We start from the raw sequence: 144,179 nt of genomic DNA on the forward strand, positions 1-144,179 counted from the left end.
ATACAAACTCAAAATTATTAATTTTATTTCAAAAAATAAACTAAACCATTTACAATTGCTCATAACTAAATTTTCATATTTTGATAACGTTTTACAACCTTTTCATTTTGAACTTCACAAATTATATTTTTTTCAATATATGTAATTGAATAATCATTCATCCAAGTGTCACCTATTCTATTTCGTAACCAATTCTTCACTATATTCGTAGCTGAAAAAGCCCTTTCTATGGTAGTTGTAGCAACAGGCAAAATCAAAACCAACTTTAGGAGCATATAAACTAATGGATACACAATATCTCTTTTAGTCTCCACCAACTTTTGAGCTAGATTAGAGATTTTTCTTAAATCTAGAAATTCCTTAGCTGATTTCAAGTCATTAATATAAGTATCCAATTCAGTGTCAAGTGCAAGAACATCCAACTTAGAAAACTCACAAGGATAATGTTTTGCAAGAAGAATCAACTTTTCTTATCAAATGCTGCAAAGGAATCACTTGGGTTCAAGCATGCCATGCAAAGAAACAACTCCATATTAATTCCATTGAAACGATTGTTGAGTTCTTGGAGTTGTAAATTTGTCACAGTACAAAATAGCTCAACTTGATAGTGGTGAAGGTTTGTAATTTGATGAACTTTTCTTCGAGATCTCCCACTAGTAATGAATATTTCATCCATTTTCAGAATGATGATCTTATGTTTTTTACAAAACAAACAAATTTCATCAAGTAAAAAATCCCATCCATACTCCCTAGTTGCTTGTAATTGTTGCTTGGAAACTTTGACCAGACCCATAACATTGACAATATCTTGATCCTTCCTTTGTAATGCTTCAGATAGTGCATTCGTTATTCCCATGATTTTCTTCATCAAGTGTAAAATAAATGCAAATTTAAAAGATTGCAAAGAATTAAGAAATGCATATGCTTGACCTTTTTGCTCCACAAGACCATCATTTTCAATTATCAAAACAACATCTATTACAGAATCATACATAAGAACCAGCTTTAACAACAATCCAAAATGTGAACCCCAACGTGTATCACAAGTTCTTTGAGGGCTAGTTTTTTTATTTAAGCCCGGACCACTCACAAGTTCTCCAGTCATTAGATCATCAACAACTTTCTTAAGTCATTGTTCTCTAAGAATTTCTTGTCTTTTAGATGAACCTTCAAGAACATGCACTAAGGTAGACAATGTATTATACATAGAAGAGACTTGGACATGTTTCTTTGCAACCCCTACAAGTGACAATTAAAGTTGATGTGCAAAACAATGAATATAATATGCAGAACCATTTTCCTTCATGATCAAAGTCTTTAAACCATTATATTCACCTCGCATGTTACTAGCACCATCAAAACCTTGACCACAGATTGTGATATGCCCAAACCATGCTTTGAAAATAAAACATCAATTGCTTTCTTAAGTGAAAAAGCAGTAGTATCACTTACATGTAGAATGCCAAGAAAACGCCCAATCACATATCCATGTAAATCCACATAATGTATAACAACTGCTAATTGCTCCTTTGTTGATGCATCATGAGATTCATCACATAAAATAGCAAACAATCTATGTCCAATGTCATTTACAATAATGCTTGTAGTCTCACTTGCCAAAGCATTTGTAATATCCTTTTGAATATTTGGAGCAATGAGTTTGAGATTTTTAGGGGCATTTTCAAGAATAACCTTTTTTATATCATCATTATGACCCGTAAGGAAGTGCAAAAGTTCACAAAAATTTCCTTGATTTTTAGAGATATGGGATTCACCGTGATCACAAAAAGCCAAACCTTGGTGTAGGAGAAATCTAGCACAATGTACTGAGGCTAATAAATGAATCCGATAATCAGCCCTCATTTTCTCTGATTGCTTAGCTTAAAAAATGCCACTTCGATGTGCTGATTTTGATTTGCTTATTTTGATTTAATAAACTTTGACATTTACTCCAACCAAGATTGTGTGCACTGTTAGGACCACCAAAATGAACATCAAATCTATCCTTTTTTTTCAATTGGTGAATCCTTCCTTAATGAAACTATCATCACCAGATTGTTCACCCACATCTGGTCTATATAGATAACAACATAAGCAATAAGCGGCATCTTTTTCAATACTATATTCCAACCAATTCTTGTAATCATCAAACCAGCCCCGGACTAATCGACGCATTTTTTTCCTATCTTTCATTGTGGAAAAACATGCTCATGAGGTTGACATGGTCCATTTTTTAAGTAATATCTCTGAATTTCATCGTGAAGGTTTGGATGATAATCCTTAATTTTTTCCCTTTGGGCAGGATTTGCAGGTAATTCATCTAAGTTAATCCCCAAGCAACTTTTTTTATTGTCATTTTTTGCACTTTCATCATCCTTGGCTTCTTCTTTATTAGATGACTCTTTTTCCATTGACTTCCTCTTGAAATATCTCTCCATAGCTAAAGAAATTAAAATCAATAGATAAGATACTAATCAAATTAAAATATTAAATAGACAATAAAATCTATCCAAGAACTATTTCACAAGTTAAAGTTATTTATTAAATGACTTATTTATTCATTACTACATCAAATCATTCACCCCAACATATGAACCTTATCAAGTTAATTAGACAAAAGGATCCATATAAGAATAATTTGAAAGTTAAAAATATATGTCAAATGGCCCTCTATTCATCATTACATTAACTCCAATACAAGAAACTAATCAAGGCAAATAAAAAATAAATTAGAAATCCATAAAAGCACCATTTCACAAGTTAAAATATTTATCAAATAATCCATTTATTAGTTATTACACTAACTAATCAGTTTTCAAATTTCTTTAAAACAGTAATAATCTCATGCTCTAGAAATATATTTGCAAACAAATTCAAAATAACAATAAGAAGAAGTAATTGTTTTGAACCCGATTTTGATGACCTCCTAAAGTTGGTGAAAAATTTAGAAAAAAGTTGCAATGATCAGTGGCAGACCCAGAAGATCAACTGATTCTAGTGCAATCTCTGAATCAAATGAAGTGATCAAGAGAAAAAATAGGGAAAACAGGGGACCAAAGGAGAGAAGGAAGAGTGGTTCTTGGTTGTGGGGGGAAATTAGGGGACCAAAGAAGGGAAGAGAAATTGGGGAGTGGGGACCAAAGGAAGTGAATGATATGATTGGTACTTGGTAGTTGAAATGAAAAGATTTTTTTAGCTTATTTAAAATGAAATTTTGTGGCCCACATATTCTTTTAAAATTTGAATTCATGACCTAACTTAGAGGACCACATAATTCTTTCACATCATTCATAAGAAAACTTCAGAGAGCACACTTGAGATTATATCACAAAATTCTATGTGTATTATAGGAATTTAAGAGGGGCAGTGGGGGCGCCACCTTAAATCCGCCAATGCCCTCAACTCAATTTCAGCTTTATGAAACTCACATGGCCAAGTCAAGGCATACAAATTCCATGATCATCTTTATTTACTCAAAAGAGGGATTTATTCAATACACAACAAATAGTTTCCTCAAGTAGTGAAGATATCTTTTGATGTGAAGATCGACATTGGTAGATAAAGACCTCCATCACTAACTAGAGTTGCTTTTGCATACTCATAATTCAAGAGCCATTTTATGCAAAATTCAACATTTGTAGATGAAGACTCGCGATTACTAAGTTTCAAGAATCATTAGAGTTGCACTTTTATTTGTTCTTTCTTTTTTTTTAATTACTTCCCTCATATAGAATGATTATACAAAAAATAATGCAAATATTGGCCATATTCATCGCTCAAATTGTGAAATTCAATCAAGATAGAAAACTTATCAAGCATGTAAAATTTAAGGTATAATTACTTCCACTTTGCAAAATATACTTTCTTCATAGCAAAAATTCTAGTCACATAAGAGTTATTTCCAAATCAAATAGGAAATGAGATTCTTAAGACACATAAATTTTAGGGAAAATCGTTCAAAACGTCCCTCACATTTTACAGGATGATTTTTTCATCTTGGTCCCTACCTAGGTTTTTGACTAGTTTTTTACCGGAATTCACCACGTGACTTACATGTGATCATTTTTTAAGGGCAAAATTGTCAAATCAAATTTTTGCATAATCTGATTTATAGTTCCTCACATTTCACAAAATGAATTTTTTCCTCCCTAACATTTTACAAAATGAATTATTTCGTTTCTCACATTTCAAAAAATGAATTTTTTCATCCCTCACATTTTTTAAAATGAATTTTTTATCCCTCATTGATCATGTGTCTGAAAAGTTTTTTTTCTTTAAACCCACGTATATGTCTATTTGATTTTATCTGAACAGTACGAATAACATGTAATTTATCTCTATTGGATTTTATCTAAACATGCTAATCATAGTTATACACATGCTATACAATAGATATATATAGAGGTTTAAAACTAATAATTTTGTTTGAAACCCATGTATATATTTATATGATTTCACCATTTAAACCTATTCAATATTCACCTGCTATTCATATTGTTCAAGTGAAATCATCCAATCTCTCGGTCCCTGCAGAAGGAAAAAAGAATTTCATGCTCTTCCTTTCAGGAAGGGAGGATTAGGGAAATCCTATTGATTGCAGCTTTTTCCAGACCCCCCGGAAAGACATGAAAAAAAAAGCTCGAATGATACGATCCCAGTACAACATTTGAATAGCCATGAGATGATCATCTTAGGATAATCCTTTTGTCGACGGATGCTCCTATTACACTTCCGGTCGAGATGTATAGATCCTGTTGATGGATTAACAAAAATGTGCAAAAGTAAGTGAAATAGATAAACTAAAATATAATATATAATATATTAAGTGTATAGATACAATCAGAATGAAAACAAATTCAACAAAGACATTAGACAAGGCAATCAAAGTGTTGAGCTAACAAATAAAAAAAGATTTTCTAATGCATTCAAAACAAAAACATAAAAATGAAATGAATAGAGGCAGATGAAAATACAAGAAATTCTCAGAAAAAATTCGATAAAAAAAAAGTTAAATATCAAATTTATAGACCGACCCCCCTTAATTTGTCCCGTATTACTTAACTGCTTTTTCTTTTTATTTTTATTGTACTTGCATCTTGACTTCTATTTTTCTTAATACTTTTCTTTCCTAAAAGAAATCTTTATTTCGATTGGAGTTGATCCGCCCCTGTCTTGTCTAGTATATAGTATCTCAAAATGGCCAACTTCTCTCACTTTCTATTAAAAATCAAATGTGGATTTTCATTCGCAAAAGTAAAAATTTATGAGAAATTTGAACCATTAACTATTAACTGCTGACTGCGAATTCATGAACGGTTTGAATCTCAAAATTGGAACAGATAACATTCGAGATTATGCAGGATTATACACGAAAGATCCTTTTTTGGCTCTCTCTTTAGCCCTATGTCTCTTATCCCTAGGAGGCCTGCCTCCACTAGCAGGTTTTTTCAAAAAACTCTATTTATTCTGAATGTGATACGATGAGATAAAATGCAAAGACAAGGAACGGGTTACCTACTCTTAACGGACAAAGCGAGCCCCTTTATTCTGAATTCTTTAATTCAGAGTAAATCAAATCTCCCCAAGTAGGATTCGAACCTACGACCAATCGGTTAACAGTCAACCGCTCTACCACTGAGCTACTAAGGAACAATGGGAGATTAGATCTCATAGAGTTCAATTCCTGTTCTCAACCCATGACCAATATGAGCTAAAGCTTTTTTTCTATAAACCGACGTATATGTCTTTTTTATTTTATCTGAACAGTACGGATAACATGTAATTTATCGCTATTGGATTTCATCTAAACATGCTAATCATAGTTATACACATGCTATACAATAGATATATATAGAGGTTTAAAACTAATAATTTTGTTTGAAACCCATGTATATATTTATATGATTTCACCATTTAAACCTATTCAATATTCACCTGCTATTCATATTGTTCAAGTGAAATCAATAGATATATACATGGATTTAAAAAAAATTATTCACACACATGATCAATAAAAGATGAAAAAATTTATTTTGAAAAATGTGAAGGATAAAAAAATTCATTTTGTGAAATGTAAGGGACGAAAAAAATTTATTTTATGAAATGTGAGGGATTATAAATTGAATTATATAAAATTTGATTTGACAATTTTGTTCTTAAAATATAATCACATGCATGGCACGTGGTGAATTCTGATAAAAAACTAGTCGGAAATCTAAGTTAGAACCAAATTTGACCAATGAAAATTTGTAAGGGATGTAAAATTACATTTTTAAAAGTGAGGGACCAAAAAAGTTATTTTACAAAATGTGAGGGACGTTTTGAATGATTTTCCCTAAATTTTACTCCAAATGAAGAATTTTGACTACTAATGGTTATGGACTTCTTTGAAAATTGACAAAATTGTGAAAATACCATTTTTCTCTAATCACCATAATTAAAAAGGAAGTAAACCTCTCCCCACACTTAAATTGCACAGTGTTCTCAATGTGTGAAAAGGAAAAGCAAGGGTAAAAGAAATACTCCCTCCATGGTGAATTGGCCTTTTATTTGGGATCTTTGATGACCTCATCTTTCTTGAAATTTAACCATTATCTACATAAATGAAAATCAAAGATTATAAGTTTCATATAATAACCGTTAGTTTGCAAAAAATTGAAAATAAAGGCAACAAACTTTACTACTAAGGTCCAAGAAGTGCATATGATACGTAAATGATCAAATAATGAACTATATTGACCCTAATGATTCACCATGCAATTAATATGCAAATGTATGTTTTGAATCTAAAAAAAAAAGCCATACAGAGTCATTTAGTATGTTTATATATCCTAAAGCACCTTCATATATTCATCATACAAACCTATGCACAAATGAGAATAGAGTCGAAAAGGTGAAAATGCAAACTAGAATGCAAAGTTAAAAAAATTCACCTCAAAATAGTTATATGAGTGAAATGAAATGTGACTGAACTATTTTCACACTCAAATGACCCTTAACATGAACTTTATGCAAATTGAACTTAATAAGGACTCATAAAGATTAAATACACCAATGATGCGTTTAATGATGCATTTGAATGTTAAAAACTACTCCAAATAATGTTAATGGTGAATGCAAGTGTTGATTGATCAAGAAATTTGAAAAAATAAGTGAAGTGCATGTGTTTTGCCCATAAAAAGAAGAAAAAAGAAATGTTGAGCAAAGTTTCCCTTTTTGGGGAATTGAAATACATAGGCATGGGAACACACGGGTTGATACCCACGTTTTGAGGATGCATTTTCTCAAGAAATTATGAAGATGAACTAATATGCGACCTGAAAACGCATGCTTAATGATAATGTCATGGCTATTCAAGGTTCGGATGGCAGTGTCGAGGGTCCAATAGCTTCACGTCAAGTTCGTGTGCCAATCGAACCAATTACAAAAGCTCGAGCTAAGCGTCTCAAAGAACAACTTAATGCTCTTGTCCAAGCTGCCCATGAGTAGTTCAAAGGGTTCTTGATTGTTGGGGATGTTGATCAAGATACAAGCAAGCTCGTGAATTGCATTCAAGTCGCAGATGCGCAAGATTGAAGATGAAGTCTTGGAAGCCTAACCTACATTGCATGATAGTTGTGTCTCATTCGATTATGTTTAGTTAAGAGTCAAGTGAAATAAGGAAACTTGCATTGTTTCCAACACCAAGTAGGTTAAGTCGTATGGTTAGTTTCCTAATGTGTTTCGCTTTTAAGTTTCCTAAACTTAGTAGTTTTTGAGGGCCTTGTAAAATCTATATAAGAGTCATTTTCATTCATAATAAGATAACAAGAAATTTTCCAGCAATTCGAGTGAGCTTTTCTCATAGTTCTGAGCTTCTCTTGAATACCTTAGAGGTGCTCTAAGTGTTCAGACTCTGGCTTATCAATCAAGAATCGTACTTGATCGTGGCGCCTTCTACCAACACCTTTGGTTCGCTAATCCGTTAGTTTGTGGGTTGAGATAATATCAAGATTGTTCGCAATTTCGGGGATTAGAGGGGTCGTAAGGTTTCCGCTGCCAATCTAAATTTGAGTTCCACTATCAAGATCCGGGCTTGTGATCACGAACTCCGTCGCACCCATGGGATTCATATCAGCTGGTATCAGAGCTGGTTGATGGTATTCAAGTTATATCTCTTATTTCTAGTGTTATCGTACCTTTTGTGTCATTCCTAATCACCTAAGATTTTGTTCTTCATCTTGTTGCCAAATCTGCCCATTGTTTCCACTTGTGTTGCCTCAATTTTGGCCTCTTATTGTGTGTCTTGTGTTGTGTCCAACCTGCTTGTGTGTGGTTTACAGTCTATTCGTGTAAAATAAAAAAGGTCATACTGTAGCATAGTTACTGTTCATCGCTACTGTAGCAAATTCTAGTTCCAATTCCTAGTTTCCAAATTCTAGTCACTTATTTTCATTCTTTTTCTAGCAGCAAATTTCGAGTATTCTTGCGCTATTTTCTAGTCTTTTCATTGTATTTTAGAGTCATCAAAGTTTCATTATTTGCTACCTTCATCAGTCATCTTTGCTCGCCATAAAATCCCAAGCGAACCGATAGCCATATTGCTACAATCACTTGAGATTTTGACATTGGTAAGTTGAGTTGCTCACTTGAGGGAGTTCTAACTTCTTCAAGGGTTGCAAAAGGGCTGTGAGAAGCTACATTGTGAGATTCTTAAAGTGTACTCTTGAGTGATACACGAGTGCGAGAATATATACGTAAGGGAGTGAAGTGAGGTATATTTATTTCACTAACATTGTTTTGCAGGTTAAAGTATCATGTCTCGGGAAAGTGAAGGAAATCCTCAACCCGTTGATATGAAAATGCTTGCTGACATGTTTGAAACAAGATTCAAAGGAATGTTGGAGAAAATGCTAGCCGATACTTTAGACCCGATTCATGAGAAGTTGGTGGGTAATAACTCCCAAGACACTCCTAATCCTTCCAAAACCATTCATAGGAGGAGGTACATGGAGGAGTCCACGGATTCCAATGACAAAGCGGAGGAACTCTTCAAACGTTCCAAATCTAAGTCAAGGGGACCAGATAAACTCTCTGACATTTTTAAGAGAATCAAAATGAAAATTCTAGAGTTTAAGAGAGGTTTCAATCCTGAGGCTTATCTCGAATGGGACTTCAAAATCGAGATGGTGTTTGCTTGCCAAAGCTACACCGATAAAGAAAAGGTTAAGTTGGCAGTAATTGAATTCACGGAGTATGCAATCGTGTGGTGGAATCAACTTAAGCTATCTCGGAGAAGAAGTAGGTTGCCCGAGATCAACACATGGACCGAGCTAAAGGGAATGATGAGGACACGTTTTTTACCAGGACACTACTATAGGGATTTGTATCAGAAGCTACAAACCCTTGTACAAGGCAATAAGAGCGTGGATGAATACTACAAGGAGATGGAGATCTTGATGCTACGAGCCGATGTTCAGGAAGATAAAGAAGAAACCATGGCCCGATTCTTGAATGGTTTAAGGCCTAAAATCGCGGAGAGGGTGGACTTTATCACTACATGGAACTCCATGAGTTGGTGGAGAAAGCTGATGAGGTGGAACAAAGACTCAAGAGGAGGGGCCAAGATCGTTCCAACTTCGGCTACACCACTCCCATCTATCGGCCGCTCAATCCTAAGGGGAAAACAAAAATTTCAGCCTCATCACCATCACAAAAACCAAAATTTGAGGGTAGAAGTAATCTTAAGCCAGCCGCTGGAAGGTTCACTAATTCACCCAGACTTGAGGGGTAAAAGCCAAGAGAAAGAATACGCGATGACCGTTGCTTCAAGAGCTAAGGAAGAGGTCACATTGCCAGCCAATATCCCAATCGAAGAACAATGATAACACTAACCAATAGGGACATTGTGACTAGGGCTGCAAACGAATCGAGCCGTTCGCGAGCCGCTCGCGAGCGGCTCGAGTCAAGCTCGAGTCGAGCTCGATATTAATCGAACTCGAGTCGAGCTCGATATTAATCGAACTCGAGTCGAGTTCGAGCCGGCTCGAGTCAAACTCGAGCTCGAGCTCGAGCTCAGAATATGAAGCTCGTTAGCTCGCGAGTCGGCTCGCGAGCTTGGGTATATATATATATTTTTTTATTTTTATTTTTATTTAATAATAAAATTACGTATATTATATATTTTTTTTTATTTTTTATTTTCATAGTAAAATTACGTATATATCCTTAATATTTTATTATTTATTAAGAAAAAAATATTATTTTATTTATTTTTTTAAAAATAAAATAATTATTTTTTATTTTTTTTCGAGCTCGAGCTCGAAATTTGCCGGCTCGTCGAGCTCGAGCTTGGTAAAATTTAGTCGAGGCTCGGCTCGATTAGCTCAAAGCTCGACTCGGCTCGGCTCGTTTGCAGCCCTAATTGTGACCAATGACGATGCAGAGTATGAGGGAATGCCACCCCTTATGGAGGACAATGAAGGGTTACATGATGAAGACGAGCAAGTTGCATTCGAGGAAATTTTTGGCACCCTTATAGTGGTGCGGCCAGTTTTGACCACTCGAGTCAAGGAGGAGGATGAGCTGCAACGCGGGAATACATTTTATACTCGATGCTTCATTAAGGAGGCCCTATGCAGCGTAATCATAAATAGTGGGAGTTGCACCAATGTGGCTAGTGCAACTATGGTGGAAAATTTGAAGTTGACCATCCAGGATCACCCTCGTCCTTATAAGTTGCAATGGCTCAACAATTCTGGGGAGGTTTGAGCTGGCAAACAGGTTCTCGTTTCTTTCCACATTAGTAAATATGTTGATGAAGTATTATGTGATGTAGTCCCCATGCAAGCGTCATATTATACTTGGTCATCCATGGCAATTTGATTGGCGTGTTTCATTTGACGGCATCACAAATAAATACTCATTCATGTACAATAATAAGAAAATTACCCTTGCTCACCTTTCTTCTCGACAAGTGCATGAAGATCAATTGAAATTGCAAAAAGAGTATGAAAAATCGTGTGAAAAAAGAAGAAAAGTAAGGCTGTCGAGGCAAAACAGGAGGAAAAAAAGGCATGTATTAGCTCGGCAATTGAGGCAAAAATCGAGGGAAAACGAATGCTTTTGATAAAAGCCAAAAGAGTGAGGAAGTTAGCAAGTGAAAATCAGCAACTTCTTCTACTTGTTAGTAAATAAGTAGCGCTATCCATACACGAACTAGATACTAACTCACCTCCTGAGGTGGTTTCTCTTTTGCAAGAGTACACGGACGTATTTCCTGACGATATTCCAAGTGGTCTACTACCTCTTCATGGAATTCAGCACCAAATCGACTTCATCCCGGGAGTTTCTCTACCAAATCGCCCAGCCTATAAAAGCAATCCGGAGGCGACAAAGGAGCTTCAAAGGTAAGTCGATGACTTATTCAGCAAAGGATAGGCGCGCAAGAGCTTGACCCCGTGCGCAGTGCTGGTGATTTTGGTGCCAAAGAAGGATGGTATGTGGCGTATGTGCTCCGATTATAGAGTAGTTAACGTCATCACGGTAAAGTATAGACACCTTATACCTCGCTTAGATGATATGCTGGATGAATTATACGGGCTGTTTTCTTTACTAAGATTGATTTGAAAAGCGGGTACCATCAAATTAGGATAAAGGAGGGGGATGAATGGAAAACTGCTTTCAAAACTAAGTATGGATTGTATGAATGGTTAGTAATGCCATTTGGTTTAACTAATGCATCTAGTACCTTTTGCCTAATGAATCATGTTTTACGTCCATTCTCAGGGAAATTTATTGTGGTTTATTTTAATGATATATTAATCTATAGCAAGTCCTATGAAACGCATTTAAAACATGTTAAAGCTATTTTGGATGTGCTTCAAAAGGAACGACTTTACGCCAATCTCAAGAAGTGCAATTTTTGCACTAGTGAGTTTGTGTTTTTAGGATTTGTTGTAAGTGCATAGGGCATGCGTGTAGATAAACAAAAGGTGAAAGTCATTTTAGAGTGGCCTACGCCTAAATACGGTGGAGATGTGCGGAGCTTCCACGGTCTTGCGGACTTCTATAGGAGATTCGTGAAGGATTTTAGCATCTTAGCCGCACCATTGACCGAACTCATCAAGAGGAATGAAAAGTTCCATTGGGGAGATCCTCAAGAAAAGGCTTTTCAACTCTTAAAACACAAACTCACACACGCACCAGTATTAACTTTACCTGACTTTTCTAAAACCTTTGAAATTGATTGTGATGCATTAGGTATTAGAGTTGGTGTTGTGTTGACCCAAGAAGGAAAACCAGTTGCATATTTTAGTGAAAAGCTAAATGGGGCTGCTTTAAAGTATTCGACTTATGATAAGGAATTGTATGCCCTAATTAGAGCTTTACAAGTGTGGCAGCACTATCTGAAACCTAAGGAGTTTGTGATACATACAGATCACGAGTCCTTTAAGTACTTAAAAGTGCAACACAATCTCAGTAAGAAGCATGCACGGTGGATTGCATTTGTGGAGTCTTTCCCTTATGTGATCAAATGCAAAACTGGTAAGTCCAATATGATTGCGGATTCATTATCTCACTGGTATTCTCTACTCACCACCTTAGATGCTAGATTATTGAGTTTTGAAATGATTAAAGATTTGTATGCTAAAAATGCTGATTTTGGGGAGATATGTGCTTCTTGTGCAAAATCTGGTCAAGGTAAGTTTTTCTTATCTGATGACTTTCTCTACTCCATTTGTGAATTACTGGTAAGAGAGTCTCATTCTGGCAGTTTAATGGGTCATTTTGGAGTTTCTAAGAGTTTACAAACTCTGCAGGAGTACTTCTATTGGCCACGAATGCGACGAGATGTAGAAAGAGTGATGGATCGATGCCTTACCTGTAAGAAAGCCAAATCCAAGGTATATCCTCATGATTTATATACTCCTTTACCAATTTCTAGTGCATCTTGGGTAGATCTTTCCATGAATTTTATACTTGAATTGTCTAGATCTAAGTATGACCATGATTCCATCTATGTTGTAGTGGACCGATTTTCTAAGATGGCACATTTCATTGCATGCCATAAAACTGATGATGCAACTCATATTGCTAACTTGTTTTTTAAGGAGATCGTGAGATTCATGGTATTCCTAGAACCATAGTTTCTGACCGCGATGTTAAGTTCCTTAGTTATTTTTTAAAAACACTGTGGGCTAAACTGGGTACAAGGTTGTTGTTTTCTACTGCTAGTCACCCATAGACGGATGGTCAAACTGAGGTAGTTAACTGCATCTTGTCCACTTTATTGCGTGCATTAATAAAAGGGAATCTTCGAACGTGGGAAGAGTGCTTACCTCATGTTGAATTTGCTTCCAATAGGGCTGTTCACTCTACTACTTGCTTTTCGCCATTTGAAATTGTCTATGGATTTAACCCACTAACACCTCTTGATCTAGTGCCTTTACCTAGTAGTGAACGTGTTAACATAGATGGGAAGAAGCGTGCAAACTTTGTCAAGAAATTGCATGAGAAGGTCTATGCTAATATAGAAAAATGTACTACTCAGTATGCTAAGCATGCTAACAAAGGACGTCACAAGATGGTGTTTGAGCCTGGTGAGTGGGTATGGTTACACATGCGTAAGGAGCGATTTCCAGCTCAGCGTCGCAATAAGTTGTCTCCATGAGGTGATGGTCCGTTCCGCGCTCTGGAGCGTATCAATGACAATACGTACAAGCTTGAGTTGCCAGGTGAGTATGGAGTTAGTACTACTTTTAACGTTTCTGACTTAGCTGCATTTGATACGGATGATGCTTGTGATTTGAGAACAAATCCTTCTCAAGAGGAGGGGAATGCTAGCATCATCATGGTTGTTCAAGGTTCGGATAGCGGTGTCGAGGGTCCAATAGCTTCAAATCAAGTTCGTGTGCCAATCGGACCAATTACAAGAGCTCGAGCTAAGCGTTTCAAAGAACAACTTAATGCTCTTGTCCAAACTGCCTATAAGTCGTTCAAAGGGTTCTTGATTATTGGGGATGTTGATCAAGATACAAGCAAGCTCGTGAATTGCATTCAAGTCGTGGATGCTCAAGATTGAAGATGAGGTCTTGGAAGCCTATCCTACATTGCATGATAGTTGTGTCTCATTCGATCATATTTAGTTAAGAGTCAAGTCAAATAAGGAAACTTACATTATTTCCAACACCAAGTAGGTTAAGTCGTATTGTTAGTTTCCTAATGTGCTTCGCTTTTAAGTTTTCTAAACTTAGTAGTTTTTGAGGGTCTTGTAAACTCTATATAAGACTCATTTTCATTCATAATAAGATAACAAGAAATTTTCCAGCAATTTGAGCGAGCTTTTCTCATAGTCCCGAGTTTCTCTTGAATACCTTAGAGGTGCTCTAAGTGTTTAGGCTCTGATTTATCAATCAAGATTCGCACTTGATTGTGGCGCCTTCTATCAACACTTTTGGTTCGCTAATCCGTTAGTTTGTGGGTTGAGATAATATCAAGATTGTTCACAATCCCGAGGATTAGAGGGGTCGTAAGGTTTCCACTGCCAATCTAAACTTGCATTCCACCATCAAGATTCTGACTTGCGATCATGAACTCCGTCACACCCACGAGATTCGTATCACTCAACCATGCATTGAGCATGCATTTTTTAGGGTGCATATTCACTTCCTGCAATTTTAGTGCGGAAATTCTGCATTTGTCTAAAAATTATGTGTATGACCCCAATTTTTCAAAATGCAGTCTAATCACTCTATTGACAAAATAATCAATTCACACATATCTAAATTGATCTAAACATGCATTCCAAACCACTGTAACACATCAAAAATAACAATTACTCAAATTGTGGGGTTGAGTTCTTTGATCTTTCTTAGCTTCATTGACATCAAAAAGTGACTTTTGCCTTCTTTCTTGAACCCTACAAAACAAACATAATAAACATACTTTGAAACATATAACAAACATGACTATTTATAGCTTCTTTATAGTCATTGGCTTGACTATTTTACCTTATTTTTCAAGAAGATTTTGTTAATGAATAATCCACTATTTTAGGTCGTGATGGATCCATAAAAGGTGCCTTGATAGAAAAAATCACATAATCAAATGATACGAGAGATAAAAGAGCTTTACCTATTTCAAGTGTTTTATAGATATTATCTTGTAGTAACACCACTTGAGAATTGTCCAATAGAACGTCCGCATAACCTTATTAGGTGATGATATTCTTAGTACTTACTTCTTCAAAATACTCCTCGAGTGGGGTTAAATATGAATCATTCGTGCTCATCTCTTACGATTCAACATTAGTTTCAAAGATACAAGCATGTGACATGGACATTTCTTACAACATTCCCACCATTCATAATAGAATCAATTGGCATACGATGAGAAGAAATAATTTTACACAAATTACACAATTGGTCTTGAATTTTATCTATGTGAGAAGCTAGTTCTTCTAATCTATCTTTAGCCTTATCAAAATGGTCGGAAGTTGCATTAGTTAACCTTTCATTTGCTAATTCTCAAGACAAAAGTGTATTAGGAACCTTTCAATGGCTAACTTCCAAGATTGTTTTGATTCAAATTGGACAAATTTGGATTGGTAATCATAAAAATACGAAGAACTATTATATGCATATTGATTACCCCAACAATAAGTGTAGGAATTATCCCAATTAGTACCATATTGATTAAAACAAGGATTAAAATGTTCAAATTCATCACAATAATTCACATTTTGTATCTGCCTACATGTATGAGGAGCATGATAACTTCCACACAAGTCACAAATCATATGAATAGAATTGAAAGCATTAACATTCCTCTTTCATTCAAGTATGTTTGTAATGGTGTTCAATTGAACTTTTCATGTTATAAAATCAAGTTTAGCCTTTAAGTTCCTTAAGCCATCTTTAAAAGTCATACCTTCGGACATCCTTTAGTTACCTCCATAGTTGTAGTTTTGAAAATTGTAATCCATTTCCAAATTGCCTTGTCTCAACCTTTTATCCAAGTTTGTTTGCTATTCTCCTTATTACATAAAAAAATGCTTTCAAGCAATCTAAAAAACAAGATTAGTCAAGAAGAATAATTTAAAAGACATAAAAAATAAGATATTAAACATAAAACAAAAGACTCAACAAGACACTAAACATAACAAAAAAAACACTTGACACAACAAAAATAAGAAAAGCAAGTAAAAGTGTTTAAACTGATAAAGTTTTTTTTTAACTATTCTAATATTTTTTTATTGCATAATTTTCTTTTTTTTTTTAATCATTAACTGTTATTCATAGAAAAGTCAAATAGAGCAGACAAGTACAACTAACGAACCCTCCTGCGAAAGTTAGGGAGCCCTAATCTATCCATACGAATATCTCCGCGAACCAGAGGGGGAAGTGCTGCAAATGAAGTAAAGACGGAGTCAGTGCCCTCCATCGCACCCATCTTAGCCAACCTGTCCGATAGCTTGTTTGCCTCTTTGTAACAATGCTTGACAGAGCGAAACAGTTGCCGATGCTGCATAAGCTCGTCCAGCTCCACCTGCAACCTCCAGGGACAAGCATGATCCCCCGATATGATTTGAACCAGGGATAACGAGTCCACCTCCAGATGCAGAGCCAAGTACCCCCTTGCAATGCATTGATTAACCCCGTATACTAATGCCTTTATTCAGTATGGAGGCTCGTGGTGATGCCCAGAAAGCAAGCAAACCCAAGAAGGAAACCCCCCGAGAATCCCGCACCACTCTTCCTCCTCCACTCCGCCGTGGATTCCCAAGCGAACACTCATCCGTATTCACCTTATAGCCCGCTTCCGGGGACATCCATCCGACAAGCAGGATAGTCAGCGTTTGCTGCCGAGCCTGCAAGGCTAAGTGCAAGCTCTCCCAAGATCCGTAGGGCCATGTTAGTGATGGGAATTGCACTTGTAATAAATCCCTTAGTCGAGTCAAGATGTGAGCGACCACCGTTCTCCCATCTGTCCTGCCCTCGTGGACCACCGCCTTAGTTCGGGCCTACCATAATTCCCAACAGATGATAGATGGAAAGATCTAGTAAACAAAAGCCAAGGACTGCTGTGGCGTGGGCCGTAGCCACCATGCTACTGCCATGTGTCGGGCCGTGCAGATCTGTGACGACATCCCCTCTTGTAGTTCAAACGTCCTCCATACCTGTCGGGCAGTTTTTTTCGTGCAGAAGAGATGATTCAAGTGTTCCTCCTCCGGATGGGAGCAGCACCAACACTGTGACGGACCTTGGACCCCAAACCGGCGTAGCTGCTCCAGGACGGGCAACCTACCCGATAGCAAGCGAAGCATGAAAAATGATATTGTGATGGGCAAGGACCTGTGCCAAATACAAGCAGCGCCCAGTGATCCGCGAGAAGTTCCCATCAAGGGTCTGCATCCACACCATCCTGTCCTGTCCCTGGCCCGCAAGAGGCCTGCTAGACAGCACAAGTCGCACCAACTCCGGCGGCAGCGCCTGCGAGAGCGCGCGGCTATCCCAGTCCTCTCCAGCAGCAAAATCTACCACCTGCTGATCCTGAAAAATCTCCATCTGGTGGCATAATAGACCAGACCCTGTCTAGTTGTCATGCCAAAAGTCCATCAGCCCCGCCCGTACCGTCCAGCCTATTTTCTCCTTCATGACCCCTTGAACCTCACACATTCGTCTCCAAGTTAAGAGTTCCCTAGTTTCTCCTCCGCAAGACAAGGGTATCGTCCCTTACAATATTTGGACGCCATAAAGAAGGCCTACAGCAAGCGACCCTGCCTAAATCTCCACCACAATTTCATTGAAAAAGCCTGGTATACCTCAATCACTCGTCGGAGGCCTAGGCCCCCTTCGTTGTGAGGACTACACAAATTCGCCCACTTCATCCAATGGAATCGTGGGCCAAGCTCAGACGAGCCCCACAGGAAGGAAGCCATGATCCGTTCTAGCTCTCGCAAAACCCTCTTAGGCGGCGCTACCGTCGCCAATAAATGAATGGGCATGGAGGTCAAAACGTGCTTCAGCAACACCACTCTTCCCCCCGGCGATAGAATGCGATGATTCCAAAATAAAATCCTGTTAACAACTCCCTTGCATATCTCCACGAAATGCTCCTTCTTTCCTCTACCAATGAACAGTGGGCAACCTAGGTATCTGATCGGGAGCTCCCTCTTTTGAAATTCTGTAACCTGCATGATAAGCCCGCTGCGGCACGGGCCAAGTTGAGGGTGCACTAGGAAGCAACTCTTATGTTCATTAATCTTTTGCCCGAGGCTGCACAATACTCCTCCAGGACCCACATTAATAAACGCAAAGAAGACTTTAAGCCACTAGTGAAGATGACGACATCGTTCGCAAAGGAAAGGTGGATGACCATCGGGCATCTGGGCGGGATCTTGAAGGGATGAAACTGGCATTGCTCGAGTAAGGCATTCAAAACCCTAGACAGTGTTTCGGTACCATTCACAAATAAGGCCAGAGAAATTGGATCACCCTGCAATAGGCTACGCGTGAACCAAAAGAAGCCATGCGGCACGCCATTGACCAGTACTGAGAACCAAACATTCGAGATTAGCCGCCAAATAGCATTGATCCAGGCCTCAGAGAAGCCGAAGCGCCTCAAAACCTGTAAGAGAAAGCACCAAAAAACCCTATCGTAAGCCTTCATCGTGTCCATCTTAATTACCACGTTACCGCCACGGGAAGGCTTCCCAATACCCGTCACAATCTCTTGACCTAGGAGAAAGTTGTCCGAGATCTGACGCCCTTTAACAAAGCCGCTTTACTAGGGGGAGATGATTTTGGGTAACAGATGCGCTAGACGATCCGATAGGATGTGGAAAATCACTTTATTGATGAAATTGCATAGGCTGATCGGGCGATACTGCGTGAAGTCCTCTGGGCAAGGAACCTTTGAGATCAGAACAATGGTCATGGCGGTAATGTTTCGAGGCAGCTTCGCCCCGCAGAAGAAGTTCAAGATAGTCTTGTAGACGTCCTCTGCAATCACGTCCCAAGCAAATGTAAAGAATCTCCCCGTAACCCCTTTTGGACCCGCCGCACTCTCCTTATCCATGGAGAAGATCACCTCCTTCATCTCCGCCATGGTGGGGGACTCCATCAGTCGGGAGTTGTCGTCTTCCGTTACAAGTTTTGGGATAACATCTAGAGGCCCGAAAGAAGAGGAGGGCGATCCCGCTGTGAAAAGCCTTTGGAAGAATGAAGTTGCCTCCCTACAGATGTGATCCTCAGACTCCACCCAGTCTCCATTCGAATCACGGATCTAATGAATGATCGCCCTACTTCTCCTCTCCGCCACCACGGCATGAAAATACCTCGAGTTACAATCTCCATTCTTTAGCCACCTAGCCCTCGCCTTCTGTCTCCAGAAGCCTTCCTCAATGGCCAACGTATTCCGTAGCCGCTTGTGGGTTTCATTCAAGCCACGCAATGCCTGTTCCGACGAGTCATGCTCTTGAATCATCTTTGCCTCTGCCACCGCCCTCTCTGCATCCTTAACAATCTCGAATATGTCACCAAAGGAGTCCTTGGACCACCCTTTTAGTAACTGCTTGGTTATACGTAGTTTGGCCGCTAACACACTTAGAGGAGATCCCTCTATCTCCCCTATCCACCCTTCCTAATGACGTCCAATAACCCTGCTCTGGTGGTCCACACATTTAAAAAATGAAACGGCTTTGGTTTGTTGTCCAATCGAGTCGAGGCCGTCATTAGAAGTGGGGCATGGTCCGATGGGTCCCTTGCCAAGTGCTACACCCGAATATCCGAACCCAAGCGAAGGACCTCCAAGTTAAGAAGCAAGCGATCTAGTCATTTCCAGACACGGGCTCACCCTTGCCTATTATTGCACCAAGTAAAGTTGGACCCAGAGAAACCCGCATCTGAAACCCCGGCCTCCATCATGAACCGCAAAAAATCCTCCCCCTCGGTCAAACGGAATGGCTGTCCCCCACGCTTCTCCCCCCTCATTGACTATCACATTGAAGTCCCCAGCTAAGAACCAAGGGACATCGGACGGTGTACCCACCATCAAGTCTGCCCACAGCATCTGACGCTCTTGAACAGTGCACTTGGCATGCACAAAAGAGAAATAAACCGTAGATGGGAGCAACTGGCACTGGACCTGGAGCGAGAGATGCTGACATGACTTCTCAACAATGGAACAAGAGAGAGAGAATTTATAGAAGACCCATATGGTCCCCCATTGATTTGTGGCACTAAAGTCCATCCCCAACATCAACCGCACATTATCAATATGGCCTACATCCACTTTTGGTTCACAAATTGCAATCAATTGTAAGGAGTGAAGTTTAACTAATTTTTTGAACCGGCGTATATTAGGGATGCGAGTAACACCCCTTATGTTCCAAAACAGTATTTTAATCATTGGACAACAACGTGAAGGAGTTAGAAGCACTGGACTTACTGGAGCGTAAAGTGCCATCGAATGGGAAGCGAGCTCGCACCCCTCGATGTTTAGACTGAGCTATAGCCGGAGGGTCTACTCCCTTCGGCGAATGGCACGACATGTCAGTAGAAACAGCCACTGAGTCAAGGTTCAGCGTGTTAGAGAGCGGCACACTGCTCTTCAAGGGTCGGCACTCCACTGAACCACGAGGAGAAACACTGCCAAATCTCCCCTGGAAACTGTGCAGCTCCTCCAACAACTCTTTGTCAACTTCGAATCCAGTTTGGGGGTGCCCTTCATTCCCACTGCTCTCAATCTCCATAGCAACTGCTCGCAGGCGTGACACCTGCTGGTTCTCCTCCCCATTCGCTGCAACCAATTGTCCCCCATCCCACTCTTGCCCAGGCTGCTCCGCTAGAAGGCAGACTTCACCGTGCACAGCCGGCTGTCCGTCACCTCCACGCTGGCCACCCGCAGTTGCCATCGCATCCCCCTTCGTACCCAGCTCTCCTACTCTTGGGTGTGGCACCTGCTGAATCTTCCCCCCAACCGCTGCAATCATATGCCCCCTATCGGTCACCTACTTCAGTGCTAGGGGCAAGGCCACCGCATCATGCACAACAGGTTGCCTAGTGCCTCCAAGCAGTTCATCCGCAGGCGCCACTGCACCTCCTGAGCGTATCTCTACCCCTGACTTGCCCAGGCCCTGGGCTCCCTCCGATGTCGCCCCCAACCCAGCAGGTGCGACTGGCAAGGCTAAGTTGCACCCAACAACAACCGGCTCACCCTCAACATGCGGTTGTTCCCTTGGTTTCGCTGCCGCGTCCCCCCATTTCACGCGGCGCTGATCTATTCTAGGAGGACGCAGTGCAGGGTTGAGAACATGACATTCATCCACCCCATGTCCTTGCCGATAGCAGTGCGAGCAATACTTAGGGATATGTTCTGGATCAAAGTTTTGTCAAAAGTCATCGTACTGCCTGTTACCAATCCATACCCGTGACGACTTGAGCTGGAACAAATCGATCTCGACACAAACCCTCGCGAGACTTGGCTTGGAAGTTGCCAAGATTGTAGCGTCAAGGAAGAGAAGGACACCTAAAACTGAAACAATCTAAAAAATCGCCTCTTTGTGGAAGTAGTGCAGAGGCAGCTTGGGGAGTTGAAACCAAACAGGGACAACCGAAGGTTCTCTGTCAACACGGAAGGCTGGAGACCACTTGAATATGCGCATTGGGAAGCCTAATACGTACCAAATACCACGAGCCCGGACGCGGTGATAATCTGCTTCGTTGCCCATGCAGATGAAGACGTGCCTTGCATCCAAAAGCCCAACAGTAGCCGCCTCACTCAAATCTAGCGTGCGTATGAACCTGTAAGGAGTCGCTAGGGTTTCCAAATCCTCCTAAGAAAAGAGGACAGCAAGCTCACCTTTGTGGGTAGAGGGTGCAGCCCTAATCTTCAGCGCCGGCTGCACCGAGTTCCCGGAGAAGAGGTCAGAGAAGGACTTCTTTTGGAAGTCCACGGAAGAGGAGGGATGCCCTCCAGTAGCAGGCTGGAGGGCTACCATGCCCAAGCTACGCTTGCTACGTACAAACCCGAGAGGCAAACCCTTTGTCAACGTATCGAGACTTCAAAAGGATAAAAAGTGGTACAGAAAGTGAGATAGAAAATTCGTTGTATTTTTACAATCCTTAAACTGATAAAGTCATTTTTAGTACCGATATTGAATCAAATCTTCCCCGATAATGACGCCAAAAACTTGATGATGTTCTACCATATACCAAATGTTAACAAAACTTAAATACTTATTTTCTACAAGTATACAGATCATTTATCAAGTACAGAGATACTAGGTGCCAATCCCACAAGGACGATTGTCAATTACCAATGATTTTTGAATTCCTTTATTATTTAGACTACCACAAATATAAGAGATTAAATCTCCACTACAAACATGAAATAAAAGTAATAAAAATAACAATAGAAAACTCTTGAAGTTATGGAATTCTTCACTACTCTCGCAAGTAAAATTACCGATTAGTTAAATGTTATTATCTTGACTAGTTGTGGTATAATTTCTTAATGTATGTGAAATCTACTCTTTTAGTAAATCAACTATACTTGCAATTAAGCCATACTTACTCTTATGATTATGAAATTAACTACAATCTTATTTCTTCTACAAAACTACATGGAACAAGTCACAAAGGTGAACCTCTACTCTCGTGAGTATACTCCCTATATTTAGCACTTCTTGAACTAGTATCAAATCTCAATTCTCATTGCAAACTTAACACCTTAAAATGATCACAATTAATGGTTAATTAATCATGATTAGATAAGAAAAAGTGCTAAATAACTAGTTCAAAATAATGTAATCAAATAACTAATTGAACATCACTAACAAGATATAGAAAATTCATCCATAACTCTAAGCATAAATTTTAGCAAAATGAGAAGAGAATGAAACAAAAGACTATACTTATATTATAGTTGAACATGAACTCAAATACAAAAAAAGAAAGTGATAGGAGAAAAACCACTCTTGTCACATAAGTTCGAAGCTCTCCATCTTTCTCGTTAATTCTTCATCCAAATCTAGTTACAAGTACAAGTTGGATAAACTACACTAACTGTATCATATTAATAAACTAAGAAAACTAGCGAAGACTATATTTTGATAGTGTCCCCAGCCTTTCAAAGTTAATCTAGAATAAAAATTGATATTTTTACTGGAACAGTGACTATGGAACATGATGGTGACATATAAAATTCAATATCTATGATACCATGAAATATCCTAGTGATGCACATTCAATTTTTGTTAGAGATGTTATTGGCACTTTGACATAGCGAAATTTTGAATTAAGTGATGAAAATGCATTGAAGTTGTTTTTACTGAAAGCTTTGGTCATGAGCATGTTCAAGGAGTAAAAAGGAAGTTTGATTTTCCTTTTGAATTGCAAGACACTGTCTTGGTTATAGAATCTCTTAAATGTATGATAGTCTTATGTTGATTTACCTTTGTCTCATTCAAAACTTCTACCATTTATTGTGCAGGGCTCAAAGTTAGAGTTAAGGCTGTTGTAAGGCCCAAAGACAACCTAAGAGGGGGGGTGAATTAGGTTGATTAAAATCTTAATCAAATTTATGCAATTTTTCTTTAATAAAAATTTACCTTCTTTTCTAGTAATAATCAACCAAGTAGATTAGAAGAAGAGAGCAATGTTGATTAGAAAAACAAGTATAGATAAGCAATGAGAATTTTATTAAACAAAAAAAAATAAGATAGAATATCAAACCGATTGTCTACCAAGTTTTCCTCAAACTTGAAGACCAATCACTAGGTTGAGCAACTTCTCTTTGATGAAAGATGATCAACTAGATGTACAATGGAGGGAGCACTTCCTCCTTGCCCTAAGCCTCACTTAGTCAAGCTAAGAAGTTTTACAAACACTCAGATAACCCTCAACAAAGCTACACTAATGAAACTTTCAACCACAAGAGAAATGCTCACAAGAAATTCACACCACTTGGAGAACAAATCTAGCTTTGGAGACTATTTTCTAGCTAAAATATCTCTTGAGATCTTGTAAACAAAGTGTGCAAAAGTCCTCATCTGATTCAGAATCGTTTGTATTTAAAGGGAACAAAAAATGGGCTTCATTAATACTTCCAACGGATAGAAGGCAGATGAAGAGTCAGCTAGCCGTTGGGGCTGTCGGACGTCCGACGGCTTAGTCATCGTCCGATCCCATCGTCCGAAAATCAGTCAAGTTGTTGTTCGGACGTCCGATGGGATTTTATCGTCCGAGCTTCTGTGTCCGAACGTCGTCCAGAGAGTTATCAAATCTTCGTGGAATTTTTAGGACGTCCGATGAGATTGATGTGCGTCCGAAGCATGCGTCCGATCCTTCAGGACGTCCGATGCTTCCTTACGTGCGTCCGACAGAGTCTTGGCAGAGAGTTATCAACACTTTGTGGAATTTTTAGGACGTCCGACACGATCGATGTGCGTCCGAAGAGTACGTCCGATCCATCCGGACGTCCGATGCTTCCTCACGAGCGTCCGACAGAATTTCCTTCTTGATGTTCTTCATCCTTTCGGACGTCCGACAGATTCCTTCGGACGTCCGACATGAGTGTCCTGTTTTTGCTTCTTCTTTTGGTTGATTTTCATTTCTTGACATATTTGTACCTGATTCTTTGATAGGCAAAAAACACTTGTATTTGAAGAGAGTTAGATAAACATTTCAAAGTATTTTGTGATCATCAAAACCAAGAATAACATTCTCCCCCTTTTTGATGATGACAAAACAAAGGTTTGAAATGAGATTTGATGATTGCAATATAAGCTCCCCCTTTCTCAATTGACAAAAACTCCCCCTTACTTAGTGGATCATAAAGCAAAAATTTGAAAAACTCCCCCTCACTTGGCTACCCTACCGAATTAATCAATCAACCAAAAAATATAACAATTAAGCAGCCAACATCCAACATTTTACCAATTCAATCCATCAAGCCAATTCAATTAAATCATCAATCAATCCAATCCGGTCCTCTCCCCCTTTTTGTCATCACAAAAGGCCAATCAATCACATATATCACGGAGAATCAATAACAAAAATATTCATCACATCCACACATTCAAAATACTTAAACATCCATCCACATATCCATAACCATTACAGCCATAATCATCCATCAAAAAGTACTTAAACGAACATAATATAAACATAAGCATTACATCTACATATCCATTGTTGAACACCACATGAAATAGTCAAACAAAATGCAAATGACCCTATGTGATCCTAAATGGTGAACTAGGTGGATCCAGGTGTCCTTCGAGAAAGCTGATATTGGGAGAGGTCCTCCTCTTCAGTTTCTTCATCATCTGCAGCAGCTTCTTCAACAGGTGCCTTGTCTTTATCTGATGTGGAAGGGTCATGAGGAGTCACTGGAGTTGACGAGCTCGGGTCTGGAATTGATGAACTTGGATCAGTGGGGCGTGGCTCTTTGCCATGGGAAACTTCCTCAACCACAGGGGGGGAAAAAGAAGGTTCTTTTTGTCTAAGTAGGCTGTTTGTTGCTCAGAGGACATGGTGAGCATTAAACCATGTTCCAGGAGAAGAACATGCTGTTTGAGTTCACGAAGGAGCTCAATCACTTCATCATTGGAGGAGGAAGATGCCTTAGTGGCAGACTTCCTAGGATGAATGGGAGTGAGTGCAACAGATGAAGGATCATGTACAGCCTTAGACCTATGTTCACTAGATGATGCCCCCTTATAAGCCCATAGATTATCCTTAAAGACAAGATTTTTCCTTTCAAAATATTCTTTGGTAAAGGCATAAGAAGATGCTTCTTTGGGACAAACACCTAGAATTGGTACTTTGTAAAACTCAAAAATCTTTTGAAAAAATTTTCCATAAGATAATTTTCTGCGAGAATCAGTGACATAGCGAAGTAAAAACTTGCACATGACAAAACCAAAATCAATGCAAATCTTTTCTCGAAAACAGTAAAAGAGATACAACTCCATTTTATTTGCATCTGTTCTATGGCCATCAGTAGGCACAAGCAGGTTTGAAATGATTGAAAAGGCAATTAGATTCACAGGGGCAAGATCATTCAGTTTAGCATCAGCAGGGGAAGAAAAACTTCTTTTAAAATAAGTCAGCATCTTAGCCCCATCAAAATGATTATCAGCAGTAGGGTGCTCTTCATAGGAAAAGAAATTTGCAATTTTACTCTTGCATCCACGTTCAATAGTGGTATTTAAGATGGCATTCACAGTTTCAGGATCAAGAACTAAGTCTACCCCATTTATCCTGGACATGATTTCAGTGTGATCAGTGCCTTTTCTAAGATTTACAAAGAATTGATACAGCAATTCAGGGTAATAAACATTGGGCATAGAAATGAGATGTGACCATTTCTGGAAAGAAAACAGACTCAGAATGGATTCTAAACCTATTTGGCGAAATTCAGAAGAATTGACAGTGCGTTGAGGGATGACACATTTCTGGGATATCCAGGAGTGTTTGTCTTTTGCAGCATCATCAAAGAATGTAGGGACTGTGGTTGATTTTGGAGGCGGTTGAGATGAGGTTCCCTGTCCAGATTCAGGCTGAGGAGTGGGTTGTGGTGTAGGCTGTGACATTTGACCCTTTACAGCTCCCCTTTTGAAGCGTTTGGATGATCGTTTGACCCTAGGAAGATCATCATCCTCATCCCTGAGTGGATGCTTGCGTCCGGCAGTGACCTTCCCTCCTCTTAGATTCACCATTGTGCGAAATGTGTGGAATGAAGGATGAAAATGATGCACACAGTAGTATGGAAGTGAATTACACAGAAATTTTGGGACAAAAAGGCTTTGAAGAAGATTTGACAGAGCGGTTATGAGAAAGTAGGGTTTTGAGGGAAATTTGGGAATTTGTGAAATGTTATGCGATTCGGTGAAATGATCAGGAGAAACGAGTCGCAATCGATCAGGAAAAGTTTTGGTTGAGTCAATTTGGGAATAAGAGTTTCAGAATGGTATGAATTTGAGAGTGAGAGACGAGAGAGTTTTCGTCCGAGAGGAAATAGAAGAAGAAGAGTTTGAAGCAAATGAGGAAGAAAGTTACTTTAAAAAGTGTACCGTTGCACTGTCGGACGGCCGAACGAAGTCGTGCGTCCGACAACTTCGTCCGAACAGGTGTTTTCTGGAAAAAATAGCTGAAGAACATTATCGGACGTCCGTTCATCTTCTTTCGGACGTCCGAAGGCTTTGAAAAATTTTAAGATGATTTTTCGATTATCCCTAATTTTGATCTTAGATGAATGAACTGATCTAATGGCAAAGCTTTTGTAAAAATATCAGCAAATTGATCTTTAGAACAAACATAATTTACACATACTTCACCTTTTTGAACAAGATCGCGAATAAAGTGATGCTTTATATCTATATGCTTTGTCCTAGAATGTTGAATTGGATTTTTGGTCAAATTGATAGCACTAGTATTATCACAGAATATAGGCATGCAGTCATATGATAATCCAAAATCATTCAAGGTATGCTTCATCCATAAAAGTTGAGCACAACATGCACTAGCGGCAATATATTCCGCTTCGGTTGTAGACAAAGAGATTGCATTTTATTTCTTGCTAAACCAAGAGACTAAGCAATTACCAAGAAAGTGACAAGTTCCACTAGTACTCTTTCTATTCACACGACAACCTCCAAAATCAGCATCCGAATATCCATATAGTGCAAACTCACTAGATCTAGCATACCAAAGACCATAGTCTAATGTACCTTTCAAATACCTAAAAATCCTTTTAACAGCATTCAAATGTGATTCTTTTGGACAAGATTGAAATCTAGCACACAAGCAAACAGCAAACATAATATCGGGTCTACTTGCGGTTAAATAAAGTAAGCTTCCAACCATACCTCTGTAGTGCTTTTCATCCACATGTTTACCTTCTTCATCTTTGTCAAGTTTTGTTGAAGTGCACATTGGAGTTCCAACTTGCTTTGAATCCTCCATGCCAAATCTTTTCAGCAATTCCTTAGTGTATTTTGCTTGATTTATGAAACTGCCCTCTATGGCTTGATGTATTTGAAGTCCAAGGAAGAAATTTAATTCTCCCATCATACTCATTTCAAATTCACTTTGCATAATGGTGAAAAAATCCTTGCATAGATACTCATTAGTAGCACCAAAAATAATATCATCTACATATATTTGCACAATGAGGAGTTCATTTAGCACTTGCTTAGTAAACAGTGTGGTGTCCACAACTCCTCTTTTGAAATTATTTTCAATCAAGAAACCACTCAATCTTTCATACCAAGCTCTTGGAGCTTGTTTTAGCCCATACAATGCTTTTGAGAGTTTAAACACATGATTTGGAAATTTTAAATTTTCAAAACTGGGGGGTTGATCCACATATACTTCTTGATCAATAAAACCGTTTAGGAAGGCACTTTTAACATCCATTTGAAACAGTTTAAAACCTTTGAAGCAAACAAAAGCAAGAAGCATTCTAATTGATTCTAATCTAGCTACGGGAGCAAATGTTTCATCAAAATCAATTCCTTCTTCTTGAGCATACCCTTTTGCGACTAATCTAGCTTTATTTCTTACAACTACACCTTTATCATCCAACTTATTTCTAAATACCCACTTAGTGCCAATGATAGAGTGATTTTGAGGTCTATCAACTAGTGTTCAAACCTCATTTCTTTCAAATTGATTGAGTTCCTCTTGCATTGCCAAAATCCAGTTTTCATCCTTTAAGGCATCATTGATATTTTTAGGTTCAAAAAGAGAAACTAAAGCAAAATTGTCTATCAATTTCTTAGATGAGGAACGAGTGTTTACCTTCTCGGATGGATCATCAATTATAAGTTCTTTTGGATGATTTTGGCTAAATTTCCAAGCCTTGGGAAGATCTTTGAATGAATCATCATTTTTGTCCTCATCTTCCCTTTCTTGATCTTCATGAGCTTCATTCTCCATTTCCTTTGCTTCCGGTTCAGAATTTCCTCCATCTCCAATTTTTAGCTTTTCCATTCCTTCACGAACACCTACATCATCATCCTCACACGAACTTTTGGAATTATCATCATTAGTTTCATCAAATGTTATGTGTATGGCTTCTTCTATCACAAGAGTCATTCTATTAAAGACTCTATATCCTCTTTTGTTCTCACAATATCCCAAAAATATTCCTTCATCAGATTTTTTCTCAAACTTACCAAGATGTTCCTTTAAATTTAAAATAAAACATTTACAACCAAAGACTTTGAAATATCCAACCGTAGGTTTCTTATCAAAAATCAGTTCATAAGATGTTTTATTCAAAATGGGTCTCAAAAGGATTCTGTTCATCACATAACATGCAGTGTTTACCGCTTCAACCCAAAGGTATTTTGGCAAACTACATTCACTTAACATAGTTCTAGCAGCCTCTTGTAGTGTCCTATTTTTCCTTTCTACAACACTATTTTGTTGTGGAGTTCTTGCAATTGAAAACTCATGTGTTATGCCATTATGATCACAGAAATCTGGAAAACCACAATACTTGAATTTCGTTCCATTATCACTTCTAATCCTAACAATTTTTAAGCCAAGCAGGTTTTGCACTTTAGCAAACAATGAAGTGAAATTCTTGAAGGCATCATCCTTATGAGCAAGAAATATCACCCAAGTATATCTAGAATAATCATCCACAATCACAAAGCAGTATTTCTTACCTCCCAAGCTAGTGATTTGAGTAGGACCAAATAAGTCAAGATGCAAGAGTTCTAAAGGTTTACAAGTTGAAACACACTTCTTTGGTTTAAAAGAAACTTTTGTTTGCTTTTCAAATTGACATGCATCACAAATTTTATCCTTTTCAAAACAGATTTTTGGCAAGCCTCTAACCAGCTTCTTTTTCGAAATTTCCTTTAGTAAATCCATGTTAAAATGACAAAGTCTCCTATGCCACAACCAAGGATCTTCATTTGAAGCTTTAAGACATTTGAAGTTAGAAGAATCAATTTTATCAAGAACCACAATATATATGTCGTTAAACCTCTTACCTTTGAACACAACATTATATTTGGAATCAAGCACAATGCATTCATGCTTTTTAAACAACACATTTAAGTCTTTATCACACAATTGACTAACACTAAGCAAGTTATAACCTAAATTATCAACTAAGAGCACATTATGAACAAAAGTTTCACCATCCTTACCAACATCACCTATTCCAATTATCTTAGCTTTCACATCATCACCAAATGTCACCTTTCCACTTGATTTTGATTTTAGCTTTATGAACAAAGAGGGATCATCGGTCATATGCCTTGAGCAGCCACTATCAATAAACCATTTGGACTTGTTTGAGCCTTTTTCCTGAAAAGAGAAAGTGTTTGGTACCCTTTTTAATTTTTGGGTCCACAATAGTTAGCATTGTGTCTAACTAACCACATGCATCTCATCCCTTTGTTCAGATTTCTTTTCACATAGCAATCTCCTTTCAAATGCCCTTTTTGATAATAAAAATCACACATAATGGAAGAGTCCTTAACATGTAATGGTTTGACATATCTCAATCCACTTCTTCTATATGTTGTGAAATCATGTGCATTTTTGTTGTGTGCTAATGTTCTTTGATGAGCAGTAAGAAAGGTAGATGACATGTTCTTTTTGAGAAAATCTTGCTTTCTTGCTTTCAAAGTCTCATCCAAGTTGTCCATTCTTTTCTTCAAATCACCATGTCTTTCCTTCAGCATTTCACAAATACTTGTCTTTCTATCAAGCTCATTTTGAACATAAAATCCGGCTCTTACAAGACATTCATTGTCAGTCTTTAGTTGTTTATTTTGTTGAAGAAGACTTGCATTTTCATGAATGAGAAAAGCAATTTTCTGTTTTAGCTGCTTGTTTTTATCATAAGATTCCTTCAAGGCATTATGCAGTTTTTCAACAAAGGATTCAAGATCATCATCTTCTTCATCATCACTTTCAGATTGAGAGTGTATGGAAGTTACCTCATTATCTCCAATAGCCATGAAGGCCATTTGAGCTGATTCTTCCTCTTCTTCAACTTCCCCTTCGAAGTTGCATTCATTCCAAGTAATTTGGAAGTTGTTGAATCTTGGCTTTCGATCAGCTTTCCCATCTTTCATTTTCTTCATGGGGCATTCGTTTGCATAGTGTCCAGGCTGTCCACATTCATAGCATTTGTCCACTTGCTTCTTGTTGAATTCTTGTTTTCCTTTGTTCCTTGCATTTGATGAATAATTTTGGAATTGATTGCTAGGTCCTCCCCTTCTAAACTTCCTTTTATTCAAGATTCTCTTGAAGCCCCTTGTGATGAGAGCAAGATCATTATCATCACCATCCGAGTCTTCATCATCCAAGTGAGCTGGATCATCTTCACCTTGAGTAGTCTTTAGAACAATGTTTCTCTTTGCTCTAGCATCCTCTTCCTCCTGCACTTTAGATTTCAACTTCAACTCATAAGAGGTTAGTGAGTTAATGAGAGATTCAATAGGCACAGAATTTAGATCCTTAGCCTCCTCTATTGCAGTCACTTTATTTTTCCATTCTTTGCCCAATGCATTGAGAATTTTTCTGTTCTTCTCTCCCAAGGTGTACTCTTTGCCCAACACCTCGAGATCTTTGATCAAGTCATTGAACCTGCAATATATTTTGTCAATATCCTCGAGAGGTTCAATTTTAAATGATTCATACTTTGTGACCAAAATAGCCTTTTTTTGTTCTCTCACGTTGTCACCACCCTCATGGATTTCTCTTAGCTTATCCCACATTTCTTTGGCCGATTTACAGCCTTTTACTCTAATTGATTAATTTGAATCTAAGACACTATAAAGAACATTCATGGCTTTGGCATTCAATGTGAGATTAGTCCTATCTTGAGCATTCATTTCAGCTCTTGTTTTTTGCCGAAGCAACCCTGTATCTGCATCAAGAAAGTTAGCTTCATGCGGTCCTTCACTCACAATAAACCATAACTCAATATCAATAGATTGCAAAAAGATAATCATCCTTTCTTTCCATCTAACATAATTGGAGCCACTAAACATGGGAGGCCTAGTAACAGATTGCCCCTCAACAAACATAGCATGACTGGTTGTCATCTTTTCTCCAAGCCGCTTGAGTTTAATCTCTAGGAGACCAAGCTTTGATACCAATTGTAAGGCCCAAAGACAACCTAAGAGGGGGGGTGAATTAGGTTGATTAAAATCTTAATCAAATTTATGCAATTTTTCTTTAATAAAAATTTACCTTCTTTTCTAGTAATAATCAACCAAATAGATTAGAAGAAGAGAGCAATGTTGATTAGAAAAACAAGTATAGATAAGCAATGAGAATTTTATTAAACAAAAAGAAATAAGATAGAATATCAAACCGATTGTCTACTAAGCTTTCCTCAAACTTGAAGACCAATCACTAGGTTGAGCAACTTCTCTTTGATGAAAGATGATCAACTAGATGTACAATGAAGGGAGCACTTCCTCCTTGCCCTAAGCCTCAGTTAGTCAAGCTAAGAAGTTTTACAAACACTCAGATAACCCTCAACAAAGCTACACTAATGAAACTTTCAACCACAAGAGAAATGCTCACAAGAAATTCACACCACTTGGAGAATAAATCTAGCTTTGGAGACTATTTTCTAGCTAAAATATCTCTTGAGATCTTGTAAACAAAGTGTGCAAAAGTTCTCATCTGATTCAGAATTGTTTGTATTTAAAGGGAACCAAAAATGGGCTTCATTAATACTTCCAACGGATAGAAGGCAGATGAAGAGTCAGCTAGCCGTTGGGGCTATCGGACGTCTGACGGCTTAGTCATCGTCCGATCCCATCGTCCGAAAATCAGTCAAGTTGTTGTTCGGACGTCCGATGGGATTTTATCGTCCGAGTTTCTGTGTCCGAACGTCGTCCAGAGAGTTATCAAATCTTCGTGGAATTTTTAGGACGTCCGATGAGATTGATGTGCGTCCGAAGCATGCGTCCGATCTTTCAGGACGTCCGATGCTTCCTTACGTGCGTCCGACAGAGTCTTGGCAGAGAGTCATCAACACTTTGTGGAATTTTTAGGACGTCCGACACGATCGATGTGCGTCCGAAGAGTACGTCCGATCCATCCGGACGTCCGATGCTTCCTCACGAGCGTCCGACAGAATTTCCTTCTTGATGTTCTTCATCCTTTCGGACGTCTGACAGATTTCTTCGGACGTCCGACATGAGTGTCCTGTTTTTACTTCTTCTTTTGGTTGATTTTCATTTCTTGACATATTCGTACCTGATTCTTTGATAGGCAAAAAACACTTGTATTTGAAGAGAGTTAGATAAACATTTCAAAGTACTTTGTGATCATCAAAATCAAGAATAACAGCTGTTACCTAGCCATCTAGAGTATGTATTCCTCGGAGAAGGAGAGAATCTTCCAGTGATTATCTCCTGTAAGCTAACTACTTTAGAGGAAGAAAAGTTGATTCAGATGCTTAAGCATCATAAAGAAGCAATTGAGTGGACCATAGCTGGCATCAAAGGGCTGTCCGGTCACTTGTATGCACAGAATTTTGTTGCAAGAAAATTCTAATCCTTCAAGAGAAACTCAACATAGATTAAATCCACCATTGATAGAGGTAGTAAAAAAAAAGAAGTTTTAAATCTTCTTAATATAGGTATAATCTATTCAATCTCAGATAGTAAAAGGGTAAGACCTGTGCAAATGGTTGCTAAAATGATAGGTATAATAGTAGTTGAGAATCCAAATAGTGAGTTGATGCCTATTCAAGTTCAAAATGGGTGGCAAGATTGTGTTGATTTTAGAACATTGAATGCATGAACTCGAAAAGACCATTTTCCACTACCTTTTATTGATCAGATGTTAGAAAGGCTAGTAGGAAGGTCTCACTATTACTGTCTTGATGGTTTTTCAGGTTTTCATCAAATTTTAGTTGCATCAGAAGACCAAGAGAAAACTACTTTCACCTATGCTTTTACTACATTCACTTGTTGAAGGATGTCAATTGGTATTTGCAATGCCCCTTTAACTTTTCAAAGGTGTATGGTTAGTATATTTTCTGATTATGTAGAGAATGACATAGAGGCATTTATGGATGATAGTATGGTCTGTTATGATTCTTTTGATTAAAATTTAGTTAATCTCACTAAGGTGTTGAAAAGGTGTATTGAGACAAATCGTAACTTGAACTATGAGAAATGTCATTTTTTGGTAGACCATGGCATTATTTTGGGACATAAGGTATCTTCCAAGGGAATTGAAGTAGATAAAGCCAAGGCAGAATTCATTGAGTGTTTGTCTTATCACAAATGTGTGAGAACTTTGCTCTTTCTTTTGGCACGCAGGCTTCTACTGCCACTTTATAAAAGATTTTTCGAAGATAGTCCAACCCCTGTGCAAACTACTCGGAAAGGATGTGGTCTTTAATTTGATGAAACCTGTAAGGTGGTGTTTGGCACACTTAAGGAATCATTGACCTCGACACTAGTTATTCAATCACCAGATTGGAGTCTATTTTTTGAAATCACGTGTGATGTGAGCAATTTTGCTGTTGGTGTTGTTCCTTGACGAAGGGATGGGAAAGCTGCCTATGTCATATACTGTACTTCTAGAATCCTTGATAGTGCCAAGTCATTAAAGTACTTGCACACCAAAAAAAAGGCAAAACCAAGCCCCATTCAATCATGGATTCTCTTCAGTCGATTGGCCATAAGTGAGAAACCCATGCCTTTGCAAGATAATTTTTCAAATGAGCATCTTTTTACTATTCAAAAGACAACTCCACAGTATACTGATATAGTTAACTATTTAATGCTACCTAGTGATTTATCTCGATCTCTAAAAGATAAAATTAAAAGTGATGCTAAATATTATGTGTGAGATGATCCATACTTGTGAAAATATTATGTTAACCACGTTATTCGTAGGTGTGTCTCTAAAAATGAGATTCCTTCTTTACTCTCGTTTTGTCACTCGTATGCATGTGGAGGACATTTTGGTTCTAAAAAAACTGCATGAAAGGTGTTGTAATACGGTTTATTTTAGCCAACATTGTTTTGTGATTCATATATGATTTGTAAAGCATTGAAAATTGTCAAAAGATGGGCAATTTAGACCATACAGATCAAATGACTCTTACTCTTATGCTTATCTGTGAAATATTTGATATATTGGGTATTGATTTTATGGCCCATTTTCCTCATCTATTGATAATATGTATATTTTTTTTGATGTAGATTAGGTATCAAAGTTGGTGGAAGCTACTTGGACTGGCAATGCTAAAGTTCTAAATCTTGTCAAATCTCATATTTTTGTCAGCTTGAGTACACCAAGAGCAATAATGAATGATCGTGGAAAACATTTTTGCAATCGTGTAGTTTAGGCTTTGATGAAGAAATATGGTGCCACCATTGAGTTTCTACTACCAACCGCAGTAGTAGCATCAGCTAAAATTTGTCCCTTTTATGGGGTAGACTTTTTTCATAATATTGTTCACATCCATAAAGGAGTCGAATGAAACCAAAGTTTTAAAGGGAAATTGGAACGACTTTTTGGAGCTTTTAAGGCAGTCTTAAAATTCCTTTCTTCTTTTCAATTTCGATTGGATCATTTTTCTGAAGATTGAATACCATAACTCTTATTTGTATTTTACTTCTGAAGAAAGTGAAAAAATTATAGAGTGGTCTACTAAATTGTTCCACCAAATAATTGTTGCTGGGCATATGTGACTTGGTGTGGATGGAGGATCTAACGGTGATATATTTATCAAAAGTACAAGAAGTATATTGATTTGGAAGTTTAGTGGTCTGATAAACTCCAACTAATTGATTGAGAAGTATTTTTGGAGTTCAGTGACCTGATGTTATTGATGATCAATTGGATGTAGTCGAGTTGCAAAAAAGTATAACATTATTCTAAATAGTGAAATAGTGACTACTTGTACATTTTGCAAGGTTGAAGGGTGAACTAAACTATTTAATATTCAAGTTGACTATATGTACATTTTGCAAGGTTGAAAGGTAAATTAAATTATTTAATATTTGAGTTGAGCTCAATTGGGTTTCAGACTCATTTGAATTCAATTCACAAACTAATCAAACTAAATATGAACAACATTTTGTACTTTATTATATCCAAAATTCAGCTTGAACTTCACTCAATTAATATGATATTCAAAATTTACATGTAAAAAATTCAAATTATTCAAACTTGACAGGAGCTCAGCGCCATAAAAGCTTCATTAACTTTGATTCAATAAATAAACAAGCAAAATCTGAACATAATTTCAAACATGTCAAAATAAACAAATGAGCTTAAACACTAGAATGTTCATCTTGATTAGACTCATTTACACTTTAAACTCATCTTGGTAAAATGCAATTTTAGTCCACAAAATTTTTATTTTAGCCATTTTTAGAATAATTGACAAAAACTTAACAATAGCTAATAGTTAAAATCAAATTGCTACTACAACTTTGACTTTTCATTCTTGGTCCCTTATGTCTGGAGTTTTAACTATTTAGTCACCTAAGTTTTCAAATATTTGATATTTATGGTTTTACGATGAAATGAGATGCGATTTAGAATGAAATTGTGTTAAATAGGTAATAGTGTCATAGTTAAACTTTTTTTCATCTTTTTCATCTTTTATTTCATTTTATTTATGCCACTACGCTTCTTCTCTTCTACATAGTTGGTATTCAATTTGGTATACAATGTGTAAGTATTGTTTAGCTTATTTGAAAAGGTATTGTTTTGCATTTTTAATAACTGATTGATATAAGTTTTATGAATTTTGACTTTTGGTGATAATAAAATAGCTTAATTGATTATCATTTTAAAGTAAAGGACTATATACTATAAATAAATTAATTTCATCCTTCTTTTTCTTTTTGCCTTTGAATAGATTATCAATTGAGTTTGAAATTAAGCTTCTTAGTAATATTTATAAGTTCTATTTGCTGCTCCAACACTACCATCTCTATTGCCATTCTGCATTAGTTCTTCTCGCTTAACAATATATATTTTGTGTATCTTAGTAATATTTATAAGTTCTATTTGCTGCTCCAACACTACCATCTCTATTGCCATTCTGCATTAGTTCTTCTCGCTTAACAATATATATTTTGTGTATCAAAAATATCTGTTTTATACAATAGCATCAATTTTTAGGGGGGCATTCCATTTTTGTTTGATTTTTTCCCGTGTAGGAGAGAAAAGGGAGATTTGAACTCAGAATTTCCAAATCTTAAAATCTCTACATTAATCACTAAATCAAAGTCTCGTTAACAATTTTTACAATAAATTGACATATTCGCCTTAAAATATTAAAGGTTTTGACAACATTTCAATAATTTGAATGGTATGCAACATTAGTTCCTCCGATTACTTCTTTTGCTAGACAGTGGCAGCCCAAACAAGAAAAATATTTGTAAGAGGATGACATAAATAGTAAGTAAAATAAATTCTCGACACAAATGGCAAGTAAAATAAATTATTGGGTGTCCCCAAAATCCACCTTAATGTACTCTTAGATCTTTTCCTTTCTTCCTTCCCCAATTTATAATTTAGAGTCTTGAGAAGTAAAGTAGTTGGTATTTACTTTGTATCAGCCTTCCCTTAAACCAATAATAAATTGTCAAAACTGAAGGAATATATAACGAATAATGAGTCAGAGAAGCAATGTAGTTGGTTTTTGCATTTTATAACACACCAAAAACGAAGCTGGTTTGACAGGAAGTTTTAAACCATTTGTAAATGCAGTGAGGCTCAAATAGGATACAATGGAAAGTTCGTTAGTTCTAAATTTCTTAGCATTTCTAAACAAGAGCCAATAGCATTATCCAGTATCTCCTGTGGAAATGCAAGTCAAAGCATTTCTCGATCTACGTTTGCCACTATTTATTTGCTATTTTTGTACCTAATAAACTCCACAGGAGTCTCTTTCTGCAGATGCAGAGGATAAATAATTATTAGATGAAGAGGACAAAGAAAGTGTGGAAGCTGAACATCTTGACACGGATTATTTACTCTTCAGTCTCATTTAACTAAAAAAAAGTGAAAGGGAAGTGATCCAACTGAATGTAATGGTTCACAATTGACTGGTTTTTCCACAAAATAGAACACCAAAAATACAAAGGCATGGCGGACGGTTCATTGGTTTCGGCTTGATTTTTCGACGGTTGAAAGTTTCAGCACAAAAAAGACAGTCTTTAAAACGGAGTTGTGAATGACCACCCAAGGGAAGTTAATGGTAAGAGTAGGTTGAGAAAGGGTTCTTCTAACAAGGATTTGATGAGCTCGTTAGTACACATAAATAATACTCAACTAATAATGTCTCAATGCACACATTTATAATTATTGCCTGTCCTTGCATTTATGCACTTCCCTCAACTTTACTTCTTCAAAACATTGCCACTTGAACGATACCATGAGACTACCGAGAGACCTACAAAGAACAAAAGAAAAGTCCAGTTGCAGTTTACTAATGTGCCAGACCCAACACAATAACGATATTGGTAAGATTAGCATATTTTATTCAGAATTTCTCAATAAAGATGCCATAGTTGTACTACAATCAAAGATTTTAATATCAAATGATGAAGCTCAGTTGTATATATGTCCTAAATATGTACTTGTCAGAGTGGAGGTGGCTTCCTGATCTTTGTGGCTTGCTCAAAGTCGTATGCTATCTCTTTCAGTTTTGGCTCTGATCCTTTTAGCCCTCCAAAAGAAATGCCATATGGGGTGCCATTAGAGTTATAACCTGCTGGAACATTTATTCCAGGATATCCTCCGGTGGATGTAGCATATATAATATTTGCACCAGGTGTCACGAAGGCATCCAATTTATTTTCCTTCATCAACTTCTCGAATCCATTTTTGGATGCTCTAGTTAAATTAAGAAGTAGTTCCCTTTCCATTCTGCCAATGCCATGGGTTTTCTCTGCTGCCTCAAATATATCTTGCCCATATTGTTCTATCCTTTCCTGAAGCACATGCAGTCAAGTAGTCTAAGAGTATTGTGTCTCTAACATAAGGCCATGGACTGAATTGGGCCTATTGTTTACTCACCAACTTTGAGTGTTTCTTATTAAAGACTATTGCATCGGCTAGGGATCGCACAGGAGAGGCAATCAACTGTTTTAGATAAGCATTTAATGCCAGCTTGAATTCCACATTCATGGCTTTGAATTGGTCATTGTACATTGAAGCTACGATGGTGTCGAATCTGGCTGTATCCACAATGTCTACCAACACTGCACCTCGTTTCTTTGTTTTAGACAAAATTTTAGAAAACTGCGTCAGAACTTCGAAAAATATTGAAATAGCCTGACCCAAGTCTAATCAAAACAAGATTTTCTATTTGTTCTGTTAATGAACCAAAAGACATGGTGGAAGGTTTTTAACTTTGATCCAAATGCAAAGTTAATCAAGATGCAGTTTAAAGTAAAAACTGAACAATTTGTTGTAGTTAGTCATTCAGCTACTTTACAAGTTTATAGATAAGTTCACATGCCAGGTCAATCACAATCATCTTTCCTTGGACATCCAATGTAAGCTTTCAATTAGGTATAGAAGACCTTCGAAGGTTAGGCTAATACCTTAGAATGTGGAAGTGAGGTTCAAAAGCTTTCAGTGTTTTAGAGGAGTTGCCGAATCCTACAAAGGAGTACCTTGGAATCCCCAATCTCTTTCCTTTAAGTCCATTAGACTTAACAAATTTCAAATAGCCTCCATGAGGAATATACTTCGAAACTTTTTTGGTTGCTACTACATCATCAGGGTCAAATCCAACGATGGCATCAAGAAGATACACTGCATCAGACACAGTCCTGCATATCGGCCTGTTCTGCCCGATAAAGGTATTGTTATGAGTTTGTATCTATTTATAAATACTTCTTTGTCATTTTTAAGCACTAATTTCAAATCTATGTTATATGGCAATAAAATATTGATGTAATAAAAAAAATTGAGCATCTTTCATTACCCAACAGTATCCTATCGATGTGAAATAGGGACAACGCCAGCTCGACTTGTGAGCCCTACAGTTGGTTTGATTCCCACGACTGAATTAGAACTAGAAGGGCATAAAATTGATCCATATGTTTCTGTACCCAAAGTAACCATAGCCATATTTGCTGCAACTGATGTTGTTGAACCGGTGCTTGATCCACATGGATCAGCAGATTTAAGGTAAGGGTCCTACATGGAACCAAAATCATAATATGTCATTGTATATCAGTACTTGCATTTCTAATTAATTGACCTGGTAAGGCTGCATAAGGACTCAGCTTTTGTTTCCTAAACAACAAATTGTTGAGAACAACAAAACAAATAAAAACAAAACTTCTGACTCAAATAATTGTATGTAAGTTTGGAATTTCAGTTGAAGCATATGAGCAACTCACCACACTTTGGCCACGTCTAGCATTCCAACCATTAGGCACATTGTTTGACCAGTATGCAGCCCATTCTGTCATGCTAGCCTTTCCTGATATGATTGCACCAGCCCTCCTTAGCTTCTTAACCACCCAGCATCCCGAGATACAATTGATCCTAGAAGTGCATAAGATCCAGCTGTTGTATTAAGCTTATCCTTGGTTGCAATGTTGTCTTTGAGCAGAATCAGAATACCAGCCAGTCTTGTCTCCGATCCTGGCTTCTTAGCCTTTCGATCCTGGTCTGCCTTGTGGGCTAAATATAGAGCATCTGGATTCACTTCTATGACTCCATTAAGAACTGGATTTAGTCTCCTAATCTCTTTGAGGTAGAATTTAACTAATTCCTGAGAAGTGAGTCTATTATGATTCAAGGCAATCCGAATATCATGCATCGTACCTTTTCTGAATGAGAAGGGACTTCCCTCAGCATTATGATTGAGGCCGAGAATAGTAATACTTGAAAAAAGTAGCAGCGGTATATCCATGTGGATTTCTATGCTGCAATATCTTTGAGAGAAACTTGTTTCGTGCTTTTTCTTTCTGTGATGTTCTGAACTTAGTTACTGATAACAAGGTACTATTTCTCCATGTGGTGATTGACTAATATATTCGAGACAATGGATATGATACAGTCGGACGATTTCATCCTCTATTGTTGCTTGCTTGGCCATGTTCTCTATGATAAAGACTCTGTTGACTGTGACTTGTATTTTTTGTATAGTTCTTTCAGAGAAAAACATAAATGAATAAAGGATAAGTTACTCATAACCCCGTGCCTTTTTTTTCCATGATATCACATGATGCCTTAAAGTTTCAAAATATTTACATAGTATCTTATAAATTTTTTGTAAAGTGGTATTTTGACAAAAAAGTACTAGTTGAAATGCCAATAATAGCCTAACTTAAGCACTATATTGAATACAAAAAATCACTTTACATAAAATTATAGAGAGATTATGTAGATAGATATAAAATTACAAAGGATTTGAGTAGATATTTATGCAAAACATTCAAGGGTCCAATGAATATATAAGCAAAATCATAGGTAGATTAAGTGTTTATTATAATTTCATTGCACTTACTTCTACATCTCAATCAATAGCCGTTATCAGAGATACTTTCCATTCATTTTTCACATTACATAAAACTATATGAGCATTATGTAGATATTTTGAAATTTTACGAGAGCCATATAGTATTTATGCAAAAGCACAATAAGACTATAAGTAATTTACTCGTAAATAAAAGGAGAAAAAGCAATAGCCAATCATTTCTTTGATGAAAACAAAGGCCACTGAGGATGGTCACCTCGGTACTCGTCTAACCCGAGGTGGCCACCTCGCTCATCACGAACTCCACTTCCTGGTCTCAACCCGATCTCAGGCTCTGCCACGGATGATCTCCTATATACTTTGGCTATCCCATCTCGGCTGCACACGGATGATGTCATCCTACCTGACACCATATTGAACGCCAGTGCTTTATCTGAAGAGCTACTAATGCTCTTAATGGCGGCCACATAGTGCTATCTGTCAGGAGGCCCAGACTGCTACAGTGTCAGGGACAGACCTCTAGGCGGGAAATAGAGCCGTAATACTCAGAACATGGGACCCGCTAGCATGAGCCCCTCGTCCAGTCCTGTCCACTCTTACTCTATAAAAATCTCCTGTTCAATCTCGACAAGTAAGCACACTATTGCACTCGTACTGTTCATTACTCTCCTTTCTTTCTCTATACTGACTTGATCGTCAGAGTGATTCCAGGGGACGAAGCCCCACCTCTCACTCCAAAATAGTAATCCCATCTCCAAATTTCACGTAGCCGAAAGAGGGAGTTGAATTAGGTCAGTTTGACTACTTAACCAAAAATCGTCTCTTCAACTGGCGCCGTCTGTGGGAACGTACACTCTAAGATGAGATCCATGTGATCCTGGAGTAGAAGAGTTCCCTCAATTGGGGCTGAGCCAAGCTCAGCTGCTCAGCAAGATCATGTTTCTGAGGAGCACGGGTCCACTGGGGCCCGGCCCAAGAACGAAGACGTCATCGTGAAGATGGCCGAGTTCGTAGCAGGAAACCCCACCATCTTTGAAGAATTGGGAAGGTACTTCAAGAGGCAGGGGAAGGAAAAAGCTGAATCCTCCAAGAGGAGGTCAACAAAATCCCTCGAGATGCCTTCTGGAGAGGACTCAGATGACGGGTATCTTGACCAAAACGCCTCGAAATGTGCTTCCTCAAAGGCCATGTCCATGATTGCCTCCATTTCTAGAGTATTCTCCCGAAGTTTACTGGGGAGACGGTCTGAGGACGAACGTCGACGACCAGAGGGGCTGGCCGCTGATTATATGAGGGTTGCGCCCTTCACCGATGACATCAACAGGAAAATGGTTCTCTCCAATTTCAAGCTCCCGATCCTATAGCCGTATGACGGACAAAAGGATCACTTCCGCGCCTTCATCTTAGCATTCCGGCTATACTGCGTCCCTGATGCAGTAATCTGCCGAGCCTTTCCTATCTTCCTACAAGACACTGTCTGGAAGTGGTTCTGGAGTTTAGAACCCAGAAGCATCTCCTTACTGGACGAGCTGGTGGACAGGTTCATCCACTGCTTCGTATCGTCTCATCCGGTTACAAAAACCTTAGCCTACCTCCTGAACCTATAGCAAGCTCCCGGGGAGTCCTTGCGCTCGTATGTGCAAAGGTTCAACGAGAAAAACGTGCAGATACCTGACCAGAATGAGTAGGTAACCATGGCCGCCTTAACCAATGGGTTGATCGTGGGAACCTTATACACATAGATACATCGGGACTACCCCCGTTTATTTCGGGAACTCTGGGAGCGGGTGGATCGAGGCATCCGAAGTAAGGACCTAAACCACATGAAGTGGAAAGCCCAGGCCGCCCGCAACGGGCAAGAGTCCTGAACGAAGAAAGATATCGGCAGAGTTGATCCAGGCCGCAGCGGCTTGTCGAATCAATTCCGAGATCGCCGGAGCGTTTTTGACAGGATTGTGAAGAGGAGATCATCCACTTCGGACATTGAGCTGACTCCCCTTAATTCCAGCGGGTCTCACATTCTAGCTGTAATGAGGCAAAACCACCTCGATCGAGTCCCTCCTGAGATCCTGGACAGGAGGGAGAAAAGGAACTCCAGTCTCTACTGTGCCTACCACCAAGACATTGGGCACGAGACCGAAAACTGCAATGATTTGAAGAAAGAGATCGAAAACCTGATTAGGCAGGGATACCTGAAACAGTTCGTCTGCAAGGATGGAGGTTTCAGAAGAAGTGAATCCCACCGGAAAAATAGGGGCCCCTGCCGAGAAGACAGACGGGATACGAAGAGCCATTGCCGAGACCTCGAAGACCATAGCGAGGACAAAAGGCCCCCCTGAGACGGGTCCCCGGATTATGGCCCTAACATCGTAGGGTCATCAACACAATCGCAGGTGGTCCGACAGGAGGAGATAGTCAAAACTCTCGGAAGAGGACCTACCTCCAAGTCAGCATAGAAGCTGCCGAGGGCAGCTCCAGGCTTTCCGAAGTCATCACTTATGGTCCCAGTGACCCCGTTCCTGCTGCCTCCAACAACCACGAAACCCTCGTGATCGAGATCCTTACCAATAACTACATAGTCAAAAAGGTTTATATCGATCCAGACAGGTCGGTAGACATCTTGTACTACGGAACTTTTGAAAGTCTGAAGTTGACCCGAGAGCAACTTACCCCTATCTGGACCCCTCTTGTAGGATTCGGGAGACATGTGGTTAACCCTGAACGGATGGTCTCCCTGATGGTGACTATTGGCCTCCATCCCCGCTGCCAAACTGTCCCTATAAGCTTTGCCGTGGTCAAAACTGACTCCCGGTATAACATGTTGATCCGCCGGCCCACACTCAATGCCTTGAGCGCTGTGTACTTCACATATCACCTGAGTTTCAAGTTCCCCATACCCGCTAGAGTGGCCGAGGTGAGCAGCGATATGAGCGCGGCTAAGGAGTGCTACCTCGCCAGCATACAGGCCGCAGTCACCCCGTGAGCTGAGTCAAAGGCCGAGTGGAAGAGGCCGGATGTCCTCTCCATAAACTGTATCGACCACCAAGATGCCGGAAAACCTGGCAGGCTGGACGCCGGGGACGAGGTGAGGTCCGACCAAGTGATTCAAGTGGGGACGAACCTTCCCTCACCCTTTAGAGAAAAAATGATCGGCCTGATAAAAGAGCACCGAGATGTTTTTGTTTGGACAGCCGATGAAGTGGTCAGAGTACCACCTGAACACATGATACACTGACTTAACGTCGATCCACATGCTCGTCCGGTTAAGCAAAAACGGAGGCACTTCGGCCTAGAATGCAGCAAAGACATCTTCGGAGAATACCATGGTCACAGAATAGACGGGCCGACGCTCTATCCCGGTTAGATTCCACTTCATTTTCCAACCTCAGCAAGACAGTTCTAGTGGAAGTCATGGACGAGTCAGGATACATGGAAGAGACGATCTATCCTGTAGACTTGGGGGACACGTGGATAAGCCCATTTATCTTATTTTTAAGTCAGGGAATCCTTCCTGAGGACCGAGCCGAAACGAGAAGGATCCAACGCAAAACTGCTCGGTACGTACTCCGGGAAGGGGAGCTATATAAACGATCCTATCTTGGCCCGTGGCTGAGATGCATTACGCCGGAGGAAGGACACCGCATCCTCTAGGAAATCCAAAAAGGCCTTTGTGGGACCCACGTCGGTCACAGGATGTTGGCTAAAAAAGCCCTATTCCTCGGGTATTTCTGGCCTATTGTCCGACAAGATGCTCAAGACCTTGTTTTTGGCTGCCCTTCCTGTCAAGTCCAAGCCCCCGAACACCACCATGCCACAAATCTCATGGTTCCTATCACCTCACCCTGGCCATTCGAACAATGGGGGATAGACATTATCGACCCCTTCCCTAAGGCCATCGGAGGATATACTTTCCTTGTGACCGCGGTGGACTACTTCTCTAAGTGGGTCGAAGCCGATCCTTTAAGGACCATCACAGGGTTACCAGTCCAAAAATTCTTTTGACAATGCATAATCTACCGCTTTGGCATACCTTGGATGATCGTTTCGGATAATGGGAAGTAGTTTGCCGAGAATTTGTTTAAAACTTGGTGCGAGGGTCTCGGCATCAAGCAATATTTCACTTCGGTAGGTCATCCTCAGGCTAATGGTCAAGCAGAAAACTTTAACCGAACACTCTTGCATGGGTTCAAGACCCGATTGCATCAAGTTGGATCATCATGGGTAGACGAACTCCCCAGCGTCTTGTGGTCCTACTGAACCACGCCGAGATCGGCTACGCAGGAAACCCCCTTCTCCGTGGCGTACGGCTTCGAAGTAGTCATTCCGGTCGAGATCCTGACACCCAATCATCAGATTGCAGCATATGCGGCCGAGGTGAACAAAGAGGAAAGACAATTGGATCTCGATCTCGTGGAGGAGAGGAGGGACGTCGCTTCAACTCGGGTAGTTTCATACAAGAACACTTTGGTCCGGCACCATAATGCCCGTGTAAAATATCGTCAATTTTAACCGAGAGACTTGATCCTCCGAAAAAACTTGGTCAGCTGAGTTGAACCGCAAGGTAAATTAGCCCCGAAGTGAGAGGGCCTCTACCGAATTATGCAATCTAGCCTGAATGGGTATTGTAAGTTAGGCTACCGAGATGGTTCTCTAGTGCCAAGGACTTGGCACGCCGAGAACCTTAGATTGTATTATCCTTGAGAATTTTAACGAGTTGTTGACTATTAAACCACTTGATTATTTTTTAATATCTTAATGCCGTTTGCTTGCTATTAAAAAATAAAGGGGACAAGTAGGAGACGAAGTAAAAAAGAAAAAGAGAGACGATATGAAGAAAACTCAATCCATTTCATTAAACGTCACAAAAAGTACAAGAACCGAGGTCAGGGATACTACTAAGCACCTCCCACCTCAGTATTCTCATCGCTCCCCACTACTCCCTCAGCCTCGGTTCCCCTGTGACCGGTCATCTTCTCCGTCTTTTTCTTCGCCAACATGACCATTTTCGGCAGCCACTTCCACAAACTCCTAGTCGAGTTCGGACAGCCATCGGTTGAACTCGTCTCAAACCTCGGCCAAGTTCTTTCCAGCCTGAATTTCTTCGACCATTTGATCACACAACTCCTTGGACTCTTCATTATAGTTGGCTTTGTTTTTAAAATGCTCCAAGTATTCGGAGGAGAGGTGAGGAGCAACCTCGTCAATGGCAGAAGTGTGGCCGAACATAAAACTTGGCAGGGTCAGCTCCTCGGGATCTTTATTGAAGGCCTCGGACCTCCTGAAATCCTCCACAGCCGAGGTCCTGGCACCTTCGAGTACTTGTTGGTGGGATTTCTTCTCCTCTTTTCCCCTTTTCTACCCCTCTTCAAGAGCCGATCTAAGGCTGTTGATGGTGGCCTCGGCCTCCTCTCCCTTTGCCTAGACCTGATGGAGTCAGTTTTGGAGCTCGATCTTCTCAGACTCAGACACCGCAAGCTTCCTCTCCAACTTAAAGATTTTTTCTTGCAACTTGCCGGAGTCTTACTTCTCGAGTAGGTCACTGTACCGACGTGTCGTATCAGCAACGAAAGCTGTAGAAGAGGCTATTGCCAGTTCGGGAGGAGTCAGCTTCTCGGTAAACTCCGCATCCCTCAGCAAGTTGAAAAACATAACCCACTCTTGCGTTACGCGAGGATGGGTGCACCGGTCATTGATTGAGAGCTGCCAGTTCGGATACCAGTGCTCGCCGGAGTGCATCTTGTCTTCTCCGAAAAATCGAGGTGAGCTATGGAAACGATTCCACAACGAAGACCCCATGACCGGCATGACTGAGGACTTCAGTTGCTTGCCTCGGCCATGAGGAGGAAGCGCGACTGTGACCCCTTGAATGGCTACCCCTTCTGGCACAGACGAGGTGGGCTCGGTAGCTGCCGCAGCTGAACTGCTCTTGGCTGCCGCAGCCGAGCTACTCTTGGCCACCGTAGTTTTAACTTCAGGCATTTGTGTTTTCTTCTTCGACAGTTGTGCCGATGTCTCTCCCGAACTTTTCCTCTTCGGTCTCTTGGCCACCTCTGTTGAGTCGGAGGTTATGAAGTCAGATACTTTAACCACTGCACAAGAAACAAATATTATTATCTATACTAGCCGAAGTAAGAAGAAAGCTAAGAAAGAAAAATTACAAGGCTTTTGGAGTTTAGTAGAAAAGAAAGCTGTTTTCTCGGGGTCGATGGCAGCTCGGTTGATTCCTCCGTCAACCAGCACTGCCTCGAGGTAGTCCCAATTATAGATTTTGAGATCTGACCCATTATCTTCTGAAAGCTCTTCTCGTCCAAGTTCCCTGGGAAAAGGTCATTTTTCGCATTCACGGGCCTCCACCAGAAGCCCCATGGGAAGTCCTCGGCCGAGACGAACATGAAGTTACGTTTCCAGTTCTTTATCAAAATGAGGGCACCGACAACAAGTTTCAGGTTGGTGTTGTTCCGATTGCAAAAATAGAATCACCCCTTTTTGCTTCCGTGCCTCTTGATGATGTAGCATTGGCGGAAGAGATAGACAGTGGGAGTCACCTTTTGTTCTTGGCAAAGCATTTTAAATCCCACCAATATTCAGATCGCGTTCGAGATGAGCTGGGTTATTCGAACTGTAAAATACGAAATACATTTCGAAAAAATCTCGTGGTAGGCATCTTGAGCCCGGCTTCAAGCTGCTCCGTGTAGATGGCAACGGAGCCCATTGAGGGCCTCTCGGCTGTGTGGTTCCACCCAAGAGTCCCAATGCTGTACTCCTCTCTGAAGGGGGACTTCCGCACTATCCTATTGGCCGCCGCCGTGCCGATTCGACTTCGGTACGATGGAATATGGCCGAAGTCAATGGCAGAGAAACCCTTAGGAATGACTGGCTCTGCCACTCCCTTATCACAGGAGACTTCAATTCCGAGTTCGTCGTTGTAGAAGATCTCTGAGCGCCTCTCGAGAGACTCCCCAACTTGGGAGTTTTGGTGAATTCTTTTCCTGAACTGGACGTTTCTTCCTCAGAACTGGACGATGTCGTCCCCTACGATGGGTCGGGCCCTTCCCTGGCTTCGTAGCTCGGCTTCAAGGTTTTTTAATGGGTTTTAGCCATTTTAGCCATGTATAAAAAGTGACATAAAAAAAAAGTACTTACTATTGGCCTAGGAATTGGACAAGATGAAGATCTCGACTGCCTTTCTCGCGATCTCGGCTGAAAAATAGATCTCGGCAAAGCTCTCAAATTTGCGAAAGTCCAGATATGAAGATGAAAAATAATGAATAGTGCGGTGAGAAGGACCCTCTATTTATAGGGGTTAGAAAGAATACGAAGAGGCGGCAAGAAGACGAGAAGGCGACAACATTAAAAGTCAAAAGGACGTGTCTCCCTCTCTCCTAATTAATACTCCGTCCTTTCAACTACCACGTTCTCTGCATGTAACCATCCACTATACCACGTCCTCTCTTGTCCACATGTCACGTCCCCTAATCTTTCGGTACAAGTTGAAATCTCAGGAGTTGAACGGTCTTGGCACCCTGGAGCCTCGGAACCTCTCAGACCTGTGCGCTCCCGAGGATTGGAGGGCTTATTGAGAATGGTCTCCTCGGTACTCGTCTAACCCGAGGTGGCTACCTCGCTTATCACAAACTCTACTTACTAGTCTCGGCCCGATCTTAGGCTCTACCACGGATGATCTCCTATGTACTTTGGTCATCCCATCTCGCCTGCACGCAGATGATGTCATCCAACCTGACACCATATTGAAAGCTAGTGCTTTATCTGAAGAGCTACTAATGCTCTTAATGGCTGCCACACAGTGCTACCTGTCAGGAGGCCCATACTGCTACAGTGTCTGGGACAGACCTCCAGGCGCGAAACAGAGCCGTAATACTCAGAACGTGGGACCCGCTAGCATGAGCCCCTCGTCCTATCCTATCCGCTCCCACTCTATAAATATCTCCTGTTCACTCTCCACAAGTAAGCACACTATTGCACTCGTACTGTTCATTACTCTCCTTTCTTTCTTCATACTGACTGGATCGTCGGAGTGATTTCCGGGGACGAAGTCCCGCCTCTCACTTCAGAATAGTAATCCCATCTCCAAATTTCACGTAGCCGAAAGAGGGAGCTGAATTAGGTCAGCTCGACTACTTAACCAAAAATCACCTCTTTAATTGGCGCCGTCTGTGGGAACATACACTCTAAGATGAGATCCACGCGATCCCGGAGTAGAAGAGTTCCCTCAACTGGGGTTGAGCCATGCTCAGCTGCTCAGCAAGATCACGTTTCTGAGAAGCACAGGTCCGCTGGGGCTCGGCCTAAGAACGAAGACGCCATCACGAAGATGATCAAGTTCGTAGTAGGAAACCCCACCATCCTTGAAGAACTGAGAAGTTACTTCAAGAGGTAGGGGAAGGAAAAGCTGAATCCTTCAAGAGGAGGTCAGTAAAATTCCCCGAGATGCTTTCCAGGGAGGACTCAGACGACGGGTATCATGATCGAAGTGCCTCAAAACGTGCTTCCTCAAAGGCCACATCCAAAATTGCCTCCATTTCCAGAGCGTTCTCCCGAAGTTCACTGGGGAGACGGTCTGAGGATGAACGTCGACGGCCAGAGAGGCTGGCCGCTGATTATATGAGAATTGTACCCTTCACCGATGATATCAACGGGGAAATGGTTCTCCCCAATTTCAAGTTCCCAATTCTACAAACGTATGACGGACGGGGTGATCTCCGAGGATCACCTCTGCACCTTCATCTCAGCATTTCGGCTATACTGTGTCCTCGATTCAGTAATCTGTCGAGCTTTTCCTATCTTCCTACAAGGCACTGTCTGGAAGTGGTTCTGGAGTTTGGAACCTAGAAGCATCTCCTCACTGGATGAGCTGGTGGACAGGTTCATCCACCGCTTCGTATCATTTCGTCCGGTTACAAAAACCTCAGCCTACCTCCTGAACCTACAGCAGGCTCTCGGGGAGTCCTTGCGCTCGTATGTACAAAGGTTCAACGAAGAAAACATACAGATACCTGATCAGAATAAGCAGGTAACCATAGCTGCCTTCACCAACGAGTTGATCGCCGGAACCTTCCACACATAGTTACATTGGGACTACCCCCGTTTACTTCAAAAACTCTGAGAACAGGTGGACCGAGGTATCTAAAATGAGGATCTAAATAGCATGAAACGGGAAGCCCAGGCCGCCTGCAATGGGCAAGAGTCTCGAAGAAAGAAAGATATCGGTAGAGTTGATCCAGACCCCAACGGCTCGTCGAATCAATAACGAGATCGCCGGAGCGTTTTTGACAGGATTGTGAAGAGGAGATCGTCCACTTCGGACGCCGAGCTGACTCTCCTTAATTCCAGTCAGTCTCACATTTTAGCTGTAATGGGGCAGAACCACCTCGATCGAGTCCCTCCTGAGATCTTGGGCAGGAGGGAGAAAAGGAACTCCAGCCTTTACCGTGCCTACCACCGAAACGTTAGGCACGAGACCAAAAACTGCAATGATTTGAAGAAAGAGATCGAAAATCTGATCAAGCAGGGATACTTGAAACAGTTCGTCCACAAGGACGGAGGTTTCAGAAGAAGTAAATCCCACCAGAAAAATAAGGGCCCCCACCGAGAAGACAAACGGGATACGAAGTGCCATTGCTAAGGCCCCGAAGACCATGGCGAGGACAAAAGGCCCCCTCCCAAGATGGGTCCCCGGATTATGGCCTTAACATCGTAGGGGTCATCAACACAATCGCGGATGGTTCGACAGGAAGAGATAGCCAAAACTCCCAGAAGAGGACCTATCTCTAAGCCGACATGGAAGCTGCCCAGGCTTTCCGAAGTCATCACCTATGGCCCCAGCGACCCCATCCCTGCTGCCTCCAGCAACCACGAAACCCTTATGATCGAGGTCCTTACCAATAATTACATAGTCAAAAAGGTCTATATCGATCCCGACAGGTCGGTAGACGTCTTGTACTACCGAACCTTTATAAGTCTGAAGTTGACCCGAGAGCAACTTACCCCTATCAGGGCCCCTCTTGTAGGATTTCGGGGGACATGTGGTTCACCTTGAAGGGATGGCCTCCTTGATGGTGACTATTGGCCTCCATCCCCGCTGCTAGACTGTCCTTGTAAGATTTGCCATGGTCACAGCTGACTTCCAATATAACATGTTGATCGGCCGACCCATACTCAACGCCTTGACGGCCGTATACTCCGCCTACCACCTGAGTTTCAAGTTCCCCATACCCGCTGGAGTGGCCGAGGGGAGCAACGATGTCAGTGAGGCCAGAGAGTGCTATCTCGCCACCATACAGGCCGCAATCACCCTGCGACCTGAGTCAAAGGCCGAGGGGAAGAGACCGGATGTCCTCTCCATAGACTGTATCAACCACCAAGATGCCGAAAAACCTGGCAGGCTGGACGCCGTGGACGAGATGGAAGAAATAGTTCTCGACGAGGTGAGACCCGACCAAGTGATCCAAGTGGGGATGAACCTTCCCTCACCCCACAGAGAAAAAATGATTGGCCTGATAAAAGAGCACCAAGATGTTTTTGCTTGGACGGCAAATGAAGTGGTCGGAGTACCACCTGAGCTCATGATGCACCGACTTAACATCGACCTACGCGCCCGCCTAGTTAAGCAAAAATAGAGGCACTTTGACTCAGAACGCAGCAAAGCTATCTCCGGAGAGGTTGACAAGTTGTTGCCAGCCAAGATGATTCGGAAAGTCCAGTACCCCACCTGACTGTCTAACCCCATCATGGTAAAAAAGGACACCGATGGATGGAGAATGTGTGTGGATTTCACCGACCTTAATAAGGCTTGCCCCAAAGATTGCTACCCGCTGCCGAGAAGAGACGCTCTCGTCGACTCGGTTATGGGGCATGAGTTCCTCTGTTTCCTAGATGCCTTCAAGGGGTACCATCAAATAGGAATGAGTGAGGAAAATCAGAAGAAGACGGCGTTCTACACCGACCAAGATGTCTACTGTTACACCACAATGCCCTTCGAGCTAAAGAACGCCGCGTCGACCTATCAAAGGCTTGTCAACTGTCTTTTCAAGGACCAGATTGGTCGCAATGTGGAGGCCACGTGGATGACATCCTCCTAAAAAGCCAAACCTCCTCGACCTTCCTGCCAGACCTGAGGGAGGTATTTGGCATTCTCCGAGAATCCAAAATAATACTCAACCCAAAGAAATGTGTCTTCGGAGTCGCCTCGGAGAAATTCTTGGGGTACTTAGTTTCCCGCTGGGGAATCGAATCTAATCCCGATAAAGTCAAGACCATTCAGGACATGTCCCCACCTCGGAACTTCCGTGAAGTGCAGAGGTTAAACGAGCGTTTGGCCGCTCTAAACTGCTTCGTCTTAGTCTGCTAAGAAGGCTTTACCCTTCTTCAAGGTATTGAAGAAGGCTGACCAGTTCGCCTGAATCGAAGAGTGCCAACAGGCCTTTAACCAGATGAAAGAATATTTACACCACCTTCCTACTCTCGCTTCACCTCGGCCTAAGGAAAGGCTGTACCTGTACCTGTCTGCTGCAGACGAGACTATCAGTGTCGTCCTCATTCGAGATGAGGGCGCTCAAGTGCCCGTCTATTATGTCAGTCGCGTCCTACACGGGTTCGAGGCCCAGTACACCCGAGCGGAGAATCTTGTGTTAGGGCTAGTTCATGCCGCACGGTGATTGAAACCCTACTTTCTCGCCCATCCTGTATCCGTGAGAACAGATCAACCGATCCGGCGGATATTCGTGCGCCCTGAGATTTTCGGGCACCTAACCAAGTAGGCTGTTGAATTGGGAGAGTATGATTTATCGTACGAACCATGCACTGCCATCAAAGCTCAAGCATTGACAAATTTTCTTACCGAGCTCACCTTCTCTAAGTGCTAAGATGCCATTTCCGCCACTTCTAACATGTCCGAGCCACAGTAATGGATGTTGTATGTGGACGGATCCTTTAACAGTGATGGCAGCGGAGCAGGACTGCTTCTAGAAGATCTCCACGGAGAGGTGTGCTCATACACCCTCCGCTTTGGCTTCCCGACCACCAATAATAAAACCGAATACGAGGCCTTGATTGCGGGATTTCGGCTAGCCCGTAAACTTGGTGCTTGACGGATCCATATCCGCAGTGATTCCCAACTTGTTGTGTGCCGAGTGCTTGGTGAATATGAAGCCAAGAAAGAGGCCATGCAATGGTATCTCTCCAAAGTTCACCAACTCACCCTGTATTTCGAGTCTTTTGAAATTCAAAGAATACCCCAGTCACGGAACAGACGGGCCGATGCTTTATCCTAGTTAGATTCCACTTCATTTTTCGACCTCAGCAAGACAGTTCTAGTGGAAGTGCTGGACAAGCCAAGATACATGAAAGAGATGGCCTACCTTGTAGACTTGGAGGACACGTGGATGAGCCCATTCATCTTATTTTTAAGCTAGGAAATCCTTTCTAAAAATCAAATCGAAGCGAGAAGGATCCAACATAAAACTGCTCGGTACGCACTCCGGGAAGGGAAATTATATAAACGATCCTATCTTGGCTCGTGGCTGAGATGCATTACACCCGAGGAAGGACATTGTATCCTCTAGGAAATCTAAGAAGGCCTGTGTGGAGCCCACGTCGGTCATAGGATGTTGGCTAAAAAGGTCCTATTTCTCGGGTATTTCTGACCTACTGTCTGACAAGATGCTCAAGACCTTATTTTTGGCTGCCCTTCCTGCCAAGTCCATGCCCCCGAACACTACCAGCCCACAAATCTCATGATTCCTATCATCTCACCCTGACCGTTCGAGCAGTGGGGGATAGACATTATCGGCCCTTTTCCCAAGGCTGTCGGAGGATATACTTTCCCTGTGACCGCGGTGGACTACTTCCCCAAATGGGTCGAGACCGAGCCTCTAAGGACCATCACGGGGTTAGCAGTCCAAAAATTCTTTTGAAAATGCATAATCTGCCGCTTCGGCATACCTCGGGGGATCGTTTCGGATAATGGGAAGCGAATCCTGACACCTAGTCCTCAGATTGCAGCATATGCGGCCGAGGTGAACGAAGAGAAAAGACAGCTGGATCTCGATCTCGTGGAGGAGAGGAGGGACGTCGCCTCAACCCGGGTAGTTTCATACAAGAACACTTTGGTCCGGCACTACAATACCCGTGTAAAATATCGTCAATTTCAACCGGGAGATTTGGTCCTCCGAAAAGACTTGGCCAGCTGAGTTAAACCGCAAGGTAAATTAGCTCCGAAGTGGGAGGGCCCCTACTGAGTTATGGAATCTAGTCTGAGTGGGTATTGTAAATTAGGCTACCGAGATGATTTTCTAGTGTCAAGGACTTGGCACGCTAAGAACCTTAAATTGTATTATTCTTGAGAATTTTAACGAGTTGTTGACTATTGAACCACTTGGTTATTTTTTAATATTTTGATGCCGCTTGCTTGCTATTAAAAAATAAAGGGGACAAGCAGAAGACGAAGTAAAAAAGAAAAAGAGAGACGATATGAAGAAAACTCAACCCATTTCATTAAATGTCACAAAAAGTACAAGAACCAAGGTCAGGGATGCTACTAAGCACCTCCCACCTCGGTATTCTCATCGCTCCCCACTACTCTCTCAATCTCGGTTCCCTCGTGACCGGTCTCCTCGCCGTCTTCTTCTCTGTTGACATGGCTTTCTTCGGCAACCTCTTCCTCAAACTCCTAGTCAAACTCGGACAGCCATCGGTTGAACTCGTTTCGAACCTCGGCCAAGTTCTTTCCAGCCTAGATTCCTTCGGCCATCCGGTCACACAGTTTCTTGGAGTCTTCATTATAGTTGGCTTTGTTCTTGAAATGCTCCAAGTCTTCGGAGGAGAGGTGAGGAGCGACCTCGTCAATGGTAGAAGTGTAGCCGAACGTAAAATTTGGCAGGGTCAACTCCCCGAGATCCTTGTTGAAGGCCTCGGATCTCCTGAAAGCCTCCACAGCCGAGATCCTGGCACCCTCGAGTACCTATTGGTAGGATTTCTTCACCTATTTCGGTCTTTTCTGCTTCTCTTCAAGAGCCGATATAAGGCTGTTGATGGTGGCCTCGGCCTCCTCTCCCTTCACGTCGACCTGATGGAGTCGGTTTTGGAGCTCGATCTTCTCAGACTCAGACACCGCAAGCTTCTTCTCCCGACTTGGAGATTTTGTCTTGTAACTTACCGGAGTCTTGCTCCTTGAGCAAGTCGCTATACCGACATGCCATCTTGGCAACGAAAGCTGTAGAAGAGGCTGTTGCCACTATAAGGCTCTGGATCACCTCGGGAGGTGTCAGATTTTCGATAAACTCCGTATCCCTCGGCAAGTTGGAAAACATAACCAACTCTTGCGTCGCACGAGGATAGGTACACCTGTCATTGATTGAGAGCTACCAGTTCGGATACCAGTGCTCGCCCGAGTGCATCTTGTCTTCTCCGGGAAACCGAGATGAGCTATGGAAACGATTTCACAACGAAAACCTCGTGACCGGCATGACCGAGGACTTCAGTTGCTTGCCTCAGCCATGAGGAGGAAGCGCGACTGTAACCCCTTGAATGGCCACTCCTTTTGGCACAGACGAGGTGGACTCGGTAGCTGTCGCAGCTGAACTGCTCTTGGTTGCCGCAGCTGAGCTACTCTTGGCCATTGTAGTTTTGACTCCAGGCATTTGTGTTTTCTTCTTCGACGGTTGTGCCGATGTCTCTCCCGAGCTCTTCCTTTTCGGTCTCTTGGCCACCTTGTCGAGTCGGAGGTTATGATGTCGGATACTTTAACCACTGCACAAGAAACAAACATTATTATCTATACTAGCCGAAGTAAGAAGAAAGCTAAGAAAGAAAAATTACAAGGCTTTTGGAGTTTAGTAAATAGAAAGCTGTCTTCTCAGGGTCGATGGCAGCTCGGTTGATTCCCTCATCAACCAGCACTACCTCGGGGTAGTCCCAGCTATAGATTCTGATGTCCGACCCCATTATCTTCTGAAAGCTTTTCTCATCCAAGTCCCCTGGGGAAGGGTCATTTTTCGCATTCACGAGCCTCTACTAGAAGTCCCTTGAGAAGTCCCCGGCCGAGACGAACATGAAGTTACGCTTCCAGCTCTTTATCGAAGCGGGGGCACCGACAACAAGTTTTGAGATGGTGTTGTTTCGATTGGAAAAATAGAACCACCCCTTTTCGCTTCCGTGCCTCTTGATGGTATAGCATCGGCGGAAGAGATTGACAGTGGAGGTCACCTTTAGTTCTCGGCAAAGCATTTCAAACCCTACCAATATTCAGATCGCGTTTGGGACGAGCTGAGTTATCTGACCTGCGAAATACCAAATTACGTCTCGAAAAAATCTCGTGGTAGGCATCCTGAGCCCGGCTTCTAGCTGCTCCGCGTAGATGGCAACGGAGCCCATTAAGGGCCTCTCGGCTGTGTGGTTCGGCCCAAAAGTCCCAATGCTGTACGCCTCTCTGAAGGGGTACTTCTACACTATCCTATTGGCCGTCGCTGTGCCGATTCGACTTCGGTACGATGGAAGATGGTCGAAGTTAGTGGCAGAGAAATCCCTAGGAGTGACTGGCTCCGCCACTCCCTCATCACGGGGGACTTCGATTCCGAGTTCGTCGTTTTAAATGACCTCTGAGCTCCCCTCGGGAGACTCCCCTACTTGGGAGTTCTCGGCGGATTCTTCCCCTGAGCTAGACGTTTCTCCATCAGAACTGGACGACGTCGTCCCCTCTGATGGGTTGGGCCCCTCCCTAGCTTTATAGCTCGGTTTCACGATTTCTTTATGGGTTTTATCCGTTCTAACCATGTATGAAAGGCGAGATGAAAAGAAAAGTACTTATTGTTGGCCTGGGAATTGGACAAAATGAAGATCTCGGCTACCTCTCTCGCGATCTCGGCTGAAAAATAGATCTCGGCAAAGCTCTCAAATTTGCAAAAGTCCGGATATGAAGATGAAAAATGATGAATAGTACGGTGAGAAGGACCCTCTATTTATAGGGGTTAAAAAGAATACGAAGAGGTGACAAGAAGACGAGAAGGCGGCAACATTGAAATTCAAAAGGACGTGTCTCCTTCTCTCCTCATTAATATTCCGTCCTTTCAACTGTCACGTTCTCTGCATGTAGCCTCCCACTATACCATGTCCTCTCTTGCCCACATGTCACGTCCCCTAATCTTTCGGTACAAGTTGAAATCTCAGGAGTTGAACGGTCTTGGCACCCTGGAGCCTCGGAACCTCTCAGACCTGTGCGCTCCCGAGGCTTGGAGGGCTTATTGAGGATGGTCACCTCGGTACTCGTCTAACCCGAGGTGGCCACCTCGCTCATCACGAACTCCACTTCCTGGTCTCGGCCCGATCTCAGGCTCTGCCACAGATGACTTCCTATGTACTTTGGTCATCCCATCTCGGCTGCACGCGGATGATGTCATTCTACCTGACACCATACTGAAAGCCAGTGCTTTATTTGAAGAGCTACTAATGCTCTTAACGGCGGCCGCACAGTGCTGCCTATCAGGAGGCCCAGACTACTACAGTGTCAAAGATAGACCTCCAGGCGCGGAACAGAGTCGTAATACTCAGAACGTGGGACCCGCTAGCATGAGCCCCTCATCTTGTCCTGTCCGCTCCCACTCTATAAATATATCCTGTTCACTCTCGACAAGTAATCATACTATTGCACTCGTACTATTTATTACTTTCCTTTCTTTTTCTATACTGACTTGATCGTCGGAGTGATTCCGGGGGACGAACCCCTGCCTCTCACTCCAGAATAGTAATCCCATCTCTAAATTTCACGTAGCCAAAAGAGGGAGCTGAATTAGGTCAGCTCGACTACTTAACCAGAAATCGCCTTTTCAGCCACCAAGGGCTTTATTCACCGACAACATTAGTACAAAAAATAGGGTGGATGCCAGTGAATATCCTTCGCAAACCATATGCTGCACTTTCGTTTCTGATGGGAAAGTAACATTAATAAGTGCTAAAGATCAAGAACAATTAATAGAAAGCATATTCAACTAAATTCATTTGATCAACCATTGAGCTTTGGCTCAGGCCATAAAAAAGGAACTAAGTCCCTCTTTGCGTTGTAGGTCGAAGATTTGAACCTCACCTACAGCGAAAAAAAATCTAAAATAGACTCTCTTTGATTTAACCATTAAGTTTTGTCAGAACATCTCTTTGATTTAATCAGATTTGTACATCTGCTAGCCTCTTACACAATCTCTTTAAACTCTTTTTTTGTAGAATAAGATAGATTATGTTTACAAATGATTTGAAGATGGGAGGCCTATGGATCATGGTAGCTTCTTCAAAATTAAAGGCCATCCCTATTTGCTTAGGCTTCATCCCTCTCAAGCTTGCAAATGGTATCCCAAACGGCATGACATCTCCAAAATGGGCTGCAGGGACCACTGCATCTAAACCATTCTCCAAATCTAGCTCAAGAAACTGTCTCTTGAGTTTTGACACTCTATTGCCTTTCTCTCTTCCTCACCAATCCCATTTGTGAAATGTGTTGCAATAAAAATATTTTGACCATCAAAGTCGCCAAATCAGGATTGTTTTGTTGAATGCTATAATGTCAGCTAACGACCGCATACGAGATTCAGTTAGGACTTGCAAATTAGAAGTAAGAACCATTGTTTGGAAAACCGGACAGGACCGGCTGGTTCGATTGGTCGGACTGCGAAGCGGTCATAGCTCTTGTCCGACTCATACCTCTGGTTGATCGAACTTAAAAACAGGTGAGAACCGTTTGAACCAGATTGAACCGTTGAACCGGCGATTTTTTTATTTTTGTCTATTAAATTGAAAAAAAATATAAAAAGACTAGGTTTTCCTAAACCCTAAAAATGAATTATTAAATGCCACAGCCACTCACTTTTTTCTCTTATCAAATTTGCATCTTTATTTTCTATTTTCTTAACTTTCTCCAAACTCCAAACATTTTTTTTAAGTTGTAATCTCTAACTTCAAAAAATGTGAATTAAAAATTTTAATTCACAATGTCTAATTCCCATGGACACGAATTTTGTATAATTTTAGAATATTGTGGTATTTTTGGAGTAGGTTTAAGATTATTTTTTGGTAGATACAATTGAGACTGAGATGCAATTTATTTGTTGCAACTTGTAATTTAAAATTTTTATTTGTGAAAATTCGAGTTTCTTTGAAAATATTAAACTTTTCATCATATAAAGTCTTAAATTAGTCTATTACATGTCTTGTTTTGTACATATATATTTATATAAATTATTTTAAAAAAATTCATTGAACTAGGGTTGAACCGGTTCGACCGATTGAATCTTGACCAAAACACCTCGTTAGTCCAATTAACGGTCCGAGTTTCAAAACATTGATTAGAACTGGTTTCAGTCGGCATTGCCACTCTGTTACCACTTCGAAATACATCAATATTGGATGCCTCCCAAATGATGAATGACAGTTGTACCTTGTTGGCAGTGACGGAGCCAGGATTTTTTTTTCTAGGGGGGCCAAAATTTTCTTAATATGCTATGTTCAAAATAATTTCCATCCATTTAAATATATGACATCTAAAAACATCCATTAACTTTAATTATAAAGGCATATAAAAAATAAATAAAATTTTTGGAGAAAAAATTAATTTAATGGTGGCTAATTCATATATATACACACACATATATAAACTCTTATAATATAAATTAAAATTGTAAAAATTAGGGAGGATCAACTTTGTTTTACTCACTATAAATGAAAATTTTCAAAACATAGTGAGGCCATGGCCACCATCAGCCCCCTTGGCTCGGTCACTGCTTGCTGGGATCAAAATTTTCAGGGAGAAGAAGAAACATAGTAGCTAAGTAAAAGCATTGGCCTAGAACTAGCAATACATCTGAGTTGAGCCTCACCTTTCTACCTTAATGTGCGCAAATGACACTCAAGAATTGGAACCACATTGGACCTACTCGAATGGATGACAAAGGGATTTCTTACCACATCTAATTTCTTCCCTTTGAGCCTTTTTTTGTTGAGAAATTTTTTATATGGCCAGCAACAGGAATGAATTTGGAAGCTGCTTTTGTTGCTTCACGGTCTTTTCGATCAAAGCTCACGATTGACAGCTAGACTGCTAGTAATAAGCATCAGCCTCTAAGCAATAAGTGTCGGATGCAAGAAACTTGCAAGCAAACATTTGCTGCAGCATTTAATGTGTATTTTCTCCAAATGCACAATCTAAACATCAAGAATGTTGTAAGTTTGTGGTTATTCAGAAGCTAGTTAGCATAACCTGTCATCATCTTGTCTTTCAACAAAAAAAAAGAGGCGCACACACACACACACAAAACATAATCTCAAGATAACATTTGACAACTACTATTTAGTAACTTGTTACTTTTGAACAGTTCCAAATGGTAGAATCTGATACCGCGTAAATAACAAAAGAGGCAGAAATGAATCTGGCATGGCCAGTTACCAGTTAGTCCAAAATAGTGGGCTTAAAGCCTGCAATAGAGTTGGAATCATGGTTCAAAGTCGGGTCGCGGCCCAGACCGTTTCACATCGGTCTCGACATATTGGTCATAGTTTCGACGAGATACAAATTTTTAAAATATTTAATATTCTAAAAATTGTAAAAAATATGATAAACAAAAATAATTTAAAAATAACAAAAAAAAAATTTGAGTTGACTCGGATTAACTCGGGATGACTCGGGACGACTCGGCCGTTTTTATCTGTCTCGAAGATGTCTCCGATGAGTTCTCGGCGATTCATTATCTCGGAGTTATCTTGTCTCGGTGTTGGATCGGGAAGCTTCGTTCCAGTGACGACTCGGCCGAGTCGTCTCGGTCTCAACCGAGTCGTCTCGGGAACCATGGTTGGAATCAGCAGGACAGAGGATAGTTCCATCTGTTTCATTGCTCCGTGAAACCGCCACCATATGTGCCGCTACCGATATTGCAGATTCACAGCTGTATCCACAAGGATATCCCCCTTGGTCGTAAGGAACTTGGACATCCAACGGCACCAACAATTTGATTTCCAAGTAAAACTTTCTAAGTTTTTTCTGTACTTCACTGTTCATGACTTAAAGTAACAATCATGTATGCAAGATATTAAACCCACGATCACAATAGGGAGGCTTCAATTGGCATTGAGGCGCGCACAAACAATGGGTGAAAAAGTTAACAGAGGATAGCGAGGCAGTGTTAGAGAGCCTGAATCAAAACCAAGAGGTGGGGTCTAATGAGGAGGCAGAAGGCACTTTAGTAATTAATCAGGAGAGCCAATATGTGGAAAGAGTGGGGGTAGAGGTAGTCCAGCAAGCAAAAAGGACTTTTAGAAGGTTGAAATCCCCAAACAGAACCAGGAAACCTTTGACAGAGTTAAATGGTAGAGGTGATAAACATACGAAGGCTGGAAAGAGGAAGTGCCTGGTTAGAGATGAAGAAATGGATGAAGCTACCTAAGAGTTAGTGCTTTGGAAAAAATCTAAGCCTCTGGAGGAGCTGTATTCTACTGAACTGAGAGGAGAGGAGGAGGGGCCCTTCCTTAAAGGGGCCCCCAAAGGAGTATGAGGCTCTTGGTGTGGAACTGTCAAGGAGTGGGGAGCCCCTTGACAGTTCCCCAGCTGAGGGAGGTTAACAACCTCTCCTCTCCAAGTTTGATTTTTTTAAGTGAAACTAAGAATAGGAAACTTGTCATTGATAGGATTGCTAGAAGGCTCAGGTTTCAGAATTCTGTAGTGGTCGAAGCTATGAATAGAGCAAGTGGCATGGCTATGTTTTGGTCTAAGGGCACTAACATCTTAGAAGTGCATACCACTGCTTTCACGATAGAGGCTAAAATTGAAGACAGTGACAGTAACAGTATCTGGTGGTTTGTTGGCTTATATGCTAGCTGTGATCAGATGATTAGGAGAGAACAATGGAGGGTGATCAGTAGAAGGAAAAGGCTTTGGGGAGACAGGTTTCTAATAGCTGGAGATTTCAATGACATCCTGTCTAATGAAGAAAAGTGGGGAGGTGCAGTAAGAGAGGAGAGAAGCTTTAGGAATTTCAAAGAATTCATCGATCAGAACAATCTAGTCGATATTGGCTATGATGGTCAACCTTGGACGTGGAGTAACCATTGGAATGATGAAGGAGAAATTAGGCAAAGGCTTGATAGAGGCCTTTGTAGTGTGGGTTGGTTCCAAGTTTTTGAGAAGGCAAGATGCCAGCACTTGACCACTTTGGCTTCTGATCACTCCATGCTGATGATAGACACCATACCTGCAACTGACAGGCACAAGAAAATGTTTTATTTTGACAAGAGATGGCTACAAAGGGAAGGGGTGCAACAAGTGATTGAGAGTGCATGGAAAATAGAGGAGCAAGGCTCTAGGATGTTCAAAATTACAAAAAAGATCAGAAATTGCAGAATTGAACTCTTGAAATGGAGGAATTCTTTCCAAGCCAACTCAAGGAGCAAAATTCATGATCTTAAGAAAGAGCTGGAGGAAGCCAGGATTTCGGAGTCTGCTAACAGGAGGCAAAATCTGAATGACATCAAAGATAAGCTGAGCACTGCATATAAGGAGGAAGAGCACTTTTGGAGACAAAAATCGAGAATTAGTTGGCTTAGGGAGGGGGATAAAAATACCAAGTTTTTTCACACCTATGTCAAGGGTAGAAGAGTGAACAATAGAATCAGAAACTTGCAGCGAAATGATAGTTCTTGGACTAGTAACGAGGATGAGGTTGTGAGGGAAATTTTTGATTACTTTAAGGATCCTTTTAGTAGTGGTGGGAGAGGTGACATGTCTGAAATTCTAGATGGAATTCCTAACTCCATAACTCAGGACATGAATAATAATCTGACTAAGGTAGTTGAGGAAAAAGAAATTCATGATGCTCTTTTTTCCATGAATTCCGAAAAAACTCCAGGACAAGATGGGATGGCTCTTCTATTTTTCCAGAGATTTTGGAGCATCATCAAAAAAGACATTATCTCAGCGATCCAAGCTTTCTTCACTTCAGGCTTCATGCTTAAATCCATCAACCATACAGTTATATCCCTTATCCCCAAAATCCAGAATCTTATCAGTTTAAAGCATTTCAGGCCTATCAGTCTTTGTAGTGTGCTTTTACAAAATCATTTCAAAAATCTTGGCTAATAGACTAAAGGTAGTCCTGTACAAGTGCATTAGCAAGACTCAATCAGCCTTTATCCCAGGAAGACAAATCCTAGATAATGTAATGATTGCTCATGAATACATGCATTACCTGAAAAACAAAAGACAAGGGAAAGATGGATACATGGCTGTTAAGCTTGACATGGTAAAAGTTTATGATAGGGTGGAGTGGCATTTTTTGCTGGCAATGATGAACAAAATGGGTTTCTGTACTAAATGGATTGAATGGATAACTGGCTGCCTAACAACAGTCAATTATTCCTTCAATTGTAATGGAGAAGTGAAAGGTTTTGTCTCACCAGGGAGAGGTATTCGTCAAGGAGATCCATTGTCACCATACCTGTTCTTAATATGTTCTGAGGGATTCTCCAATCTGTTAAGGCAAGCTGAAGAAAGCAAGAGGATCACAGGCTTGAAAATCAGCAGGCAAGGTCCTCAACTTACCCATCTTTTCTTTGCTGATGATTCGCTCATCTTTTGTAAAGCAAATAAGGAAGAGGCGGCTGAAATAATGAAAGTCCTAAAAGTCTATGAAGTAGCCTCAGGACAGCTGATCAACTTTGACAAATCTGCAGTTTTCTTTAGTAAAAATCTGGAAGATGTACAAAGAGGAGTGATCTGCCAAGCCTTGGGAGCGATGGTGGAAGCTAAGCAAGGAAAGTATTTGGGTCTTCCTATGGTGATTTCCAGAACAAAGAATCAGATTTTTGGTTTTATTAGAGAAAACATCAAGTGCAAGCTTCAGAATTGGAAGAATAAATTTCTGAGCTTAGCTGGAAAAGAGGTCATGTTGAAGGCAGTTGCAATGGCCATGCCTACGTACGTTATGTCATTCTTTTAGCTGCCCAGATCAATCTACAAAGACATTAGCGCCATGATGTCCAATTTCTGGTGGGGTGGATCTGAGGGAAGGAACAACATGCACTGGATCTCTTGGGACAAAATGGTAGTACACAAGAACATAGGCGGCCTTGGGTTCAAGGATCTAGAAGCCTTCAACAAAGCACTGCTGGGTAAGTAGTTATGGAGGATATTAACCAGCCCAAATCTTCTGGTCAGTAAGGTTTTAAAATCCAAGTATTTCCCTCAGGAATCCATACTACAATGCACCCTCCCTAAAAATGCATCATGGATTTGGCAAGGATTACTGGGAGCAAGGAGCTTAATAGAGGAAGGACTGATTAGGAGGATTGGAAATGGTAGGAACACGAAAATCTGGGACCATAAATGGTTACCAGAGACACCCACGGGGAAGCTTTCAACATGCAGAACAAGTAACTGTGAGCTAAAGATGGTTGATGAGCTAATCTGCCAGCAGAGATGGAACAGGAATGTTATCTTCAGATATTTCAACAAAGAAGATGCTGAGCAGATTCTCCGCATCCCTCTAAGCTTATCAGGGAGGGAAGATAGTTTCTACTGGAAACCAAAAGATGGAGGGGAATACACAGTCGACTCAGGATACAAATTGTTGATGGAGAAAGGCATGAACAGAAGAAGGTGCAACCAGGAGGGAGCTGAAACAAGCATCTCAGAAGGAAGCCAGCAAATGGTTCAGATGTGGAATATGTTATGGAAGCTCAACATTAAGCATAAAATCAAGCACTTCATCTGGAAGTTTATTAAACGAGCAGTACCAGTCAGGGAGGCAGTGAAAAAGTGAACAGGAGTAGGGGACCCTATCTGCTCAACCTGTGGCGAGGCTCCAGAAACCATAGAACATATGTTACTCAACTGTCCACATGCACTGGAAGTATGGAAATCAGCCCCCATTCAGTGGGATGGAGCAAATGATCAGAGGGGTGATTTAAGAGATGGTAGATGAGAATTACAGAAGCAAGAACTAGACAGGAAGGGAAGGAGCATATTGGCCTGACAGCAAATATATTATGGCAGGTATGGAAAGATAGGAACAAGAGGGAATATGAGAACTCAATTAGATTAGCACCATTGAGAATAGTAGAACGTGTGCACAAAGAATGGATGGAACAAGGGGTAGAACATCAGCAAGGGGATAAAAAGAGTACAGAAGAAACAGTTCATACCAATGTTCACCAAGGACAGAGCAATGGAAATGAAGGGGCCTTAATCATACAAGTGGCAACAGTAAAGAAACAAGGGCAGAACGCCTTTGGCATAGGAGTCACAGCAAAGAATGCGGCAAACACTAAAATTGCAGATTGGATGCTGACAGAGAGAAGTTTGGGGAGCAACATCTTAGACGAAGCTCTGGCATTAAAATTGGTTCTGTACAAAGCTGTACAGCAGCAGTGGAGAGAGGTACGTCTCAATTTCTGCAACAAAGAACTATGGAAACAACTCACACAGTAACGACCAACAGATAGCAAGATGGCTACATTGCTGGAGGATATTCTTGTAAGGCCCAAAGACAACCTAAGAGGGGGGATGAATTAGGTTGATTAAAAACTTAATTGAGTTTATGCACTTTTTCCTTAATAAAAAATTTACCTTATTTTCTAGTAGTGATCAATCAAGTAAATTTAAAGAAGAGAACAATGTTGATCAGAATTAAAAATATATATAAGCAATGAGAATTTTATTAAACAAAAAGAATAAGATAGAGTATCAAACCGATTGTCTACCAAGCTTTCCTCAAACTTGAAGACCAATCACAAGGATGAACACCTTCTCTTTGATGAAAAGAAATCAACTCAATGTACAATGGAGGGATCACTTCCTCCTTGCCCCAAGTCTCACTTAGTCAAGCTAGAAAGTTTTACTATCGCTCAGATAACCCTCAACAAAGCTACACTATTGAAAATTTCAATCACAAGAGAAGTGCTTACAAGAAATTCACACCACTTGGAGAACAAATCTTGCTTAGGAGACTATTTTCTAGCTAAAATATCTCTTGAGATCTTGTAATCAAAGTGTGCAAAAAGTTCCTTCATGATTCAGAATCGTTTGTATTTAAAGGGGACCAAAAATGAGCTTCATTAATGCTTCCAACGGATAGAAGACAGATAAAGAGTCAGCTAGCCGTTGGGGCTGTCGGACGTCCGACCGATTATTCATCGTCCGATCCCATCGTCCAAAAATCAGCCAAGTTGTCGTTCGGACGTCCAATGGGATTTTATCGTCCAACAGATTCTGCGTCTGAACGTCGTCAGAGAGTCATCAAAACTTTGCAAAATTTTTCGGACATCCGACGCGATCGATGTGCGTCCTAAACGTGCATCCGATCCTCCCGGACGTCCGATACTTCCTCACGAGCGTCCGACAGAGTTTCTTTCTTGATGTCCTTCATCCTTTCGGACGTCCAACAGCTTCCTTTCGGACGTCCGACATGAGTGCCCTGATTTTGGTTCTTTTTTTGGTTGATTTTCTTTCCTTGACACCTTTGTACCTGATTTTCTAAAAAGCAAAACACTTATATTTGAAGAGAATTAGATAAACATTTCAAAGTCCTTTGTGATCATCAAAATCAAGAATAACATTCTCCTCTTTTTTGATGATGACAAAACAATGGTTTTAAATGAAATATGATGATTACAAATAGGCTCCCCCTTTCTCAGTCAATCGTAGAACAAAACTTGAAAAACTCCCCCTCACTTGGCTACTTTACAGATTTATTCAATCATCCAAAAACAGTTAAGTATCTAGCATCCAACATTTTACCAATTCAACGCATCCCGCATATCCATACGCATATCCATATCCATATTCATATCTAGACCATATCTCTTCCCTTTTTTGTCATCACAAAAGTCAAAAGGTAAAAATACATCACAAAAGTAGCATGAGACAGAACTAAACATTCATAACAAAATAACTTACGAGCATCACAAACATTACATCCACATATCCAGTTTTGAACATTACAAGTATCAGAAACAAAGAAAACAAAAGAGTCCGAGGCAACCATCTAACATCCAGCAAATAGAAAACAGTCAAATAGAATGCAAATGATCCTAATAGGGCTAGTGATCCTAAATGGTAAACTAAGTGGATCCAGGCGTCCTTCGAGTAAGCAGATACTGAGAGAGATCCTCCTTCTCAGTGTCTTCATCATCTTCAGCATCTCCACCAACTGGTTTCTTGCCTTTGTCAGATGTGGAAGGATCGTGAGGTGCCACGGGAGTAGAGGTGAGGTCGATGGGAGCAGGACTCACAGAGCGAATAGGAGCTGATGAACTCAGACCAGTAGAGCATGGCTCTTTGCCATGAGGAACTTCCTCAACCACAGGTGGGGAAAAGAGAAGATTCTTTTTATCCAGGAAGTCTGCTTGTTACTCAGATGACATGGTGAGCATGAGACCATGTTCAAGAAATAGAACATGTTGTTTAAGATCTCGAAGGAGTTCAACCACTTCAGAATTTGAAGAAGAATATGCCTTAGTGGCAGTCTTCCTAGGATGAATAGAATCAGTGCAGCAAAGGATGAAGTGTGAAGGGGATCATGTGCAGCCTTAGTTCTAGGTTCATTAGATGTAGCCCCCTTATAAGCCCACATATTGTCCCTAAAGACCAGATTCTTGCGCTCAAAATAAGCCTTAGTAAAGACAGAAGAAAACGTTTCTTTGGGACAAACACCAAGGATGGGTACTTTGTAAAACTCAAAAATCTACTGAAGAAATTTTTCATAAGACAGTTTTCTATGAGAATTAGTGGTAAAGCGAAGTAAAAACTTGCACATGACAAAGCCAAAGTCAATGCGAATTTTTTCTTGAAAATAATAAAAAAGATACAGCTTCATTTTATTGGCATCTGTCCTATGACCATCGGTAGGCACAAGCAAATTTGAAATGATTGAGAAAGCAATGAGATTCACAGGAGCAAAGTCATTTAGTTTTGCATCAGCAGGGGCAGAAAACTTCTTTTTGAAATAAGACAACATCTTAGCACTATCAAAGTGATTATCAGCAGAGGGATGCTCTTCATAAGAAAAGAAATTGGCAATTTTACTTTTGCATCCAGGTTCAATAACAGTATTTAAAACAGCATTCACAATCTCAGGATCAAACACTAAATCTACCCCATTTACCCTGGACATAATTTCAGTGTCATCAGTGCCATTCCTAAGATTGACAAAGAATTGATATAGCATTTCAGGGTAATAAACGTTAGGCATGGAAATGATATGTGACCGTTTCTGGAATTCAAAGAGACGCAGAATGGACTCTAAACCTATCTTGCGAAATTCAAAGGGATTTATGGTACATTGAGGAATAAAACCTTTTTTGGGATATCCAGGAGTGTTTTTCTTTGGCAGCATCATCAAAGAATGGGGAGACTGTGGTTGATTGGGAGAGCGGTTGAGATGTAGTCCCTTGTCCGGATTCAGGCTGGGAGGAAGGCTGTCAAGTTTGAGCCTTTACTGCTCCCTTTTTGACGCGTTTAGAGGATCTTTTGGCCCTAGGAGAATCAGCATCCTCATCTCTGAGTGTGTGTTTGCGTCTGGCAGTCACTTTTCCTCTTCTTAGATTCACCATTGTGTGAAATGCGTGAGATGTATGATGCTAATGATGCACACAGTAGTATGGGAACGAATTACACAAGAATTTTGGGGTAAATGAGCCTTGAAGATGATTGAACAGAGTGGCTATGAGAAAATAGGGTTTTGACGAAAATTTGAAAACTGTCGAAATGTGATGAGATTTGGTGAAAAGATCAGGAAAATGAACTCGCAATGATCAGGAGAAGTTTTTGGTTGAGTCAATTTTGGAATGAGTGCTTCAGAATAGCATGAATTTAAGGTGAAAGGAGAGAGTTTTTCGTCCGAGAGAGGAGAGAAGAGAAGAAGAAGGGTCTGAAGCAAACGAGGAGGGAAGTTACTTAAAAAAGTGTACCGTTGCACTGTCGGACGGCCGAACGAAGTCGTGCGTCCGACAGTTTCATCCGAACAGGTGCTTTCTGGGAAAATAGCTGAAGAACATTATCGGACGTCCGTTCATCTGCTTTCGGACTTCCGAAAGCTTTGAACAGGAAAAAAAATTTATGATTTTTCAATTATCCCTAATTTTGATCTTAGATGTATGAATTGATCCAATGGCAAAGCTTTTGTAAAAAAATCAGCAATTTGATCTTTAGAACAAACATAATTCACACAAACTTCACCTTTTTGAACAAGATCGCGAATAAAGTGATGCTTTATATCTATATGTTTTGTTCTAGAATGCTGAATTGGATTTTTGGTCAAATTGATAGCACTAGTATTATCACAGAATATAGGCATGCAGTCATATAACAATCCAAAATCATTCAAAGTATGCTTCATTCATAAAAGTTGAGCACAACATGCACTAGCGACAATATATTCCGCTTCGGTTGTAGACAAAGAAATTACATTTTATTTTTTGCTAAACCAAGAAACTAAGCAATTTCCAAGAAAGTGACAAGTTCCACTAGTACTTTTTCTGTCCACATTACAACCACCAAAATCCGCATCCGAATATCCATATAGAGCAAATTCACAAGATCTAGCATACCAAAGACCATAGTCTAATGTACCTTTCAAATACCTAAAAATCCTTTTAACAGCGTTCAAATGTGATTCTTTTGGACATGATTGAAATCTAGCACACAAGCAAACAGCAAACATAATATCGGGTCTACTTGCGATTAAATAGAGTAGGCTTCCGATCATACCTCTATAGTGCTTTTCATCCACATGTTTACCTTTTTCATCTTTGTCAAGTTTTGTAGAAGTGCACATTGGAGTTCCAACATGCTTTGAGTCCTCCATGCCAAATCTTTTCAGTAATTTCTTGATGTATTTTGCTTGATTTACAAAAATTCCCTCTAGGGCTTGATGTATTTGAAGTCCAAGGAAGAAATTTAATTCTCCCATCATACTCATTTCAAATTCACTTTGCATAATGGTGGAAAAATCCTTGCATAGATACTCATTAGTAGCACCAAAAATAATTATCATCTACATATACTTGCACAATAAGAAGATCATTGAACACTTGTTTAGTAAAAAGTGTGGTGTCCACAATACCTCTTTTAAAACCATTTTCAATCAAGAAACCACTCAATCTTTCATACCAAGCTCTTGGAGCTTGTTTTAGTCCATATAATGCTTTTGACAGTTTAAACACATGATTTGGAAATTTTGCATTTTCAAAATCGGGGGGTTGATCCACATATATTTCTTGATCAATAAAACCATTTAAGAAAGCACTTTTAACATCCATTTGAAACAATTTGAAACCTTTGAAGCAAGCAAAAGCAAGAAGCATTCTAATAGATTCTAATCTAGCTATGGGAGCAAATGTTTCATCAAAATCAATTCCTTCTTCTTGTGCATATCCTTTAGCAACTAATCTAACTTTATTTCTTACAACTGCACCTTTGTCATCCAACTTATTTCTAAATACCCACTTCGTGCCAATGATAGGTTGATTTTGAGGTCTATCAACTAGTGTCCAAACCTTATTTCTCTCAAATTGATTAAGTTCCTCTTGCATTGCCAAAAATCAGTTTTCATCCTTTAAGGCATCATTGATATTTTTAGGTTCAAAAAGAGAGACTAAAGCAAAATTGTCTATCAATTTCTTAGATGAGGAACGAGTCTTTACCTTCTCGGACGGATCATCAATTATAAGCTCTTTTGGATGATTTTGGCTAAATTTCCAAGTTTTGGAAAGGTCTTTGAATGAATCATCATTCTTGTCTTCATCTTCCTTTTCTTGATCTTCATGAGTTTCATCCTCCATTTCCTTTGCTTCCGGATTAGAGTTTCCTTCATCTCCAATTGTTAGCTTTTTCATTCCTTCACGAACACCTACATCATCATCCTCACACGAACTTTTGGAATTATCGTCATTAGTTTCATCAAATGTTATGTGTATAGTTTCTTCTATCATAAGAGTTCTTCTATTAAAGACTCTATATCCTCTTTTGTTCTCACAATACCCCAAAAATATTCCTTCATCAGATTTTTTCTCAAACTTACCAAGATGTTCCTTTAAATTCAAAATAAAACATTTACAACCAAAGATTTTGAAATATCCAACCGTAGGCTTCTTATAAAAAATTAGTTCATAAGATATTTTATTCAAAATAGGTCTCAAAAGGATTCTATTCATCACATAACATACGGTGTTTACCGATTCAGCCTAAAGATATTTTGGCAAACTACATTCACTCAATATAGTTCTAGCAGCCTCTTGGAGTGTACTGTTTTTCCTTTCTACAACACCATTTTGCTGTGGAATCCTTGCAATAGAAAACTCATGTGTTATGCCATTATGATCACAAAATTCTGGAAAGCCACAAAACTTGAATTCCGTCCCATTATCACTTCTAATCCTAACAATTTTTAAACCAAGCAGATTTTGCACTTTAGCAAACAATGAAGTAAAATTCTTGAAGGCATCATCTTTATGAGCAAGGAATATCATCCAAGTATATCTAGAATAATCATCAACAATCACAAAATAATATCTCTTACCTCCCAAGCTAGTAATTTGAGTAGGACCAAATAAATCAAGATGCAAGAGTTCCAAAGGTTTAGAAGTTGATACACACTTCTTTGGTTTAAAGGAAATTTTTGTTTACTTCCCAAATTGACATGCATCACAAATTTTGTCCTTTTCAAAACTGATTTTTGGCAAGCCTCTAATCAACTCCTTTTTTGAAATTTTCTTTAGTAATTCCATGTTAAAATGACAAAGTCTCCTATGCCACAACCAAGGATCTTCATTTGAAGCTTTAAGACATTGGAAGCTAGATGAATCAAGTTTATCAAGAACAACAATATAAATATCGTTAAACCTCTTACCTTTGAACACAACATTATATTTAGAGTCAAGCACAATGCATTCATATTTTTTGAACAACACATTCAAGTCCTTATCACATAATTGACTAACACTAAACAAGTTATAACCTAAGTTATCAACTAAGAGCACATTATGAACAAAAGTTTCCCCATCCTTACCAACATCTCCTATTCCAATAGTCTTAGCTTTCACGTCATCACCAAATGTCACATTTCCACTTGATTTTGATTTTAGCTTTATGAACAAAGAAGGATCACCGGTCATATGCCTTGAACAGCCACTATCGATGAACCATTTGGACTTGTTTGAGCCTTTTCCCTGAAAAGAAAGAGTGTTTGATACCCTTTAATTTTTGGGTCCACAATAGTTAGCATTGTGTCTAACTAACCACATGCATCTCATTTTTTTGTTCAGATTTCTTTTCACATAACAATCTCCCTTCAAATGTCCTTTTTGACAATAAAAACTACACATAATGGAAGAGTTTTTAACATGTAATGATTTGATAAATCTCAATCCACTCCTTCTATATGTTGTGAAATCATGTGCATTTTTGTTGTGTGCTAATGTTCTTTCATGAACAGTAAGAAAGGTGGTTGACATGTTCTTTTTGAGATAATTTTATTTTCTAGCTTTTAAGGTCTCATCCACATTGTCCATCCTTTTCTTCAAATCACCATGTCTTTCCTTTAGCATTTTACAAAGACTTGTCTTTTTGTCAAGTTCATTTTGAACATCAAATTCGGCTCTTACAAGACACTCATTGTCAGCCTTTAGTTGTTCATTTTGTTGAAAAAGACTTGCATTTTCTTGAATGAGAAAAACAATTTTCTGTTTTAGCTGCTTGTTTTTATCATAAGATTCCTTCAAGGCATTATGCAATTTTTCAACAAAGGATTCAAGATCATTATCATCTTCATCATCACTTTCAGATTGAGAGTGTATGGAAGTTACCTCATTATCTCCAATAGCCATGAAGGCCATTTGAGCTGATTCTTCCTCTTCTTCAACTTCGCCTTCGGAGTTACATTCATTCCATGTAATCTGGAAGTTGTTGAACCTTGGCTTTCGATCAGCTTTTCCATCTTTCTTTTTCTTTAGGGAGCATTCGTTTGCGTAGTGTCCAGGCTGTCCACATTCGTAGCATTTGTCCAATTGTTTCTTGTTGAATTCTTGTTTTCCTTTGTTCCTTGCGTTTGAAGACTGATTCTGGAATTGATTGCTAGGTCCTCCCCTTCTAAACTTCCTTTTATTCAAGATTTTCTTGAAGTTTTTTGTGATGAGTGCAAGATCGTTATCATCACCATCCGAGTCTTCAGCATCCAACTGAGCTGGATCATCTTCACCTTGAGCTGCCTTTAGAGCTGTGTTTCTCTTTGCTCTCGCGTCCTCTTCCTCCTGTACTTTAGTTTTCAACTTCAACTCATAGGAGGTTAGTGAATTAATGAGAGATTCAATAGGCACAGAATTCAAATCCTTAGCTTCCTCTATTACAGTCACTTTACTTTCCCATTCTTTGCCCAACGCATTGAGAATTTTCCTGTTTTTCTCTCCCAAGGTGTACTCTTTGCCCAACACCTCGAGATCTTTGATCAAGTCATTGAACCTGCAATACATTTTGTCAATATCCTCAAGGGGTTCTATTTTAAATGATTCATACTTTGTGACCAAGATAGACTTTTTCTGTTCTCTCACGTTGTCACTACCCTCATGAATTTCTCTTAACTTATCCCACATTTCTTTGACAGATTTACATCCTTTTACTCTAATTGATTCATTTGAGTCTAATGCACTATAAAGAACATTCATGACTTTGGCATTCAATGTGAGATTGGTTCTATCTTGAACATTCAACTCATCTCTTGTTTTTGGCCGAAACAAACCTGTATCTGTATCAAGAATGTTAGCATCATGCGGTCCTTCATTCACAATAAACCATAGCTCAATATCAATGGATTGCAAAAAGATAATCATTCTTTCTTTCCAACTAACATAATTGGAACCAGTAAATATGGGAGGCCTAGTGGCAGATTGTCCCTCAACAAACATGGCATGATTGGTTGTCATCTTTACTCCAAGCCGTTTGAGCTTAATCTCTAGGAGACCAAGCTCTGATACCAATTGTAAGGCCCAAAGACAACCTAAGAGGGGGGTGAATTAGGTTGATTAAAAACTTAATTGAGTTTATGCACTTTTTCCTTAATAAAAAATTTACCTTCTTTTCTAGTAGTGATCAATCAAGTAAATTTAAAGAAGAGAACAATGTTGATCAGAATTAAGAATATATATAAGCAATGAGAATTTTATTAAACAAAAAGAATAAGATAGAGTATCAAACCGATTATCTACCAAGTTTTTCTCAAACTTGAAAACCAATCACAAGGATGAACACCTTCTCTTTGATGAAAAGAAATCAACTCAATGTACAATGGAGGGATCACTTCCTCCTTGCTCCAATCCTTACTTAGTCAAGCTAGAAAGTTTTACTATCGCTCAGATAACCCTCAACAAAGCTACACTATTGAAAATTTCAAACACAAGAGAAGTGCTTACAAGAAATTCACACCACTTGGAGAACAAATCTTGTTTAGAAGACTATTTTCTAGCTAAAATATCTCTTGAGATCTTGTAATCAAAGTGTGCAAAAAGTTCCTTCATGGTTCAGAATCGTTTGTATTTAAAGGGGACCAAAAATGAGCTTCATTAATGCTTCCAACAGATAGAAGGCAGATGAAGAGTCAGCTAGCCGTTGGGGCTGTCGGACGTCTGACCGATTATTCATCGTCCGATCCCATCGTCCGAAAATCAGCCAAGTTGTCGTTCGGACATCCGATGGGATTTTATCGTCCGACAGATTCTGCGTCCGAACGTCGTCAGAGAGTCATCAAAACTTTGCGAAATTTTTCGGACGTCCGACGCGATCGATGTGCGTCCTAAACGTGCGTCCGATCCTCCCGGACGTCCGATGCTTCCTCACGAGCGTCCGACAGAGTTTCTTTCTTGATGTCCTTCATCCTTTCGGACGTCCGACAGCTTCCTTTCGGACGTCCGATATGAGTGCCCTGATTTTGCTTCTTTTTTTGGTTGATTTTCTTTCCTTGACACCTTTGTACCTGATTCTCTAAAAAGCAAAACACTTATATTTGAAGAGAATTAGATAAACATTTCAAAGTGCTTTGTGATCATCAAAATCAAGAATAATGATTCTAAGTCTGAAGAGACTGTTTTGTATGTGCTCTTTTGGTTTGGAAAGAGAGGAAAATATGTTAGACAGTAGACTACTGAGTGCAGATGCTTTAAGCATAATTGTGGATGAGAAAAGAAATTTCCTCAGTGTTCGCTGAACACTTTTGTACAGTTACTTCGAGCCGTTGCTCGTACATGTATTATGGTCTTTTGATAATGAAATTTCCTATCGTTTCGACCAAAAAAAAGGTATCTATCTCAAATGCAAGTGTGCAACTATATATACATATATATATATATTTATATTTATATAATGTTGTTCAGTTCTGTTTTAGTAAATTTGGTGAGTTGAATACCTTCGTATGATGCATGGTGGATACTCTATTTTGTTGTCACGTAGACACATTTAATGCCTTTTTTAATTTTGTTCGTCTTTTTTTGTGACAATTAATTTCTTTTCTTTTTAATTTCCTCATATTTTTTATAAAAAATAATCAGTTAACCATAGCTTTCATTTTTAACAAACTTTCAAATCACATAATTCCTTTTTTTGTATAATTTATTGGGGATTCGATAATTTTTTTACCATTTTCCATTTCTCTACTTCTGTTATTTGGATTGGTTATTTATTATTACTTCTAAAGTTATGCTATTCCATTTAGGTTGTCCAAGTAGTCATTTGTTTTATAAAGTTCGTTTAGTAATCATTATATTTTCTCCATTGGAAACCGTTAGCCACACCCAAGTCCGTATAAGACTTGACTTAGACATGCTCTCTATTACTTTTTTCTTTTCATACTTCTTTATTTCTTGAACAATTTAAAAAAAAAAACTTCCTGTCAATTTAGATTTCCTTTTCCAGATTCTTATGCTTAAAGCAAATTGGTAATTCCTCTCTCTATTAGTTTCCATTTCTAAATTTTCTATTCTTCAAAAAATTGAATTTTAAATGCATTCATTTTCCATTTCCATTCCTTACATGTGAAGATTCTAAATTATTTTCTCTCTCTTTTTTTCCCTTTTTTAATCCTTAACCAAAAATTTATGATCTCCATTATCCAATTTAGAAAATTAGAGAAACTATATATCCATCCCTCATAGTTAATCACATAATTTTACCCATTCTTCAATTTAGAAAATTATGGAAAGCATATAATCTCCGTCCTTATAACATGACAATGGAAATCAATTACTTCATTTTTAAATTATGTTCAAGAATTGATTCAGAGCTTTACGTTCTTTTTCATTTTATAGATTTTCAATTATTAATTTCTTTACCTACATCTTTCTTCAAAAAAAAAAAAACAATGATGTGTTAAAAGGCATCTCAATCTATTTACTTCTCCAAACATGTTACGTTACCAACACCAGTTAGAGTGAGCAAAAGTAAATCATAGGTTAAGATTCAATCCAAGCTAATCATGAAGTTGCTCTGATTTAACTATTGTTGTTTTGCTTAACTTGATGATTATTCTTATATGTGGTATGAATCTTAAATTTTATGAAGTCTGTTATTGTAGTTCTTTTCTATTAATGTGTTCCAAATTCTTCTCTAATTGCACAGGTGAATAACTAGTTCCTCATTAATTTCTTGTTCTCGTGGTGATTTTGTCATATAGCAAGTTTAACTTCAAATTTGATAATTTGACGTTCTTATCCTTTTCTATATTTGTTGAAAAGAGCATATCACTAATAGGGGCAATATCTTCATGTTCTGGCGAAGGTAAGTGCAAAACTAAGTGAAATAACTATGATACCTAGATTGGTGGAAAAGAAAAATGTATGGCCTCCAAATAACCTGCTTACCTAAATTGTCAAAAGTGGAGGGTGAGTGTTTTTTTCTCCGGAAAGAATTGTTGGATGCAATAATGCTAAGACAAAGAAAATGCGGAAGACCGGCATCCCTGACTATGCAATAATATTCAGTCCTATTCCACTGAAAAAGGAAGCCAACTTCATTCGATACTAGGTTTACACAAACAAAAAACAGGAATGGAGGACGGTTTCTTGGCCATTTGCTTGAATTTTTGGAGGGAAAAGGTCTAAAATGTAACGTGACCGTCACCCAAAGAAAGTTAACTTGAGAAAGCAATTTGAGAAATGAGAAATTACCAGAAAACTTCAGATTTGGACAACCATTAATTGGCAACATTTTCTTTACACAGTCAGTCTCTCCAATAAAATTGTAGATTTACCCAAGGTCATTACTTAGAAAATTATACGGGTATTTATTGATAACTAGAAAAAAGCACGTGCATTGCATGTGTATTTAAACAGTAGAATTAATCCAAGATATAGTTTATAGAAGGGGGCCAATTATAATACCAATACTATTATGATTGCCAAAATTTTAAACCTGAAAATGCAATTGCAAAGATGAATAGAAGATAGATAGATTTGCCTAAGTAAATCTAAGTGTCATGTTGGTCTCAAAAGTGCAAAGTTGGAAAGGCAAACTACTAAGCAATGCAGGTAAAGAAGCACTTTTGAAATCTATGGTTTTAGCCCTTCCATCATTTGCCATGTCTGTTTTTAAATTATATAGTAACATGTACAAAGAGTTAAGTGGTATCATGGCCAAATTTTGGTGGGCCAATGACCAACGGGGAAAAAAAGATGCACCGGAAGAAGTGGCAAGGATAGCAACTTCTGGATTCATAGCTCCAAGGAGGCAGAGAGAATACTAAGTATCCCCATAAGCTTGGAAAACAGAGAGGACAACAACTTCTGGATTCATAGCTCAAATGGAAATTACTCTATGAGCTCAGCTTATAGGGTACAATCTAGTTATTAGCACTTCTGGATTCGATGCTTCAACATGGCACTTCTTGCCAAGCAGGCATGGATGACTCTTACTAGTTATTAGCCCCAATTTGTTAATGAACAAAGTGTTGAAAAGCAGATATTTCCCTCAGTCTGGTTCTCTGGATTCAAAACTCAAAGTGGAAGCATCATGGTTATGGCAAAGTCTTCACAGTTCCATACCTGTTGGAAACTTTTCAAAATTTGTATGATGTACATACATGTATTTAATGTATATTCATGTTTTTGGTACATGTATAGTATTGTGAATGTTTCTAAAATGTACATTCATTTATGAATGTATTCATATATATGGGAATCTTTGAATGAAAGGATAGATTCATGTTTTGATATGCATGAATTAAAGTACATGAATTTGTACACAATACTTTGAATCTAGTCATACAAGTATTTAATGAGTTCTTTTGTTTCTTAAACAATCTTCCTATATGAAGATGTCAAGTAGAGAATGGTTTGCTGCAGAAAATTACTTTCCTACTATTGTGTACTCTCTCAAAAGCACTCCATAGTTCACAAAAGGTTTGTCTTGCTTTGTGCAAGAGTTTAGGACAAACAAACTTCATCTTATCCTAAAGGATATTTGTCCAAGATTATTGCACATTATACCGGACAAATAAAGCCTAAAGGAAAGTGATATCTATCACGATTTGAAGCCAATTTTTGTCACAATATTTGCCAGTTCTTTGCAATTTTTCCAACAATACCTTTAATGTCTAGTGGCCTGAGGAAAGAACTAAGAAGTGGAGATGGCATATCGGTTAACATCTGGAATGATTGTTGGCTACCTAGAATTGACCGTGGAAAAATCTCATCATCAAGACCAGCCGGATGCACGGTGGAATGGGGTAGTGAACTGCTGCAATCTCTGCTCACACAGGAGGGAATTCAAAAAATCCAACAAATGCCAATATGAATGTTTGGTGGTAAAGATAAGTTCAAATGGCTCCACTCAACTATTGGCCTCTACACAACAAAATCCGGATATGTGGTTGAGAAAGCGAGATAGAAGGTCAAAGGAGCAAGCATGAAAGAGGAGGGCAATCCAGGCAGAAACAAAGAGCAGTCTAAACTACGGAATCAAATATGGAGCATGAACATTTGAAACACTTCCTATGGAAGTGCCTTCACAACATTCTACCTACTAACGAAGTGGTGTTTAGAAGAATAGGAAAAGGAAATGCTAGATTGAAATTACTGTGGAGAATCTAAAGAAACTCTGGAACATGCACTCTTATCGTACAAAGCTAGCTGGCTTGGAAATCCTCTCCAATAAAGTGGGATGGACTAGAGGAACAGAAACGGAATTTCTGGATTTGGTGGGAAACTATGCAATGTATTGAGATCCAAATATGATATGTTGAATTTTTTTTAAGCACTACATTAAAGTTCACATGTCTATTGCACTCCCTCTCCCTTTGCCTCTCCATATTAACCACACTAGTAATGTGTAGTTGTAGGCTTAGTGTTCTGGATCTACAAGAGGGTTCTAGCCTAAAGAAGAGGATAGCGGCAGGCCAAATAATGAAAGAGAGAAAATATTTTTAACACAAAGGCATAAATAGTAAGCAAAATAAATTCTCAACATAAATAGTAAGTAAAATAAATTGTCCGATGTCTCCAGAACCCATCTTAGCTAGTACGGATTTTAGTCGACTCTCAAACTTGGTCATATATATATATGTGATTTTGTGCCATGATCTGAGGATTGTGTGAGTTTTTAACGCTGTACATATTCCCTATGAATGTAATGTAATCAAGCCAAGACATATCTTTCCTCTTAGTGCGTCTGATGGCTGCTGTGAACATTCTGTCGGTGCTTGCGGGTGGGGCAGTAGTGTAATGTGGCACACACAATGGAAGGACTTATAAGTTGTAATGGGATATTTTAGAATTTTGAAAGATGTTGTGTACCAAAGAAAAAGGTTAATCATTTTTTTTAAAAAAATTATCTAAATAGATAGTTCCTGGTGATGACTCAAACAACCCATACTGAATTTTAAGAAACTTCCCATAAAAATCACATCCAACGGTAAGAAAAAATAGAGAAACCAGAAACTTCTTGAAGTAAAACTCCAAATTACTGAATCACATAGATTGTCAAAAGTATAGTGTAAGTGGCTTTTCTCCAGATGTAACCCAAAACCACCGAAAAAGAAAGAAAAGAATTATTGGATGCAGAGGACAAAGAAATAGTGGAAGTTGAACATCTTGTCCCGGATTCTTCAATTTTTAGTCCCATTTGACAGAAAAGAAAAACGAAAGTGAAAGAATCCAACTTGATGGAATGGTTGAAAATTGACTGATTTTTCCACATAATAAAACATGAAAAACCAAAAGGAACACTGGACGGTTCATCAGTTTCGGCTTGATTTTTCGACGGTTTACGATTTCAGCATATTAACGGCTGTACAAAAAAAAAAGAGTCTAAAACGGAGTTGTGAATGACCAACCAAAGAAAATAAATGGAAGAGTAGTTTGAGAAAGGTTTTATTGAACAAGCGTTCGATAATACTCAACTAATCATGTGAATGCATACATTTACAATTATTGCCTACCTATGTATTTATGCACTTTCCCCGAACTTTACTTCTTCAAAACATTAACACCTGAACTCCATCTTAAGAGTGCCGACAGATAAAACAATCAAATCACAAAGATCAAAAGAAATTTCAATTGCGGTCTACTGATGTGCCAAAACAAACATGATAAAGATGTTGATGAGATAGTAAATTTTTATTTAGAATTACACAACAAAGATGCCATAGTTGTACAGCAGTCAAGATGCTATTATCGAAAGATGCATCTCAGTTGTATATATGTCCTAAATATGCAGTCTCGAGAGAGGAGGTGGCTTCCTGATCTTTGTGGCTTGCTCAAAGTCATATGCTATCTCTATCAGTTTTGGTTCTGATCCTTTTAGCCCTCCAAAAGAAATGCCATATGGGGTGCCATTAGTGTAATAACCTGCTGGAACATTTATGCCAGGGTATCCTCCGGCAGAAATAGCATATACAATATTGTCAGTAGGCGTCACTAAGGCATCCAATTTATTTTCCTTCATCAACTTCTCGAACCCATTTTTGGACGCTCTAGTTAAATTAAGCAGTAGTTGTCTTTCCATTCTGCCAATGCCATTGGTTTTCTCTGCTGCCTCAAATATATCTTGTCCGTACTTTTTTATCTTTTCCTGAAGCACACACAGTCGAATAGTCTGAGAGTATTGTGTCTCTAACAAAAGGCTATCGACAGAATTGAGCTTGTTGTTTACTTACCAACTTTGAGTGTTTCTTATTAAAGACTATTGCATCAGTTAGGGATCGCACGGGAGAGGTAATCAACTGCTTTAGATAAGCATTTAATGCCAGCTTGAATTCCACATTCATGGCTATGGATTGGTCATTCAACATTGAAGCTGTGATGTTATCGAAGCTGGCTGTATCCACAATGTCTACCAATACTGCACCTCGTTGCCTTGTTTTAGCCAAGACCTCAGAATACTGTGTTAGAACTTTTAACAGTGTTGAAATATGCTGACCAAATCTAACCAAAACAAGATTTTCTATTTGCTCTGTGAATCAACCAAGAAACATGCTGGAAGTTTTTTAATTGGGGCCTGCAGAGGCCCCGTCCTGGGCCTAGACACGTGGTAGCCCAGGTATGGCCGAGCTGGGCCTCGACCCCAGGCCCCTAGTAACCGTCCTGGGCCGCATCGCTGCTAGGGCTCCAGAGGGCCCAGGGGACCATCCCGCAGAGATCGGAGGAAATCCCCCTCGCCGCGGGATAAGGGTTATCCCGGGCAAGTCCCGAAACGTACGGAGGTCGGATTCTCAGGAAGGTATAAATGGTAATGCACACCACTTACACAAGGTACGCTCACTATTGGCACATTACTCTCGGCTGCTTAAATTCCCATAAACCTCATCCACCGGTGAACTAACTTGACCGTCGGAGTGCCCTCGGGGACGACCTCGGGGCCCCCTGTTAGATCACCCTGTTGTCCGTCTTGCAGGCTTGGGACCAGCTCTACCCATCAGCACACCGAGCTCATTAGTCCAGCTCGGTCCGGGGAAGCTCAGCGCTTCTTCAGTTGGCGCCGTCTGTGGGAACCGTAAGGTAATCAAGACTGTGTTGATGGCGAGAACGCGATCCAAGCGAACGATAGAGAGCACCGACCCTGGAGCCGGCGAAGGATCCCAGCGAATGGAGGCCGAGGCGGCTCGGGGTGCCGGGGGCTCAGCCCTCTCAGGGGAGCGGAGGCAGCAGATCTTCCAGTTCGTGACGGAGAATCTCCCCATGCTGGAAGACATTATCCGGCAGGCGAAGGAGGAGGGCGAAGCCGGTGGCGCACAGACCTCCAAGGCGAAGGGGAAAGAGAAAGAACCACTTCCGGACCCCTCGGAGGATGAGTCACGCGACCAGCCCCCCAGAAAGAAACGGCCACGGATTCCCCCTCGCCCCCGAGTCTCGGTGGTCGGGGACAGCGAGAGATACTCCCGCGACCGGCCCGCGGGGAGCCGTCCAAGAGACCCCTCCCCACGGAAACCTACGCGGAATGGGCTCGAGCGTTCCCCTGCTCGGTCTGTGAAGAGCCGGCCGCGCGACCTACCCCCGTGGAAACCTATCCGAGACGAACTCGAGCAGATCTTGCGGCCGCAGTTGTACGAGGACAACTACACCACCTCGCCCTTTCCCCGGGAAATAGAGGATTACCCCCTATTCCGGAGATTCAAGATCCCGAACATTGAGATGTATGATGCTTCAACCGACCCGGAAGACCACCTCTTGGTCTTCCTGACGCACATGCGTCTGCAAACAGCCGCGAATGAGATCCGCTGCAAGACCTTCCCCATGTTCTTAAAGGGGAAGGCTCAGCTCTGGTTCCAAGGTCTGGCACCAGGGTCTATCCGGAGTTTTCCTGAATTGGCCAGATAGTTCGTAACCCAATTCGTTTCCTCGAAAACTTACTCGAAGAATGCAACTCACCTAATGGCTATCAGGCAGAGGCTCGACGAGTCCCTGAGAAATTTCATGACCCGTTTCAACGCGGAGAGTTTACAGGCCAGGGACAAAGACGAAAAGTTGGTCATGGCCGCCTTCACGAATGGGCTCAGGGTAGAGGAGCTCTTCTATAACTTGGCCGAGAAGCCTACTGAAAATCTGGAGGAGCTCCTGACCAGGGCGCACGCGGCCGCTAATGCGGAGGAGGCAGGCCGTCTGAAGAAAGAGTCAGATCGGGAGCTCGGAAATCGGAGGGGACGGGGAAACCCCCCTGAAAGCAAGGATGGTTCGGCCAGGAAAAACGTCTTTGACCGGCTCTCGAGGGAGAAAGCCCCTGCTCCGCCACCACTCCCGGGGAAAGGCTACACCCCATTGACTCGGCCTAGGGCCCAGATCCTGGCTGTTATGGAGGCGGAAGGCCTGGGAGGTCGGCTGCCCAAGATGGGGACACCTCGAAACAAGAGGAACCAGGACCGGTACTGCGCTTTCCACCGCGACGTCGGACACGACACGGAGGGGTGTTGGGCCCTGCGGAAGGAGATCGAAAATCTGATCCAGTGCGGCTTCCTGGGGCGATTCGTGCGGCAAGGTTGCCCCGGCCAGGAGCCCGGGCACACCTACCGCGGAGACCGGGGCGAAGGCTGGAGTCGCGACCGTCCTGAGCGGCGTGACATGCGTCGGGGCCGCTCCCCCGACCAGGACACCCAGAACCCGGCGGGAGTGATAAACACCATCGCCGGGGGCTCCACCGGGGGAGACAGTCACACAGCTCGGAAGAACAGGCGACCTCCCCCTGAGGGGGATGACTCCCTGAAACGGCTGCGCATGGACGAGGAGATCACTTTTGGGCCAAGGGATGCAGTCCCCCTAGCGTCTGGGAACCATGAGGCCATCGTGATAGACATTGTTACCAACAACTACCGGGTGAAGAAGGTATATGTCGACCAGGGAAGTGCGGTCGACATCATGTTCTATCGGGTGTTCAAGGAGCTCGACTTGGAGGACGGGCAGCTGACCCCAGTTCGGACACCACTGATGGGCTTCACCGGACCCCCTATCAACCCGGAAGGAATGATCACCTTGATGGTCACGGTAGGGCAGGCCCCCAAATGCCGGACCATCCCTATCAACTTCGTGGTGGTCAAGCAACAATCCCCATATAACGTGTTCTTGGGTCGGCCTGCCTTGAACGCTCTCCGAGCTATCCCCTCGACGCTCCACCTCAGCGTCAAATTCCCCACTCCGGGAGGAATAGCCGAGGTACGCGGTGATCCAGAGGTGGCCCGAGCTTGCTACTTGGCCATACTTCAAGGACGGGAGAAGGTGGTCGCCCAAACGACCTGCCTGGAGCCCTACATTTCGGGGGAGGAAATCCGGCAGTTGGGCACCCAGGACGAGATAGAGGAGTTCCCCTTGAGGGAGGACTGGCCCGACCAGGTGATCCGCATCGACTCGCTGCTACCCTTTGAGGAGAAGGAGGGTTTGAAGGCCCTGTTAAGGGAATACTCTCAGGTCTTCGCGTGGACGGTTGAGGACATGCCTGGGATTCCGACTGACCTGGCCGTCCACCACCTCAACGTGGATCCTCGCTTCAAGCCGGTGAAGCAAAAGAAGAGGAGTTTCACCCCAGAAAAGAATGAGGTGATTAAGAAAGACGTCGGAAAACTGCTGGAGCCTAAGATCATCCTGGAGGTCTACTACCCGACCTGGTTGGCAAACCCGGTATTGGTTAAGAAAGAGGACCAGACCTGGAGGATGTGCGTGGACTTCACGGATCTCAACAAAACCTGTCCAAAGGACTGTTTTCCTCTGCCGAGAATCTACAGGTTAGTAGATTCTACTGTGGGATTTGATGTCTTGTGTTTTCTGAATGCCTTCAAGGGGTACCACCAGATAGAGATGGCTGAGGAGGACCGGGAAAAGACCTCCTTCATCACCGAGGAAGGAACCTACTGCTACCGGACTATGCCGTTTGGCCTGAAGAACGCGGGAGCCACTTACCAGCGTCTGGTCAACAAACTGTTCCAGAATCAGATCGGCAGGAGCATGGAAGTCTACATAGATGACATGATCGTCAAGAGCCGAACTGATCAGCAGCTCATCCCCGACCTGAGGGAGATCCTGAGCATCCTGCGGGAGAGCCGGATGCGATTGAATCCGAAGAAGTGTACCTTCGGGGTTAGGTCGGGGAGGTTCCTGGGATTCTTGGTGTCTCGAGACGGGATCCGGGCCAACCCGGATAAGCTCCAGGCTATCATAGACATGGCCCCATCGAGGAGCGTAAAGGAGGTCCAGCGGCTAAAAGGAAGGATGGCCGCCCTGAACAGATTCCTCTCGCGTTCCGCGGTCCGGGGGCTGCCCTTCTTCCGGATCTTGAAAACTCCCAAGGACTTTCAATGGATTGCAGAGTGCCAGAAAGCCTTCGCCGACCTGAAGGCCTACCTGGTTGAGCTGCCCACTCTGACCGCCCCGGAGCAGGGGGAGACCTTGTTCCTATACCTGTCCGCTTGCAACGAGGCCGTCAGCGCGGTCTTGTTGCGGGAGGATGGAGGGACTCAGAGGCCGGTATACTACGTCAGCCGTGCTTTGCAGGGGCCGGAAACGCGGTACACGCCGGCAGAGAAACTGGTCCTCGCCTTGGTGCACGCGGCCCGTAAGCTCCGACCTTACTTCCAGGCCCACAGCATCGTCGTCATGACGGATCAGCCCCTACGGCAGATACTTACAAAGCCCAAGGTCTCGGATAGAATGACCAAGTGGGCCGTTGAACTGGCCGAGCACGACATCGGCTATCAGCCTCGCACCGCTATCAAGGCTCAGGCCTTGGCGGACTTCCTCGCTGAGGGGGCTAGCTTGGCCATCACCAGGCAGAGCTCTCCGCCCAGTGAGTCGCGGTCGGGAGAGCCTTGGATCCTGTTCGTAGATGGGGCCTCGAGTAAGGAAGGGAGCGGAGCTGGCCTGTTGTTCATCTCGCCTACCGGGGAGGAGCTCACCTACGCCCTCCGATTTGACTTCCCCGCATCCAACAATGAAGTCGAGTACGAGGCCTTGCTTATAGGATTGCGGATAGCCCACCAGATGGGTATAACCGCGATCAAAGTCCGGAGCGACTCCCAGCTCGTCGTCCTCCAAGTTCACGGGGAATACGAAGCCAAGGAGAATATCATGAAGAAATACCTGGCCAAGGTACGGGAGGCAATAGCCCTATTCGATACTTTTGAAATCGAGCGGGTGCCGAGATCCCAGAACAAGCGCGCGGACGCCCTGTCAAAACTGGCATCCTCCTCATTTGCCCACCTGAGTAAGGAAGTCTTGGTAGAGGTGGTCAAGCAAAAGAGCATTGATCAGGTCCAGGTCTTGGCCATAGACAGCTCGGCCACCTGGATGACCCCCCTGATGAACTTCCTCAGCTCGGGTGTCCTGCCCGAAGACAAAGCGGAAGCTCGCCGACTCCAGCTCAAGGCTGCCAATTACGCCTACGCTGGTGGGACCCTCTACCGGAGGTAGTATCTGTCCCCCTGACTAAAGTGCGTGACTCCAGAGGAAGGCGATTACGTCATTCGTGAAGTTCACGAGGGCTTATGTGCGGCCCATGTGGGGTCCCGAGTACTGGCCAAAAAGTGCCTTCTCCTGGGCTACTATTGGCCCTCGGTGTTCCAAGATGCAGCGGCCCTGGTTCAGAAGTGCCGAGCTTGCCAGGTGCACGCCCCACTGCGCCATCAGCCAGCCCGGGAAATGGTCCCCATCCATAGCCCCTGGCTCTTCGCCCAGTGGGGGATAGATCTCTTGGGTCCTTTCCCTCGAGCCCCGGGGAGATACGAGCACCTCGTGGTGGCCGTCGACTACTTCACAAAGTGGATGGAAGCGGAACCTCTGGCCACTATCTCTGGGAGGGTAATTCAAAAATTCTTCTGGAAAAACATAGTCTGCCGCTTCGGGATTCCGCATGTCTTGATATTCGACAACGGGCGCCAGTTCGCCGAGAACCCCTTCAAGAGCTGGTGTGTCGATCTCGGGATCAACCAGCACTTCACATCGGTCGGCCACCCCTAGGCCAACGGCCAGGTGAAAAATGCTAACCGAACCATTTTGCGGGGACTGAAAACCAGGTTGGAACTAGCCCAGTCTAACTGGCTCGAGGAACTTCCTAGTGTCCTCTGGGCTTACCGCACTACGCCCAGGACGGCTATCCACGAGACCCCGTTCTCCTTGACTTATGGGGTAGAGGCGGTGGTGCCTGCAGAGGTCGGACTCCCCTCACCTTGAACACAGAATTTCGTCGCGTCGGCTAATGAAGAGGAGCTACGGTGCAACTTGGACATGTTGGAGGTTAAGCGTGAGGAGGCGGCGATACGGATGGCTAGGTACAAAAGCCAGTTCGCTCGCTATCACAACGCAAAAGTAAGAAACGTGCAGTATCGGCCGGGAGACTTTGTCTTAAGAAAGAACTCGGTCAGCAGGGCTCACGGCTCCAACAAGCTCGACCCAAATTGGGAAGGACCATACCAGGTCCTCGAAGCGAGCCGAGCTGGTTACTGCAAGCTCGCGAAGATGGATGGATCAGAGGTACCCCGTACTTGGCACTTCTCCAATCTGCGACTGTTCGTAGCGTAGGTTAGACCAGGGTGTTTGGCTGTCTGTTCTTTGGAATCTGAATTTCAATTTTGTCATTCAATAAATGTTCTACTTTCAAGTTTTAAATTCATTCTGATATTTTGCCTTTTTAAGTTCGAATCCTACACTAGCACACTCAGCGCTCCCTCACTCAGTGTCCTAGTGGGGGGCTAGGGGGATGAAAGGTAATGGATGTGATGCCTTTAAAAGTGCGGGAGTGCTCGACCGCAAGAGGTCGGCAAAACTTCAAAGCAGATGGTCGAACCGAGGAGGTCGGCATGGTCAGGGATGCTCGACCCCAGGAGGTCGGCACGAATGAAAACTTTGAAGTCTGAAAGTTCAACGCTTGACCCAGGAGGTTGGCGGGAATGCCTTCAAAGTGTGATGCTCGACCCCAAGAGGTCGGCACGGGTTAAAACTTCAAAGTGGAGGCGTGACCCCAAGAGGTCACCACGGCTCCAAAGGTTAGAGTCTGTGGGTTCCACGTTCGACCCAGGAGGTCGGCATGAATACCTCTAAGGCTCGACCCAGGAGGTCGGCACGGCTCTAAGACCTTAGGACTTGAAGGTCCGACGATGCTCGACCCCAAGAGGTCGGCGCGGGGCGAACTATTCTGGGTTGGTTAGAATTCGGGAGTTCGACGCTCGACCCAGGAGGTCGGCATGATCACCTTCAAAATCGGACGTTCGACCCAGGAGGTCGGCAGAAATATCCTTACAGTTTGGTGCTCAGCCCCAAGAGGCTGGCACGTTCCCTTGATAGGTCTATTTGGTACTCGACCCGGGAGGTCGGCACCAGGTTTTAATAGTCTGATTGCCTTTGGCAATTTAGCTGTGGGATTAAAAAGGGGATATATCCGGTGCTCAAACCAGGAGGTCGGCACACGGCTTTGGTTGCTAAAGTTGGGCGAAGGCGAGAATTGCAAGGAAATGTCCTTCGAGTTTTATATATGCATTCAAAGCCTATCTATTACAAAGCTTCTAAGTCGGTAGTCTCCTTCGAGTTTCATATATGCATTCGAAACCTATCTATTACAAATCCTACCGGGCTATAAGAGAAAGACAGTTCGGTCCCTATTCTTCTTGATGGCAGCCTGCTTAGAGCAGGGGCTAAAGGTACATCTTAAACATGTTGAGAGGCGTATGGTGAAGGCTATTCAAGGTAGCCGCAAAGGCCCTGGGGCAGGGGACCTATCCATCTCGGATGGACCTTCGAGAGCATTTTCAACTGGAGCATGGTCACATCCTTATAAGAAGATGGAAAGGGTTTCTGGAGTGTTCGCCGCCCTAGGCTACCGGCTCCTTCCCGGGAGCTCTGCCGGAAGCTTCATCCTCCTCCAGGGGAACCTCCGCCAGGTCGACTCCCACATCACTCTTGCCCGCTAGCTCCTTCAGGGCATGCCCCTTGCAATACCCGTCAAAGAGCCAGTCTACCTTCTCCTCGGCTTTAGGGTTGTACTCCTTAAAAGCGGCCAAGTCGAAGCCAGGCAGGCCGAGCTCCTTGACCTTATCCAGAGCTCGCGTGAAGCCGATCTGGAGAATGGGCTCGTTGAGAAGGGCGACGTCCTCGGTAAACTGTTCGGAGGAGATGAACTCCCGAACAGCCTTCTTCCGCTCCCGGCTGACGGTGCCGGAGAGCTCGATGGCGTGGTTTTCCTTCAGCTTGACCACGCCGGCCTTCTCTTGGTCGAGCTCCGACCTAGCGGAGGCGAGCTGGACCTGAGCCGTTTCTAGCCCTTTCTCGACCTTGCCCAATTTGGCCTTAAGGGAGTCCACCTCCTTAAGGGCCTGGGTAAGCCTCTGCTCTGTCTCCTGATTCTTCTTTTGCAATTTCTTCAAGTCGGGAGACAGCTCGGAGAGGCGGGTCTCCAGGGCAGCGCCGGCGGCGTTGGCCTGAGGAGGAAAGAAAGCAGGTTAGCGCGTCACGCTATCCAGCCAAAACGCAGAGGCGCAACTGGCCCAAGGGCTAGAAAACTTACTTGAGCCTGGGCGGTGTAATACGCGTCTTGGAGCTCGGAGGGGCTTGCCAACTCCATCCACCTCTTGTCGCGTGGGAGGACCGAGCCAGCAATCAGCTCGCGGGCCACCTCGGGAAACTTGGCCCGGTCGTTGATGGAGAGCCCCCAGGACGGGTAGAAGTGGCGAGGGTCGTGCATAGTGGGGGCCTGACCCGGCTTCAAGGGGGCTATGTGGCGGAAGTGCCACAAGCTCGGGGGAGGTGACTCCCGAGTATGCTTCTCAGTGGAGCCAACGCCCAGATGGACTGGGCCTCCCCATGTCAGCGCGGGGGGGCTGTGCTGGAACCAGCGCGAGCCTCTTTCCGGGCTGGGAGGGCTCGTCCCCTCGACCCCTCTTCTGCCCGGTCGCCTTCTTCTTGTTGTTGGTGGCCTTCTTGGAGGGGGAGGAGGTGTTCTGCGCTTCCTTCTGGGGGGCTTGGTCGCCTCCCGGGGACGGAGCAACCCCAGGGGCCTCCTTGGCCGCCTCTGGCTGAGGGGTGGGGGTAGCCTCCTCAGTGGACGCGCCCAGCAGCTTGGAGAGCCTCCTCACTGCAATTGACATCACCAGGTCAGCCAAAACAGGTCAGTTAAGAGATCGTAATGTATGACATGTATATAAATGTGACAAGCTACAGGGACAGAGTCGGCGTTACAAGCATCAAGGTCGGTTTTGGAGGCCACCACCTCTCCGGAGGACCCGGACAACGTCCCCATCAACCCGGCTGCAGAAATCTGCTCGGTGGAGAACTTGGTGGCATGGAGTTTCACCTTGGAGCTCACCAGCTGGATGAGGGTCTCTGAGTCCAGGTCCTCCGGGTAGGGATCGGATTTCACCTCCCCGACGTTCCACACGGTGGCTTCACGGCCGATGGATTTGACAAAAAAGAAGTCCCCTTTCCAGTTCTTGATGGAAGAGGGGAACCCGTAGAACAGGTCCTGGGTGCCCTTGTCCCCCCGACCTTGGTTCCCGGTCCGGCGGGAGAAGTAATACCACCCAGGAAGGGTGAACTTGAGGATGTAGGCAGCTCGGAAGAGGGAGAGAGAGTAGGGGATGGAGCAGACTTGGCAGTAGATCAGAAATCCTATGATGATTCTAATCGAATTAGGATGAACTTGGGTGATCCTGAGCCCCCAATAGCTCAAGATCTCAGCCAGGGCTGAAGGTATTGGTAGTCGGAGCCCCCTAAGCAGCTGCTCCTTGTAGATGGCTACAAAGTCAGGGGGAGGTCGGCTGGCTCGGTCGTTGGGCCCGGCAGCCCTTGGCTCGAAGGCTGGAGGGATGGAGAAGGACCCGACTAGCTCGGCCACCGCCTCGGGTGAGATGGTGACCTCTTCGTGGTCGGGGCGACCGAAGTCGAGCTCGGCATCGTCCTCCTGCTCGGGGGAATGAATCTCCTCGGAGGAGTCCCTATCCTCCCCGGCTCCCCCCTGGGCTCCGCCGGGAGAGTCGTGCGGGGACTTGGGGGAGGGAACGGACGTGGCCTGTTTCTCGATGAGGGCGTCAAGTTCGGCCGCCTCTTCAGGGCTCGAGCAGAAGGGGAGTGAGTGGAAAGAGAGCTCATGATGGCTATGGGCTTGAGGAGGTCGGGATTGGAAGCGGAAGAAGAAGAAAGAGGAGGGGGTGAAGACGAAGATGGAGATGCAGATGGGGAGGAAGACGAAGAAATGACAATCTGGGGGGCTCTACGCCGGGAAAGGATCTGAGATGCGGTGGAAGTGACGCCGGAATGATTCGACATAAAAAGCAGAGAGTGCCTAAGGAGGAGGAAAAAGTGAAGGGGGAAGGGACAAGACTTACTGATGACTGGAGCAGGAAAAGGATGAAGGAGTCGCCGGAATCTGGGCACAGAAAGCCGGAAGTCTCTTTACTGGGAAATGGAAATGCGCGAAGAAAGGAGAAAATGGCAAATAGAGTCGAGTGGAGTCTGATAACTCCCATTTATAGGGGGCAAAATGGGGGGGAAACAGTTGCTTGAATTTGAACCGTCTCTTGTGAACACATTTAATGAGGGTACGGAGACCGAAGGGACGCGACAACTGAAAGGACGTGGGCGCGGCTTCCCTATGCCAGCACTGTACCGGAGGTGACCTTGGCAGAGCAGTGCGCGGCGCCGGCCTCCCAACGTGGCAGGGGTAGATTAGGTCTGCCTGTCAGCCCTACCTAATCTAGGGGGCTAGTGCAGAGGCCCCGTCCTGGGCCTATACACGTGGCAGCCCAGGTATGGCCGAGCTGGGCCTCGACCCCAGGCCCCTGGTAACCGTCCTGGGCCGCGTCGCTGCTAGGGCTCCAGAGGGCCCAGGGGACCATCCCGCAGACGTCGGAGGAAATCCCCCTCGCCGCGGGATAAGGGCTATCCCGGGCAAGTCCCGAAACGTACGGAGGTCGGACTCTCAGGAAGGTATAAATGGTAATGCACACCACTTACACAAGGTAGGCTCACTATTGGCACATTACTCTCGGCTGCTTAAATTCCCGTAAACCTCATCCACCGGTGAACTAACTTGACCGTCGGATTGCCCTCGGGAACGACCTTGGGGCCCCCTGTTAGATCACCCTGTTGTCTGTCTTGCAGGCTTGGGACCAGCTCTACCCATCAGCACACCGAGCTCATTAGTCCAGCTCGGTCCAGGGAAGCTCAGCGCTTCTTCAGGGCCCAAATGCAAAGTGATCAAAATTCAATTCAAAGTACAAACAGAAAATTTTGTGGTAGTTAGTCATTCTGCTCCTTTATAACTTTACAGAAATGTTCACATGCATCCCAGATCGATCACGATGATCTTTCTCTGGGCACCCAATGTAAGATTTCAATTAGGTATAGTAGAACTTTAAAGGTTATGCTAGTGAACTCACCTTAGAATGTGGAAGTGAGGTTCAAAAGCTTTCAATTCTTCGGAGGAGTTGCTGAATCCTACAAAGGAGTACCTTGGAATCCCCAGTCTCTTTCCCTTAATTCCATTAGACTTAAGAAATTGCAAATAGCCTCCACGAGGAATATACTTGGAAGCTTTTTTGGTTGCTACTGCATCATCAGGATCAAATCCAACAATGGGCGTCCAGAACATACACTGCATCAGAGACAGTCCGGCATATCGGCCTGTTCTGCCCCATAAAGGAATTGTTATGATTTTGTATCAATTTACTAATAGTTTCTTTGTCATCTTTGAGTTCTAATTTCAAGTTTATACTATATGGCGATGAAATACAAGTAAATTAATCATCTTTCATTACCCAACAGTATTCTGTCGAGGCGAGATGGGGACAACACCTGCTCGACTTGTGAGCCCTACAGTAGGTTTGATTCCCACAACCGAATTAGAACTAGAAGGGCATAAAATGGATCCAGATGTTTCTGTACCCAGTGTAACTGCAGCCATATTTGCTGCTACTGATGTTGCAGAACCGGTGCTTGAGCCACATGGATCAGTAGATTAGGTATGGATTCTACATCGAATCAGATCCACAATATGGAATTATATATCTGTATAGGAAATTCTAATTGATCTGGAAATGCTGCATAGGAAATCAACTTTTTGTTTCCTAAGCTACAAATTATTGAAAAAATAGAACAAGAAAAAAAAAGGAAACTTCTGACTCAAATAGTGGCATGGAAGTTTGGAAATTCAGTTGAAGCATATGAGCAACTCACCACACTTTGGCCACGTCTAGCATTCCAACCATTAGGCACATTGTTTGACCTGTATGCAGCCCATTCTGTCATGCTAGCCTTTCCTAATATGATAGCACCAGCCCTCCTTAGCTTCTTAACCACCCCAGCATCCCGAGGTACAATTGATCCTAGAAGTGCATAAGATCCAGCTGTAGTGTTAAGCTTATCCTTGGTTGCAATGTTGTCTTTGAGCAGAATCGGAATACCAGCCAGTCCTGTCACCGATCCTGGCTTCTTAGCCTTTCAATCCTGGTCTGCCTTGTGGGCTAAATGTAGAGCATCCGGATTCACTTCTATGACTCCATTAAGAACTGGATTTAGTCTCCTAATCTCTTTGAGGTAGAATTTAACTAATTCCTGAGAAGTGAGTCTGTTATGATCCAAGGCAATCCGAATATCATGCACAGTAGCTTCTCTGAATGAGAAGGGACTTCCCTCAGCATTATGATTGAGGCCGAGAATAGTAATACTCAAAAAAAGTAGCAGCGGTATATCCATATGGATTTCTATACTGTAATATCTTTGAGAGAAACTTGTTTCTTGCTTTTTCTTTCTGTGATATTCTAAGCTACTGATAACTAGGTACTATTTCTCCATGTGGTACAGTCGGACGATTTCATCCTCTATTGTTGCTTGCCTGGCCATGTTTTCTATGATAAAGACTCTGTTGACTGTGACTTTTGGAGAAAAACATAAATGAATAAAGGACAAGTTACTCGTAACTTCGTGCCTTTTTTTATCCCATGATGCCACATGATACCTTAAAGTATCAAAATATTTACATAATACCCTATGAATTTTTTGTAAAGTGGTATTTTGACAAAAAAAAAAAAGTTTTTATAATGTCCACTTTGCATAAAATTATAGGAAAATTATGTGAATAAATACAAAATCACAAAGGATTCAAATAGATATTTATGCAATACGTTTAGGGTCAAATGAATATATAAGCAAAATCATAGGTAGATTAAGTGGTTATTATAATTTCATTGCATTTACTTCTAGAACACGTCTCAATCAATAACAGTATACCTGACAATTGGCGGATTGGGCGGGTTTTGGGCGAGTTAATACTGGATTTTCACTTAAATGGGTTATATCCAACCCGCCCAACTTTAGATTGGGTTAATTTTGGGTTGGGTCATATTGGGTTATCTCAAACCCATGACCCAATATATTAATTAATACATTTTAATACATAAACTTTTTCACATACATTTTAACATACAAAAATGATTTTTTTCACACACATAAACACATTTTCACATACATAAATGTATTTTCACACACACTTACTTCTTAAGTTCCTTGAAAACACATAAATAGAATAATATTTTATATTGTTTGTATTGTGAATTTTAGATAATAAATTGTACATCTAAATAGACTAGCTAAAAAAATTGTTTACTTTATACTTTTTAATACTACTAATTGATTGAAACTTATTAAATGACAGGAGACATTACTACATTTTGGTATTTGGACTTGGTAATTAAGAGGGAAAATTAATTGTCTTGCTGATTCCAAGCTTCTCATGAAGTTGAAGATTGGAGGTATTTGCTTTAGACGAAATGAAATTGTTGGACTAGTCATGCTCAAGTTGCCATAATTAATCAAAACAAAATAAAATCCGCAAGTCAACTATATGATTCGAAGTTAATATCATGATCTATATACATATAATATATATTAGAAGGTATTTTTTTATTGATTTGATATAGTTAGATAATTCATCACCTGATTAATTAGAATCATCTAGGATCAGACTTGATGCTATGGTCATATTAATCTTTTAGGATTACCACAGCTCTGATATAAAGCAGAAAATATTATACGCTTGTAAAACTGGTATTGGTCCCCAAAATTTTTTTAAGGAAAATCCCAAACTTTTTAAGAAATAAATGAGAGGAGAATTCATGAACTATTCTGACATTTTTACCACATTGGGATCGCATTATTTTGAATTATTGAAAAATTAGGCTGATACAAAGTAAGCTTTTGTTTGTAAATTTGAAGAATCCGAAATTATATAATGCTAAAAGGTTAAAAAAGAAATTTGTACAATATTATAAATACACAAAATATTAACAAACAAAAGCAAGTAGTAACTTGAGAACAACAAAAAAAAAAAGAAAAAAAAGGGGAGGAAAACAACATACTCTTAAAAGGCATAATAAATTATTATAAAAGTTGAGCAAGTTTAACTACTATTATAAAAGTAAAATAAGCATGAGTTTTTATTTCAAGTTTCTTTTTTCTTTTAAATAAAAATTAAAAAAATTGATTAAAAAATATATATATTTATATATATATTGATTAAAATATATATGAGAATTTTGAATACAAATTAATGAATGAATTATTAACACATGTCCAAATGCAAATAGTTGGACATATGTGTATTGAATCTTGTATTTATTGTTTTGAATTACTTTTAAACAAGTTGGATATTGGGTACCCAAATAAAAAACCCAACCCATCCAAGGAATAAATTGGGTTGTTCTTACCTAACCCTACAAAACCCATAACCCAATTGACCCAACCCATCCTTTAAAATTAATGCGCGGATTGGGTGGGTTATTGGGTTTTGGACTTTTTTGCCAGCTCTAAATAACAGTTATTAGAGATACTTTCCATCCTTTTTTTACATAACATAAAACCATACGAGGATTATGTAGGTATTTTGAAACTTACGGGAGTCATATAGTATTATCCAAAAGAACAATAGGACTAAAAGTAATTTACCGGGCAAATTACATTTTACCCCCTGTGATTTACCCTTATGGTTTGGATTAAAGTGTCAAAGTGACGGAAATAGTCATTCGTAATGGAACTTCTAGAAATGTCATAATTACCCTTATAAATACATGACATACTAATCCTGTATGATTTTTATATATAACTATATAACCCCCTTATGGTTTAATATTTTACCACATAACCTCCTTATGATTTTCAAAATATACACATAACCCCCATTGGTTAATAAATAATTTTCAACTTTACATAAGGGTATTTTTGACATTTTAAATGACTCCGTTACTAATGATCATTCCCGTCATTTTGACACTTTAATCCAAACTATGAGGGGGTTATATATAGCTTTTGAAACTATAGGGGGGTTATGTAAAAATGCTAAATCACAGGGGGATAAAGTGAAATTTGCCCTAATTTACCTGTAAATAAAAGAAGAAAAAGCAAAGGCCAATCATTTCTTTGGTGAACACAAAGGCCACCGAGGGCTTTATTCACCGACAACATTAGTACAAAAAACATCGTGGATGCCAGTGGATGTCTTTCACAAACCATATGCTGCACTTGCTCTCTGATGGAAAAGCAACACTAATAAGTGCTAAAGATCAAGAACAATTAATAGAAAGCATTTTCAACTAAATTCAACGGATCTGAAGATGGGGAGGCCTACGGATCATGGTAGCTTCTTCAAAATTAAAAGCCATCCCTATCAGCATCGGCTTCATCCCTCTCAAGCCTGCAAATGGAATCCCAAACGGCATGACATCTCTAACATAGGCGGCAGGGACCACTGCATCTAAACCATTCTCCAAAATCTAGCTCAAGTAGCCGTCTCTTGAGTCTTGACAATTTTTCCATCTACTCTATTGCCTTCCTCTCTTCCTCACCAATCCCATTTGTGAAGTCTGCTGCAATAAAAATATTTTGACCATCAAAGTAGCCAAAACTCTCCTGTAAAACCATGAGTTAAATGAGAAGTGTGCAAGTCTTCATTCGACTAACCATTTAATCATGTAATAGAATGCCCACTTTAGATGAGGAAAAAACCAAATCAGGATTGTTCTTGTTGAATGCTATAATGTCAGCTAACGACTGCATACGGGATTCAGTTTGGCCTTGCAAATTAGAAGTAAGAATTGGTTTCCGCCGGCATTGCTACTCTGTCTCCACTTTGAAAGACATCAATATTGGATGCCTCCCATATGATGAATGAGAGTTGCACCTTGCTGGGATCAAATTTTTCAGGGAGAAGAAGAAACATGTTAGCTAAGTAAAAGCATTGGCCTAGAACTAGCAATACATCTGAGTTGAGTCCTCACTTTTCTACCGTAATGTGCGCAAATGTCACTCAAGAATTGGAACCGCATTGGACCTACTCGAAAGGATGACAAGGGATTTCTTATCACATCTAATTTCTTCCCTTTGAGCTTTTTTTTTTTTTTTTGTTGAGAAATTTTTGATATGGCCAGCAACAGGAATGAACTTGGTAGCTGCTTTTGTTGCTTCACGGTCTCTTCGATCAAAGCTCACGATTGACAGCTAGACTGCTAGTAAGAAGCATCAGCCTCTAAGCAATAAGTGTTGGATGCAAGAAACTTGTAAGCAAAAATTTGCTGCAGCATTTAATGTGTATTTTCTCCAAATGCATAGTTTAAACATCAAGAATGTTGTAAGTTTGTGGTTATTCAGAAGCTAGTTAACATAACCTATCATCATCTTGTCTTTCAACCAAAAAAAAAAAAAAAAGAGGCGCGCACACACACACACAAAACATAATCTCAAGATAAAATTTGACAACTGTTATGTAGTAACTTGTTACTTTTGAACAGTTCCAAATGGTAGAATCTGATACCGCGTAAACAACAAAAGAAGCAGAAATGAATCTGGCATGGCCAGTTACCAGTTAGTCCAAAACAATCTGATTCCATCTGTTTCATTGCCCCGTGAAACCGCCACCATATGTGCCGCTACTGATATTGCAGATTCACTGCTGTATCCGCAAGGATATTCCCTTTGGTCGTAAGGAATCTGGACATCCAACAGCACCAACAATTTGATTTCCAAGTAAACCTTTCTAAGTTTCTTTCTGTATTTCATTGTTCATGACTTAAAGTAACAATCATGTATGTAAGATATTAAACCCACGATCGCAAGAGGGAGGCTTCAATTGGCATTGAGGCGCCCACATGCAATGGGTGACGCAGTTAAACAGAGGTATCTATCTCAAATGCAAGTGTGCAACTACAAATATATATATATATATATATATATATATATATATATATACATATACATATTTAGTTTTTGCTATCGATTTGGAATTCAGGAATATATATATATATATATATATATATATATATATATATATATATATATATATATTAGTTCTGTTTTAGTAAATTTAGTGAGTTGAACACCTTAGTATAATGCATAGTGGACACACTATTTTGTTGTCACATAGACATATTTAATGCCTTTTTAATTTTGTTCGTCTTTTTTTCATGACAATTAATTTCTTTTCTTTTTAATTTTCTCATATATTATAAAAAAAATCAGTTAACCATAGTTTTCATTTTAACAAACTTTCAAATCACATAATTCCTTTTTTCTATAATTTATTGGGGATTCTATAATTTTTTTACAAATTTTCACTTCTCTACTTCTGTTATTTGGATTGGTTATTTATTATTACTTCTAAAGTAACTCATACCATTCAATTTAGGTTGTCCTATTTTATAAAGTTCGTTTAGTAATTATTATATTTTCTCTTTTGCAAACCTTAAGCCACACCCAAGTCCATATAAGACTTGACTTAGACATGCTCTCTATTACTTTTTTCTTTTCTCACTTCTTTATTTCTTAAACAATTTAAAAAAATTCCTGTCAATTTAGATTTCCTTTTCCAGTTTCTTACGCTTAAAGCAAATTAGTAATTCCTCTCTCCATTAGTTTCCATTTCTAAATTTTCTATTCTTAAAAAAAATTGAATTTTAAATGCATTCATTTTCCATTTCCATTCCTTACATGTGGAGATTCTAAATTATTTTCTCTCTTTTTTTTTCCCTTTTCTAATCCTTGACCAAAAATTTATGATCTCCATTATCCAATTTAGAAAATTAGGGAAACTATATATCCATCCCTCATAATTAATCACTTAATTTTATCCATTCTTTAATTTAGAAAATTATGGAAAGCATATGATCTCCGCCCTTATAATATGACAATGCAAATCAATTACTTCATTTTTAAATTATGTTCAAGAGCTGATTTAGAGCTTTACGTTCTTTTTCATTTTACAGATTTTCAATTATTAATTTTTTTCTTTGCCTACTGCTTTCTTCGAAAAAAAAAAAAAAATCTGTGATGTGTTAATAGGCATCTCAATCTATTTGTTACGTTACCAACACCAGTTAGAGTGAGCAAAAGTAAATCATAGGTTAAGATTCAATCAAAGCTAATGATCAAGTTGCTCTGATTTAACTATTGTTGTTCTGCTTAACTTCATGACTGTTCTTATATTTGGCATGAATCTTAAATTTTATAAAGTTTTTTATTTTAGTTCTTTTCTATTAATGTGTTCCAAATTCTTCTCTAATTGCACTGGTGAATAACAAGTTTCTCATTAATTTCTTGTTCTCGTACCTAAATTGTCAAAAGTCGAGGGTGAGTGTTTTTTTCTCCGGAAAGAATTGTTGGATGCAATAATGCTAACACAGAAAATACGGAAGGAAGACAGGCATTCGATACTATGCAATAATATTCAGTCCTATTCCACTGAAAAAAGGAAGCCAACTTCATTCGATACTAGATTTAGACAAACAAAAAACAGGAATGGAGGATGGTTTCTTGGCCCCTTGCTTGAATTTTGGGAGGGAAAAGGTCTAAAATGGAACGTGACCGTCACCCAAAGAAAGTTAACTTGAGAAAGCAATTTGAGAAATGAGAAATTACCAGACAACTTCAGATTTGGACAACCATTAATTGGCAACATTTTCTTTACACAGTCAGTCTCTCCAATAAAATTGTGGATTTACCCAAGGTCATTACTTAGAAAATTATCCGGGTATTTATTGATAACTAGAAAAAAGCACGTGCATTGCATGTGTATTTAAACAGTAGAATTAATCCAAGATATAATTTATAGAAGGGGGCCAATTATAATGCCAATACTATTATGATTGCCAAATTTTTAAACCTGAAAATGCAATTGCAAAGATGAATAGAAGATAGATAGATTTGCTTGAGTAAATCTAAGTGTCATGTTGGCCTCAAAAGTGCAAAGTTGGAAAGGCAAACTACTAAGCAATGCAGGTAAAGAAGCACTTTTGAAATCTATGGTTTTAGCCCTTCCATCATTTGCCATGTCTGTTTTTAAATTATATAGTAACATGTACAAAGAGTTAAGTGGTATCATGGCCAAATTTTGGTGGGCCAATGACCAACGGGAAAAAAAAGATGCACTGGAAGAAGTGCGAGGCCTCTCTAGACTCTAGAGTCTAGAGTTAAAAGGGACATTCAATGCTTCAACATGGCACTTCTTGCCAAGCAGGCATGGAGGACTCTTGCCAGTTACTATCCCCAATTTGTTAATGAGCAAAGTGTTGAAAAGCAGATATTTCCCTCAATCTGATTCTCTGGATTCAAAAGCCAAAGTGGGAGCATCATGGTTATGGCAAAGTCGGTTAACATCTGTACCTTTACTGTCTAGTGGCTTGAGGAAACAAGTGGGAGATGGCAGATCGGTTAACATCTGGAATGATTGTTGGCTACCCAGAATTGACAGTGGAAAAATCTCATCATCAAGACCAGCCGGATGCACGGTGGAATGGGTTAGTGAACTCTTATGTGGCCATGAATGGAACACTGAACTGCTGCAATCTCTGCTCACCCAGGAGGAAATTCAAAAAATCCAACAAATGCCAATAAGAATGTTTGGTGGTAAAGATAAGTTCAAATGGATCCACTCAACTAATGGCCTTTACACAACAAAATCTGGATGTGTGGTTGAGAAAGCGAGATAGAAGGTTAAAGAAGCAGAAACAAAGAGCAGTCTAAACTATGGAATCAAATATGGAGCGTGAACATTAAACACAAGGTGAGACACTTCCTATGGAAGTGTCTTCACAACATTCTACCTACTAACGAAGTGGTGTTTAGCAGAACAGGAAAAGGAAATCCCGGATGCAATTACTGTGGAGAATCTAATGAAACTCTGGAACATGCACTCTTATCGTGCAAAGCTAGAGAGCTGGCTTGGAAATCCTCTCCAATAAAGTGGGATGGACTACAGGAACACAAATGGAATTTCTGGATTTGGTGGGAAACTATGCAATGCAAGGTATTGAGATCCAAATATGACATGTTGAATTTTTTTTAAGCGATACATTAAAGTTCACATATCTATTGAAGTAAGGTAGAAAATAAAGATGCCACAGTTGTACAGCAATCAGAGATGCTATTATCGAAAGGTGCATCTCAGTTGTATATACTCGTCAGAGAGGAGGTGGCTTCCTGATCTTTGTGGCTTGCTCAAAGTCGTATGCTATCTCTATCAGTTTTGGCTCTGATCCTTTCAGCCCTCCAAAAGAAATGCCATATGGGGTGCCATCAGGGCTATAACCTGCTGGAACATTTATTCCAGGGTATCCTCCTGCAGAAATAGCATAGATAATATTGTATTTAGGTGTCACTAAGGCATCCAATTTATTTTCCTTCATCAACTTCTCGAATCCATTTTTGGACGCTCTAGTTAAATTAAGAAGTAGTCCCCTTTCCATTCTGCCAATGCCATGGGTTTTCTCTGCTGCCTCAAATATATCTTGCCCGTATTCTTCTATCCTTTCCTGAAGCACATGCAGTCAAGTAGTCTAAGAGTACTGTTTCTCTAACATAAGGCAATGAACTGAATTGGGCCTATTGTTTACTTACCAACTTTGAGTGTTTCTTATTAAAGACTATTGCATCGGCTAGGGATCGCACAGGAGAGGCAATCAACTGCTTTAGATAAGCATTTAATGCCAGCTTGAATTCCACATTCATGGCTTTGAATTGGTCACTGTACATTGAAGCTGTGATGGTGTCGAAGCTGGCTGTATCCACAATGTCTACCAATACTGCACCTCGTTGCCTTGTTTTAGCCAAGACCTCAGAATACTGTGTTAGAACTTTAACAGTATTGGAATATGCTGACCAAATCTAACCAAAACAAGATTTTCTATTTGCTCTGTGAATCAACCAAGAAACATGCTGGAAGTTTTTTAATTGGGGTACAAATGCAAAGTAATCAAAATTCAATTCAAAGTACAAACAGAAAATTTTGTGGTAGCTAGTCATTCTGCTCCTTTATAACTTTACAGAAATGTTCACATGCATCCCAGATAGATCACGATCATCTCTCTCTGGGCACCCAATGTAAGCTTTAAAGGTCATGCTACTGAACTCACCTTAGAATGTGGAAGTGAGGTTCAAAAGCTATCAATTCTTCGGAGGAGTTGCTGAATCCTACAAAGGAGTACCTTGGAATCCCCAGTCTCTTTCCCTCAAGTCCATTAGACTTAAGAAATTGCAAATAGCCTCCACGAGGAATATACTTGGAAGCTTTTTTGGTTGCTACTGCATCATCAGGATCAAATCCAACAATGGCATCAAGAACATACACTGCATCAGAGACAGTCCGGCATATCGGCCTGTTCTGCCTCATAAAGGAATTGTTATGATTTTGTATCAATTTACTAATAGTTTCTTTGTCATGTTTGAGTTCTAATTTCAAGTTTATACTATTTGGCGATGAAATACAAGTAAATTAATCATGTTTCATTACCCAACAGTATCCTGTCGAGGCGAGATGGGGACAACACCAGCTCGACTTGTGAGCCCTACAGTTGGTTTGATTCCCACAACCGAATTGGAACTAGAAGGGCATAAAATGGATCCAGATGTTTCTGTACCCAGTGTAACTGCAGCCATATTTGCTGCTACTGATGTTGCAGAACCGGTGCTTGAGCCACATGGATCAGCAGATTTAAGGTATGGATTCTACATCGAATCAGATCCACAATATGGAATTATATCTGTACCGGAAATTCTAATTGACCTGGAAATGCTGCATAGGAAATCAACTTTTTGTTTCCTAAGCTACAAATTATTGAAAAAATAGAACAAGAAAAAAAAAGGAAACTTCTGACTGATATAGTTGCATGAAATTTTGGGAACCAAATGAAGAATATCAGCAACTCACCACACTTTGGCCACGTCTAGCATTCCAACCATTAGGCACATTGTTTGATCTGTATGCAGCCCATTCTGTCATGCTAGCCTTTCCTAATATAATTGCACCAGCCTTCCTTAGCTTCTTAACGACCCCTGCGTCCTGAGGTACAATTGATCCAAGAAGTACATAAGATCCAGCTGTAGTGTTAAGCTTGTCCTTGGTTGCAATGTTGTCTTTGAGCAGAATCGGAATACCAGCCAGTCCTGTCACCGATCCTGGCTTCTTAGCCTTTCGATCCTGGTCTGCCTTGTGGGCTAAATATAGAGCTTCTGGATTCACTTCTATGACTCCATTAAGAACTGGATTTAGTCTCCTAATCTCTTCTAGGTAGAATTCAACCAAATCCTGAGAAGTGAGTCGGTTATGATCCAAGGCAATCCTAATATCATGTACAGTAGCTTCTCTGAATGAGAATGGACTTCCCTCAGCATTATGACTAAGGCCAAGAGTAGTCATACTCAAAACAAATAGTAGCCAACTATCCATAAGGATTGCTCCACTGTAATATCTGCAGAGAAACTATTTCTCGCTTTTTCTACATACATACATACATACATATATATATATATATATATATATATATATATATATATATATATATATATTCTGAAGTAGCTACTGATAACTAAGTAGTCAACAGAATGTGTTTAATGCCAGCTTGAATTCCACATTCAAGGCAATACGACATCATCGTCTGTTGTTGCTTTCTTGGCCACGTTTTCCATGATAAAGACATTCTGTTGACTGACTTTTATATTTAGTATAGCCCTTTTGGGGTCAAAAATATATATAAATAAAAGTGAATTATTATTTATCGTTCAATGGTTTAGTACTTTATCAAATAATTCCCATGATTTAAAAATTCATACATAGCTGCCTCATGATTTGAACTAAAGTATCATGGTTAATTTTTTTTTCATTAAAACTAGCAATTGACATAAAAAAAATATGAGTATCATGGTTAATTTTTCCACCATCTTTGTACTACTTTTTTTTTTTCCTTTGGAAAGGGAAGAGATGATTTACTCAATAAAGAAGACAAAGACATTGCCGATCATTCCATTGGTAAAAACAAAGGCCACCATTAATTGAATGGCTTTATTCAGCGACAACATGTGAATAACAACATAGTGGATGCCAGCATGGTTCGAAGTCTCGGCCGAGACTGAAACGACTCGGCCCCTACCGATACGATATCGTGACGAAACGATACCGAAATACTTGACTCGCCGAGAAATCGGTCGAGTCGTCACCGTGACGGATTGACTCGGCCGAGTTACTCCGAGTTACCCCGAGTCAAGACGAGAAATCAGCCGAGTCATACCGCGACGGATTGACTTGGCCGTTTCTTTTGCTATTTTTTAATTATTTTTATTTAGCATACTTTTTTATATTATTAACCATTTTTAGAATATTAAATACTTTAAAATTTGTGTCTCACCGAGACCGCGATCGATATGTCGAAACCGATGTGGAACGTTCCAGGTCGCAATTGCGACCGCGACCGTGACTTTGAACCATGGATGCCAGTGAATGTCTTTCACAAACCACATGCTGCACATGCTTTCTGAAGGAAAAGCAAGATTAATGGATGATTGGATGCTGAATATCAAGAACATGCAACCAAAAAGCTGCTTCAACTAAAATAAACTCCTCTGGGACCTGCAGAACATGATGGCTTCTTCAAAAGCAAAAGCACTCCCAATTAGCTTCGGCTCCATCCCTTTCAAGCCTGCAAATATTGTCCCAAACGGCGTGGCATCTTTATCATAGCCGGTGGGGACTGATTCCGGGACATCCTCAAATTGCCAAAACTGTTGCCGGCTTGCCGCAGATGAACGTATTGTCATCACAGCATCTAAGTAATTCTCCAAAATTAATGTCTTGAAGCCGTCTCTTGACTATTCTCCATCTACTCCATTGCCTACTTCTCTTCCTGACCAATCCCAATTCTGAATCTGCCGTAACCAAAACATCTTGACCATCGAAGTCGCCAAAACTCTCCTGCAAAACCATGAGTTGATTGAGAAGTATGCAATTCTTGCTTTGTGATATAGCTAACCATTTAATCGTGTAATAGGATGTCTATGTCAGATTATTCAAATACCCAATCAGGATTGTTCTTGTTGAATGATATAATTTCAGCAAACGATAGTACATGAGATTCAATTAGGCCCTCAAGATAATCGTGTAATAGGGAGAGCTTAAATTCAGCCAGTATTGCTACTGTCTCGGCCACAAATGCTGTCTCAGCCAGTATTGCTGGCTTCAACTTATTCAGGGAGAAGAAGAAAACATGCTAGCTAAGCTAAGCACAATTAATGGCCTAGAACTGGCAATATAACTTATTTCAGTCATCACTTGTCTATCTTAATGTGCGCAAATCATTCTCAAGAATTGGAACCGTATCAGATCTATTCAAAAGGTTGAAAAGGGAATTCTTACCACACACAATTTCTTTCCTTTGAGCTTGTTAGCACGAAAAATCATGCAGTGGAAGATATTAAAAGTTTACCTAACCAATAAACAAGAAATCACTCAGTATAACTGTATTATTTTAGTCAAGTTACATTTTTAGTAGCTTTATTGGAGCCAAATTATCGTAGTTTTATTGTTTAGAAAGTGATATTATGTTTGAAAATTTATGGTAGCTGTGAAGATTTGTTTACCAAGTCATCTGATATAAATAGGGAATCTTGTTATAATCATCATTTAATTGAGAAGTGAAGAGTAAAAGTTTGATAGGCTTATTTTGTTGTATCATTGATATAATATTTTTGACTTATTTCTCTTCTTCTACACATATTTTTATGTATGTAATTGTCTCCCTATATACATTGATCTTAGAAATTTATCCCTTATAACTTTTTAGTAGAATGTTTTGGGTTCCGCATACTAGATATTGATTTTTGAGGATGCGGAGCATAAAAAGTTTTGGGACAGTCTAAATGTTGTTTTTCCATTTGCATTATAGTTGAAGATGGAATTAGCCATCTGCTTGTATCTGCTTGTGCTCGTGGTTTAACTAGATTTATCCGCTGTGCAGAGAAAAAGTTTCTACCCTGTTAATTAGGTAAACTAGTAAACCACAAAGAAATGTTGTAGGAAATTTACGGCAAAATAATAAAATCTCAAAAGCTCCCCCTTTTCTTCCCTTTCTCCCTACCTCTCCTCCTTTCTCCTCCTCCTCTCCTCTCCCCCCTCCTGCTCCTTGTCCCCTTCCTTCTCTCCCCCTCCCCCTTCCCCGCTGGCCTCACGACAGAGCACAATAATCAGATCACAAACAACAAAAGAAAAAAAAGGTGTTCAATTGCGGTCTACTAATGCGCCAGACACAACACAATAAAGATGTTCATGAAACAGCACACATATTATCTAGAATTCGGCAACAAAGATGTCATAGTTATACAGCAATCAAAGATGCTAATATCAGAAGATACAGCTCAGTTTTATTTATGTCGTGAATATTTAATCTTCACAGAGGAGGTGGCTTCCTGATCTTTGTGGCTTGCTCAAAGTCATATGCGATCTCTATCAGTTTTGGTTCCGATCCTTTTAGCCCTCCAAAGGAAATGCCATATGGGGTGCCGTCAGTGTCATAACCTGCTGGAACATTTATTCCAGGGTATCCTCCGGCGGAAATAGCAGATACAATTGTGCTAATAGGTGTCACTAAGGCGTCCAATTTATTTTCCTTCATCAACTTCTCAAATCCATTTTTGGACGCTCTAGTTAAATTAAGCAGTAGTTGCCTTTCCGGTATGCCAATGCCATTGGTTTTCTCTGCCGCCTCAAATATATCTTGTCCGTACTCTTTTATCTTTTCCTGAAGCACAATAGAGTAGTCTTAGAGTGCCGTGTTTTTCTAACAAAGGCTATGGACTGAATTTTAGCCAACCATTGCCTACATTGTGAATGAACATGACCCTAAACTAAAGATTCTGTTACTTACCAACTTCGAGTGATTCTTATTGAAGATTATTGCATCAGCTAGAGATCGCACAGGAGAGGTGATCAACTGCTTTAGATAAGCATTTAGTGCCAGCTTGAATTCCACAATCAAGGCTTTGGATTCGTCATTTAACATTGAAATTATGATGGTGTCGAAGCTGGCTGTATCCACAATGTCAACCAATACTGCACCTCGTTGCCTTGTTTTAGCCAAAATCTCATAATACTGTGTTAGACCTTTAACAATATTGAAATAGGCTAACCAAATCCAACCCAATTTGCTCTGTGAATTAACCAAAAGACATGCTGGAAGGTTTTTAATTGGGGTCCAAATGCTAAGTTATCAATAATCTGTTCAAAGTACGAACAAAAAATATTGTGGTAGCTAGTCATTCTGCTACTTTACTACTGTACAGACTTGTTCACACACTAGATGAATCACAATCATCTTTCCCTCTGCATCCAATGTGAGATTTCAATTACGTATAGTAGAACTTCAAAGTTTATGCTACTGAACTCACCTTAGAACGCGGAAGTGAGTTTCAAAAGCTTTCAGTGCTACAGAAGAGTTGCTGAATCCCACAAAGGAGTACCTTGGAATCCCCAATCTCTTTCCCTTAAGTCCATTAGACTTGAGAAATTGCAAATAACCTCGATGAGGAATATACTTTGAAGCTTTTTTGGTTGCTACTGCATCATCAGGATCAAATCCAACAATGGCATCAAGAACATACACTGCATCTGAAACTGTCCTGCATATTGGCCTGTTCTGTCCCATAAATATATTGTTATGATTTTGTATCTATTGTTATGCTTTCTTGTTCATTTTCAAGTACTAATTCACCTTTATACGGTATGGCGATGAAATAGCAATAAAATAAAAGCAAATTAAGCATCATTCATTACCCAACCGTATCCTGTCGAGGTGAAAAAGGGACAACACCGGCTCGACTTGTTAGCCCTACAGTAGGTTTGATCCCCACGACTGAATTATAACTAGAAGGGCATAAAATGGATCCAGCTGTTTCTGTACCTAGTGTGACTGCAACCATATTTGCTGCTACTGATATTGCTGATCCGGTGCTTGATCCACATGGATAAGCAGATTTAAGGTACGGATTCTACATGGAATCGAAGCCACAACATGGCATTGTATATCAGTACTTGCATTTCTAATTGACCTAGAAAGGCTGCATAAGGACTCAGATTTTGATTCCTAAACCGCAAATTTCTGAAAAAACAAAACAAAGAAAAAGAAAATTTCTGACTCATATAGTTGCATGGAAAATTGGAAACCAAATGGAGCATGTCAGCAACTTACCACACTTTGGCCACGTCTAGCATTCCAACCGTTAGGCACACCTGATGACCTGGCACCAGCCCATTCTGTCATGCTAGCCTTTCCTAAGATGATTGCACCAGCCCTCCTTAGCTTCTTGACCACCCCTGCATCTTGAGGTACAACTGATCCCAGAAGTGCATAAGATCCAGCTGTTGTGTTAAGCTTGTCCTTGGTTGCAATGTTATCCTTGAGCAGAATTGGGATACCAGCTAGTCCTGTCATGGAGCCTGGCTTCTTAGCTTTTCGATCCTGGTCTGCCTTGCGGGCTAAATGCAGAGCATCCGGATTCACTTCTATGACTCCATTAAGAACTGGATTTAGTCTCCTAATCTCTTTGAGGTAGAATTCCACCAATTCCCGAGAAGTGAGTCTGTTATGATCCAAGGCAATCCTAATATCATGCACAGTAGCTTCTCTGATTGAGAATAGACTTCCTTCAGCATTATGGCTAAGGCCAAGAATAGTAGTACTCCAGAAAAGTAGTAGCGCTATATCCATATGGATTTCTATACTGTAATATCTTTGAGAGAAACTATTTCTATATACTGATAACTAAGTTCTATTTCTTCTTGTTGTAATTCACTAGTATAGTCAAGACAATGGGTATATATATATATATATATATGATATAGTCGGATGATTCCATCCTCTACTGTTGTTTTCTTGGCCATGTTTTCAATGATAAAGACATCCAGTTGACTGAAAAAAAAAGGGATTTTCTGCTGACTGACTTTTGTTTTTGGTATGGTACATTTGGAGTAGAAACATAAATCTCGCGGGAAACAAGAAACAGAGAGGGGAGAAAATCCTAACAATGAGTGAGGTTGACAATTCAGTTTAGTGAAGCCAAGCTTAAAGGTAAGAAGATGAGGAATCCTTCTTCACACGGAAATGATGCCAATCAAATTGCAATGACAGAGATATATATAAATAGAAAAAGCATGTTGCAGATAAAATACTGGAGTAGGTAAAATTTGGTACATTATACTTGAGGAAGTTAAGTCGTGAAGACTTTCTTTTGATTGGATAATTGATCAACAAAAAACTAGCAGTCAAAGTAGCCATCCTCATAGTCATTGTCATATACGAGCAAGATAACAATAATACTTCTTTAAAGTAGACCAGATTGATGATAATATTTATAACTGACAGTGGACCCAGGATTTTTTTCCTTGGGGGGCCCAAATTTTTTTCAACAAAATACCTTAATATGTTATGTTCAAAATAATTTTCATTTATTTAAATATATGACATTTTAAAATATCAAATATTAACTTTAATTATAAAGGTATGTCTATTTCATAAATATGTAACATAGTCATAACTAAAGTTAAGACAAGAAATAATATTTGATTAAATATCTTATAATATTACAAACCACCTATGTTGCACGTTATGAGAAGATGCTCCAATATGTCACTTGTGCAAAAACAAAAATATAACTATGCAATATAAATATAACTATTTTTAATTAAAAAAGATAGAAGTTATGTTAGCATACCTTGAAATTTCATCCTCTTTTATTAAAAGTAAATTGAGATTTACATTCTTTTATAGAACTAAATTTATGTATAATTGAATCAATGCTAAATTTTCGAACAACTTCCTTTTTTTATGTACATTGTTAGGCAATCATTCAAGAAATTATCTTTTATCTTGTTTTGGAGCTTTGTTTTGATTATCTTCATAATTGAAAATATCCATTCTATAGACTATAGAACGGAGCCAGGATTTTTTCCTTGGGAAGGGGGCCAAAATTTTTCTGAACAAAATTATCTTAATATGTTATATTCAAAATAATTTTCATCTATTTAAATATATGACATCTTAAAATATCAAATTTTAATTTTAATTATAAAGGTATGTCTATTTCATAAATATGCAGCATAGTCATAACAAAAATTAGGATAAGAAATAACATTTGATTAAATATCTTATAACATCATAAACTACCCAAATTGTACATTATGAAAAAATGCTCCAATATGTCACCCGTGCAAAAACAAAAATATAACTATGCAATATAAATATAACAATTTTTAATTAATAAAAGATAAAAGTTATGTTAGCATACCTTGAATTTCAACCTTTTTTCTTAAAAGTAAACTGAGTTTTACGTTCTTTCATAGAACTAAATTCATCTATAATTAAATTAGTACTAAATTTCTGAACAACTTCCTTTTTTTTATGTATATTGTTAGACAATCATTCAAGAAATTATCTTTTATCTTGTTTTGATTATATTCATAATTGAAAATGTCCGTTCTATAGTTGCAATCGACATAGGAAGAGTGAGAACAATATAGTCAATCTGTCAACAACAGGATAGATCACTCAATTTCTTGTCTTCACCAAACCTTCAAGTAATTATTTGTACATTTGTATATGGGTCAACAAGAGTATAGATCACTAATTTTAAATTTTTATCAATTAGCTTAAGTTGTATATTTGTATATGGACCAATAAAGTAATTATTTTTGTTTTAGCCCATTGATAATTATGAATTGAGTCTTTTATTATAATATATCAAATTGGGTCAATTTACTATGGATTATCAAATTATACGTTTAATTTTTCAAATGTTAAAGAATTAGCACAATAAAAAATAAATAACTTTTTTTGAAGAAAAAATTAAATCAAAGTTGGCTAATTCATGCACACACACAGAAATATATATATATATGTATATATAAACTCTCATAATATAAACTAAAATTATAAAAAATTAGGGGGGCCAACTTTGTCTTATGCATATATTTACATATTATGAATTAAAATTTTCAAAACATGTCCCCCTCAGCCCCTTTGGCTCCGTCATTGACTGACATGTAGTCCAACTTGGGTTGTATGTACCGAATACTTGGTCTTAAGTTTGTAATACTTCTTTAAACTAGACCATTAGATTGATGATAATATTTATAACTGACATGTAGTCCAACTTGGGTTGTATGTACCAAATACTTGGTCTTAATTTTGTTTCGAGATAAAGTCCATAAAATACGTCTGCAAATTCTCCGCAGTTTCATGCTTTGTTTAGGAAGGAAAGGAAAAATATGGGGAATTTTTTTTTTAATTTTTTGTTCTTACACTAGAAACACATGATTTCAGAAGTTGTTTTTTTTCATGATTTGAGAAGTTACTGCTCGTTTGATTGATAAGACTGAAGTTTGAAATCTGAATTCTGAAAGTTAAAGTTTACCATTGAAAGAATTAAGTTGTTGAATTGATTAAGTTATATTTGTTTGACAACTAGTCAAATTATGATATTGAAGTAAAGCATCACAGAAATATTATGTTTTTATCTTTAAAATTTTTTTGTATTTGTGTACTTATAGAGAAAGAGAGTTTAATGGACATATTGGTAAATTTATTTCTGATGATAAGCTAAAAACTCACTTTAACTAAATATCAAAATTATTATTCATTAATATCAGTTTGCTCTATATTTATATAAAGATTAGCTAATTGGTTGGAAGCTTATTTTGTTACCCCTTGTAACCTTGTTCCAACTAATTTTAGAAGAACACCTAGCTACACTTTTAAATGTTTATGTATTGTCAGCCTGCATCCTACAATTTCTAATTCAAAATTTGAAATTAAATTACGAGGCATATATCTAATACAGCTCTTGTATTTATTGACAGTACATAAAAAATTTTATCCTTTCATTTTGGATTAAATTTTCATATGCCAGTGTAACTAACAATTATGGATATAGGCCACATCTGTAAATACTAAATTTCAAATTTAAAATTAAACTACATGACGTACATCTAATATTGCTCGTGTATACTGACAGTGCATAAAAGAGTAACTCTTTCATTTTTATTTATTAATTGTAAAAAAAGTTTCTTTATATTGATAAATTTTTTCCCTACTTTAACTTGGAAGATTCTGGCCTTGTTCTCAACTAGTTTTCTAAATCTAATTTTGATTTTTGATTTTGAAATGCTATTTTGTTATTTTTTTTACTTGTTTTTGGTATCCTGATTTTGGATTTTTTGACTCAAAAAAAAAAATAAAAGCATCTATTTTGATTTTTTTTATTCTCATTTTCTAAAATCAACTTTACACAACAAAAAACAAGGCCTCAGATGAGGATCAGCAGGGACCATCATGTTTTCAGCCTCATATGCATCCTTGTTTGAAATTCATTACGACGCCATTTTGTTATATAGATCTTTCTGTCTTTTTATCAATGCCTTGTGCCTTTCGAAATAGCAGATTCTACTCCTCATGGATATCATTTTCCGTTATAGTTGTCAATCAAAGTTAACTCAGTTCATCCAAAGTCGCCTACTAATAAATGGATGAGTAATGGTTCGATGATAGACACTGTAATTCACAAAAATTAGTCACCTGTTCTAGCCGGTTAGTTTTCCAACAATTTCCTATGATCTAAAATTTTTTTAAAGTACCCCTAATCCTGAATGAAAGAATAAAGGGTAAATTACCTATTATCCCCTTTCATTTGGCATTTTATCATATAACTCTCCTATGCTTTAAAAATTTATATATAACCCCCTTATAGTATGGGTTAAAGTGTAAGTCAAAATCAAACTAATAAATTGATAAATTTGTCCTTTCACCATTGTTTTTCATTTTTCCATCTCTCTCTCTCTCTCTCTCTCTCAAAACCTTAATTTTCTCCAAATACAAAAGAGATGGAAGGAAAATAAATAAATAAATAAGAAAAGATTGAATGGAAATATAAAACAAGTAAATAAGAAACAATATATACCAAATATTTTTTAATACAAATATCATTATAGGTTTTTAAATCAAAATTTTAATGGTATTTTCTAGTTCTTATTTATCTATTTTTAAATTTCCTTTTTTATGTTTAGAGGTAAAAACAATAATGAAAACGCAAATTTATCAATTTGTTAGTTTGATTTTCACTTTTTACTATTGACCGTTAATTTTAACAAAAAAAGTAACAGTGACACTTTAACCCAAAACCATGAAAAAGTTATATGCAAGTTTTTAAAACAAAGGAATATTATGTGATAAAGTACCAAATCACATGGGGTAAAAGGTAATTTATCTTAGGAAGAAAATTTCCCTCTTGCAATAAAGACAACTATCTTCTTTGCTGCAAAAATTGTAAAAATAAAATCATCCTTTTTCTCTTCAAAATTTCCCAGGTATGGCAAAGAACATCTTTGCTTGACTAATTTTGTCATTACAAATAAATATAAAGGGAAAAATCACTTGAGACTAGAGAGTAACAATAATTAACTGGTATGGTTTGGTGATAGGGCATATGGAAAGAATCAACAAAGGGAGTTTCAATTTGGGGGTGGGGGTGGAGGACAGGAACGGAGGTTGTACGTAACTTGTAGAGATAGAGGTTGAACTGGGGGTGGACAGCAAGAACGGGCGGGACTTGGAGTTAAGAAGGAGGAAAATTGGATTTGGGTGGTAGTTTTGCAATTTATTCTGGGAACTGGATAGAGAAGTTGTAGGTACATGAGTTCAGAAATTCGTGACCAAGATTTGTCCTTAGCTCATTTGAAGTTACGAATTGTCATCTCAGTATTTCCCTAAATGGATTAGGTATGTAATTAATCAACACTCTCCTGCAAAACCGTGACTTAAATGAGAAGTGTGCAAGCCTCCATTCGAGATGTATCTGACCATTTAACCGTGTAATAGGTATCAAAGTCAGACAAATACAATATGCAATGAGGATTGTTCTTGTTCAGTGCTATAATGTCAATTCATGACCGCACAGTAGATTCAGTTAGGCCTTGCAGATAATCATTGAGGAAGAGCTTAAATTCAGCCAGCACTGCTACTGTCTTGCCTCTTTGAAGGGATGTAAAAGCATTGGCCCAGAACAAGAGATATTTTGAGTTCAATCAAACGCATTTCTACCTTAATGTGCTCAGACGGGTCTCAAGAATTGGAACCCCATTGGACTGGCCTAATTGGAAGGTTGACAAAAGAAGTTCTTACCATACCCAATTTCTTCTGTTTCAGCCATTTTTGTTGAGGAATTGCTTATTGCCAGCAGCAGGAATGAACTCAATAGCTGCTTTTTGTCACTTCATGCTCTCTTGGATCAAAGAGCACGATTGTATCAAGCACATAAACGGCATTAGAAACAGATCTGCATATGTGCTTGCATGTGAATACTAGTAATAAGTATCACCCTCTAATCAGTAAGAGTTGAATACAAGAAACTTGCATGCGGAAGTTTTCTGGAGCATCTTGTGAGTATTTTCTCCAAATGCACTATCTAAACATCTGCAATGTTGTGAATTTTATGGTTATTTAGAAGCTAGTAAGCATATCCTCTCACGACTCATCATCTTGTTTCTTTTTCGAGTAAACATAATTTCAAGATTACATTCAACAACTACCAACTAATGATTGTTACTTTTGAACAGATACAAATGGTAGACTGTGATACGCAATTGTTTCTCTCCGGGTGTTTGACTCAAAATGGAAAACAAAAGAAAGCTAGAATGATGATTTCCTTGTGTTGTTAATAGAAGCAAGTGGTACTGAATAGTTTACGCACATAGTCATCCAAGAAAGGCCTTCCATGCTACAACAGACAAATAAGCATTGCATACTCGCTAATACACAGGCAATGAAACAACCAATGTAGGAAAAGACAATCAAAAGAAAAAAGAATACGAATGATGTTGGTAAGTGAATGCAACTTATGTATGTTAGTGTAGCTCGGTTTTATTAATACCCTTCTTCCCCTTCCTAGCTACTCAATATTGTGGCATCTTTAATACCCTAAAGTTTTTCAAATCTTAATACTAAAGTAATTCCCAGCATGTTTGTCCATATTTAAGGTTTTGTAGAAGGAGGAAGCAGCATGCAACTTGGCTTCATGAATAGGCTAGAGGAGTAATTTACGCATCACCTGGAAACAGCTTCCAGAGAATTTTGGTTTGGTTTGAAGACCTGAGCACCAACTTTGGGGTGGTAGTGATAGCGAAAGTAAATGAATGCTTTAATGAAAATGCAACCTTTATGGAAGATAGTACGGAGTTAAGAGATTGGGAAAAGCACCACAAAATGCTAGATTATTGTTTCTGAGGATGCAAAGCATGAAAAGCTTAAAAGCAGTCAGTACTGCTAACAGTATGTATGCCTTGCACAACTGTTGAAGATTATTGTTTCCGCATTTGCATACTGATTGAAGAAGGTATGAGCCATCTGCATCTATCTGCATGTGCCGGTGGGTTGACTTGATCTATCCATAGTACAAATGTAACACCTCGGAGCCATGAGATAGTCTTTAGGCCTTGTTTGATATTCCAATTCAGTACATAAATTTAATGGATTCAGATCTTAATATGTTCAGATGCGTTTGATAATCAAAATTTGAATAGCTGAATTAATTAAATGTAACGCCTCGGAGCCACGAGATAGTCTTGAGGCCTTGTTTAATATTCCAATTCAGCACTTAAGTTTAATGGATTCAGATCTTAATATATTCGGATGCGTTTGATAATCAAAATTTGAATATCTGAATTAATTAAATGACACTAAATCTCCTAGGTAAAACTTGCTCCAAAAAATAAGTGAGAAACTATTAACTTATCATTGAATATAATATAGACTCAAATTTATTAGATTTAATACTTAACAATTCAATAACTTAATAAATTCACACTTCAGATTTTAGATTTCAGTTTTCAAATTTCAATTTTATCAAATGCATCCTATGTAACTTTTGAGCGGAATCATGTTAAAATGATTAACCCAATTTATTTACTAGCCCATGGACCTAGGATGTTATACTAATACTTTCTTCCTTGATGTCCTTATGTGGGATAGAGTTGGGATCTCATATTCACACCTACTTAAGGACTTTGTGTCCTCACAAAATCCATTACAATCTAAACTGACCATTTGGTCATACTCAAACTATAGAGGTGACACACAACTCCTTGCACATGGTATCCCCTACCATGCTTAGAATCTGGAGGTAGTTTTCGTACATTGTCCACTTGATCATGCTCGGACTTTAGAGTTGGCCCTCATATGTGGCACGTGGGTCCTACTTGGACTTTGGACGTGGCCACCCATACGTGGCATGTAGTTCCTTGCACTTCTCATGTTTGAACTATAGAGGTGGCCCTTGTACTTGTGGCTGAAAAGCTAGCTTGATCGATCCTTGATTTTGATGATTAACAAGACAAAATGATGATTTAGACTAATATCTTTTCATGAGAAAGTTACTAGAAATAGGTCCAAAATCAATGAAAAATAAAAGGAGGAAAATAAAATTTGAATAAAACTTATCATTTAAGGTTGAATGCAAATTCGGACATTGGATAGTTGGATCAAACGTCCAAAGAATGGAGAAAATGTGTGAGAATCCTAAAATTTTCACATTTTCTCAGCGTTTTATTTATTTTCACCTTCCTTTTAAAAATGAAAAGAATTTGCTATCCATTTCTAAGGAGGGTTTTCATTGCATATATGTGAACGTGTGATGTGAGATATGTATATATGTCTATGAGTTGGAAGTGCGGATGAGCGCGGCATTTGAACTAGGAAAGAAGAAAAAAAATTTGGTGGAAAGAGGAAGGACCAAATCTGGCCGCAAATCAGGCCAGTTCTTGGCCGGATTGTTGTTGGTTTTTGAAAAAAATTAATTTTCTCTTCTTCCTTGAATCCGGCCGGATTGTGACGTGGCAGGCCGGCAGCCAGATTTGACCGGCTGTTTTTTTTTCCTTCTTATCCTGTTTTTTGGCCAAAATATCTTTATTTTGGTCCTAGCTTAACCGGCTGTCTTGAGAGAAAAACCAAGAAAGCTTTTCATTTTCTATCTTCAATTTTTGCTCAAATCTTGAGTTCTAACCGGTGGAATTACAAACTACTCCGTACAAGTGCTAGCTAAGAAGGATTAAAGGTGTTATTGGAGTGATTTCTGAGGGGGAAGTTCTAAGCTATAATCTTTCTAGTGTTTCTAAGGTAACTTGTCAAGAACCCCTCTTTTACTTCTAATAATTGTATAGTAGGGGTTTATAGTTGTTAAATGCGTGGTTTTGTAAGAGATTTCTTGGGTTACAGTAGTAGTATGGTAATTTTCTGATTTTTGGGGAATTTTTCTGTTTTCACATGATGGTTATGGTTAGTCTTGGATTAATAGCCCTAAATGGTATTAAATGGAATTTTTGTGCATTAATTGCGATTGTTTGAAGAAAATTTCTGGTTTATACGGAAATTCCAATTTTAGGGTTTGATTTGGGGGTTTTCTTGTGGTTGGCTCTTAAGCTTCTAATTGGCTTTGATTGAACGGTATTGTGGCCTAATTGGATGTGTTTTATTGCTTATGAACCGTATGTGTGATTGTGGTTAGTTGCTATGAGAATGGGTATTTGATTGTAGGGTGAAAGTGAAGAATTTAGGGGGAAATGCTGCCCGTTTATTCTCTTGTAATTTGAGTGAGTTAGTGTGGATTTGGAAATGTGATTTTTATGTCGAGTTGGACGTACTTCATTGAGAACTACTTTGGTTCTCTCGAAGGGTGTTCGAGAAGTACATTTCTATTTGAACTTATATATCTCCGCTTGGTGAATATCATGACCGTTTTACCATTTTAAAACATGATACCTCTTCGGTTTGAAACTTCAAACGTTTACTTACTCCTTACCAAAATAAAGAGGTATGAATTAGGGTTTTCTTGGCTACGAAAAAACTACTTTCAAGTAAGGTTTTAAGTGTCCTCCTTTTCACATGATTTTCATCAAGACATTTGTTATATAATATCTACTTGAATATATGTTGATTTTGAGCCACATAAACGATTCCGAAAACAATATTTCTTTTAGCCTATCTAGTTGGATTCTGATTTGTCTTTGGTCCAAGTGTTTTCCGTTGGAAATTCTATAACCCTTTTGAGTTTAGTTTTGCGTTTGGTTTGTGAAACCTTAGTTATTCCCGTCCTCAGATCCAAATGCCTTCTTTTCACCTTTAAAGTCCTCTTTATACGTTCTACTCGTCGTTAATCGGATTTTTTTCGATTTCTCCTAATTGTTTTTACTAGATGAACTGTAATATTCTTTCTTGCTTAATCTTAGGTTTCATCGGTGACTGAGGGTAATATCCGGAAGGATATTTTGGGCGTTATTTTGCGTAAATAGGTGAGTGTTTCTTGTTTGTTATGTTTTCTTGATTATGTGACTTGTATGAATGATTGATAACATGTTAAATGCGTTCTATGATTGCTAAAACGAGTTTTCTAGGCGAGTGTGTACTTTATCGCACTCGACCTAAATGAATGTGAAATTTTCAATGATTCAATGATTGAAACGTTACATGTACATGAATGTAAGCCTGTTGGCTGAATTGGGCTCTGCCCTTCGTTACCGATCGACTCGAGCCAGAAGCGAATTCGGTCGGGTGATTTGGTGACCCTGGGTGAATGTTTGGTATACTCAAGTATTACGTTGTAGTCTGGTGGAGTCCAGCCAACGTCCAGAATGGGTAAAATGAAATGAATGAACAATTGGTATTGTGAATGAGGGGTTTTTACTTACAAAATGCATTTTCAAATGATTGGAGGAATAAGAAAATGAAAGGAGAATGAATGAATGAATGGCTCCTTGTGAGTACGTATCCTTTTAATGAATGTGTTATTATCGCTTTATATTGTAATATTTCTTGACTTATTGTTTGACTTATTGTTTGATTATCGCTTTCAATGGACTTATTGTTTGATTATGTGTTTGGAACCTCACTGAGCTTTTAGCTCATTCCTTTAGTTTTGTTTTCCTTAACAGGGGAAGGCGAGCAAGGACGAGAGCTCTGTATAGACTAGCCTAGACTAGTTCTTGAATTTTTGTAATGGTTCTCGCCTTAGCGCTTGGCACGGGTTGGATGTATGAAGAATTGAGAACCTTTGTATATTTGAGTTTGTACCCCCTTTTGGAGATAGAAATGTATATATGTTTCGTTTTAAGTTTTGGATTGCTGTTATACTTATTCTTGTGGTTTTATTCAGTTTTGATTGAGGTATGACTGAGTCCCGGCGAGAGATGAGCAGGCGGTCCGCCGAACCCTTTGATTCGCCTTAAGGGAAGGTGGGGCTGTCACAGTTGGTATCAGAGCCTGCTTCGCGTGGTCTCTGCGCGGAGTGAGCCTGAGTTAAGTGGTGAATAAGTATGAAGGATTAAGTGCTCGTTTGAGCATAAGTTATGGATCATAAATGTTGTAGACCTTAAATCCTTCTCATGGTATCTGAGGACCATAGATAGGTACGTCAGGTAGGAATTTTGATTGTAGATAGTTTACTCTTAGGGCTGGCTAACTCGAGATGTGAATTATCTTATTTCGGATTCTCGTGCCCGAGTACTCCAGAGTTAAGACGATGCTAAGTACTTGAGACTTGCATTTTGGGAACATGAACAGGCTTTGTTTGGTTAGAATGAGTACAAGAGGTCAACGGACGTCTAGTTTGGATAGAAAGTGACGTGAGAGACCGGACGGGGTTATTTAACTGAGACTGGGACGACATATCGCCTTTTCTTTTGATTTGCCCTTGTATTGTTACTGCATGACCTTTATTTGTGGTATGATTATACTTACCTGTGTGATAGTGATTGCTTTTGACTATCTGCCTAACGTGATATGTCTCTTTGTGTATATGTCTCTCTGTGTATTTGGTACGTTCGATCTTGTTATTTTAGTCAATTTACTTCATTTATTTATTAAATTACCTTTTGGAAAAAGAAAAGAAAAGAGAGAGGAAAAAAAAGAGTATGGAGGGAAGACGTAGTCGTGGACGGGGTCGTGGCCGTGGAGCTAAGCGAGCTCAGGAACCAAGAGAAGAAAGAGAAACAGTGGCTGAGCAGGAACGTGGACCGAGGGTCGAAGCCGGAGACCAAATGGCAACAGCAATACAACAAATGACAAATATCTTAGCAAGACTGGTGAATCAACAAGGGCAAATGCAAGTGAATCAACCCCGGAACCCTGAGATAGGAGAGGATAAGGCTCTTGAGAGGTTTCAAAAATTTGTACCTCCAAAATTCGTTGGAGGGTCTGATCCGGACATAGGTGAACAATGGTTAGAAGTCATGATTAATATTTTCACAGCTTTGAACTACACTGAATAAAGACAAGTGAACTTTGCGGTGTTCCAATTTGAAGGACCGGTTCGAGCGTGGTGGAATGTTATCAAAGCAAAGTGGGAAAGAGAACAGACTGCATGGACATGGGCGAATTTCCTAAGAGAATTTAACGAGAAATACCTCCCACCTTTAGTCCAAGAAAGGAGAGAGAAAGAGTTTATTAGGTTACGCCAGGGAACTCAAAGTGTGGCCGAATATGAAACAAAATTTACGAAACTATCCAAGTTTGCTTCTGAATTAGTAGCCACAGAACGGCGAAGAGTAAGACGGTTCATACAGGGATTGAATTTGGAAATCTGGGAAGCATTAGCGGCGGTGCAAGTTAATACGTTTACGGAGACTCTTGAGAAAACTCAAAGAATCAAGGATGCAAAGGCATAGGTAAAAGTCTCCCAAACCCGGAAAAGAGGTGCATCGGGTAGTGTATTAGAGGAATTTAGTGAAACGATAGCACCTTCTAAAGTGCAAAAGGTGAATTCTTTACCCCGCCCATGACAAGTTATTGCCCTGTGCAATAATAAAACCTGCTTAAACTAAAAGTAATTTCTGTAGATAGCGGTAAGCAGAGTCGAATCCACAGGGATTGGGAGTAATTGTTTCTTTTCAAATTCACAGTGACAAGGGGGTGTTTTTATATCAGGGGTGACAATTTAAGCAATTCAACTAAAAATAAAATAATAAAAATAAAATAGCCAACTAGAAATTAACTAACAATTTACTAAAATCAAATGAGTGATAATTAAGGATCTAACCAAGGAATAACTTCAGCAATGGTTCACCTAATTGATCATTGAAACAAAAATAATTTTAATTATTTACTAATAAATAGGTTATAACTGCCAAACAAGCGATGACAGTCAACCCCTTCTTACTGTGTCGGTGATTAAGGTACGCCCGTTAATCACTACTCTAATTGAGAAATAATCTTAGGTATGCCCGTAAGATTTAATTCTCCAATTGCCTTACGTATTAGAAGAGCCTTATTCTAACCAAATAACACACTACTAGGGTTATTTTAGGTTAGTCCGCGTATTCCCCTGACACAAACCCAATCATGCCAGTTATCACTATTTTGAGACACTTAAACAATTACGGATTTAATGTCCCATTTGACAATAGATTATAAAATTAACTAATTATCCGGATCCAAGACAATCAATTAATTAAACAATCATAAGCATTGTAACCAGGGAATATGCAAATACCAATAAATAAAAGAAAAATGTAAAATTAAATCGATCTCACAATTTTAGCCGAACCAGAGCCTCCGTTGTTCCTTGACTAGAGTGAAGGAATTAATTCATGTTTGATGCGAAAAAATCATACAAGATTGAAGAAAGAGCCGCGGCTATTGTCTCAGAAATTTGGGGAACTCAATTCGCTCCAATCAAGAAAAGATAGCAAAGTTACAAGAGGTAGCCCTCTGTTTCACTTTGGATGACATACGAAAAAGCAAAAGCAATTGCTAAGAGTTCAGATGGAGAAAAGTCAAGGTTTTCCCAATTTTGCTCCTGACATTCGTAGAAGAATTCCACTACCACAAGCTAAGGAAGAAAAGTCAAAGCTAAAGGAAAAAGAAAAAGCAATAGTGCTAGTTCTCTGTTATCCTTTTGTTTCTATTCTAATTGCTATCCCCAATCCCTGTTCTGATGCCTCCTTTCTTACTTGCGCGACGGCCAAAAGAAAAGGGAAAACTCCATCCGCTGTCTTCGTAGCAATTACCAAAATAGGCATGAGTTTTTTTCTTTTCCAGAAATGCCCCTAGGATAATCTCTGTTACTTGGGCTCCTTTTCTGCTAAATTGGTACTTGTTATCATATTTCCGTTCTACTCCCTGAAATAAATGCAAAATACTAAAAATGAGTAGAATATAATAATTAATTCACATTGGGTCAGGTAATAGGGGAAATTAATAATAAAATAAATAATAAAATCGCAACCTATCAATTCCCCTCACACCTAAACCATACTTGTCCTCAAGTATAAGAACACTAAACAAATACCAATAGTTGACAATGGCCATTGTTCTATCCACCATATTGCCAAGATACCAAGGAAAATCATAAATCAAGTATTAGTGATCAGAATCCAAAAAACATCACCCCGGTTAGCCTCTAAACTACAAACTCCTTCAATTTCAAGTTAACTAATCTAAGAAGAAGGAATGGCGCACAGCATTTATCAGCAAATGGTCCAAATATTAACCAAAATCTCCATATTAAGTCCATAAATCGGCAAGCTGACCTCTAACATACACTAACACTACCTGCACTTTTTTTTTCACGTTTTCTATTATTTATATATTTTTTTCTCTTCTTTTTTTTTGAAGAGAAAAGACTTAGTCTCTAACTATTGGAGTCTTTTGACGCGAACTCCGACATTTTTCAGATGAAGGAGCCCGGTTACTCAGCTCCTATCGCTGTACAACCATGTACTCATAGAAATTACTATCTTTTGACACGAGAATCGACACTTTTGGTGAAAATCCCCGGTTACTCAGTAGTAACAACTGGAGGAGTACAGCCACTTTTATTAACAACCAAATAACACAAAAAACTCAATATAACACAATAATGCAGAAGAACACTACTAAGAATAAAAATAGGAGCAGCTAGTCTCATTATTTTCAAACATGGAGAATTAGAGTCAATATTGGACCAATTCACACGAAAATGCCGACAATTATTCCCCAAGCCTAGAAAAGTTAACAAAGAAATAAAAAAAAAGTCAAGCAGTCACCGATATTCACCAAAGAGATATTTTGGAGTCAACCACATTAACTCGATACAGTTTATTACTAAAACTTGGCAACAGTGAAATTAGAGGCAACAAACCAACATCAAACTTCGGCATTCACATGAGAGTTAAGCACCAAAAAGAAAGAAAGAAAATAAACGACAAATAGACAAATGACGAACTAGAAATAAAACTAAAAATTAAAAATTTCTGAAGTGGGACACATTGCCCATTAGATCCCCCCATCTATAGGACACATTGTTCCCAATGTGACAAATAAATAGCAAAAGTGGGAGAAAGGGCAACCGAACTTCCCTGAAGTCGGGTCAAAGTGGTGGGCTAGGTGGAAATGGAGGAGCGAAGCCCGCATGAAGCATAAATTTTGCCAAATTTTGCGCCATGCCGGCTACATTGGCGTCAATGTTGATCATCCGAGCCTCCAAATTCTGAACCTGCTCCCAGAGTTGTTGCCATTCGGTAGTCCCAGGTGGTGGAGGTGGCGCAAAAGAGGAGGGCCCAGCAGTGTCCTCGGCCGACCTAGGAAATAAAGAGGGCCCCGCCTGTGTCGAAGGGTGCGTACTCGGAGCTCGAACTGGTCCCGGAGGGGTAAATTGGTAGAACCCATCGGGCAGGCACTCGACGACCCCCATCTTCTCTAAGCAATCCAAGTCCAGGAGCTCCATCTCGAATGCCAAATGTAGGTCGTGGTCCTCCAAATTAAGAACTCCCAACTGTGTCTCCAAGTGGGTGATGTAGGACCCAAGGATCAGAAGTTTGTTCTTTTTGGCCAAAACAGTCTGGAACTGTGCTGCCAACCAATACCTCAAGTTGACCTTGATATTATTCTTCATACCCCAGATGAAGAAGAACTCGGGTTGAGAGAGAATACCGGAGCTATTCTTGCGATCTGAGTAGCTGTATGCTAAGAATCGCTGAACGTATCGAGCACTAGGGTCCTTAAGAAAGGAGCTCCTAGATCTAGAAGGGTCGTAGCGGTGCCGATCGGTGGACATGTCCTCCCACACATCATGGTAGCGGGAGAGAAATGGCTCTACGTAATCACAGGCACTCTCAGCATACTCCCTAGTCTCAGCATACTCTCGAGTAATGAATCCAAATGCCAGATTAAACTGGGTAATGGAGAAATTGAACTCCCGACCCATTAGATGAAAACGAATGACATTGGGTGTCTTAACGGTGTACCTTGTAGGCAACTCAAACTCAAAGGTGGAGTAAAACTCCCGAATCAGTTCGATAAAAGCAGGGCAGAAGATATCAAGATACGGGCGCCACCCGATGGCTGTAAACATCTGCTCAACCTCCTCTCGTATGCCTAGTGCAATCATAGCCAGTTTGTCACAAGATTTACAGGATATGATACGCCTCTCACAGACCTTAGCGTATCGCTGCTGATCGATGGATCTAGTGAAGGTCAAATGCCCCCCAAAGTGAGCTGGGGTATTTACCTGAGCACCTCTATCCCTACCCAAATGGGTTCGAACACTAGAAGAGGAGGGTAGGTTGGTAGGTGTATTCATTGGAATGGAGGCTTGTGGTGGAGGTTGAGACTGAGAGGATCTAGACTTAGAGGATGATTTTGGTCTCACCATTTCTCCTAACAGTCAACTCGAACAACAAAATACAGAATTTCCAACGCCAAGTGCAACCAGCAATTACCAATTTAACCAACCAGAAAATGTATAATCAAGTCACCCACAATTTATACCAATGTCCCAACAAAGCAATAATGGCACTCAATAACCACAGGATGCCCAACTATCAACAACAACTAGCAACTGGCAAAGGCTATTCAATAAGCATAGGGGCTACCCAAGTCAAGTCGTCAGCCAGCAAGTTGTGTCTATCTGAACTCTCAACAAATGCACTATAAACTTTCAACAAATGCCCCCAACAGTCAAACCATAACAAAGGCCCCAATAATATGGCAACACCAGTGATAGCAGTTCAGAAATTGAAAAATTACAACCCAATCACAAAACCTCAGCAGACAACCAGGTATCCGACCGAACCAAGTTAACAACTTCAAGGAAAAATGCTCCAACCAGTACCACTGGTGGAAAATTGAATGCACACCCCAACCAACCAAAATCGTAGCAAAAGTTCCACAAAGTCAACAATTCAAGCAATAACAATTCAGATGCGGACAGTGACAAAGGAATTCCAAGCTGTCAGTTTCCAAGCAATCAGCCACTAAGAGAGACAAGATCAATTATAGTCAAAATACCCACACAGTTGCCGAAACACTTAAATGGTAGACCCACACTAATGTATCCCCCAAACAAGGCAATGGCTCGACTCAATAGGCAAATGACGTCCAACCATGTGCTAGCGTACAACCAATATCAATGAATATGCTAATCAAACAAGCTAAGAGCAAGTTGTCGAACACCCAACGAACCCAAACCAATTTAACTCAAATCCACCCAAAAAACGCAATAAACACTCCCAAGAATGTGGCAAATGAGTAATCAACAAAATAATGGCAAATAGCACAACCAGTACCACTGGTTGACCACACAATGTGAGAAATAACCCCCACGGCCAACAACACCAATTATGGAGGAGCTCAAACAGCACCAATCAATATTAGAAATTGGGGGACAAATTTCAAATACCTCCACCAGTACCACGTCAAGCGGCGCGCTGATCTGGTGAGGAAGGCAATGGTCAAAGGTGGAGGGAGGGTGTACGAGAGAGAGGGACGACGGCACTACTGCAGCTTCCGTGTGGACATCGGGTGAGATGGAGTGAGGCGTGCGAGGAAGGTGGGAGAGACGCGAGCATCAGCAGCGACGTCGCGCGGACTCCAGCAGCGGCGGCGCGCGGCTGCTTTGCGTGGCTAGGTGGAGTAAGCGACGGCGGCCGTTGGAGGGGAGCTGGTGTGAATCGCTGGTTGGAGGACGGCCGTTGGTAGAGGGCTGCGTGACTGTGGGGTCTGGCGGCAGACGAGGTGGATCTAGCGAGGGAGCTGCGGAAGAGAAACAGAGTTAGGCGCTCGGCGAGCTGGATACGGCGGCAGTGCGACGGAGAAGGAGAAGACCACAGGGTCTACTCGCGGCTGCTAGGTGGCGAACGAGGTGGTGATGCGCACTGGCAGCTGCGTGCGATAGGAGAGGGCAGCGCCGTCCGTGGGCTGCAAGCGTCGCCTAGACGGAAGAGCTGTTGGCTAGGCTTAGGGGAGAGCTGGTGGTGGAATGGTCGGAGCTAAGTAGAAACTTGGCGGAGGGGAGCTGGAGTGAGGCGGTGGCTGGCGAAGGGGCTTCGGTCGAGCAGGAGGAAGAAACAAAAGAGAAGAAAGAAACAAAGAAACAAAGAAAGAAAAGAAGAAGAAAGAAAGAAAAAGAAAACGAAAATAGTATTTGTGTTTTTTTTTTACTTTTCCATTTTATTTTTTTCTCTTTTTAGAATTTCTTTACAGGAAGACTCTCCCTTTTTTAAGTTAATTACTAAAATTTTTTTTTTTTGAAATTTGTTTTTATATAAATTTATTATTATTATTATTGACAAAATTTATTTTTGAAATTGAAAAATAGAGATTAATAGAAAATTAATAATCGTTCTTGAGCTTTTTTGAATACTTACCTTTCCCGCGAACGTGACGCGGGCACATCATGAAGGCACGGAATTTGGAGCTCTCTAGGTGACTTGACGCTGGCACGTCATGAGGGTAAGAACCGCACGGAATCTGGAGCTCTCCATGTGACTTGACGCGGGCACGTCAAGGGGATCGAAACCCTTTTTACCAAGCACCAGGAGATCGAAATGTGCCACGCCCCCAGTTGACGCGGGCATGTCATGTCAGAGAGGTGCCTATGAGTCATCAAAAACGAAAATTGAAACCATAAATCAGTCAAATCCAAGGAAAAACATATTTAAACTAACAAACAAAAATGAACAAACAACTAAAAGGAATTGGGTTGCCTCCCAATAAGCGCCTTTCTTTAACGTCTCCTGCTAGACGTTGTCATATTTGCTCAGGGAGGATAAAATCTTGTGACTCATTTTAATGTTTCATCCTTTATATAGTCCTGATAACCCTCGTAAATAGACTAATTCTTAAGCACACGAGCTACGGTCTTCCCTGGACTAGTAAATGGCGCCAAACAAGTCAACGACAATTTGAATTCTCCATTCATTCCCCCCTCACTTGCATTTATTGGCTCAAGATATCTTGCCATTGCCACTCTTAATTTATTTGTCATGAAATTTTAAAATTTTTGGTATAATAAAGTCAATTTCATTAATAAGAATTGAAGAATAAGAGTCAAGAGAATATTGATGAAGGAATGGATGAGGTGTCACCGCATTTGAAGATTGTTCATTGGATTCATTCACTTGAACGAGTTGATACTGGGGTCTCATTTCTTGCACTTCAACTTCCTTTTCAACTGCAGCTTTTGATCTGTTTTCTTGAAAGTCTTGCAGTTCCATGTCATTTGGCCGGACAATTGCACTCTCATCTTCCTCAAGGTTGATATTGGTCTGTGAGGGTAATTCTTCATACATATGAGAAGTTAATTGCGTTATCTTGGATGTCAATAAATGCACTTGATCTGCCAGGTTACTAATGCTTGCTTGTGTCTCCTGATGAAATCGATATGTATTAGTAGCGAATAATTTAATCATTTCCTGAAGAGACATACCTGACATGGATGATAGTTGTTGAGACTCTTGCTATTGAGAACCCATTGGCCTGGTTGCATAATTAAAATTGGAATCATCCCACCATCTTTGATCATACCCGTTTGAATAAGGGCCATACCACGTTTGATATTGAGGTGAAAAATCTCCAAAAATATCAATTGGAACATTTAGGTTATCTTGAAATGCGGGGCATATGTCGGTTGAATAACCTGAGGCAAAATAAGTTCCACAATTTGCAACAACCCATTGATCATTAGGAGAAACACGAGTCTCATAACCCCATTTAAGAATAAAGTCCAGTCTATCATCAAAATACGGAATGTTAGCAGTCATAAACTATATAAAAAAATAAGAGAAAAATAAATAAAAAAATGAAAACAAGATGAACTAAAAAAGAAACAAATTAATCAGGCACCAGTCCCCGGCAACGGCGCCAAAAATTGACAGGTTGTCGGCCTGTGCAATAATAAACCTGCTCAAACTAAAAGTAATTTCTGTAGATAGCGGTGAGCAGGGTCGAATCCACAAGAATTGGGAGTAATTGTTTCTTTTCAAATTCACAGTGACAAGGGGGGTGTTTTTATATCAGGGGTGACAATTTAAACAATTCAACTAAAAGTAAAATAATAAAAATAAAATAGCCAACTAGAAATTAACTAACAATTTACTAAAATCAAATGAGTGATAATTAAGGATCTAGCCAAGGAATAACTTCAACAATGGTTCACCTAATTGATCATTGAACCAAAGGCAATTCCAATTATTTACTAATAAATAGGTTATAACTGCCAAACAAGCGATGACAGTCAACCCCTTCTTTCTGTGTCGATGATTAAGGTACGCCCGTTAATCACTACACTACTTGAGAAATAATCTTAAGTACGCCCGTAAGATTTAATTCCCCAATTGCCTTACGTATTAGAGGAGTCATATTCTAACCAAATAACACACTACCAGGGTTATTTTAGGTTAGCCCGCGTATTCCCCTGATACAAACCCAATCATGCCAGTTATCACTATTCTTAGATAATTAAACAATTACGAATTTAACGTCCCAATTGACAATAGATTATCAAATTAACTAATTATCCGGATCTAAAACAATCAATTAATTAAACAATCATAAGCACTGTAACCAGGGAATATGCAAATACCAATAAATAAAAGAAAAAGATAAAATTAAATCGATTTCACAATTTTAGCCGAACCAGAGCCTCCGTTGTTTCTTGACTAGAGTGAAGGAATTAGTTCATATTTGATGCGAAAAAACCATACAAGATTGAAGCAAGAGCTGCGGCCATTGTCTCAGAAATTTGGGGAACTCAATTCGCTCCAATCAAGAAAAGATAGCAAAGTTACAAGAGGTAGCCCTCTGTTTCACTTCGGATGACATACGAAAAAGCAAAAACAATTGCTAAGAGTTCAGATAGAGAAAAGTCAAGGTTTTCCCAATTTTGCTCCTGACATCCGTAGAAGAATTCCACTACCACAAGCTAAGAAAGAAAAGTCAAAGCTAAAGGAAAAAGAAAAAGCAATAGTGCTAGTTCTCTGCTATCCTTTTGTTTATATTCTAATTGCTATCCCCAATCCCTATTCTGATGCCTCCTTTCTTCCTTGTGCGGCGGCCAAAAGAAAAGGGAAAACTCCGTCCGCTGTCTTCGCAGCAATTACCAAAATGGGCATGAGTTTTTTTCTTTTCCAGAAATGCCCCCTAGGATAATCTCTGTTACTTGGGTTCCTTTTCTGCTAAATTGGTACTTGTTATCATATTTCCGTTCTACTCTCTGAAATAAATGCAAAATACTAAAAGTGAGTAGAATATAACAATTAATCCACATCGGATCAAATAATAGAGGAAATTAATAATAAAATAAATAATAAAATCGCAACCTATCAGCCCACCATGGACATTAGGGGCGTTAGAGGAAAGGTCTACAAAGGGAAGTCAAATCGAACATGGGGAGATTTCTTTAGGAAGCCAAAAGGTGGCTTCTCACTTGATTTGTGGATACTGTGGAAAGGCAAATCACACCGAAAGCAATTGTTGGAGAAAAGGACGGAAATATTTGATCTGCGGAAGTAGTAATCATCAAGTTAGTAACTGCCCAAGGAAACAATCACGGGAGAGTAGTACTCAACTACTGGATGGAACCAAATCAAAACCAGTGAAAGAAAGAGGGGATCAAACAAATGTATCAGCAAAGGCTTATGCCTTAGACAACCGACAAGTTCCGGACTCATCTGAGGCCACTAAAGGTAAAATTTCAAAGACAAAATTTCTTAAGGGGGAGAGAGTGTGAAAATCCTAAAATTTTCACATTTTCTCAGCATTTTGTTTATTTTCACCTTCCTTTTAAAAATGAAAAGAATTTGCTATCCATTTCTAAGGAGGGTTTTCATTGCATATATGTGAACGTGTGATGTGAGATATGTATATATGTCTATGAGTTGGAAGTGGGATGAGCGTGACATTTGAACTAGGAAAGAAGAAAAAAAATTTGGTGGAAAAGAGGAAGGACCAAATCCGGCCAGTTCTTGGCCGGATTACTGCCGGATTGTTGTTGATTTTTGAAAAAATTAATTTTCTCTTCATCCTTGAATCTGGCCGAAAATCCGGCCAGATTGTGACGTGGCAGGCTAGCAGCCAGGTTTGACCGGCTGTTTTTCTTCCTTCTTATCCTGTTTTTTGGCCAAAATATCTTTATTTTGGTCCTAGTTTAACCGGCTATCTTGAGAGAAAAATCAAGAAAGCTCTTCATTTTCTATCTTCAATTTTTGCTCAAATCTTGAGTTCTAACCGGTGAAATTACAAACTACTCCGTACAAGTGCTAACTAAGAAGAATTAAAGGTGTTAGTGGAGTGATTTCTGAGGGGGAATGTGAGGACTCGAAAATTTTATTATTTAAAATTCCTAATTTTGGCTTAATTAATTATTTATTTGGATTTTTGCCACGAATAATATTTTCTAACCTTATTAGACCTAAGTACATAGTTTTATGGTTTCGTTATATTTTTAAAGTGTCTCGTTTCAAAAATTATTTTCTTAAAAGCTTGATTAGTGGAAAAGTGAAAACGTTTCTGAAAACTTTAGCCAATCGGGAGTACAATAAGCTCAAAAATTTGAGACATATACAATTGTCCTAAAATAGGTAAATTTAGGTTTAAATACTCATGTGATAGTTAGTGGTATGATCGTTATAAGAATTTCTCGAAAATTTCATTTTTATCGCGCCTAAATTGGATATACGTGTTTTCACGTGCGCGCTTAATTGAGGGACCTTGGACCATTATTTTGGGACAATTAAGAATGAATAATATTTATATGAATATAGGTGCCCTAGAGGTTTAGTGCACTAGTGCAATAAACTTAAGAGAAATCGGACACAAAATGCGCGCGTAGGCGTACTAGTTGCAATTGATTTTTACGTACTTAAAATATTAGACGATCAGCGTTCCTTGTACGCAATAGAATCAGCAAAACATATCATTTCTTCAAGCTCCATGGACGGCTAGCAGTCAGCAAGGGAGCAACCGAAAACTTTCAACATTTCCTCTACAAAAACTCACTCAAATCACCACCAGACCTTCATAGATTCACACCAAACTTCACATACACTTAACTCTACACTTGGACAACACTTTGAGCTTCAAAAGGGAGGAGCTTTCACGGTTTCTTGGAGCTTCAAGGAGGGCCGAAATTCTGGTCTTAAGCACCAAGGAGGTATATAGTGATCTAACACTCTAAACTTAGTTTATAAGAGTAGGATTACACTTATGAGCTTGAATTTGCATATGGGTTGTTGTTGTTGTTGAAAAAATGGAAGGTGGGCTCTATGAACTCCCACCTCTGTCTTGATGGCTGATATGGTGATTGATACTGTTTATAGTGGTAGTTTAGTGGTTAAAATGATAGATTTATGGACTATTATTGTTGGAAACTCAAAAGTTGAGGCCATGACAAAAATTTCCGAAACTGCCCCTATTTTGTTCGGCCATGATAAGGCCAATTTTTGATGATCTAATGGCTTGAACTTGATGTTTATATGTTGTAGTAGATGTGTAAAAATTTTCATTGGAAAACATTAACGTTTGGTTGGGCAAATGAATTTATTTGTGAACTAGTCAAGCTGGAAAACTGTTTTCGGATAACCCTGTCCAGGGTAGCATTTCGACCATAACTTTGTCCTCCGACGTCAAAATTGAGTGCCGTTGTTGGCATTTGAAACTAGACATCCATACCTTTCCAACGGTATAAAATGCACCTTCTGATTCCATGTGTAGGAGCCGAACCATTCGTTTTAAGATAGCTGTCCTGTTTCTCCATTCTGTTGGAATGATTTGTAGAGGCAGCAACTTGAGGCTCAATTTCGAGCTGGTTGTTCGCCAAATTTCATAACGTTTTCTTCTGAGAATTTTTATCCCTATGAATGTGTTTTACAACGCCATAAACCATGCTCAATTCCGAGTTAAGTCGACTGAGTTGTGATCAAAACAAGAACACTGCTCTGTTTTGGAAAAACCTAGTTTTGGACAGATTTGAGATGAGACTTGTTGTGGTCTTACTAAATGAAATTCTTGGTGTTAAACACCTACCAAATGTACCATGAATGTCCCTTAGACTTTCCTTTCACATATGAATCATGATTGGAGGATTTTCTTAGCCAAACGATTGGATTTGGAAAGAAAAGGATTAAAGGCAGATTGCCTTAAGAATTTTTCCAAACTTCAGTTGGTTCGTTGACTGCCTTCCCGAAGGTATTTTTCTGTGAAACTTGATAGATAGATACCCTTCATATAAGAGTAAAATACTACCAATTTTCGTACCAATCCAAGTTCGTTTCGATACCTAACTAAATTTCCAATGTTGGAAGTTCAAATCTGGAAATTCTTCTCCAGTCTTGAATTTTTCCCAACTTTGAGCTACCATATCTTGGTGCTCGAAACTCCGATTCTCGATCCGCTTGTTCTGTCCTAAACCTTACTTGCACCTATAATTGAGCTATAAATTTCAAGGGCTGGTTTGCAACGAGTGAATTCTGCCGAATTTCCAAAGTTAGCGAAAAACCAACTCCGGCTCAATTCTGGGTGATCTGGAACAGCAACTTTAAGCTCATTTTTGAATACCTTCCATTTAGATTCATGGAACAGTGTCTTCTAAGAACTTTTAGTACTTTCAAAAATGATTCCAACGGTACCAAGTTTATCAATTTTTGACTAGTAGAGAAGAAGTTATGATTTTTCAAAGATTTTACCAAAAATCGAGAATTCTGGAATTTCAAAAGAAATCCGCGTGGGAAGCATTTTTCTAGAATCCGGCCTTGAATCCGGCCAGATTCCGGCCGGATTGTGACGTGGCCAGTCCACTTTCAACTTCGTTCGTTCGTTTTGAGATTTATTCGTACGTACTCGTTTCCATCCAATAATTTCAAGAATAATAATCCGATATTACTCGAGTCTCGTACCTTTTTGCGAATCCAACTTCAAAGACAAACTCAAACGAAATTTCCAAAATATTTCCAGACCACATTTGTGTTCGATCTCCTCGTCTCTTAGGGACCTATAGTAATGGTCTTCTATTCGATGTTCAGGCACGCACGAGGACCTCCAAGAGGACCCTACCGTGGAAGTTTGAACTCTCAATCCAACCTACTTGCTTGCATATCTTGATGAGTGTCAAGTGTATGACTACTTGAACTCTATAGACTTGATTCATGCTTGACTTACCTGATTACATGCTTAGCTTATTTGGTTTTGAAAAAAAAAGGAGTCGAGTGTGTACTTAATCGTACTTGTTCTCATTTGAAACAAATGACTCATGCCTAACATGCTTTGCCTGGTTTATGTGACCTGAAATACATGTTTAAACCTGTCAAATGCTTGAATACATGACATAGTATGCTATGACTGCATACGTCGTTGGAGTGAATCTCCTCGACACTTACATGATACATGGGGGACGCCCAAACTCATAGGCCGACCTTGGAACTCGAGCCGGCATGGGTTTGGTCGGGAACCTCGGTGAGCTATGAGATTCACATGATAAGCTTGATCTATTGAGAGATCTCGCTTGGCATACTCGTGAAATATCGCCTTATAAATGTCGTGCGGGCCCAAAACGGTGTATGGTGGACGGATGAGTAAGTGGTGAACTACGGATATGAAATATCAACCCGGTTGACGGAGAGTCATCGCGGGGAGGTATACGAATGACATCGGCAAAATGTGGAACTTAGCTCCTGAGAGCTACCATATCCTTGAATTGTTTTGGTTACATTTTGTTGGCATTATTAATTACTTGCAATTTGTTACTTGAATTACCACTTGGGCTTGTTACCTGAGCTATGTGCCTACATGTGTGTTCTTGGCCTCACGAGCGTTTTGCTCGCCCTGTAGATTTGTTTTCCTTAACAGGATTGAACTTGGCGAGGTATCGAAGAAACCTTCCTGATACGCTTTGTTTAGGGTTTCTATTACTTTTGACTATGTCTTGGCTTTTGGGTTGTATTTTTGGAATCCGAATGTAACTTTTGGGGCATGATGTATATTTGGGATTTATGATGGTTGTTGAACACTCGATGTGCGGGTTGGATAACGGATGACTTTTATTAAACTTGAACGCTTCCGCATTTATTGTATCTAAGTTATTGACTGGTATTGTGTGGTCCCGTAATAAGTTTGAATGAAATTGCTTGAGTCCTGGCGAGAGCTAGGCAGGCGTCCCGCGGATACCCTTTGGTTCGCCTTAGGGAGAAGTGGGGGCGTCACAGGGAAGTTCTAAGCTATCATCTTTCTAGTGTTTCTAAGGTAACTTGTCAAGAACCCCTCTTTTACTTCTAATAATTGTATAGTAGGGGTTTATAGTTATTAAATGCGTGGTTTTGTGAGAGATTTCTTGGGTTATAGTAGTAGTATGGTAATTTTCTGATTTTTGTGGAATTTTCTATTTTCACATGATGGTTATGGTTGGTCTTGGATTAATAGTCCTAAATGGTGTTAAATGGAATTTTGTGCATTAATTGCGATTATTTACGAAAAATTTCTGGTTTGTGCGGAAATTTTGATTTTGGAGTTTAATTTGGGAATTTTCTCATGGTTGGCTTTTAAGCTTCTAATTGGCTTTGATTGAAGGGTATTGTGGCCTAATTGGACGTGTTTTATTGCTTTTGAACCGTATGTGTGATTGTGGTTAGTTGCTATGAGAATGGGTATTTGATTGTAGGGTGAAAGTGAAGAATTTAGGGGGAAATGCTGCTCGTTTATTTTCTTGTAATTTGAGTGAGTTAGTGTGGATTTGGAAATATGATTTTTGTATCGAGTTGGACGTACTTCATTGAAAACTACTTTAGTTCTCTCGAAGGGTGTTCGAGGAGTACATTTCTATTTGAACTTATATATCTCCGCTTGGTGAATATCATGACCATTTTACCATTTTTAAACATGATACCTCTTCGGTTTGAAACTTCAAACGTTTACTTACTCCTTACGAAAATAAAGAGGTATGAATTAGGGTATTCTTGGCTACGAGAAAACTACTTTCAAGTAAGGTTTTAAGTGTCCTCCTTTTCACATGATTTTCATCAAGACATTTGTTATATAATATCTACTTGAATATATGTTGATTTTGAGCCACATAAACGATTCCGAAAATAATATTTCGTTAGCTTATCTAGTTGGATTCTGATTTGTCTTTGGTCCAAATGTTTTCCGTTGGAAATTCTATAACCCTTTTGAGTTTAGTTTTACGTTTGGTTTGTGAAACCTTAGTTATTCCCGTCCTCAGATCCAAATGCCTTTTTTTCACCTTTAAAGTCATCTTTATACGTTCTACTCGTCGTTAGTCAGATTTTCTTCGATTTCACCTAATTATTTTTACTAGATGAACTGTAATATTCTCTCTTGCTTAATCTTAGGTTTCATCAGTGACTGAGGGTAATATTCGGAAGGATATTTTGGGCGTTATTTTGCGTAAATAGGTGAGTGTTTCTTGTTTGTTATATTTTCTTGATTATATGGCTTGTATGAATGATTGATAACATGTTAAATGCGTTCTATGATTGCTAAAACGAGTTTTCTAGGCGAGTGTGTACTTTATCGCACTCGACCTAAATAAATGTGAAATTTTCAATGATTCAATGATTGAAACGTTACATGTGCATGAATGTAAGCCTGTTGGCTGAACTGGACCCTGCCCTTCGTTACCGATCGACTCGAGTTAGAAGCGGACTCGATTGGGCGATTTGGTGATCCTGGGTGAATGTTTGGTATACTCGAGTATTACCCTGTAGTCTGGTGGAGTCCGGCCAACGTCCGGAAGAGGGTGAAATGAAATGAATGAACGATTGGTATTGTGAATGAGGGGTTTTTACTTACAAAATGCATTTCAAATGATTGGAGGAATAAGGAAATGAAAGAAGAATGAATGAATGAATGGCTCCCTGTGAGCACGTATCCTTTTAATGAATGTGTTATTATCGCTTTATATTGTAAATGTTTGTTGACTTATTGTTTGACTATCGCTTTCAATGGACTTATTGTTTGATTGTGTGTTCGGAACCTCATTGAACTTTTAGCTCATTCTTTTAGTTTTGTTTTCCTTAATAGGGGAAGGCGAGCAAGGACGAGAGCTCTGTATAGATTAGCCTAGACTAGTTCTTGAATTTTTGTAATGGTTCTCGCCTTAGCGCTTGGCACGGGTTGGATGTATGAAGAATTGAGAACCTTTGTATATTTGAGTTTGTACTCCCTTTTGGAGATAGAAATGTATATAAGTTTCGTTTTAAATTTTGGATTGTTGTTATTACTTATTCTTGTGGTTTTATTCCGATTTTGATTGAGGTGACTGAGTCCCGGCGAGAGCTGGGCAGACGGTCCGTCGAACCCTTTGATTCGCCTTAGGGGGAGGTGGGGCTATCACAAAATGCCTACTCTGGTGATCAGACGATGGGTCAGATACATAACACGCCTATCGGACATCCAATAAGTTAACTAAACTCTCTATGAACCTCGATTTCTATTGGATGCGTCTCTCGGACGCTATATCGACCGTCTGAAACTCCTAGTGAAGACCAACTCAACAACTTTCGGACGTAAGGTCAGACATAGAATCGAATTATTTGACGTTCGACAGCTCCAACGGCTAGTTTTTTAACAACTAATATTTTAATTAGTGGAGAGACTTTTGGGATAAAATTTCACTATTTATGAATATCCCAATTCTGAATATTAGAGAGAATTTTGCCTACAATATTACAAGATTTGTAAGAGTGATTTTAAGGGAAAATACTCTTGTGTGTGGGTATACTTGTAATTTTGGTGAGCTTGAAAAGTGTAGTAGTAATGAGATTTTACCATGCACAAAATTTTAATAAAACCTAAATACCTCATTTTCTGCAAGTGTATAGATCGCTTATCGAGTACAAGGATATTAGGTGTCGATCTCATAGGGAAAATTATCAATTATCAATGAATTTTTAACTATTTTATTATTTAGACTACTATAAATGCAAGAGATTAAATATATACTATAAACATAAAATAAAAGTAATAAAAATAAAAATAACAATAACAAACTCCTAGGGGTATGAAATTCCTCGCTACTTTCGTAATTGAAATTACCGGTTAGTTGAATTTTATTATCTTGGTTAGTTATGGTGTAATTTCTTAATATATGCGAAACCTAAACTCGTAGTGAATCAACTATATTTGTAACTAAGTTATACTTACTCTCGTGGTTATGAAATTAATTGCAAGTTTATTTCTTCTATGAAACTACATGGAACAAGCCACTAAAGCCACAAAGGTGCACCTCTATTCTCGTGAGTGTACTTCCTAAATTTAGCACCTCTTGAACTAGTATCAAATCCCAATTCTCATTGTAAACTTAACACATTAAGATTATCACAATTAATGGCCTTTAATCATGATTAGATAAACAAAAGTGTTAAATAACTTGTTCAAAATAATATCATCAAATAACCAATTGAATATCACTAACAAGATATAGAAAATTCATCCATAATTCTAAGTATAAACTTTAGCAAAATATGAAGAGAATGAAAGAAAAGACCATACTTGTATTATAATTGAACCTGAACTCAAATAAAAAAGAGAAAATAATAGGAGAGAAGTCACCCTTGTCACATGAGTTTCAAACTTTCTATCTCCTTAATTTTTTCATTCAAATCTAGTTACAAGTATAAGTTGAGTAGTTATAAGTTGAATAAACTACGCTAACAATACTACACTAATGAACTAAGAAAACCTAGTAAAAACTACATTTTGGTAGTTTCTCTAGCCTTCCAAAGTTATATAACAAGCTCAACAAAGGCCCTATTTATAGAGAATTACACCTCCAAATAAGTTGTTAAAGTTGATGTAAAATGCTTCTTAAGATTCCTAAAATATTCTTCTACAAGTTTCCACACTTTTCTTTATAGCTACAATCGAAATTCTTGTTGGAATTGAGCTATAAAAAGTTGTAAAAAATTAGAGCAAGTCGGTATGCAAGTTGCACAACTTTCTTAAGAATATGCAAGGTCAATATGTAGGTATAAGGTCGCATATTGCGCCTGCGTATTGCCTCCATTGCATGTATGCATTTTTTAGATAAATCTTTAACTTTGCTTTGTTTTTGTACCAAATTTCAATTGATATTTTATCGATGATGAATGCTAAAATAGCTCTTATACAAAATATGAAAGTTGCAATCCTTTGAGTTGGTTTTTCAATATAGCAAGAATCGTCTAATTTGGAGCTCTATAGACTGAGAAATAATCAAAATATCCTTGACTAGTCAATCCCCTGTTTCAGCTTTTAATAGCAAAAAAGGCTAACTGTATTTCAATTTTTTGGCTAGGAAACCTCATGAACTGGGTTTTGATATCATCATAGGAAATGTAGAACTTTGTTTAGCTTCAAAATATTCTAAGAATCATCTTAATCTGATACTTGTATCTCAAGATATAGCCAAAATACCAAAATGTGTCAAAACTGTCAAACATTTCTTCTTTTATACTTGATTGCATTTCATTTTTAAACATTTTGCACTTCGTATTCTCTTTAAATCATTTCAAATCATCAACAATCATCCAAATATCTTCTCAATTCACTCCATTTGATGATTGAATCATTAAAACCTACAAAACATGAAGTTTTCACCATTTGAACATATACAAATGCAATTTTTCACACTTTGAACTACAAAATACATAATTTATCAGAAACCTAGTTAATTGGCTATAAAAATAAATAAAACATACCAAAACTAAATAATGAAATACGCTTCAAAAAATATCGTGTAGGGTTTCTGCTAACCTACGCCCTGGTTTTTTCCGCCATGGAAGAGCTCTATTTAGCTCATTCGGCATGAAAACTAGAGTTTTCTCTGTTCTGGAGCATGTTGCAAGAATCGTTAATTTTGCTAAGAAACTAGTTCATTTGACTCTTAGTGAGTTCTAGCAGCTTTCTACTTCAGATCTTTGGCTTGAAAAAATCCCCATCTCAAATGGGGAAATTTCGGGTTTTGAAAATCCTGCGCTTAGTATACCTGCTAGAAATTGCTCTTGGGCAGAGGTTGTTCATTCTAGAGGAGTAGTTCATGATGGGTGTGACGAGCCCAATTTTCCCTAAGGCGAACCAAAGGGTTGGCGGGCCGCCTGCCCAACTCTCGCCAGGACTCACGCAAGCATTCTAACCCAAATCCCTTCAAAGAATAACCTAATCTATTACAAAATAAATCTTCCGAAAGAAATCGATTTCTATCACCACATTAACTTCAAAGATAACAACATACCAACTTAACCAAATGACAGCTCTTAAACACTTCACGCGATACTCACAAGGGTTAAAGCCATACCAATACAACCATACAAACCGAATATTAGAATTAGGGTTTACACATTTTCCAGCTTCAAGTGGCAATCCAGAATAAAAGTATGTAAGGTCCAAAGACAACCTAAGAGGGGGGTGAATTAGGTTGATTAAAATCTCAATCAAATTTATGCAATTTTTGCTTAATAAGAATTTACCTTCTTTTGTAGTAATGATCAATCAAGTAGATTAGAAGAAGAGAGCAATATTGATTCGAAAAACAAGTATAGATAAGCAATGAGAATTTTATTAAACAAAAAAGAATAAGATAGAATATCAAACCGATTATCTACCAAGCTTTCCTCAAACTTGAAGACCAATCACTAGGTTGAGCAACTTCTCTTTGATGAAAGATGATCAACTAGATGTACAATGGAGGGAGCACTTCCTCCTTGCCCTAAGTCTCACTTAGTCAAGCTAAGAAGTTTTACAATCACTCAGATAACCCTCAACAAAGCTACACTAAAGAAACTTTCAATCACAAAAGAAATGCTCACAAGAAATTCACACCACTTGGAGAACAAATCTAGCTTTGGAGACTATTTTCTAACTAAAATATCTCTTGAGATCTTGTAAACAAAGTGTACAAAAGTCCACATCTGAATCAGAATCGTTTGTATTTAAAGGGAACCAAAAATGGGCTTCATTAATACTTCCAACGGATAGAAGGCAGATGAAGAGTCAGCTAGCCGTTGGGCCTGTCGGACGTCCGACGGCTTAGTCATCGTCCGATCCTATCGTCCGAAAATCAGTCAAGTTGTTGTTCGGACGTTCGATGGGATTTTATCGTCCGAGCTTCTATGTCCGAACGTTGTCCAGAGAGTTATCAAATCTTCGTGGAATTTTTAGGACGTCCGATGAGATTGATGTACGTCCGAAGCATGCGTCCGATCCTTCAGGACGTCCGATGCTTCCTTACGAGCGTCCGACAGAGTCTTGGCAGAGAGTCATCAACACTTTGTGGAATTTTTAGGACGTCCGACACGATCACTGTGCGTCCGAAGAGTACGTCCGATCCATCCGGACGTCTGATGCTTCCTCACGATCGTCCGACAGAATTTCCTTCTTGATGTTCTTCATCCTTTCGGACGTCCGACCGATTCCTTCGGACGTCCGACATGAGTGTCCTGTTTTTGCTTCTTCTTTTGGTTGATTTTCATTTCTTGACATATTCGTACCTGATTCTTTGATAGGCAAAAAACACTTATATTTGAAGAGAGTTAGATAAACATTTCAAAGTCCTTTGTGATCATCAAAACCAAGAATAACATTCTCCCCCTTTTTGATGATGACAAAACAAAGGTTTGAAATGAGATTTGATGATTGCAATAAAAACTCCCCCTTTCTCAATAGACAAGAACTCCTCCTTACTTAGTGAATCATAAAAAATTTTGAAAAACTCCCCCTCACTTGGCTGCCCAATCGAATTAAGCAATTATCCAAAATATGACAATTAAGCAGCCAACATCCAACATTTTACCAATTCAATCTATCAGCCAATCCAAATTTAATCAAATCATCAATCAATCAATCAATCAAACATCATCAATCATCAATCAATCCAGTCCTCTTCTCCTTTTTGTCATCACAAAAGGGCAATCAATCACATCCATCTCATCCACAAACACATTCCTCAATGCAAACCAAAAAATTCATTACATCCACACAATCATCATTCAAAATACTTAAACATCTATCAAACAGTACCAAAAGAAACATAAACATAATCATAACCAAATGTTGAATTCATCTACATATCCATTGTTGAACACCACAAACACATGAAATAGACAAACAAAATGCAAATGTCATAAATGGTGAACTATGTGGATCCAGGTGTTCTTCGAGAGAGCTGATATTGGGAGAGGTCTTCCTCTTCAGTTTCTTCATCATCTTCAGCAGCCTCTTCAACTGGTGCCTTGCCTTTATCTGATGTGGAAGGGCCATGAGGAGTCACAGGAGTTGATGAACCAGGGTCTGGAATTGATGAGCTTGGATCAGTGGGGTGTGGCTCTTTGTCATGGAAAACTTCCTCAACCACAGGTGGGGGAAAAAGAAGGTTCTTTTTGTTTAGGTAGGCTGTTTGATGTTCAGAGGACATTGTGAGCATTAGACCATGTTCTAGAAGAAGAACATGCTGTTTGAGTTCACGAAGGAGCTCAATCACTTCATCATTGGAGGAGGAATATGCCTTAGTGGCAGACTTCCTGGGATGAATGGGAGTGAGTGCAATAGATGAAGGATTGTGTAGTGGATCATGTGCAGCCTTAGACCTAGGTTCACTGGATGATGCCCCCTTATAAGCCCATAGATTATCCTTAAAGACAAGATTTTTCCTTTTAAAATATCCTTTGGTAAAGGCATAAGAAGATGCTTCTTTAGGACAAACACCAAGAATTGGTACTTTGTAAAACTCAAAGATCTTTTGAAGAAATTTTTCATAAGATAATTTTCTGCGAGAATCAGTGGCATAGCGAAGTAAAAACTTGCACATGACAAAACCAAAATCAATACGAATCTTTTCTCGGAAACAGTAAAAGAGATATAACTCCATTTTGTTTGCATCTGTTCTATGGCCATCAGTAGGCACAAGCAGGTTTGAAATGATTGAAAAAGCAATTAGATTCACAGGGGCAAGATCATTCAGTTTAGCATCAGCAGGGGCAGAAAGACTTCTTTTAAAATAAGTCAACATCTTAGCCCCATCAAAATGATTATCAGCAGTAGGATGCTCTTCATAGGAAAAGAAATTTGCAATTTTACTCTTGCATCCAGGTTCAATAGTAGTTTTGAAAATATCATTCACAAATTCAGAATCAAAGACTAAGTCTACCCCATTAACCCTGGACATAATCTTAGTTTGATCAGTGCATTTCCTAAGATTGGCGAAGAATTGAAACAGCATTTCAGGATAATAGACATTAGGCATAGAAATGAGATGTGACCATTTCTGGAAAGCAAACAGACTCAGAATGGATTCTAAACCTATTTGGCGAAATTCAGAAGGATTTATGGTGCGTTGAGGGATGACACCTTTCTGGGATATCCAGGAGTATTTGTCTTTTGCAGCATCATCAAAGAATGTAGGGACTGTGGTTGATTTTGGAGGCGGTTGAGATGAGGTTCCCTGTCCAGATTCAGGCTGAGGGGTAGGTTGTTGTGTAGGCTGTGACATTTGACCCTTTACAGCTCCCCTCTTGACGCGTTTGGAAGATCGTTTGACCGTAGGAGCATCATCATCCTCATCCCTGAGTGGATACTTGCGTCCGACAGTGACCTTCCCTCCTCTTAGATTCACCATTGTGCAAAATGAGTGAAATGAAGGATGCAAATGATGCACACAGTAGTATGGAAGTGAATCACACAGAAATTTTGGGATAAAAAGGCCTTGAAGAAGATTGGACAGAACGGTTATGAGAAAGTAGGGTTTTGAGGAAAATTTGGGAATTTACGAAATGTTATGCGATTCGGTGAAATGATCAGGAGAACTGAATCGCAATCAATCAGGAAAAGTTTTGTTTGAGTCAATTTGGGAATGAGAGCTTCAGAATGGTATGAATTTGAGAGTGAGAAATGAGAGAGTTTTCGTCCGAGAGGAAATAGAAAAAAAAATTTGAAGCAAATGAGGGAGAAAGTTATTTTAAAAAGTGATTCGTTGCACTGTCGGACGGCCGAACGAAGTCGTGTGTCCGACAGCTTCGTCCGAACAGGTGTTTTCTGGAAAAAAATAGCTGAAGAACATTATCGGACGTCCGTTCATCTTCTTTCGGACGTCCGAAGACTTTGAGAAATTTTAAGATGATTTTTCGATTATTCCTAATTTTGATCTTAGATGAATGAACTGATCTA

General features: G+C 39.9%; 5 protein-coding genes, 1 non-coding gene and 2 pseudogenes across 6 annotated transcripts; 3 read left to right on the forward strand and 5 right to left on the reverse strand.

Annotated features, from left to right (window-relative positions):
- Positions 1-5,577: 5,577 nt before the first annotated feature.
- Positions 5,578-5,649, reverse strand: TRNAN-GUU (transfer RNA asparagine (anticodon GUU)). The gene has a single exon. It is a non-coding gene; the product is annotated as a tRNA-Asn (tRNA).
- A 6,302-nt stretch (positions 5,650-11,951) lies between these two features.
- LOC140036234 (uncharacterized) lies at positions 11,952-14,062 on the forward strand. The gene is made up of 4 exons (XM_072077570.1): positions 11,952-12,681; positions 12,801-12,864; positions 13,345-13,580; positions 13,716-14,062. The coding sequence occupies exons 1-4, from the start codon at positions 11,952-11,954 to the stop codon at positions 14,060-14,062; spliced, it is 1,377 nt and encodes a 458-aa protein (XP_071933671.1).
- A 24,537-nt stretch (positions 14,063-38,599) lies between these two features.
- LOC113728988 (probable amidase At4g34880) lies at positions 38,600-45,353 on the reverse strand (annotated as a pseudogene).
- A 5,843-nt stretch (positions 45,354-51,196) lies between these two features.
- LOC113728989 (uncharacterized) lies at positions 51,197-52,556 on the forward strand. The gene is made up of 3 exons (XM_027253323.2): positions 51,197-51,379; positions 51,564-51,902; positions 52,218-52,556. Exons 1-3 carry the CDS (start codon positions 51,197-51,199, stop codon positions 52,554-52,556), a joined length of 861 nt encoding a protein of 286 aa, XP_027109124.2.
- A 9,440-nt stretch (positions 52,557-61,996) lies between these two features.
- LOC140036235 (uncharacterized) lies at positions 61,997-63,580 on the forward strand. The gene has a single exon (XM_072077571.1). The coding sequence runs from the start codon at positions 61,997-61,999 to the stop codon at positions 63,578-63,580; it is 1,584 nt and encodes a 527-aa protein (XP_071933672.1).
- Positions 63,581-81,122: 17,542 nt separating this feature from the next.
- On the reverse strand, positions 81,123-94,206 carry LOC113728991 (probable amidase At4g34880; annotated as a pseudogene).
- Positions 94,207-101,728: 7,522 nt separating this feature from the next.
- LOC113732457 (probable amidase At4g34880) lies at positions 101,729-104,198 on the reverse strand. The gene is made up of 5 exons (XM_027258219.2): positions 103,625-104,198; positions 103,208-103,422; positions 102,831-103,073; positions 102,316-102,514; positions 101,729-102,230 (listed from the first exon to the last, which is right to left on the reverse strand). Exons 1-5 carry the CDS (start codon positions 104,141-104,143, stop codon positions 101,880-101,882), a joined length of 1,527 nt encoding a protein of 508 aa, XP_027114020.1. The 5' UTR covers positions 104,144-104,198; the 3' UTR covers positions 101,729-101,879.
- Positions 104,199-106,946: 2,748 nt separating this feature from the next.
- Positions 106,947-109,523, reverse strand: LOC113732458 (probable amidase At4g34880). Its single transcript, XM_027258220.2, has 5 exons — positions 108,930-109,523; positions 108,515-108,729; positions 108,130-108,372; positions 107,610-107,808; positions 106,947-107,483 (listed from the first exon to the last, which is right to left on the reverse strand). The coding sequence occupies exons 1-5, from the start codon at positions 109,446-109,448 to the stop codon at positions 107,133-107,135; spliced, it is 1,527 nt and encodes a 508-aa protein (XP_027114021.2). The 5' UTR covers positions 109,449-109,523; the 3' UTR covers positions 106,947-107,132.
- Between the last annotated feature and the right edge of the window lie 34,656 nt (positions 109,524-144,179).

Source organism: Coffea arabica, chromosome 2e, assembly GCF_036785885.1.
Source record: "Coffea arabica cultivar ET-39 chromosome 2e, Coffea Arabica ET-39 HiFi, whole genome shotgun sequence".
Lineage (NCBI taxonomy): Eukaryota > Viridiplantae > Streptophyta > Magnoliopsida > Gentianales > Rubiaceae > Coffea > Coffea arabica.

What these genes read in the sequence shown, in the direction of transcription:
- LOC113732458 (XM_027258220.2), bottom strand. Translation starts at nt 109,448, where the DNA reads ATGGATATAGCGCTACTACTTTTCTGGAGTACTACTATTCTTGGCCTT. An exon ending in CTAGACGTGGCCAAAGTGTG is followed by an intron (nt 108,730 to 108,929) that starts GTAAGTTGCTGA and finishes GATTCCATGTAG; the next exon opens with AATCCGTACCTTAAATCTGC. An exon ending in CCTCGACAGGATACGGTTGG is followed by an intron (nt 108,373 to 108,514) that starts GTAATGAATGAT and finishes GGGACAGAACAG; the next exon opens with GCCAATATGCAGGACAGTTT.
- LOC140036234 (XM_072077570.1), top strand. Translation starts at nt 11,952, where the DNA reads ATGCGTGTAGATAAACAAAAGGTGAAAGTCATTTTAGAGTGGCCTACG. An exon ending in TTGTGCAAAATCTGGTCAAG is followed by an intron (nt 12,682 to 12,800) that starts GTAAGTTTTTCT and finishes CAAACTCTGCAG; the next exon opens with GAGTACTTCTATTGGCCACG. An exon ending in GATGGATCGATGCCTTACCT is followed by an intron (nt 12,865 to 13,344) that starts GTAAGAAAGCCA and finishes TGCTTCCAATAG; the next exon opens with GGCTGTTCACTCTACTACTT.
- LOC140036235 (XM_072077571.1), top strand. Translation starts at nt 61,997, where the DNA reads ATGAGGCTCTTGGTGTGGAACTGTCAAGGAGTGGGGAGCCCCTTGACA.
- LOC113732457 (XM_027258219.2), bottom strand. Translation starts at nt 104,143, where the DNA reads ATGGATAGTTGGCTACTATTTGTTTTGAGTATGACTACTCTTGGCCTT. An exon ending in CTAGACGTGGCCAAAGTGTG is followed by an intron (nt 103,423 to 103,624) that starts GTGAGTTGCTGA and finishes GATTCGATGTAG; the next exon opens with AATCCATACCTTAAATCTGC. An exon ending in CCTCGACAGGATACTGTTGG is followed by an intron (nt 103,074 to 103,207) that starts GTAATGAAACAT and finishes GAGGCAGAACAG; the next exon opens with GCCGATATGCCGGACTGTCT.
- LOC113728989 (XM_027253323.2), top strand. Translation starts at nt 51,197, where the DNA reads ATGGTTCGACAGGAAGAGATAGCCAAAACTCCCAGAAGAGGACCTATC. An exon ending in ATAATTACATAGTCAAAAAG is followed by an intron (nt 51,380 to 51,563) that starts GTCTATATCGAT and finishes CCCCGCTGCTAG; the next exon opens with ACTGTCCTTGTAAGATTTGC. An exon ending in AAGAAATAGTTCTCGACGAG is followed by an intron (nt 51,903 to 52,217) that starts GTGAGACCCGAC and finishes ATGGTAAAAAAG; the next exon opens with GACACCGATGGATGGAGAAT.